The sequence below is a fragment of the Bufo gargarizans genome, chromosome 8 (assembly GCF_014858855.1).
Source record: "Bufo gargarizans isolate SCDJY-AF-19 chromosome 8, ASM1485885v1, whole genome shotgun sequence".
NCBI classification, from domain to species: Eukaryota; Metazoa; Chordata; class Amphibia; order Anura; family Bufonidae; genus Bufo; species Bufo gargarizans.
In genome coordinates, this window is record NC_058087.1 from 77,622,023 (window position 1) to 77,749,400 (window position 127,378).

The 127,378-nt window shown below is 43.5% G+C and overlaps 1 protein-coding gene across 15 annotated transcripts; it reads left to right on the plus strand.

Annotated features, from left to right (window-relative positions):
* Positions 1-16,359: 16,359 nt before the first annotated feature.
* ABI2 (abl interactor 2) lies at positions 16,360-119,587 on the plus strand. Of its 15 annotated transcripts, none has more exons than XM_044305065.1 (13): positions 16,360-16,610; positions 48,686-48,853; positions 52,554-52,730; positions 55,008-55,025; positions 59,097-59,194; positions 63,872-64,021; positions 69,767-69,891; positions 72,860-73,045; positions 78,047-78,205; positions 89,736-89,840; positions 107,382-107,468; positions 109,963-110,127; positions 112,770-119,587. In XM_044305065.1, exons 1-13 carry the CDS (start codon positions 16,494-16,496, stop codon positions 112,943-112,945), a joined length of 1,731 nt encoding a protein of 576 aa, XP_044161000.1. In that variant the 5' UTR covers positions 16,360-16,493; the 3' UTR covers positions 112,946-119,587. The 15 variants fall into 15 exon arrangements, with proteins under 15 accessions (XP_044161000.1, XP_044161001.1, XP_044161005.1 ...); XM_044305066.1 differs by having other exon boundaries at positions 69,770-69,891; XM_044305070.1 differs by lacking the exon at positions 89,736-89,840.
* Positions 119,588-127,378: the final 7,791 nt, after the last annotated feature.

Consider the following 127,378-nt stretch of genomic DNA (forward strand, 5'->3'; position numbering starts at 1 on the left):
TTCCCCATAGTGCCCCCAAATAATGCCCCTATAGTGCCACCAGATGCCCCATAGTGCCGTTCTCCCCTATAGTGCCCCCCATAATGTGTAAAAAAAAAAAGCCCCTTTAGAGCCCCCATAGTCCTCCTCTCCCCCATGGTGCCCCCCAAATAATGCCCCTATAGTGCCACCAGATGCCCCCTAGTGCCGTTCTCCCCTATAGTGCCCCCCATAATGTGTTAAAAAAAAAAATGCCCCTTTAGAGCCCCCATAGTGCTCCTCTCCCCCATAGTGCCCCCCAAATAATGCCCCCATAGTGCCGTTCTCCCCTTTAGTGCCCCCATAGTGCCGTTCTCCGCTTTAGTGCCCCTAGTGCCGTTCTCCCCTTTACTGCCCCCATAGTGCCGTTCTCCCCTTTAGTGCCCCCATAGTGCCGTTCTCCGCTTTAGTGCCCCCATAGTGCCGTTCTCCCCTTTAGTGCCCCCATAGTGCCGTTCTCCCCTTTAGTGCCCCATAGTGCCGTTCTCCCCTTTAGTGCCCCCATAGTGCCGTTCTCCCCTTTAGTGCCCCCATAGTGCCGTTCTCCCCTTTACTGCCCTCATAGTGCCGTTCTCCCCTTTAGTGCCCCCATAGTGCCGTTCTCCCCTTTAATGCCCCCCCATAGTTCCAGCTCCCCCCCTCCAAAAATAAAAATAAAAAAATACACTGATACTTACCTCCATCAGCAGCGATGCGATGCAGGCCTCTTCCGGCTTGTGTCCCTGCTGTGTGCTGCCCGGCTCAGGCGGCGCGATGATGACGTAATCATCCCCCCCCCGAGTGTCTGTCCTCAGCATCAGTGGCGGATTACAATCGGGACGTTCGGGTCGGCAGCCCCGGGCCCAGCACCGCTGGGGGACCCAACGCTGACCCGAACGCCCACATACTGCGGGGACATTAGGGGACATTATAGCTGCTGTGGACACTATAGGAACATTTGGGGGTCATTTATCAAACTGGTGTACAGTAGAACTGGCTTAGTTGCCCAGATTCCACCTTTCATATTTGACAGCTCTTTTGGAAATCCAGTTCTACTTTACACCAGCTTGATAAATTACCCCAATTATGTCTATTAGGGTCACTATTTTTTCAGCAGTATAGTTCCTGGGGCATTGGGGAGCACAACGGGCACAGTATTGGGGGTGGCAGGATGACACTGTGGAAACACCAGGATGAGGAGGTTAATGGAAAAATTGAGAAATCTAACGTGTCTGTGTTACAAACTGTAGAGACGAGATGCGGCTGAAAGAATTTGCCATGGTGGTCTGGGTCAAATGGAGGAGAAGAGGAAAAATAGGTCTACATGACAGGAGATGTCACTGGATGTAAGAGGTATGTGGTGCTGTATTCTCCTCCATGTCTTTTTTATTACAATTAATGTATTTTAAATTTGGCGACCAAATTTTTCAGTTTAGGACCCAATTTGGGGTATTTTACGTTAGTGATAGATTATTAGATAGTAGTAGTACATATACTTTGCACAAGTAGCTCACTTAGTCACTTACATAGGGAACTGCGGGTCCGTCTTACAATAGGGACACTGTCAGGGACACTGTTATGGGGGGGGGGGGGGGAGATATCTGTGGATGATGACTCTTATAATTTGAGAAAGCTGAACCCCCCCCCCCCCAGGGCTTTATGGGGGTAATTTATTATGGCCTTTGCAGCAGAAAACTGGAGTCATAAAGTTGCACATTTTGTACAAGCATCACGCCACCTTTGGGTAGGGTTTAAACGGGAGATGTGGCCTCCTGTGGCCTGACAGATTTACTATAATTTACTCCAGAAACTTTTTGAAATTATAGGGTAAGTGTACAGTACAGTAGAACATAGCTGGTGTAGATTTGATTTTCTGGTGCATCAAATTTGTTAAAAGGCCTGCTTTACCTCTTAATAAATTTGTCACATCTTAGGCTACTTTCACACTCGCGTTTTGGATTTCCGTTTGTGAGATCCGTGATGGGCTTTCACAAGTGGTCCAAAACTGATCAGTTTTGTCCTAATGCATTCTGAATTGAGAATGATCCGCTCAGAATGCATCAGTTTGACTTCGATCAGTCTCCATTCCGGAGGTGGACACAAAAAACGCTGCCTGCAGCATTTTGCTGTCCGCTTGACAAAACTGAGCCAAATGAAATGGATCCGTTCTGGCAGACAAAGTGAATGGGGATGGATCCGTTATTTCAGACACAATCTAGCACAATAGAAAACTGATCCATCTCCCATTGACTTTTAATGGAGTTCATGACGGATCTGTCTTGGCTGTGTTACAGTGTAGAGGGAAGGTGGATATATATATATATATATATATATATATATATATAAAGTCTACACACCCATGTTAAAATGTCAGGTTTCTGTGCTATAAGTGCTATAAAAAAATAAGACAAAGTTAAATCATTTAAAGTGCCTATGATTAACCCCAAATAAAGTTCAGCTGCTCTAGTTGGTCTTTCCTGAAATTTTTTTAGTCGCATCCAACAGCAAAAGCAATGGTCCACAGAGAGCTTCCAAAGCATCAGAGGGATCTCATTGTTAAAAGGTATCAGTCAGGAGAAGGGTACAAAAGAATTTCCAAGGCATTAGATATACCATGGAACACAGTGAAGACAGTCATCATCAAGTGGAGAAAATATGGCACAACAGTGACATTACCAAGAACTGGACGTCCCTCCAAAATTGATGAAAAGACAAGAAGAAAACTGGTCTGGGAGGCTACCAAGAGGCCTACAGCAACATTAAAGGAGCTGCAGGGATATCTGGCTGTGTGGTACATGTGACAACAATCTCCAATATTCTTCATATATCTGGACTATGGGGTAGAGTGGCAAGACGAAAGCCTTTTCTTACGAAGAAAACATCCAAGCCAGGCTTCATTTTGCAAAAACACATCTGAAGCCTCCCAAAAGCATGTGGGAAAAGGTGTTGTGGTCTGATGAAACCAAGGTTGAACTTTTTGGCCATAATTCCAAAAGATATGTTTGGCGCAAAAACAACACTGCACATCACCAAAAGAACACCATACCCACAGTGAAGCATGGTGGTGGCAACATCATGCTTTGAAGCTGTTTTTCTCCAGCTGGAACTGGGGCCTGAGTTAGGCTAGAGGGAATTATAAACAGTTCCAAATAACAGTCAATATTGGCACAAAACCTTCAGGCTTCTGCTAGAAAGCTGAACATGAAGAGGAACTTAACTTTCAGCATGACAACCACCCAAAGCTTGCATCCAAATCAACAAAGGAATGGCTTCACCAGAACAAGATTAAGGTTTTGGAATGGCCCAGCCAGAGCCTAGACCTGAATCCGATTGAAAATCTGTGGGGTGATCTAAAGAGGGCTGTGCACAGGAGATGCCCTCGCAATCTGACAGATTTGGAGTGAAGTCAAAATGTGCCATGCTGATAGACTCATACCTAAAAATACTGAGTGCTGTAATAAAATCAAAAGGTGCTTCAACAAAGTATTAGTTTAAGGGTGTGCACACTTATGCAATCATATTATTTTTATAATTTTTCTTCCCTCTGCCTAAAAGATTTCAGGTTGTTTTTCAATTGAGTGGTACAGTTTATAGGTCACATTAAAGGTGGAAAAAGTTCTGAAATGATTTATCTTTGTCTAATTTTTTCACATCACAGAAACCTGACATTTTAACAGGGGTGTGTAGACTTTGTATATCCACTGTATGTCTCCATTAAAATATTCATATATCTATAATAATAAAATCCCTGTCTGAGAGCACTGTGCCCGTGTGTGTGTCACCAGTTTTTGTACTGGGCATGCGCCGGTGTCCAATCAGGACACAGCGCTCCACACGGACACAGCGATACACACGAGTTTCCCTGCAGGGTGTCACCCTATAGGCAGGCCACAGCTCCCCCGCTGCCGTCTGCTCCTGTCACAGCTGCCCCGCCGCCGTCCGCTCCTACCAGTTCCCCCGTCCAGCCAGTGCGCCGCATGGGGTGTGGTCTGTGCGGACGGTGGGCGGCGTTGATTGGCCCGGACCGCTGTGTGATGTTTACTCTGTGCGCCGTCCAACTCTAGCGCCCGTTATGGTAACCGGCATGTTGTCTAGTACATATATAGTAGCCCTGAATGGCCAGTGGGGATATATGTTACATAGTATATACAGGTGAAACTCAAAAAATTTGAATATCGTGCAAAGTTAATTTATTTCAGTAATGCAACTTAAAAGGTGAAACTAATATATAAGAGAGACTCATTACATGCAAAGCGAGATATTTCAAGCCTTTATTTGTTATAATTTGGATGATTATGTGTCACGAGGGTGTCAAGAACCACGCCTGACTCCGTTATACCCGGGGTCAGGAAGTCGCAGCGGTTGGCTGCGCGCTCTATGTAGTAAGATAGGGCTGTTTCTTTATGGTAGCTTTCTGGGTTTGCTTTGCAACCCTTTTTGGCTCACTCAGGGATCCGTAGCTCCTTCTCCTCAGCTGTTCCTTGTCCAGCACTCCCAATCCTCCTTATATTTCCCTCTCCCACTTCTCTGGTTGCCAGATATAGAGCTTCCTGCCTGGACATCTATTCTGACCCACTGGAGCTGTGTTGCTGCGTTCTCTGGTTGTTGTTCCAGAACGTTACCCTCCGGATCCCTGTTGGGCCTTTGTGGTCTGCTGTTGTCGCCCACCTGGGATTATATGTTTGTCTGTCCTCTCCTTGGTGTTTTCCTTTTAGTGTCAGTGGTGCGGACTAGTGATCCCACCGGCCCGTTCACTACCTAGGGCTCATCTTAGGGAAAGCCAGGGTTTAGGCACGTGATCACCGCACGGGTGAGGAACCCGTCTAGGGACGTCAGGGCAGTCAGGTGCCAGCCGCAAGGTGAGTCAGGGGTCACCACCTTTCCCTCTCCCTTGGGCAGGGCCTTCCCTTTTTCCTCCCTTTGCATGACGCTGGTCATTACATTATGGCTTATAGCTTATGAAACCCCAAAGTCACAATTTTGAGGTACCCTTTGCTCAGGGGATATGGATTAATTAGCTGACTACAGTGCGACACTTTGAGCCTAGAATATTGAACCTTTTCCCAAAATTCTAATTTTAGGCTGCATTAATGCAATTCCTTTTAAGTTGCATTACTGAAATAAATGGACTTTTGCATGATATTCAAATTTTTTGAGTTTCACCTGTACATATATCCCTTGTGTTATGGCCCAGGATAATTGTGTGGGCCCAGCATATGGGTACATATGTGTGTGTGTGTGTGTGTATATATATATATATATATATATATATACAGTGGGATGCGAAAGTTTGGGCAACCTTGTTAATCATCATGATTTTCCTGGTTGTTACGATAAAAAATGTCAGTTAAATATATCATATAGGAGACACACACAGTGATATTTGAGAAGTGAAATGAAGTTGATTGGATTTACAGAAAGTGTGCTATAATTGTTTTTTTTTTTTTTTTTTAAACTCGTTTTATTGAAGTTTAACAAGAAAGGCATGTTACATTGGCATAAGCAGAGAGAAATCAGATCCAGGGTCGATCCCACGCAGGGGAAAGATTGTCAGCACAACAGTACAGAACAGTAATGCATTACACCCAATTCGGCAGTGAGGTATCTGAGTCAGTTGACAACAAAGGAATACAGGGTAAAGGAGATAAGTGCCTCCATACGCAGGTGTTTTACTACACATCGGCAGCTGAGTACATACACGCATCATGCACAGTTAAAGGGGACGCACACCAATCACCCCAGACCTTGTCAAACTTTTGTGGGCACTTCCTATGAATATAGACAACCTTTTCCAAGCTGACGGCCTGATTGACCAAAGCTTTCCATTGACTCAGTGTAGGCGTTCTATCATCCATCCACCTCAAAGCAACGGCCTTCCTAGCAAAGAATAGGGTTTCGCTCAGAAAAGTCCTATGGTGATGACCCCAAACCTCCTCATCTAGGATGCCAAGTAAGCAGCTCTTAGGGCACAACGGTACCGCATTAGGGACCAATGCGGATAGTACTCCTACCACAGCCCCCCAGAAGCCTCTCAAATACGAGCAGTCCCACATGAGATGCCAGAAGTCCGCTCCATCCTGATGACACCTGTGACATCTATTATGAGACAATCTGCCCATCTTTTGCAACCGGACGGGTGTGAGGTAGCTTCTATGTAGAATAAACAGTTGGATCAGTCTATTAGTAACTGACGGAGAGACCCGCGTAGGAGACAACAATGCTTCATTCCAATCATCCGCCGATAGAGAAGGGATGGAATTCTTCCATTTCCCCTCAACGGCAAGGGGATTCATCAGAGTGCGATTATTAAGCAGGTGTGTGTAAAGAGCAGAAATGATACCTCTCGGACCCTGCGACCTAAGGACTCCTATCAGGGGGTAGTTAGAAATTTTGCGACTTCCCGTCCCAAACTGTGCCGCCAGCGCATGCCTCAGCTGTAGATATCTAAACAGGAAGGAGCGAGGCAACTCAAACCTCTCTTGCAGCTGGGAGGAGGAACATAGACTGCCACCCGTGTAAACGTCGCTCAATTTATTGACCCCCCGTGCCCTCCACCAACCTGCCCCCTCCAAATCTTTCAAATGGGTAAACATAGGGTTATCCCACAGAGGGATGTCATCCGGGATGTCTTTGAACGACCTCAACTTGGCAGCTGACCACACCTGATGGGCCATTTTATGGATGGGGAGCAAGCGCGCAGATATGAGACGCGGCCCTTCCAGAACCGGCCACATAGAGGATAGGCCCAGGTGCTCCCTGAGATAGTATTCCGCATTGGGCAGGCCAAGCGGCTGAACCCAAGTGGCCAGAAATTTCAACTGCCCAGCCAGATAATAAAGGAAGAAATCAGGTAAAGCAGCGCCACCCTCCAGCTTGGGCCTCTGCAGGACCTGAAGGGACAGCTTCCGTCTGGACTCCCCCCACACAAATTTAGTCACTAAAGAATGGATGCGGGTAAAAAAACCCTGCGGTACCGGGGTGCACGCATGCGCTAACAGGTATAGCCCTTTAGGCAGAAGTGTCATTTTGACTAGATTCAGTCTTCCCATGATGGATAGTGGTAAGGCCCGCCACGTCCTAAATTTATCCATAAACAGGGCCTCCAGGGGAGCAACATTCAGGGAGTACGCCAGCTGGGGATCTTTGGTGATAATAACCCCTAAATATTTGAAGGAGTCCACAACTGGCAGGTTACAGTACTGAGGGGGCCACGTGTGCGACCATAGGGGCATGAGCGCCGATTTCGTCCAATTTATATGCAACCCCGAGAACCGTCCAAACTCGCCAATTACATCAATCGCTCTAGGGAGCGTCGTCTCGGGTTCGTCCATAAAGAGGAGGAGATCATCCGCATAAAGTCCAACCTTGTCCGCTCTGTCACCCATAGCAATTCCTTTAAAGACCAGGTCCTGCCGAATTCTCAAAGCAAGGTGCTCAATAGCTATGGCGAACAAAAGTGGTGACAGGGGGCAGCCTTGTCTAGTTCCCCTGTGGAGTCCGAAGGACTCAGAAATTGACCCATTTACAAGTATATTAGCCCTGGGAAGGTGATACAGGATTTCCACCCATTCAATAAACCTAGGGCCAAGCTATAATTGTTTAAACTAAATTAGGAGGGTGCATAAATTTGGGCACCACAAAAAAGAAATGAAATCAATATTTAGTAGATCCTCCTTTTGCAGAAATTACAGCCTCTAAACGCTTCCTGTAGGTTCCAATGAGAGTCTGGATTCTGGTTGAAGGTATTTTGGACCATTCCTCTTTACAAAACATCTTTAGGTCATTCAGGCAAAAAGGTTCCCCACCCCTGCTATAGAGGTAGGCCTCTTTCACACGGGCGAGTTTTCCGCGCAGGTGCAATGCGTGAGGTGAACGTATTGCACCCACACTGAATCCTGACCCATTCATTTCTATGGGGCTGTGCACATGAGCGGTGATTTTCACGCATCACTTGTGCGTTGCGTGAAAATCGAAGCATGCTCTATATTGTGCGTTTTTCACGCAACGCAGGCCCCATAGAAGTGAATGGGGCTGCGTGAAAATCACAAGCATCCGCAAGCAAGTGTGTATGCGGTGCGATTTTCACGCATGGTTGCTAGGTGACGACTGGGATGGGGACCTGATCTTTATTATTTTCCCTTATAACATGGTTATAAGGGAAAATAATAGCATTCTTAATACAGAATGCTTAGTAAAATAGGGATGGAGGGGTTAAAAGAAAATTCAAAAAAAATTAAACTCGCCTCATCCACTTGTTCGCATTCAAATGCAAACTGATCCGCTTTGGACCGCTTGTGAGAGTCCTGAACGGATCTCACAAACGGAAACCAAAACACAAGTGTGAAAGTAACCTTACATGGATGGTGAGTGGGACAGCGCACGTAGCCTGAATTTTAAGATCTGAGTGGTCAGGCTGCAGGTGAAAATGACAAAAAGATTGAAATATTTTTTAAGTTTAAATGGGCAGTGCCAGTGGCATGTTAAGGGGGGGTGTAGTGTCCCACTAGGTAAAGGTGGGCACTACACAAAGGGGTTAATGTGTTTACTGCATTTACTGTTATGTGTATGCATTTCCCTGTGTTAACTGGGTGTCAGGTCTGTCAGGGTGCAGTTTAGCCTCCCAGACGCTAGAGGGAGCTAGAGAGCCCTAGTTATATATAGGACGGCCCAGACAGGGGAGAGTTAGTGTATTCCAGGGGACTAGAGGAGTCACCTAGTCAGCCTGAAGCTCCTGAGGCTAAGGATAGCTCAGTTTAGATACCCCAGTAGTAGGACAGCACCTCCTGGGAGAAACCTGCAGCCACCTTTCCTATCCAGCAGTGAAGCCAGCTAGGAAACAAAGGTACTGTAACCTAAAGCAAGTGCCAATACTGGAGGAAGGATTTTATACCAAGGATTTAAGCCAGCAATTAGGCATCCGGGCCTTGGGATCCAGCCAGCTAGAATAGCTGTGGGGATAGAGCAGCATTGTACTGCAAAGCATTAACTGTATACCCTCCAAGTATGTTGCAAGATTGAAACATGCTGTGCTATCAAGTAAACCTGCTGTGCATATGTACTGTAAAGCAGCGGTCCCCCAACCGCCGGGCTGCGGCCCAGGACCTTCATTAGTACAGAAGGACCAGGAAGTGGTGAAGGATCTGTACTCACCACTTCCTGGTCCTCGGCTATCGGCTGTGCACAGCGTGAGGTCGCTCTGTGACCTCACACCGTGCGCCGCGATACACAGCCGACAGCAGAATGAATGAAAAGGATTGTGATGGTGACTAGGAGCAGGAGAGGTAAGTGTTTTATTTTTATTTTATTTGCACTGGGGGCTGATGGCTGACCTGGGGGACATTGGGCAGACATGAGGGGCTAATGGGGGACATTGGGCAGACATGAGGGGCTAATGGGGGACATTGGGCAGACATGAGGGGCTAATGGGGGGGCTTATGGCTGACATGAGGGGCTAATGGGGGGCTTATGGCTGACATGAGGGGCTAATGGGGGGCTTATGGCTGACATGAGGGGCTAATGGGGGCTTATGGCTGACATGACTTGCATGAAACCGGTCCTTGGTGCAAAAAAGGTTGGGGACCACTGCTGTAAAGGACTGCATTATACACCCCTGCAACTGATTGTATAAAGTTAGACTGTTGTCTAAAGTAAAGCAACATTTGGTTTACGATTCTTAAAGGGACCTTAACTAAGGCACTCAAAATACCTGCAACATCCAGGGCACCTCACATACCATCAGGCCTGGTCCCTATTTACAGAGTGTGCCCCAGAGGAACTAGTGTCTACCTCTCCTTCACTGGCGCATGCCGGCCCAGGGTTCTCCTCAGAAAAGTGAGTAACCCTCAATTGCCCATAACCGTGACTTCACTATCGCTATACCCTGCAGGTCTGGCATGGGGGTGGTCCCCCCCAGGTGCCTGCTCTCAGGGGGTGCCACAGCCCAGAAGCAATGAGCACATCCATCAATACAGATGGAAGCACTCATTGCTGGAGCACCAGGGAGCTGCAGTCCTGTCACTCAGCTTCCCACGCCCCGGCTCTCCCGCACTATATGATGAATCAGGGAGCCTGTGTGGGAGGAGCCTGCAGCCCAGGAATCTGCATAAGCTCCGCCCACACAGTGCTGCACGATCTGTGTCTGCAGGGGGAATGTTGGATATGAGCTTCAGGAACAGGACAAGGTGAGTAGTTATTGTGTTTTTTTTTTTTTTTTTTTTAACAGAGTGGGCACAGAGAGGGCACTTCAACCATGAAGGGGGCACAGAAGACAATATTACTACAAAGGGGGGACATAGGGCATTACTACTACAAAAGGGGTACAGAGGGCATTATTACTACAAGGGGCACAGAGGACATTACTACTACAAAGGGGGCACAGAGGGCATTATTACTACAAGGGGACACAGAGGGCAATACTACTACAAAGGAGCACAGAGGGTATTACTAATATTAGGTGGGCACAGTGGGCATTACTACTATGAAGGGGGCACAATGGGCATTACTACTATAAAAGGGATACAATGGGCATTATACCTATGAAGGGGGCACAATGGGCATTACTACTGTGAAGGGTGCACAATGGGCATTACTATGGTGAAAGGGACACAATGGGCGTTACTACTACGAAAGGAGCACAGATGGCATTGCTACTATGAAGGGGGCACAATGGGCATTATTACTATGAAGGGGACACAGAGGGCATTACTACTATGAAGTGGGTGGGCATAACTATTATGGGGCACTGAGTGGGCATTATTACTATGAAGGGGACAAAATGGGCATAACTACTCTGAAGGGGCACAGAGAGGGCATTACAACTCTGAAGGGGGCTCAGATAAGGCATTACTACTATGAGGGGGGAACAATGAAGGCATAACTACTGTGAAGGGGGCACAATGTGGGCATAACTACTGTGAAAGTTGTGAAACTACTGTGAAAGTTGTACAGTGAGGACATAACTACCTTGAGGGCTTGAGGGGGCACAATAAGGGCAATACTACTGTGAGGGGGTACATTTTTTTTAAAAAGTATTTGGTGTGGGGCGGGGGGGGGGTGCCAGAGAAAGGACCCACCCCGGGTGCCAAACACCCTAGGCACTGGGCGGTGTAGTGCACAGATATTGATGACCTATCTTCCTGGCACCCCGCTAATCAGCTGTTTGGGGGGTGGCGGTGGGTTCCGTGTCGGCTTCCGTGCGGTGGCGGCGCTCCCAGCCCGATCAGCGTGGGGATGGCAGCATGTCCCAGCTGATGGCGTGGGACGGGACTTCTGTGCAGCGGCTCCCAAGTTCCATGCGGTTGCCTAGCACTGGGAGGAAGTTAAAGTCAGGTGGGTATGGTGCATGAAATGGAGGAGAAATTCTGTTAATTTCTCTCCATTTCCTGTTCAAACAGTGAATTTAAAATAAGGTGGTGGTGGGGGGGGGGGGGGGATAGGCATATAATGGTGATTCCCAACCAGTGTGCCTCCAGCTGTTGCAAAACTGGGAGTTGTAGTTTTGCAACAGCTGGAGGCACATTGGTTGAGAAACACTGTTATATGCCCATTTATTAACCCTTGTACAAAGGAAAAGTAAAGCAGTTATCCATAGCAACCGAATTCCAGCTTTAATTTTTTTCATTGCTATCAGCAATTGCGCCGCTGTTTCTTTGTACAAGGTTTGGACAATGCGCGTAGTGTCCTGTGTCCCGTATCGGCGATCGCGGCGAACCGCAGGTCAATTCAGACCTGCGGTTTGCTGCGTTTCCGGGTTATTCGGGTCTCTGGTGACCCGATAACCTGGAACAGGATGGTGATAATACACCACCAATCACCATCCTGCGATCCTGAGAGGTGATGGCGACATCACCTCTCAGGATCGCTTCTGATTGGCTTTGGGGGGCGGGCGGAAGGTTTAGGTTATTGCAGCTCTCCTCTCCTCCTCCTTTCTGTGTCCGGGAGCAAGGAGCGTGCATCAGATCTCCTGACCCAGCGCCCCCCTTCTGACCCTACACAGTGCCATCTGGCACTAAAAGGTACTTAGGGAAAGGTTAGGTTAGGCAGGGATATTCAGGGAAAGTTTAAGGAAAAAAAAAATGTTTTAAATATTGCATCACCCTGATCGGGTGTCTAGGGTCCACAGCATAGTGTGACCCTAGACCCCCCAGGGGTGCTGCAGCTTGCCCCCCACCACACACATTTTTTGGGGCACAGGCAGTTTACTTTTAATTTTTTGTGTACACTGACTATGGCCGACACTCTTAGCGTCCGGCCACTGTTAGCGCATCGCACACCCCACCGCTGATCAGCTTTGGACGGCTGATCAGCGAGTTTGAATCTTTTTTTTTCCTCCCGCATTTTTGGGGCTTTTTTTTTCTGTTAGTTTTAGGGATAAGTACGCGAACACCTGTGCTCCCACACACACTGGATAAAGATATACACGCACGCACACACTCCCCTATGTCCCGCCGGATGTTCTCGGCCGAGGAGGCATACGCCCAGCTTGCCTCCGACTCCGAGAGGCCCAGTGAGGATGACCTAACTTTCCTTTTGTCATCCGGGTCCTCCTCATCATCTAGCGATGATGATGAGCCCCCAAGGCGGTGGAGATGCCACCCTGTGGCCCACACTAGTACGAGCAGCTCAGAGGATTTTAAGCCCGTGATTCCTGATTTTGTTGGCCAACCAGGAATCCAAATTCCCAATGGGCTTCACTGAATATGACTATTTTAGTCTTTTTTTCAGTGACCACTTTGTGAATTTGATGGTGGAGCAAACGAACGTGTTCGCCCAACAGTTCATTGCTCAACACCCGGGCTCCTTTTTGGCTAGGGCCGGTGGCTGGACTCCGGTCAGTGCAGCCGAGATGAGGACGTTTTGGGGCCTCGTGCTGCATATGGGCCTAGTCAAAAAACCTAGAGTCAGGCATTACTGGAGTGGGGACATCCTCTACCAGACCCCACTTTACAGTACGGCCATGACACGCTCCCGTTTTGAGGCCATTCGGAAATGTCTGCATTATGCAGATAATGCAGCATGTCCCCCCCGAGGTGATCCTGCCTATGACCGCCTGTACAAAATCAGGCCGGTCATCGATCACTTCGGGGCCAAATTTTTGGAGGCCTATGTACCAGGAAGGGAGGTCGCGGTTGATGAGTCTCTCATTGCTTTCAAGAGGAGACTCATTTTCCACCATTATGTTCCCTCTAAGCGGCCGAGGTATGGCGTGAAGCTGTAAAAACTTTGTGAGAGTACCTCAGGGTACACTTACAAGTTTTGTGTGTACGAGGGGCGAGATTCCCTTATTGAACCCCCAGAATGTCCCCCCACTCTGGGTGTTAGCGGGAAACTCGTGTGGGACCTTATGCACCCACTGCTAGATAAGGGTTACCACCTGTACATGCATAACTTTTATACTAGTATCCCCTTGTTCCAGTCCCTCGCCGCCAGATCCATATCCTCTTGTGGGACCGTATGCGGAAAAATCAATGCGGCCTCCATACTCACCCCCTCCAGGTACCTATCCCCAGGGGTGAGACCCTTGCCCTTACCAGTGGAAACCTGTTGCTGGTCAGATATAAGGATAAGAGGGATGTCCTTGTACTGTCCACAATTCACGGTAAACGGCATCACCCCTGTCCCTGTGCGAGGTACCGCGGCAACGGTCCTCAAGCCCGATTGTATCGTCGACTACAATCGGTATATGGAAGGAGTTGATCTCTCTGATCAAGTCCTCAAGCCATATAATGCCATGCGCAAAACCTGGGTATGGTACAAAAAAGTTGCGGTCTACTTGGTACAGGTTGCCTTGTACAACTCTTTTGTGCTGTCCCGGAGCGCTGGCAACACAGGGAAATTCCTCCAGTTCTATTAGGCAGTCCTCAAGGCCCTGATCTTTTCTGACCGGGAAAGAGCAGGCCGGAGTACCTCAGGAACTGGAGGCGCCCGGATTGTCCCTGGCCAACACTTTCCAGGTGTGGTCCCCAATACTGGAAAGAAGGGACGGCCCCAAAAAAGGTGATACGGAAGGACACCACTACTCAGTGTGACACGTGCCCCGATCATCCGGGCCTCTGGATTATTGGTTGCTTCAGGCAGTACCACACTTCCATGGAGTACTAAATTTATAATCCCCTTCCCCAATTTTAATTCCATTTAGCCTCTGACAATTGAAAAAAACAATGGTTCTCAGACTTGAGACAGTAAAACAAAAAATATTAGGTATCGCCGCATCCATAAGAATCTGCTCTATAAAAATACCCCATGACCTAACCCCTCAGATGAACACGATAAAAAAAAAAAAAAAACGGTGCAAAAAAAGGTATTTTTTTGCCACCTTACAACACAAAAAGTATATATATTATCCTGATTCTGCAGTTTACAGAAACACCCCATATGTGGTTGCAAACTGCTGTATGACCAAACGGCAGGGCGCAGAACGAAAGGAACGCCGTATGGTTTCTAGAAGGCAAATTCTGATGCCTTTTTTGGCACCATGTCCTATTTGAAGAACCCCTGATGCACCCCTAGAGTAGAAACTCCATAAAAGTGACCCCATCTAAGGAACTACACCCCTCAAGCTATTCAAAACTGATTTTTATAAACTTTATTAACCCTTTAGGTATTCCTCAACGGTTTATGGCAAATGGAGATGAAATTTCAGAATTTCTATTTTTGGTAACCTTGCCTCACAAAAATGTAATATAGAGCAACCAAAAATCATATGTATCCTAAAAATAGTCCCAAAATGGGGGTCACTTTTATGGAGTTTCTACTCTAGGGGTGCATCAGGGGGGCTTCAAATGGGACATAGTGTAAATAAACCAGTCCAGCAAAATCTGCCTTCCAAAAACCACACGGCACTCCTTTCCCTCTACGCCCTACCGTGTGCCTGTACAATAGTTTACGACCACATATGGGGTGTTTCTGCAAACTACAGAATCAGGGCAATAAATATTGAGTTTTGTTTGGCTGTTAACCCTTGCTTTGTTACGAAGCCCCGCCCAGCTCATCAAGATTCACTTAGCTGGGCGGCGGCTACAACTCTCCGGACTCAAGTGCTGCAGCCTCTGCTTTATGCGCATGCGCCGGGCACTTGAGTCGGGAGAGTTGTAGCCGCCGCCCAGCGAAGTGAATATTGATGAGCTGGGCGGGGCTTCAGAACGGCAGTTAGGAGCGGCTGGCTGGGCGCATTTTGTGATGAAACGCCGCCCCTTGGGCAGATTGGTGACCGGACAAGCAGGTTATATAACTTTATATTTTGGTACTTATAAGGTGGACAGGGGGGATACTTAGATCATTTTAATAGACTTTATAAGACCTGTACTCACGTATATATACCTAAATATGCTAATTGGGGCTGTCAGTGTCCCTTTAAAATTGAAAACTTGCCCAAAAATCTAAATTCTGAAATGTTATCTCCATTTGCCATTAACTCTTGTGGAACACCTAAAGGGTTAACAACATTTGTAAAATCAGCTTTGAATACCCTGAGGGGTGTAGTATCTATAACGGGGTCATTTTGGGGTGGTTTCTATTATGTAAGCCTCACAAAGTGACTTCAGACCTGAACTGGTCCTTATAAAGTGGGTTTTTGAAAATTTAAAAAAAAATTCAAGATTTGTTTCAAAACTTCTAAGCCTTGTAACGTCCCCAAAAAATAAAATGTCATTCCCAAAATGAACCAAACATGAAGTAGACATATGGGAAATGTAAAGTAATAACTATTTTTGGAGGTATTACTATGTGTTATAGAAGTAGAGGAATTGAAACTTGGAAATTTGCAAATTTTTGAAAATTTTGGTAAATTTAGTATTTTTTTTATAAATAAAAATGAATTTTTGTTGACTCCATTTTACCAGTGTCATGAAGTACAATATGTAAAACAATCTCGGAATGTCCTGGATAAGTCAAAGCGTTTTAAAGTTATCACCACATAAAGTGACCTTGATGAAAATGAGCCCGGTCCATAAGGGGTTAATTGACACCAATGAGGTAGCTAACTGGGCCATTTATTTCTTGCTAGTGGACCCAAACCCACAAACCTGGTCCTATACACAGATGCCACATTGCATTCTATGGCCTGTGTGAACATAGGCCTACGGAACACGGTATTCTGAGGTAACACGGCTACCATTTCATCCGCAAACCCAAAACCATCATAGAAATGACGTCACCACCAGTGAGCGCCGCTCACGTGACCCGTCCCCCCCTCCCCCGGCTTTCTCATTGCCTCTGTTGCTAAGCGACCGTACACGAACCAAAGATGATCCAAAAACACTGGGAACGCGCGCTTACAAACCCGACCCGGCTCGTTCGCGCAGGCGCACTCTCGGGTTACTCACCCGTGAGCCGGGAGCTGCGCACATGTAGGACACGCCCCCTTGCTGAGTGAGAGTGTGTCGGGGACGCGCCTCCTGCATTCGCTTGCCCTGTGCGCGGCCCCGCGCTCGTCTCTCCTAGCTTATCCCACCGCAGTGTAGCGGGGCTTCTAGAAGAGGAATGTACTGAGGAAAAACATGGCGGAGCTGCAGATGCTGCTGGAGGAGGAGATCCCCGGCGGCCGGCGGGCCCTTCTGGACAGCTATACCAATTTGGAGCGGGTGGCAGACTACTGCGAGAACAACTACATCCAGGTCTGTGAGGAAGATGGATGGAGGGGGTGAGGGGAAAGCGCTGGGGGTGTGGAGCGCACACGACGACCCGGGGGCTGCATGGACCGCCGGTTATCAGGCGATCATTGCGGCTGGCGGAGGATGAGGAGGATGCTGTGACGTCATCACTGGTGCAGATGACCCCATTGTCACCCTGAGCTCCATCATCGTCCCGTGATTGAGGAGGATGGGTGTTGTGGATGTGTGTGTTATATTATACTGCGATATTATACCCTGGGCTGAAAATGAGACGTGTGAATTGGCCTGTATATAATGTACCATGTGTGCCCGGCTGGTGCCTCCTGTCAGGTGGGCTTGCAGGGCACATACTGATGCCAGGTTCATTCTTGCACCTGTGGCTATAAACTTGGCAGGACCTGTCCGTTGCCAGCTGTACGCTGGATGCCACCCTTCATCTGCTGCGCTCCAGTATCATTAGTTATGCCAGTCAGCTGCCCATTCACGTGCCCGGGTTTCTCTGTTGATGATTGCATTACACGACCGTATGTGTTCTGCAAAAAAGAACAGATGATATCCGGATGGCATTATATATATATATATATATATATTTTTTTTTTGTGTGGATCCAAAACGGACAAGAATAGGACATGTTCTATATTTTTTTGCGGGGCTACGGAGTGGACATACAGTGTGCTGTCCGTATTTTGGGCCATTGAAATGAATGGGTCTGCATCCTATCCGCAAAAAAAACGGAACGGACACAGAATGAAAATACGATTGTGTGCAAAAGGCCTTATTTTAAGGATTCCAAGATTTCACATGGCTGTCCCTGTCATCCGTTCAGATGAGAGATGGAAAACTCGCCCGCCTTCTGCCCCCTAAAAAGAGGCGATTTCCCACCTGTGTGCAGTCAGTATCGCCTGCGACGGCGTTCCGTATGTCACCTGTTTTTCACCTCTGCTTTCATTTCTTCTCAACATCTTAGCTACCATGCGCGACAAACATACCGCGCACAGATGGCGTCTGTGCTGTAGTTTTTTGTGGACGTATGACTTGAGTGGGGGAGTCTAGTGTGAGACACCAAATTGGTGCAAGCTCCGATATGTGAAGTTGCCCATTGACTATAATGTGCTGGCGAAAGTGAACATTGCTTGTGTGCACAGACGTGGCTGACGCACCAGGTCTGCACCGAAAACCGCATGTCTTACTTGCAGATTTTCTGCGATTTTGCTGCAGGTCCTCACCCTGGCATTGAAAAGGGTAAAATCCACACAAATAATTGTCGCCCTGCAACGAGTAAGCAAAGTGCGTGTGAGATCTGTATTACAGCCTAGGCTACATGCACATCCGTATGCCATCCGTTTTTTTTTTTTTTTTGCGTATCCATTGTAACAATGCCTAAAACTGACAAGAATAGGACATGTTGTTATATTTTTTTTTTTGCGGGGCTACGGAACAGACATACAGATGCGGATAGCACACGGTGAAATGAGTGGGTCTGCATCCTATCCGCAAAAAAAACCAAAAAACGGAACGGACATGGAAGCAAAATATGTTTGTGTGCAAGATGTCTTACACTGAGGTTTTTCTGCCTGAGAATGCGCACGTTTTTTCTGTGCAGAATCTGCAACGTGTGCAGATGACGCTCCAGTCCGCCAAAAATGTAGATGCCACACAGACTGTATCCGTATTTTGGGGTTTGCGAACTGCAAATGGGTACCCTAAGGGTGCCTTCACATGTAGCAGGCAAAAAGGGTTTTACTGTAAAATAACAGGTTGGATCAGTTTTCATCTGCACCGTGGTGCTACGTGTGAACTCTGGCCTCGTCCACCTTTCCGTTTTTCACTGACGTGTGCTGTCATTTCCACAGATGGAACACTTCCCTGTTGACTTCGATGTGTGTGTTCACACATCAGTTTTTTTTCTTTTAGGCCCCTCTCACACGGGCAAGTTTTCTGCGCGGGTTCAATGCGTGAGGTGAACATAGTTATAAGGGAAAATAATAGCATTCTTCATACAGAATGCAAAGTACAATAGGGCTGGAGGGGTTAAAAAAATAAAAATAAAATTTAACTCACCTAATCCAGTTGTTCGAGCAGCCCGGCTTCTCTTCTGTCTTCATCTGTGAAGAAAAGGACCTGTGGTGATGTCACTGCGCTCATCACATGGTCCGTCACGTGATCCGTCACCATGGTGCTGGATCATGTGACAAGCGCAGTGACGTTGCCACAGGTCCTTTTCCTACTGAACAGCAAAGATGAAGACAGAAGAGAAGCCAGGCTGCGCAAACAAGTAGATTACAGTGAGTTAAATTATAATTATTATTTTTTTAACCCCTCCAGCGCTATTGTACTATGCATTCTGTATTAAGAATGCTATTATTTTCCCTTATAACCATGTTATAAGGGAAAATAATAAAATCTACACAACACCTAACCCAAACCCGAACTTCTGTGAAGTCCGGGTTCGGGTCTGGGTACCAAACATGCCGATTTTTCTCACGCACGTGCAAAACGCATTAAAATGTTTTGCACTCGTGCGGAAAAATCTCGCGTTTTCCCGCGACACACTCGCATCTTAGCCGGCCATAAAACATGACTCCCGTGTGAAAGAGGCCTAAGTGAACATAGGTCAGTGAAAAAAAATCACAGAGACATGCACTACTTTGATCCGTGATGTGGACCAAACACACCCATTGACGTCTATATTACAGTATCCGGAGTAACAGTATTTAAATTTTGTCAAAGATCAAAAGCCCGATGCATAAGCAGACTGAAAAACCGGAACACTACCTCTCTATGGAAATTAATGCTGGATCCGGCAAGTGCGGTAGTGTTCTGGGATTTTGTCAAATACCGTACAAGGGGCGGAACGGAAGACATCCTGATACATGCTGAACGGATTGCTCTCCATTCAGAATGCATTAGGACAAAACTGATGCGTTTTTTCCCGGTATTGAGACCCTTTACTGGATTTCAATACCGGAAACAAATGCTGCTAGTGTGATAGTACCCTTATCAGGATCTACACCACGTGATGCTGCTTATGGCCTTTGGGTCCTTGTACACAGACCGACCATTCCCTATCATTGACCCACGTGAAGGGGCCAACGATCACCCGATGAACCAGCAAACGCTCCTGTATTGGATGATGGGGTCTTTCAGCTGCCACCACAATTTGATTGATTGGTTGCTACAGGTAACTAAGCAGTTTAGTGTAAGACTGGAGAAATCTCAGTAGACACGTAGTAAATGTAGAGCAGCAAGAGTTAAACTGGCTCCTAAAGTCTTCAGTAAGTTATCCCTGTACGGGGTCTAGTGACTTATACTTGGGTCTTGTCTCCTTGTGTCAGTAATATGCCTAGGACACACCAGAGGGACGGCATCTAGTGACTTATACTTGGGTCTTGTCTCCTTGTGTCAGTAATATGCCTAGGACACACCAGAGGGACGGGGTCTAGTGACTTATACAGGGTCTTGTCTCCTTGTGTCAGTAATATGCCTAGGACACACCAGAGGGACGACATCTAGTGACTTATACAGGGTCTTGTCTCCTTGTGTCAGTAATATGCCTAGGACACACCAGAGGGACGACATCTAGTGACTTACACAGGGTCTTGTCTCCTTGTGTCAGTAATATGCCTAGGACACACCAGAGGGACGGGGTCTAGTGACTTATACAGGGTCTTGTCTCCTTGTGTCAGTAATATGCCTAGGACACACCAGAGGGACGGGGTCTAGTGACTTATACAGGGTCTTGTCTCCTTGTGTCAGTAATATGCCTAGGACACACCAGAGGGACGGGGTCTAGTGACTTATACAGGGTCTTGTCTCCTTGTGTCAGTAATATGCCTAGGACACACCAGAGGGACGGGGTCTAGTGACTTATACAGGGTCTTGTCTCCTTGTGTCAGTTATATGCCTAGGACACACCAGAGGGACGGGGTCTAGTGACTTATACAGGGTCTTGTCTCCTTGTGTCAGTAATATGCCTAGGACACACCAGAGGGACGGGGTCTAGTGACTTATACAGGGTCTTGTCTCCTTGTGTCAGTAATATGCCTAGGACACACCAGAGGGACGGGGTCTAGTGACTTATATAGGGTCTTGTCTCCTTGTGTCAGTAATATGCCTAGGACACACCAGAGGGACGACATCTAGTGATTTATACAGGGTCTTGTCTCCTTGTGTCAGTAATATGCCTAGGACACACCAGAGGGACGGGGTCTAGTGACTTATATAGGGTCTTGTCTCCTTGTGTCAGTAATATGCCTAGGACACACCAGAGGGACGGGGTCTAGTGACTTATACAGGCTCTTGTCTCCTTGTGTCAGTAATATGCCTAGGATACACCAGAGGGACGACATCTAGTGACTTATACAGGCTCTTGTCTCCTTGTGTCAGTTATATGCCTAGGACACACCAGAGGGACGGGGTCTAGTGACTTATACAGGCTCTTGTCTCCTTGTGTCAGTTATATGCCTAGGATACACCAGAGGGACGGGGTCTAGTGACTTATACAGGGTCTTGTCTCCTTGTGTCAGTAATATGCCTAGGACACACCAGAGGGACGGGGTCTAGTGACTTATACAGGGTCTTGTCTCCTTGTGTCAGTAATATGCCTAGGACACACCAGAGGGACGGGGTCTAGTGACTTATACAGGGTCTTGTCTCCTTGTGTCAGTAATATGCCTAGGACACACCAGAGGGACGGGGTCTAGTGACTTATACAGGCTCTTGTCTCCTTGTGTCAGTTATATGCCTAGGATACACCAGAGGGACGGGGTCTAGTGACTTATACAGGGTCTTGTCTCCTTGTGTCAGTAATATGCCTAGGACACACCAGAGGGACGGGGTCTAGTGACTTATACAGGGTCTTGTCTCCTTGTGTCAGTAATATGCCTAGGACACACCAGAGGGACGGGGTCTAGTGACTTATACAGGGTCTTGTCTCCTTGTGTCAGTAATATGCCTAGGACACACCAGAGGGACGGGGTCTAGTGACTTATACAGGCTCTTGTCTCCTTGTGTCAGTTATATGCCTAGGATACACCAGAGGGACGGGGTCTAGTGACTTATACAGGGTCTTGTCTCCTTGTGTCAGTAATATGCCTAGGACACACCAGAGGGACGGGGTCTAGTGACTTATACATGGTCTTGTGTCAGTAATATGCCTAGGACACACCAGAGGGACGGGGTCTAGTGACTTATACATGGTCTTGTGTCAGTAATATGCCTAGGACACACCAGAGGGACGGGGTGCCATTGCTTGGATGAGCAGAAATCAGTTTGTATGCTGTGAAAGGTGCTCGCATACATGACCGCGCTGTGAGAAGGTTCCGCTACATGGCGGTATTATGTGTCTGGAGAGCTTGGCTGTTATTGCCATTGACCTTTTCAGCGAGGGGACGCTGAACACCATGATGGCACAGCGCTTGATCAATTTACTATTGATAGAACAGAGCAGGGGACGCCTAATGCATATAAAGCATCCATGAAGTCTCCACCAAGACGCCTTCAATCTGCTGAGGAATCTGATTATCTGTGTCAGGCCCAGGTGTCTTCAAGGGTGGCTCCACAACCTCCAGCCAAAACCAGGAGTGGATTAAAAAAAGAGAAGTCATCTGTCCTTAAAGGGGTTGTCTCACTTCAGTAAGTGGCATTTATCATGTAGACCAAGTTAATACGAGGCACTTACTAATCTATTGTGATTATCCATATTGCTTCTATTGCTGGCTTGATTCACTGCTTGTTTCCATGGTTACGGCCATCCTGTAATCCAGCAGCGGTGGTTATGCTTGCACACTATAGGAAAAAGCACCAGCCTATGTGGACTCCCTTGGTCCCGGCCACCAGAGAGCCCAGCACTTTTTCCTATACTGTACAAGCATGACCACCACGGCTGGATTGCCTGGTGGTCGTGACCATGGAAACAAACAGTGTATAAGGTTATGGAAAAATGAATCTAGCCAGCAAAGGAGGCAATATGGCGAAATGCAATACATTAGTAAGTGCCTTGCATTAACTTTGTCTACATCAGGCATGTCCAAACTGTGGCCCTCCAGCTGTTGCAAAACTACAACTTCCAGCATGCCTGGATAGCTTACAGCTATTAGGGCATGCTGGGAGTTGTAGTTTTGCAACAGCTGGAGGGCCGCAGTTTGGACATGCCTGGTCTACATTATGAATGCCCTTTGCTGAAGTGAGAGGACCCCTTTTAATACTTCCTCTCCCTTTGTAATCCACTCCTGGTTTTGGACTCTAAAACTGCACCAAAAAGCCAGAGCGTGTGGCAGCAGCCTGCATCTCCTTATGAATGGTCTGGTGTCAGTTTTTGCTGATGATACAGAACAGCGTAGGATTCTGAAACCTCGGCTTGATTACACACAGACCTCGATAAGCTGGCGGCATGGGCGAGAATGTGGTTGATGAATTTTAAAGTAATAAATGTAATGTAATGCACCGTGGCCACAGTACTAGGGCGAGTTCACATCTGCATTGGAGGCTCCATTCAGCGCCTCTGTCACAGATTCCGTCAAAAAGACCGTACAATAAAGTCCTGCGTGCAAAAAAAACAGGATCCTGGAGGACTCTATGGAGTAGTTTCAGTTCTGTTTGTTTCAGTTATCCCGAATCCAACACTTCCTTTATTCCCGTTGTTTGGCTCGTATAACGGAGCAGAAATAAAAAAAACTAAATGTACAACAGTGAAGTGATATCACTTTAGCAAATGACATTTATCATGTAGAGAAAGTGAATACAAGCCACTTACTAATGTATTGTGATTGTCCATATTGCTTCCTTTGCTGGCTTCATTCATTTTTCCATCACATTATACACTAATTTTCATGGTTACGACCACCCTGCAATCCATCAGTGGTGGTCGTGCTTGTACACTAGGAAAAAGCACCAGCCCGCGGTTCCAGCCATCAAAGAAGCCTGTACTTTTTCCTATAGTGTGCAAGCACGACCAGCACTGATGGATTTCAGGGTGGACTTAACCATGGGAACAAGCAGTGTATAATGTGATGGAAAAAAGAATGAGGCCAGCAAAGGAAGCAACATGGACAATCAAAAGACATTAGTAAGCGTCTTATATTAACTTTCTCTACATCAGGGATGCTCAACCTGCGGCCCTCCAGCTGTTGTAAAACTACAACTCCCACCATGGCCTTCTGTAGGCTGTCTGGGAATAATGGGAGTTGTAGTTTTGCAGCAGCTGGAGGGCCACATGTTGAGCATTCCTGATCTACATGATAAATGCCATTTGCTGAAGTGAGACAGATCCTCTAAATGGAATAAAACTGGGGATAACAGGACAAGAAAAGGACTTGGGTTTTCTGGTTACAAGTAGGCTGCTCAATGTCAGACAGCAGCTGCAAAAGCAAATACGAATGAGAACCAGCTGTGATCCCAGTGTAATGTTACCCCTGTATAAATATAAGGATTCTTTACAGTAATAGCTCTTTCACACGAGCGCGCGTACGTGGCATCCCCTGCGTGAAAGACAGCCAAGCCCCGTTCCGGACAGCGGAGACACGGAGCAGTAACATGACTGATAATGCTCCGTGCCTCTCTGTGACCTTTTTACTACAATATCACGGAGCTAACTTTATCTCACTGTGGTTTTATAGTAAAAAGATCACAGAGAGGCACAGAGCATTATCAGTCATGTTACTGCTCCGTGTCCCTACCGTCCGGAACGGGGCTTGGCTGTCTTTTACGCAGCGGATTCCACGCATGCTATCCGCTTGTGTGAAAGAGATCGGGGGTGGTCTCCGGAAATGCGGATGTGGACAGCACACTGTGTGCTGTCTGCATCCATTCCTGCCCCATAGAGAATGAATGGAACGGATGCGGACCCATTCTACGGACATGTGAATGGACCCTAAGGGTATTAAACTATAGATGTAGTAATGGCAGATACCGGGCCAGCATTTATAAAATGGCTAGCTAATCGCAGACTGCATTGTAGGTTTCTATCACTTTTTTAGTATGACCATAATCGGTGTAAATTAATCTGCATTTTCTGGGGCAGTTTAGTCATTTGGTCCCTGAATGTTATAAATCCCGGCTATTTTGTGGGCAGAAAGCCCAGCAAGTGGTGTTTCTACACCGCCCTCGCCACTTTCTTGAAAAGGGCATGGAAGGGGCAGGCCAGTGGGCCTGGCAGATTTATCTTTAGTACAGATGAGCCAATTTCATACTTTGAAAGTCGTTCACGCTTCGTTTGGTGGTAAAAGCAGAATTGCGTTATGGATTCCGTTACCACGGACCACAACGTAATTCTATGACGGAATGCATAACTTAATGCCTTTAGAGGCATTCCGTTTGTCATTCCGTCATAATAGAAGTCTATGGACTGCATAACGGATCTGTCCCGTTTCAGTTATGCAGGAGAGTCCTCTCCGACATAGAATTGCGTTCTGGTCCGTGGTAACGGAATCCATGACGTTATTCTGCTTTTACCACCAACTGAAGCATGAACGAATTTCAAAATATGAAATTCGCTCCTCTCTAATCTTTAGCTCAGAACTGTATATATGAATCAGTCGCCAGTGAAGGCGTCTGCGGAATGACACTGCGTACAGCGGAGACTAACGAGCTGGAATAGTAACAACAACTTTCTGTTTGAATCACAGGGCGACAGCTCGGGCATTAGGCTACACCCAGTATATGGAGGACATAACTATACATTATAGCGATGACGCAGTATGACTAATAGTCCTCTATGTGTACTCATCAGACGCTCTCCATTCCGCTGTGGCCGGGACGCACTAAAACCTGCTGAGACGTCCAGGTTGTAGAGGCGGTTGGAATGTCTTGTGCCCGATGGCTGCCCTGTTGCTTTAGGCCTCGTCCACATTTCCGTGTCACTTTGATATCTGTGGGAAAAAAAGCATCCGTGTTTCATGTCCGTAAAGGATCCGTGTGTCCGTTTTTACCCTTCATGTGTCATACATAATCCAGGGACATTATTCAGTTGAAAATTAATTTCCAAACCATCTCCTACCAATCTTCAGTGGAATAACGGACACAACATGTATGCCATCTGTGTTGCGTCAGTGATTTTTCATGGACCCGTAGACAATTGTCATGTTTGGTCTGCATCTCGGACCAAAGTAGTGCACATCTCCGTGATTTTTATTTTTTTTACTGAAAAGAAAAAGATGTGTGAACAAACACATTCAAATCCATGGGTTCATGTTCTGTCCGGAAATTTTGTGTGGTGAATGAATAAGGTCTGCTCCGGCTTCACAGGCAATGTCTGGTCTCGTACAGCCTTTGAAGTGAAGGATATTATTAGAGGCCTGCATTGGTTGATGATATCGCCTGCCCTCCATAAAACGCGCTTACATCATCCATAACTATCCGGGATCTGATGTCTGCAGCAGCGTTAATTACAGGTTAGGAGCCTGTCGGGGACACGTTCCTGCAGGTTACGCGTCGCCTCCTTTTTTACATTGCCTTATAGATCTTACAGTCAGGCCTGGATACGCTTTTCTTCTGCTCGGTGCTGAACACGTTGCATATACCCTGCTTTATACTGAAAGAAGAAATGCTTTATGTGCATGTCTATGCACCTAGTATCTCCGTACGGGTAATTAAAGGGGTCGGCTAAAATGAGAAAAACATGGCTGTTTTCTTCCAGAAAGATGTCATGTCTGACCGTGGGTTGCAGCTTAGCCCATTAACTTCAGTGAAGCGCAGTGGTTTTTAAGAAGGAAGTAGATATATTTTTGTAATCCTGGACAACCCCTTTAAGGAAAGGAGCAGTGGGCTAAACATATTTCTTCTGACTGCCAAAACTGGGATCAACTGATCACCAAGAGTTTCTGAAAGCCCCAGTGATTTCTGCCGCAAAGGAATTTCCGTTTTTACATTTTTGTTTTCTCACCCCTTGCCTTCCCAGAGCCATGACTTTATTATTTATTTTTTCTATTCACGTGTCCTGCAAAAAAATTCACGTGTCCGTCATAGGGCTAAGTTGTAGTTTCTAACAGCATTGTTTGATATTGCGTACCATGTAGTCGGAAGCTGGGAAAAATTCCAAATGGGGTGAAATTGGGAAAACAAAAGCGCAATTCCGCCACAGTTTTATTTTATGACATTTCCCTATGTGGTAAAACGGACCCGTGCCCTTCCTCTTCCGGGTCAGTACGATTACAGTGATACTATATTTATATAGTTTTTCTTGTGTTTTAATACTGGGGGGAAAAAACTTTGGAAAAAAAAATATTTTTTTATTTTCATCTACATATTCTGACCCCCCCAACTTTTTTTTTTTATAAAGTTACGTCAGCAGAGCTGTCTGAGGGCTCATATTTTATTTTTATTTTTTTTGCAGGAAGATCCGCAGTTTTAATTAATACCATTGTCATGTGTATGACTTTTTGATTTTTTTTGTAAAATCTTTTTGGCAGGTGAAGCCACTGTAAAATGGCAGATCGACTATTTTGATCTTTTTTCCCCTTACGCCGTATGGGATGAATGTTTTTACATTTTAATAGTACAGGTATTTTGGGAAGAGGCGATGCCTGTGATTTTATTTTATTTTTTTCACCCTTGACTATGACCAGCAAAGATTGGATTTTTCTCCAATACATTGTAATGAAGAGCCACTGCAATGTATTGCTGATTCGCCACCTGCAGGGCTCCATAGGAAATGCAGCTGTAAAAGCCTTGGTTTCTTCAGAGGGACCAAGGCTTTTAAATAGAACCAGCAACTTCCCCTGATCTTTGCTTGGGGAAGCCATTCAGACACATGGAGCCCATCACTCCAGGGGAAAGCCACCTCAAATGCTGTGGTCACAATTGACCAAGGCATCTGAAAGGATGAATGTATGCGATCGGCATGATCACTGATTGCAGATGTTAGGCCCAGGTGTCTGGTGTGTGAAACGGTAGAAACCCAGTGGCTGTGGTGTCTGCCTTTTTTTTTTTTTTTAAGTGGGAGCCATTTTTAAAGTCACGACTTTTGCTGTATATGTATGACATTGATATTGCTGTGTTAAAGTGGTTATCCCACGATTGTAAAACTCATTTTACTTGCATAAAACTCAACATTAGCTCTTTAACCCTTTATTCCCCTTACATTTGGCCCCATAGACACACATGGTATGTAAGTTTCCTTCTCCACTTTCTGCAGAGAGATGTAGCTGTGTATGTATATGAATTTAGAGGTAGGGATGAAGGAATGAAAAGTCCAGCTGCTTCTCTGTGATATCAGTGCACCAGCACATAGCGGAAGGGAGCAGGAGAGCTACTGGGCATGTCAGTCCACCTCTGAATGCTGGGGAAGGCAGACCTGAAGGGTAAACAGCAGGGGGCGCCACCAGGGAAGAAAATGTGCATAAAAAAGAACAATAGTTTTATTGCATGTATATTACAATAATTTGTAATGCCCTATTCATTGCAATGGTAATCCTTTTTGTGGAATAATCCCTTTTATAGTGTTTTTCCTATCTTTTAAAGTAAATATATATTACCAGGAAATGAATTGAAGAGAAAACTTTGTGGCACTGCTACACCCCATTCCGTGCTGCTAATAGTGATAATGGCGCCACTATCACTATTAGCAGCACGGAATCTGCATCTCCTGACCTTGCGCCCGCCATCCGAACAGTTCTCCAAGCGGTACCAGTCTGATGAAGGCCAGATTGTGGCCGAAACGTCACACATATATGATTTACCGCTTTTCCTATTAAATACAACTTATCAAATTGCATAAACTGGAGTTTATGTTCTTCTTGATATCACCAGGAAATGCCATCACATTATGATTGGTGGGGGTCCAACCTCAGCTCTCCCATTCTCATAAAGTGTTAGCCTTTCCGATCAAGGTTTCAGGTACAAGTTTAGGGGATTCCCTTAAGAATTGTGATATTGGGCATTGAGCAAGAGGCGGTGTAAAATGAGAAAAGACCTCACTTGCCTTTGATATTCCCACTCACAGCTGCTCTGATCCTTGCTGGTCCTGTAGCGATGAAGTCACGTTGGTTGTTCTGCTTCCGCCAATTACTGGCCTCAGTGGTCACCAGTGATGGTAAAGGTCCTGCACTCTGTATATCAATGGTTTTCCATTCTAATAGACCTGCAGGTTATCCTCCAGACGTGGCTGACCCGCAGTGGTGATGATACTCACACGTGACGCAAAGGGAGCAGGTCACTGCTGCGGCCTGTGATTGGCTGCAGCAGTCACGTGTCGACGGATGTTGATATTGGTGCAGAGGGGAGCAGAAGTGCCTGTCCAGGAGCCACACAGACTGAATCCAGAAGTGGGGACCAGATGAGTATCAACACCACTGCGGGTCAGCCACATGTTGAGGTCTGATTTTAGTCTCTGATAGCCCCTTTAATAAATAGAGATACATATTACAAATTTCTGTTACAGCCCTTCCCATACGTTGCACATTATGGACCTTGCACATATGCAAGAAACCGTCCACAAGATCAGTATCTTCAGAAAATAACCTATTTGTCAGCTGCTCTTTCCAGGAGTCATGTACAGTTAGTCATGTAGTCCCTTGGTAAGGTGAGACGCGCGGCAGGTCGTGTTCCGTATCCTCTCTCTTTTGGCTTTTAAAAGCTTGTGTATTTCACTGTGAAATATTGCAGAGATCAGTGAATTTCTAATTACAGTGGAGAGTTGAAAGTCAAGTCAATCGTCACAGAATCTGGCTGAAACCTGCCGCTAAAGCAAAAATGGATTACATTTTTTATTTTTTTTATTTTTTTACTTGAAAAAGTTTCATTTCCCTTATGGGGAGAAAAGTTCATTTTGACTTGAAAAAGAGATCATTGACCTTTTTGTGACTGTGAATTGTGAATTTTTCAATCTGTCCCGGAATCTGTTTACGGCTACTTTCCCACTTACGTTTTGGGCGGATCCGTCATGGATTTGCAAAAACTGATCCGTTACAATAATACAACCTCATGCATCCGTCATGAACGGATCCCTTTGTATTATCTGTAACCAAGCCAAGACGGATCCGTCATGAACTCCGTTGAAAGTCAATGGGAGACTCATCCGTTTTCTATTGTGCCAGATTGTGTCAGTGAAAACAGATCCGTCCCCGTTGACTTGTGTGCCAGGATGGATCCATTTGGCTCTGTTTCGTCAGACGGACAGCAAAAGGCTGCAGGCAGTGTTTTGTTGTCCACCTCCAAAGCGGAATGGTGACTGATCGGAGGCAAACTGATGCATTCTGAGCGGATCCTTTTCCATTCAGAAATCATTAGGGCAAAACTAATCCGTTTTGGACCGCTTGTGAGAGCCCTGAACGGATCTCGCATACGGAAAGCCAAAACGCCAGTGTGAAAGTAGCCTATTCCAGGTGCAATTGACTTTTGCCTATGTTAGTGATGCAACGATTGCATCATAGTAGTGTACCAATGAGGCTATTGTATGATCAGATCTGTCATCGGCATGATAAATGGAGCATACAGATATAGCTTTAGTGTTGCCTACCTGAGACATCAAGGGACTTAACACTTTCATAGGCAGTTGTTTCCTGATGCCCCCGCTATGGATGCAGAATTACAATGTCGCCTAATATTACAAAAGTCTATTGTTCCTGTAATTCTATCCTTTTTGTTTCTTCACTTCCAACAGTGGCACCTTAAGGCCTCTTTGGCATGGGCGAGTTTTCCGCGCGGGTGCAATGCGTGAAGTGAACGCATTGCACCCGCCCTGAATCCTGACCCTTTCATTTCTATGGGGCTGTGCACATGAGCGGTGATTTTCACGCATCACTTATGCGTTGCGTGAAAATCGCAGCATGCTCTATAGTGTGCGTTTATTACGCAACGCAGACCCCATAGAAGTGAATGGGACTGCGTGAAAATCGCAAGCATCCGCAAGCAAGTGCGGATGCGGTGCGATTTTCACGCACGGTTGCTAGGAGACAATCTGGATGGAGTCCCGATCATTTATTATTTTCCCTTATAACATGGTTATAAGGGAAAATATCAGCATTCTTAATACAGAATGCATAGTACAATAGCGCTGGAGGGGTTAAAAAAATAAATAAAAAATAATTTAACTCACCTTAATCCACTTGCTCGCGCAGCCCGGCTTCTCTTCTGTCTTCTTTTTTGCTGTATGTAGGAAAAGGACCTGTGGTGACCTCACTCCGGTCATCACATGGTCCATCACGTGATCTTTTACCATGGTGATGGATCATGTGATGGACCATGTGACGACCCGAGTGATGTCACCACAGGTCCTTTTCCTGCACACAGCAAAAAAAGAAGACAGAAGAGAAGCCGAGCTGCGTGAGCAAGTGGATTAAGGTGAGTTACATTTTTTATTTATTTTTAACCCCTCCAGCGCTATTGTACTATGCATTCTGTATTAAGAATGTATTATTTTCCCTTATAACATGGTTATAAGGGAAAATAATAGCAATCTACCCAGCACCTAACCCGAACTTCTGTGAAGAAGTTCGGGTTTGGGTACCAAACATGCCGATTTTTCTCACGTGAGTGCAAAACGCATTACAATGTTTTGCACTCACGTGGAAAAATCGCGCATTTTCCTGCAACACACCCGCATCTTATCCGGGCAAAAAAACATGACACCCGTGTGAAAGAGGCCTAAGGCCTTTTAAAGATTGTTATTTTTTTTATTTATTTTTTGCAGGACTTTATAAAGAAAAAAAAAAATCCCAGAAAATGCTCTTAATTTAAAAAAGAAGCATTACTCACCTCCACTGATCACCCTCTGCCATTCTGAGACTGCTCTAAACCCCACTGCTTTCCAGTTTCTGATCCCAGCTTGACACACAGGAAATGGATAGAACTGCTTGCCAGCAATGGGTTGAACAGGTATTCCTGTATGTCAAGCTGGGACTAAGAAGTGGAGTGCAGCAGGGACCAAAACAGCATTGTAACAGCATTGGCAGGGGATCAGTGGTGGTGAGTAATGCTGCTTTTTATTTTTAATATTTTCTGTCGCATTCTTTTTTTCTTCTTAAACTAGATTACTGTGAGTCAGAGACTCTACTCAAGGCAGTGCTCACAGCATAGGGCCCCTGCTTGTCTTTTGGGGTATTATATAGATTTTCCTATTTAAAGTGCCAGTGCATAAGATGGTGATGCTTTAAAGGGGTTGTCTAGGATAAAAAAAAATAAAAAATTATCCAAAATTAGGGAATGTTATAAAATGGGAAATAACTGTTGCTCCAGAAAGAATACTGCATCAAAGGCGTGCTGTACATGCATGTGATCACTGCAGTCTGTCACTTACCTTAGCAGGGATTTCTTGTGTGGCACAAACTCGCTGAAGCCTGTGATCTGGTTGTAGTGGCCATGTGGCGTCTGTGTATGTGACGTCACAATTGCAAGATAAGTAGACAAAGGCTGGCAGGGATTTACCATTTATTTATTAATATTTTTTCTTCAATGTTCTTATAGAGAAATGCAAAGACTTTTCACTTTGGGGGAGTTCTACGAAGTGCAGAGGTAAAGTAGAACAGTTGGCCATGGCACCCAATTAGGTTGCTGCTTTCATTTTCCAAAGGGCCTATAAATATGTAATGTGGCACATGATTGGTGGTTGTTTTTTTTTTTTTTTTTTTTTTTTTTGCCAATGTTTTCATAATAAACTAATAAAATAAGGAACTTTTTTTACAGTGTCTGTGAAAAAATAAAATATGTCCATGATTTGAGGCTATGACTGTATTACAGTCACTGTAACTATCATTTTTACAGCTTTCACTATCTGCTGGTAATGGGTTCTTATCGGTATATGGACTTGAAGACATATACTTATCTTTATCATTCATTATGGTTTTCCGATTTGTCCAATGTCCATAAAATAATGTTGTATAAGTTATTCAGAAAAAAGAAAAATTCAGGTTGGACATACTGGAACTGGTACTAAACACTACATTATCAGGATCCGACCCCCACAGATCCAGCTCTAGTTGTAAAAGTTTGGGATGGAAAAATCTCTAAAGGGCTTCTGTCACCCCACTAAAGTCATTATTTTTTTTTTTTTTGGGCTACTTAAATTCCTTATACTGCGATATATCAATATATAATGGTCTTACTCATTTTCGTTTAGCAGTTTCTTAAAAAAAGGACTTTTATAATATGTAAATTACCTCTCTACCAGCAAGTAGGGCGGATACTTGCTGGTAGCAGCCGCATCCTCCTTTCATAAAGACGCCCCCTCCTCATGTTGATTGACAGGGCCAGCGAACGCGCTCGTCCTCTGGCTAGCCCTGTCTGCGTTCAAAATCTGGCGCCTGCGCCGTATCGGTCTTCAGTCGGCGCAGGTGCACTGAGAGGAGGACGCTCGCTCGGCCGCTCCATCCTCAATGCGCCTGCGCCGATGACGTCACATCTACACCTGGCGCAGGCGCACTGAGAAAGGAGCGGCTGAGCGAGCGTCCTCTTCACAGTGCGCCTGCGCCTTTTCCCACATCCGCTTGTTTATAAAATAAAAAAAATAAAAAAAAAATAAACTACACATAATTGGCATCGCCACGTCCGTAATGACCTGATCTATGAAATGATCATGGTACCAATCCTGCGTGGTGAACACTGTAAAAAAATAAAAATAATTGACTGAATTGCAGTTTTTTTGCCTTGCCTCCCAAAAATATTTAATAAAAAGTGATCAAAAAGTCTTATCCATCCCAAAAATGATACCAATAAAAACTACAGCCCATCCCACTAAAAATAAGCCCTCATATAACTATGTTGACGGAAAAATAAAAAGGTTGTGGGTCTTGTGGGATTTTGGTGATGCAAAACAATGAGTGATTTTTTTAATGATATAAAAGTGGTAGAACATGAAAAAATATATACAAATTTGGTGTCTCCATAACCGTATCAACCCACAGAATAAAATTATCATATCAAATATACCACATGGAGAACCCCATTAAAAATAAAAAAACACTGACAAATGCAATTTTTGCCCGCTTCACCTCCTAATAAATTGAATAAAAAGTGCTCAAAAAGCCATATAGACCCCAAAATTGTACCAATAAAAATTACAGCCCGTTCTGCAAAAGAACAAGCTCATGTAGCTACATTGACAGAAAAATAAAAAGGTTTATGGATTTTCGATTTGGTGATGTGGTGTTTAATAAAAATTGATTTTATGATATAAAAGTAGTAGAACATGAATAAAAGAAATTGATATTGCCAGAACTGTATCAACCCACAGAATATAATCATCAAGTATACCACATTGAGAACCCCATAAAAAATAAAAAAACACTGGCAGAACTGCAATATTAGCCCACTTTACCTTATACAAAATTAAATAAAAATCAATCAAAAAGTCATATATACCCAAAAATGGTACCATTAAAAACTACAGCTGTTCCCGCAAAAAATGAGCCCCCCACACAGCTCGGTCAACAAAAAAATAAAAACATTATGGCCCTTAAAATCTATTTCAGCAAATTCCATGTTAGAAAATGCAGATGCTGCTCCTTTCCTTTACCCTGGGTTCACACCTGAGCGTTTTACAGCGCGTTCCTACGCGCTGTAAAACGCACAACAGGCAAGAACCAATGATTCCCTATGGGAATGGTTCTCACCTGGGCGTTTTACAGCGCGTACGATCACGCTGTAAAACGCCCGACGCTCAAACAAGTGCTTGAGCTTTTTTTTGGGCGTTTGTCGCGCGTTCCCGCACATAGATATTCGGGAACGCGCGACAATGTGTGCACGGCTGTCTCTGTATGTGCGCTTGTAAACGCCCGTACAAGCGCGCATACAGAGCGCTCCTTTCGGAACGCTCAGGTGTGAAAGCAGGGTTAGAATTCTGTGATCTGTTCATACAGCAGTTTATGACCACATATGTACCCATATTCAGGAGAAAATGGGTAACACATTATGGGGTGTATTTTCTCCTGTTATCCCTTGTTAAAGTGAAAAATGTGGGCTTTTTGGTGACTTTTTCTTGTAAAAAATATAATTTATTATAGCCATGTATTTCTAAAGATTATGAAACGCCTCTGAGGTCAAAGTGGTCAGTAAACCCCTCAATGAGTTATTTGAGGGGTATAGTTTCCAAAATGGAGTCGCATCTGCGAGGTTTCTATTGTAGGGGTGCTTTAGTGTGCCTTCAAATATGACACGACACCCAAAAGGCATTCCAGCAAAATCTGCTCTCCAAAAACCATATGTTGCTCCTTTCCTTCTAAACCCTGCCGTATGCCTATACAGCAGTTTACGAACATAAATGGGGTGCTTCTGTAAACTGAAGAATCAGGGTAGTAAATATTGAGGTTCGTTTTGCTGTTAACCCTTGCCGTGTTACAGGAAAAATTGGATTAAAATAAAAAAATCTGCACAAAAAATGAAAATTGGAAATTTTACCTCTATATTCCTTTAATTCTTGTGGAAAACCTAAAGGGTTAACGTAGTTTTGTAAAACTGGTTTTGAGTAATTTGAGGGGTGTAGTTTTTAAAATTGGGTCATTTATGGGTGGTTTTCTATTATGTAAGGAAGGACCTCAAGGTGACTTTAGAACTGATTTGGTCCTTGGAAAAAGTCAGTTTTGAAATTTTTATAGGAAAGTTGAAAAATTACTTCTTAAATGGTAAGGCCCCATTCACACGTCCGCAATTTCGTTCCGCATTTTGCGGAACGGAATTGCGGACCCATTCATTTCTATGGGGCTGCATGATGTGCTGCCCGGATATGGAATTGCGGACCCGCACTTCTGGGTCCGCAATTCCGTACCCTTAGGCTTCTAACGTCCTAAAAAAATAAAATGTAACTTTCAAAACGATGCATACATAAACTAGACATACAGGGAATCTCAAGTAAAAACTATCTAATGAGGTGTCATCATCTGCCTTTAATGCGTAGAAATTCAAATTTATAAAATTACATTTTTCCCAAATTTTCTGTAAATTTTTTTTTTTTTTTTTATAATATAAAGGTAAAACTTATTAACACAAATATTTAACCCCGACAACATCGAGTATGAGATATCACGAGAAAACAATGTCAGAATGCTTTTATTTATCCAAGCCATTCTCTAGTTATTAGCAGTTAAAGTGGCACATGTCAGATTTGCAAAATTAAGCCTGGTCACGGAGGCGGAAAATGGCTTGGTCTTGAAAGGGTTAATAATGGGAGCTGAGCTGGTGTAACCCAGCGTGACCACTACACTTTGAACAGAGCTGTGGTTCCTTCTCCATTCACAGTTCTAGTTCCAGAGGCGGGGGCTGCACTAATCGGTGGGGGTGCAGGGTGTCACTCTTATCCTAATGCATATTAATGATCTATCCTGATGATAAGCCATCAATATCAGAAGTCTGGAAAACCCCTTTAAGTTAAAAAACAAACAAAAAAATAATAACTTGGAATAACTAGAGGGGGTAGGGTGTTCTCTGGTCAAAATACCCTTTTAAAAAATACTTAAAATGTTTACAGAATTATCCTTTTGCTGAATTATGTAATACAATTATTTAAACTGGTTGTCCCATGTCACTGTTTCCATGGCAAGATGGGGCTAAGTGCCGGCTTTAGGTGGCCATTTTTACAGAAAAGGCCAAGTGGGCTGGTGCTCCACTGTTTCGGTAACTCCCGTTGAAGCGCATGGACGCAGAGCATGTTCTTCGATGCGATGTTTGCATAGCTCCCATTCATTACTAAAATAACGGGCGTCGGCTAGTCTTTTCCATGGCGAGATTGGACAACCCCTTTAAGTTAAACAATTACAGATGTGAATGTGTGATACAAATCAGAGAGTGAGGGAAGAGTTATATAATATGCTTGTTCATATGGCCATAAATGTATCCTTTGCTTTAAATAGCGTGTCCCTCTGTATCCAGACCCGTCATTCCTGATTGACCTTTCAATCATCTTTGTTGACAGCATGCATCCTATTAGTCTGGAAGCCCAGGGGATGTAACTGCAGTGGCTAGGAAGGTTTGTGCTGTATCTAGTACATTTGTAGATCTACATTTATATAAAGCACTTTGAACGTTGTGCTTAACAAGACGTACCATTCCCACGAAAAAATGTATTCTCTGACCTGTTAGAAAGGAATAAGATAAACACTGTAGTGAAGATCATTTTCTTACCAGTAACTGTATTTGAGTTATAACCTCCCTTCTGATCCTCAGCTGTATCATGTGAACAACCCTCTGCATATTCAACTGACACAGGGCAGGAAGTCAGTTACATCTCTATTTATTCCTTTGAGACTGACATTGAGGCTCCTATAGGAATACATAGAGTCCACACATACGATGCTGAGTTATTTGGAAAATCAGAGTGCTGGTCACATGACACAGCTGAGGGTCAGAAGGGAGGGGATAACTTACAAATACAGACACTTGTATGAAAATTGCCTTCACTACAATTTACATCATATACCTGTCTAACAGGGCAGGCAATTAAAACTTTTTGTTGAAGTGCTTCTTTAACGGGTTTGTCCGTGTTTTAACGTAACTTACACAAGGGTATGAAATAATACAAGGTAAAAAATCAAAAAACTCAAAATAAAAAAACTTGCTTGTTAAATCTACAGCCACTGCTCTTTTGTCTCATGAAATATGTTCTGGAGTTTTCAAACCAGCAACTGAATCTGAATCTGTTTTGCATGGCCTCTGAGTTTTATAAAGTTTATCTGTATAGCACCATTTGTTGTTCTTATTTCTCTGTCCTCCTCAGTGAGGTGGTCACACATGCTCACCCACCCATTCAACTACCTTCTGAGCTGTGATGGGGAGAGAGCTACAGCAGAAAGGACACGCCTCCTGAACTGCAGCAGAAAGCCCCCCCCTCCCCCAGAGCTATATGTTTTATATAAATGTAGCATTTAGGGACAATGAATGGGGATATCTCTGGAACCATGTAAGGTACAGGGCTGGTTCCAGCTTCTTTTTTGTTAGAGATTGTCATGAAATGTATAATTGCTGTATAGGGCACGCCATCCAGACACTGTGAGAACAAATCCCAGCTTTTTCTGTATTGTAGCTCTTGTGCTATTTGATGTTGGACGTGGAGTCGGAGACATTCTAGGGATGGTACCCATGACAGCTGGCAAATCTGCCACTGAAAGGGCTATTGTATGGAGCTTTCAGCGACCAACGCAGAGAGAAAAGCCTTTTTGTTTCTCTGGTAATAGAACTTGCTGAACATTGATTTCGGAATACCTGTCCAGAATATTCTTTAACAATAGAAACCAAGACCACTGGTTAACAGGGATTTCTATAGGGAATAGCTGGGGTATCGTTTTACAATAGGATCTCCTTTCTTTTATACAGAAATGTATTCTCATTTAAATTGTTCCTGATGTTTCAGACTAAGCTGTGCACAGTATTTCTGGCCATTATATAGTTTGGATATGGCATTTTAGCAGTATTGTCAGTTTCCCTGATCTAGTGGTTAGAGGGCTGCTGCTGTAATGTCTTCCCATACACAGCACACAGAGAAGAGGAGATTCTCATGGTGGACATTATATAGCTGTAATGAGCAGTGTGTCCTTGCCTGTCTTGCCCTCCAGCAGCTTCCCCCCCTCCCCTCTCTATTCACTTCTAATGGCAGCAACTATGGGAATTTCCCTGATTCTTGTCAATGGGACTCCATACTGCTGTGCATTCGGCAGTTGGCGAGGTTTCTGCGGCTTCTGTTCATTGAACAGGACCTAAACTGCAGGTGGATCCACGTCAAGCATAATGTAAAACTGTGGCAGAAACCTGAGGATCAGCCTTGGATTTCTGCTGCGGTTTACTCTCACTGTAATTCAGAGTGAGTGGACAGTGCAGGAGGCAGAGGGAGGTGAACAAGTGGCTGATAAGTGGGGAAAGAGGCATTCTTCTTCTAAGGGCCCCTTTACATATGCTTGGACACTAGGACCTTGAATTCAGGTGTTTTATTCAGTCCCGTTGCCACAGGTGTATAAAGACAAGCACCTAGCCATGCATTCTGCCTTTCCAGACATTTGTGAAAGGTCTTTCTAAGGAGCTCACTGAGCATGGTCCTGTAATAGGTTGCCACCAGTGCAACAAGTCCGAACCTACAACATTAACACAAAAACGGTGCTGTGTCGGGAGCTTCATGGCATGGGTTTGCATTGCCGACCAACTACACACAACCAGTCCAGATGCCAAGAATCACATGGAGGGGTGCAAATCCCATTGGAGCAGTGAAAGTGTCCTGAATCTCGCTTCTCTCTAGCAGTCTGATGGACGAGCCTGGGTTTGTCGAATTCTCGGGAAGGAAACGATTCCTTCATCTCTTGAGGTGTGATGGCATGATCCTCTTCACAATGCACCTCTTCTCCACTGTCATGTTTTTTTTTTGTGTGTTTTTTTTCACTTCTCAAGCTCAAGTAACTTTAACCTGGAGAAGAGGACCTGTCACCTCCTCTGACATCTGAATTCCCCATCTAATAGCCGTTATGAAGCATCTATTCTTATGGCTCTGTCTTGTGCCATTCAACTGTTATTGCTACTAGACATTTAGGAATGACTTGTCAGCAGGTTGCAGTAAAGGTACAGATGGGTGTTACCAGTTGGGGTGTGTCCCTGCACAGTCTGACACCGGCAGCACCGATTGGACAGTCAGACATGCCATCTTTGGTAACACCCAGCTGGCAATTTATTTGTAAACTTCTAGCAGGAATATTAATAGATTCTCCAGAACTGGTATTACCTGGAGAATGCTGTCAGGGGGGGTGACACCTCCTCTTTAATGACGAAAAGGAAATGTCCTTCCAGGCACTAATACCCTCACACAGTCTAAGATGGTAAAAAAATTTATTTTTAAAAACTTTTTTAGTTTCCGGTTTTCATCTGCTTCAGTTGCTTCAAATCAAGTAATCATTTATTTTTATTTTTTTGCTTGTATTATTGATTTATTTGAAAACTATAAAGTTTTGATGCACTGTAAAAAGTGCCTCTGGTTTCAGCTAATGCAGATTGTGTATTTTGTGATGGAAAGTGATATATTACTTCCCTATACATTTGATCAATTCTGTGTATCAATGTCCGCCATGTTTGATAATTGCTCAGTCAGTTACTGCAAGCTTAAAATAAAGTAAAATTGTGACAACTTTGCCCCCACACAGTCATTGCCTAATAACACATGAGGAACTTGCTGCAGTCATTGCGGGCTGGAGCGTGCACTTGCTTTTCGGGAAGCCCTTTTTTATGCACAGTCTTTTCTTTTCTCTGTGGTTTTTTTGTTTTGTTTTTTTAATTGTGTACTGGAAACAAGTTTTGTAGTCTAGGCTTTGTAGTGATTATCATATTTCATTATAGACTCTAAAATAACACCTGGCGATATAATAAAGATAAATAAATAAACTGCAAACAGAAGGCTGCAAAAACCGCAAAACGCCAAAGGCGACTGTGTGAAGTCAGTCGTGGATAGCGGTGCGGCTTTCTACTGCACCACGACTGTTGTCTGTGACAGTGTCTGTGGTATATGTAGCGAGCGTGGTCACCAGTGTAAAGGCATGGAAGGCTAGGGCAAAGGGGGACATCGGAGCAAGCTGGAGGGGGGAGGAAAGTGGAAAAGACACATACATGCTCCTAGGTATTTTACTGCAAGTGGAGCTTAGACCTGAAAGGGGTTTTCGACCATTAAAAACTATTTTAAATATAATTATGCATTAAAAAGTGTTACTTTTTAAAATGTATTTTCTGTTGCACAAATGATCCATTTGCGAGAGATTCTCTTCACTTCATTATAACAGTTTTTAATCTGCCTAGTACTGTGCATGTCCACCCTTTAAGGGTACTTTCACACTTGCGTTGCTGGATTCCAGCAGACAGTTCCGTTGCCAGAATTGTGTAAAGGTCTGCACATGCGCAGACCGGAAGACCGGATCGGTCAATGCAGCAATTTTTATGCCCGATCCGGCACTAATACATTCCAATGAAAAACAAATCTGGATCCGACATTCTGGCAAGTGTTCCGGATTTTGGGTCAGAGAGAGAAATGCAGCATGCTGCAGTTTTTTTTTTTTTCTCCGTCCAAATACTGTAAAAGGTCTGAACTAAAGACACCCTGAACAGATTGCTCTCCATTTAAAATGCATTAGGATAAAACAGAGTTTTTTTTTTTTCCCCCTGGTATTGAGCCCCTAGGATGGAACTCAATACCGGAAAACTTTAACGCAAGCATGAAAGTACCCTAAGGTGGTAGCTATGACAGTTAGGGCATGTTCACACGCAATTTGCGGTCCACAGCACGGGCTTCACACGTTCCTGTGAAGGAGCCCTTACTGAGAGAGAGAGAGAGAGCTGCAGCAGAAAGGGCACGTCCCCTCAGCTGCCAGCCTGAAGGGAATCTGGCAGAGCAGAGAATGGGGAGATCTCTGGATCCATGTGTTTTACATCAATCATGGAATAACCCCTTTAATTACCAATGAATCAACCAATCCTGTGACTACTGCAGTGACTTATGTATGATTAGCTAACCATTCTTGTATCCGCTCCTCAGCAATTTTCCACTCATCGCTTTTTATGCTTTGAAGCTGACAATAATAGGAAAATAATTGGACTAATCTGTCTGCTGTGCTAAATGCTGTAGTCAGAAAGAGTAATATAATTTTTTTTTTTTTGTGTGTTGTGTTTTTTTTTATCAGAATACGTACAAGACTAAGGCCTGTTTCACATTTGCAGTAAACAGACCTGGCAGGCTGTTCCGGCCTGAACCGAAACTGGACTGGGCATTCACATGGCGGTATGTGTTTTGTGGTCCACAAACTGCGGATTTGCAAAACATAGATACTGGCTGCGTGCAGACCTATTGACTTCAATGTGTCATTGTGTTGTGGCAAAATATAGGACATGTCCTCTCTTTGGCGGCACAGATGCTTGTATGTAGAAGCAAATAGAAAGGCTTCCGTATCCATGCGGCCGCTCCGCAAAAGATGGGACATGTCCAATGCTTCACTTCAACATGTGGGCTACGGACACATTGAAGTCAATGATGCGGCGCACACACATCTGGTATCTGTGTTTTGCTGAGCCGCAGTTTGGGGACCACAAAACACACTGCCGTGTGAATGCCCCCTAAGTGTTCAGTTTCCCTGCAGCGCCACTGTAGGGGATATTGGGCGTTACACAATGTCCGTTCAAATCAGTGGATTATGTGTGTCATGCTGTAAGGAGAGGACCCCACCTATATCGGAGGTGTATAGAAATTGGTTTATGGGTAGGCCATTATTGTTTAGTTATTTAGGCCTCGTACAGTATGGCTGGAAATATGTAGCACTGTAATCAGATGACCTTGTCCCCGCTCCCCTAAGGCGGTCCCTGACCTTGTCCCCGCTCCCCTAAGGCGGTCCCTGACCTTGTCCCCGCTCCCCTAAGGCGGTCCCTGACCTTGTCCCCGCTCCCCTAAGGCGGTCCCTGACCTTGTCCCCGCTCCCCTAAGGCGGTCCCTGACCTTGTCCCCGCTCCCTAACCCTGGGTTCACACCTGAGCGTTTCTGAGACGCGCGTTTTACGCAATAGTAAACGCGCGTTTGTGTGATTGACTGCAGTGTTGTCCAATGAGTCTATGGGCCAAAACGCGCAACAAACGCCCCAAAAAAAGCTCAAGAACTTGTTTATGCGTCGGGCGTTTTACAGCGCGTTCAAACGCGCTGTAAAACGCTCAAGTGTGAACCAGGGCCATAGGGAAGCATTGGTTTTCACGTGTTGAGCGTTTTACAGCGCGTTTGAACGCGCTGTAAAACGCTCAGGTGTGAACTTGGGGTAAGGCAGTCCCTGACCTTGTCCCCACTTGTTATTGCCCACCTTAAAGTAAGTGACTCAAAGATGGATGATATTCCAGGCAAGAGAGTGAAGTCCACTGGATCATTGTCCCCTTGTGTTAAAAAGTGTGCTCAGATTGTTACCGGCCCGTGTCATACATCTTCTAGAAATATAGCAGGTCCCATATTTTCTACAGCAGGATCAACATGTGTTTCACCTGCTTCCGTAAAAATACTGTAGAGTTGGCCCACATGCGCGTTATGAACTCTGCCGCATCTGTATTCAGCCTTTTTTGGTTTCTTCTCATTTTATTTCCAGGTTTTTGTGTCCATTGAAGGCCGTTGTTCCATGTGTCGCATCTTCAGTAACGACCGCGGTTCATCCGAGCCAAACTTACAGCTTTATTATTCTGTCTGACCACAGGATGAGATTGCAGTAACGCCTGTTCAGGCCATTTTACTCTCTGAAAAAAGTCTGTTGTACCATCGCGCGTACTTTTTTGCAGGATCGGAAAGTGTTGTGTACCTTGTTTTTCCATCCTGCAAACTCCAGTAAAAAAAATTATTAATTTTTTATTTATTTTTTATAATGGAACTCTGTGGTGACGGATGCCACAGTATGGCACCTGTCTGAAGCATCCGTTAATGTACACTTTTTGGGGGGTTCGTTAAATGTGTGACAGAAACTGACAGGAGCAGAGCCGAACAGGCCCCAATCACCATTATGGAGTCCGTTCAGTGTCCTTTCTTTTTACCAGATATAAGTCCTGCATGCGAGACTTTTTTGTCTGGCCTTTTTGACAGACTCTGCCCCGAGCTGAGCCTCCAATGCAGATGTGAGCAAGTGTAGGCCCAGTATTATGTATCTGAATTACTGCAAATTTCATACTCCTTCTCTGGTAAAAATTCTCCTCAAAAATGGTAAAAGAAGTATTTTTACTCTTCTGGGAAAAAAAATGTAGTAGGACCTCTGACCACAGGTCTACTGTGTGTACTGAAATCATCATGAAAGTACAATACCGTAGACGCACGGTCAGGCAGCATCATAAATCACCATGAGGATGTAAGTTTGGGACAAACAAACAGTGACCGTTCCAGGAGAAGCGGCCAAAGTATGGAGCGTCAGACCGCACACGGGGGCCTGACGCCAACACCAGCTGAGATTTTTCAATCACAACTTTTGACCGTTTCTGAAGATACAGTTTTTGGATGACATTTCATCCCACAACTTATGTTACTTTTCCAGGTATGACTTGCTTATGGGGAATTTTTTCTTGGCCCTTAGGGCTCATTCAGACTGCCCCAAAAATGCGGATCCATTTTTTTGCAGACAGCCTGGATTGCATTCCGCATTTTTGCGGACTCGTAGACTTCAATGGGGCCACGTCCTGATTTTCACTGACAAGTATAGGATATGTTTTATTTGTTTTGCGGAGACGTAGAACAGAAGAAACGGGTGCCATTGAAGAATAGGTCTGCATCTAATCCGCCAAAAAACGGATCCACATTTTTGCGGACAGCATACGGCTGTCTGAATGAGCCCTTAGGGTGAAGCTCATTTCACAACATCTCAGTGGGGTTCAGATTTTGTGACTGGGCTATACAGACCCTCGAAGAAAGTATTCCAATAGATAGTGATATTTAAATGCAGTAGTATTGTGCGTAGTCTAGACATCAAACCGTACGGAAGAGAGAATTTCAGTGGAAAAAAGCTATTTTTGCAGGTGGCGTTGGGTGTACTTACACATCACAGTTAAATCGCAGCTTTTACAAGTTTTTGGTTTTGTAAAACTGCATAAAAGGCAGTCTGTGTGTGACTGTACCCTTTAAGCCTCATTCACATGTCAGTGTTTCACGGACGCGTGCTGTACGTGTTCTCCACGGGCAGCACACGTCCCCCTTCATTTTAATGTGTGTATTCAGACATCAGTGTTTTAGCATTGTCTGAGGGTCTGTGTTTTTAGTGCGGATGTATGTTCTATTTTGTCCGTGTTCACTGATCCATCACGTCCATTACAGTCTATTGGTGCGTGAAAACCACAGATGCAACATGGATGCCATCTGTGTTGCATCCGTGTTTCATGGATGTTTGAGATGAAATACTTTTTAAAATTATTTTTCAGCTGTTCAGTGTCAGTGAAACACGGATGCAACACGGACAGCAAAAAAACGGACACACGGACCCAACGCAGATCCTTCACGAACAGCTTCACGGATGCGTCACTGACCACGTGCTCACGAATTTGAGCACAGAAATGGACATGTGAATGAGACTTTAGGCTGCTTGTACATGGGTGACGGATGTCTTGCAGAAATTCCGCACAAACTTCGGTGCGGATTTCTATGCCTTTATGCACCAAAAACTTTGTGTTTCTTTCGGTATTTGGGCCGGATTTAATGCGGCTTTGCCTCAGATCTCACCCTTGCATTGAAAAGAGTGAAATCCACAAAAAAATTAAATTGAAATGTTGCAGATTTTAAAATCCGCATGGCTGGTACATTTCTGCACGGAAGGAAAAGGGAAAGTACACTTTGCTTGTACTGTATTATGCCCTGTTTTTATCTGCATTGAAATACTGCGTGTAAGGCTACATGCACACAAACGTTAGGGCTCCGTGCCCGTGCTGCGGACCACAAATTGCGATCCGCAATGCACGAGCACAGACCATGCGGCAGCCGCATGCGGATCCTGGACCCATTCACTTGAATGGGGTCCGTGATCTGCACTGCAAAAAAGTAGTGAATGTGGTACTTTTTTGCCTTGCGGAGGCACGGCCAGAAAAACCACGGAAGCACTCCGTAGTGCCTCCATCTGCATCTCCGCAATTGCGGACTCATTCAAGTGAATGGTTCTGTGATGCGGAATGCACACGACCGGTGCCCGTGTATTGCGGACGTAATATGGCCACGGGGGCACACGGTTGTGTGCATGTAGCCTAATCTGCATCGCTTCAGTTGTCGGACAGTTATGGCCGCTGTTTCAGTGCACAGTAATGTTAGTCAGTGCTGGAATGCTCCTTTTTTTTTTTTTTTATATCCAAAATCCTATGATTTTGTAGTAGAGTTACAGGCCAGGATTCTGTATTAAGACCTCATAACGGCATGTGAAGAGATGCAAACCTCAGCTCCATGTGCTTTTTTTTGGGCCTTTAAAACTAAAGGCACACAGACCCATAAAAGTCAATGGGGCTGTTTACACATCATGTGTGTGTGTGGTTTTTTTTTTTTTCCGCACGGATCCTTGAAAAGTAATTGACTCTTAATTAAAGGGGTTTTCCACTTTCTGGCTACTGTTGACCTGTGTTTATGTAAGTTCACTATTTGGCACTTAATAATCTAGTCCTTGCTGACATTCTGTGCTGTTTTCTATATTTCATAAGCCATGCCTGCTGGTAAGGCAGATATTCTGTGCTGTCTGCACAGAGGTCCAGTCCATAAGATGGCCGCTGATGGAGGGTCATGTGACCAGACACATCCCTCCGCCTTCGCTGCACCTGTACTAAACTCCCAGCAGGGCAGGTGCAGAGTATTTAAAGGGAAACTGTCATGAGCTTTATGTTGACCTCACTGAGGGCAGCATAAAATAGTGACCCAAAAAATGCTGATGTCAGCGGTGTGTCACACATCAGCTATAATTAAGTGGTTGCTGAGAACCAGCATCATAATCATTGCAGCCCAGGCCTTGAAAAGAGTCAAATCTACCTGAGAAGAGTCCTGGTTAATCAGAATCTCCTGCTCTCCCGACCACCTGCTGATGATTGGCAGTTCTCTCCTAGAGAGAGAGGGAGAAAACTAGGTAGAAGCCTCTCAGTCATCAGCAGGTGGTCGGGGGAGCAGTAATTCATGAATAACCATGACTCTTCTCAGGTGGCCGTGACTCTTTTCCAGGCCCAGTCTGCAACGATTGTGATGTTGGTTCTCAGCAACCACTTACTTTTAGCTGATGAGTGACAGACCGCTGAAATCAACTCACCTGTCTCTACTTTATTCTGCCGTTAGTATGGGCAGCACAAAGTTGATGACAGGTTCCCTTTAAAAGGAGGAGGCTAGTGTCTGGTGACATGACCCTCCATCAGCAGCCATTTTATGGACAGGACTTCCATAACCAAAAGACTTGGCAAACAAGGGGGCATACCTTTATAAAATATAGCAAACGACACACAATTTCAATAAGGCCGAATGCACATGGCCGTGTGCGGTCCGTGGAACCACAGGCTGGATCCCTCCTGAGAGCAGGAGCGCATGGCGTCATTGGTTGCTATGATGCCGTGCGCTCCCTGCTGCCGCTGCAATACAGTAATACACTGGTATAGATCATACTAGTGTATTACTGTATTGCGGCAGCAGCAGGGAGCGCACGGCATCATAGCAACCAGTGACGCCGTGCGCTCCTGCTCTCAGCAGGAATCCAGCCCGTGGTTCCACTGACCGCACACGGCCATGTGCATTCGGCCTAAAGGGTATATTAGTAAGTGCCATATAGTCCTCTTATACATTGATCAACTTTGATCAGAAAGTGGGCATACATTCTCTTGATGACCGGATTGGGAAGCCTACGGGTAGAGTCAGACGTGGCGGTTGTGAACAGCAAGTCGTGGTCACTATGGGGTTGTAGAAAAGAGCAATTCAGCCGTTTATTTTTGTGTCTTGTTTTTATGCATTCACCATGTGGTATAAATGGCGCACACGGTCTGCGCCAACCCCTAGCCTGACTGGCTACTGATGAATATTAGCGGTTCAGCCCTGGAATACAGGATGCAGCAGCTGATTGGCTGATCTCCTGACCTCACATGCTCCGCTTAGTTGGACAGAATATGATTATTGCAGCTCCATCTTTTAAGATGCCGCCACACTGTTCTTGGTGTGCATTTTTTTGAAGAAAAAATAAGAACGCATCCTAAATAAAACGACAGCCTTGCGCTACCTTTGCAATTTTGTTGCATTTTTAACTTCTAGTTGTTTTAGCACATGCATTTCCACATCTGCACTTTGCTGTCCGGTTTTGAGATCCAGCAGAGGCTCTCAAAACCGGAAGAAAATGCTTCCGTTTTGTCCCCATTCATTGTCAGTGGGAACAAAACTGAACAAACCAGAACGGAGCGCAATACCATGCGTTTCATTTTGGTTTGCTGCATTCCCATGCTGAACACAAAACTGCTGCAAGCAAACTGAAGAAGCCGGATCCGGCACCAAAAACCCTGTAAGTCAATGGTGCCGGATCCGTTTTTTCTTCTGACACGGCGCCCATTGACTTACAATGTTTTAGTGCCATTCTGAACTAATGCAGCCATTTGTATTATTAGAACGGAAGCGTTTTGCTGTGGTTTTGAGATCCCACGCCGGATCTCAAAACAGGACGGCAAAAACGCAAATGTGAAAGTAGCCTTATGGTATTTTTCTTTTTGCAAGGTATTTGTTTTACTACAGTGAAGTGTGTACCCCCTCTAATTTCTTGGACAGCACGGTGGCTCAGTGGTTAGCACTGAAGCCTTACAGCACTGGAGTCCTAGGTTCAAATCCGACCAAGGACAACATCTACATGGACTCCCCGTGTTTGTGTGGGTTTCCTCTGGTTTCCTCCCACACTCCAAAGACATACTGATGGGGAACTTAGATTGTGAGCCCCGTTGGGGACAGTTGGATGCTAGTTTCTGTAACGCGCTACAGAATATAGTAGTGCTATATAAGGGCATAAAATAAATTTCAAAAAAAATGCTATTGCAAATTTGCAATTTAGAAACTGCATAAAAAAATTACAATGTACACGAACACTTGTGGTTTTTTTTCAAACAGACCAGAGGAAAACAATGGATATCTGTGAGCTTGCTCTGATTTTGCAAAAAACAAAAGCAAAAACACATAAAGTGAAGAAAAACACCATAAAAATTGTTTGTCATGCATTTAATAATTGCCATAGAGTTTTTCCTCAGCTTTTTTGTCACTTTTTTCCATTTTTCGTAATTGCCAACAGTGGTACATATATAAAAGATAGAATGTAACTGAGAACACAATACAGTAATACTGATTACACCTCTCATATTGGTGACAAGTGCGCTTACGTTCAGGGTTAGCGATTGGTATACACTCAGATGGTGCAACTAGAGGGCTCTGCATCCACATTGTGGTATATGCTGATGTTTAATCTTCTGAAACCAAGATACAGCTCTTAGAAAAGTCTCTTGACCACAAAACCATGACCGAAACCCCAAAACATGTCATTATTTGGTCTCTTGGAGCCTTCTGCTACAATGTCATATGCATTTCCTTTATACTGCTGCTTAGAATGCAATCATGGATTTAAAAATAAAAGTGCCCCCATGTATGCATATGGCCTCATATAACTTCATGCTACCCACAAGGTATATAAACCAAGTGACTTTTGTATACTTTGTATGTTTAGTCTGCAGATAAGCAAAGGGCTCTAGAAGAAACCAAAGCCTATACGACCCAGTCCTTAGCTAGTGTGGCTTATCTCATAAACACCTTAGCCAACAATGTCCTTCAGATGCTGGATATTCAAGCTTCTCAACTCAGGAGGATGGAGTCCTCGATCAATCATATATCACAGGTGAGATCACGACTGAATCTTGTTTCTAGAAATTATTTTAGATTTTCCATTAATTATACTCCTGATAGACGTATTGACTCAATTTTTTTGAACTGAGCCTTGATACACAAGGCAAACTGTCACCTTTTAAAATGTCTCTTTCTAAGGCCTCTTTCACACGGGCGTCAGGCGGATAAGAGGCGGGTGCGTTGCTGGAAAATGCGCGATTTTTCCGCGCGAGTGCAAAACATTGTAATGCGTTTTGCACTCGCGTGAGAAAAATCGCACATGTTTGGTACCCAAACCCGAACTTCTTCACAGACTTTCGGGCTTGGGATTGATGTTCTGAAGATAGTATTATTTTCCCTTATAACATGGTTATAAGGGAAAATAATAGCATTCTGAATACAGAATGCAGAGTATAATAGTACTGGAGGGGTTAAAAAAAATTAAAAAAGTTAACTCACCTTCTCTTCTTGATCGCGTAGTTCCCGGTCTCTTTACTTCTTGAATGATGAGCTGTGGGCTAAATGACCTGTGGTGACGTCAGATCACATGCTCCAATCACATGGTCCATCACCGTGGTGATGGAGAATGTGATCTGACATCACCACAGGTCCTTTAGCCCACAGCTAATAAAGAAGGGACCAGGAACTACGCGATCAAGAGGATAAGGTGAGTTAACTTTTTTTTTTTTTTAACCCCCTCCAGTACTATTATACTCTGCATTCTGTATTCAGAATGCTATTATTTTCCCTTATAACCATGTTATAAGGGAAAATAATACAGTGAATAGACTGTCACCTAAAACCAATGCGTGAAAATCGCACCGCATCCGCACTTGCTTGCGGATGCTTGCGATTTTCACGCAACCCCATTAATTTCTATGGGGCCTGTGTTACGTGAAAAACGCTGAATATAGAACATGCTGCGATTTTCACGCAACGCATAAGTGATGCGTGAAAATCACCGCTCATGTGAACAGCCCCATAGAAATGAAAGGGTCAGGATTCAGTGCGGGTGTAATGTGTTCAACTCGCGCATCGCACACGCGCGGAATACTCGCCCGTGTGAAAGGGGCCTAAGACTTCATTCAAACAACTGTTTTTGGTCTGCGTCTGATACCATTATATAACTTTTGTATGGCATTTTTAGCAGTTTACCTGTGTGCATGCTGAATATCTAGTGTGCAGTTCTCTCAGGTGTGGTGGATGGAGACTAGCTGTCATCCACTGCACACAAAGTAGAGGAGTATCTCCTCCCAACTCTCTTACAGTCACTCAGAAGCGGCCCCAGGATAATAGAGGACATTACAGAGAAATACTGACCCCTATTTTTCTGAATACATGCTGAGCTATAACCTTCCTAATGTAGCTGTCCATTCTCTATTTGTGCCTGTCTCTTCAGCTTCTGCTCACTACTCTCCTCTCCATAGACTTGCATTGACATGTGTAATATGATCCTCCTACAGAAATGTTCCGTGCTGGATAGAAAAAGCAGTTTTTCAAAGGGAAATGCAATTGGAGAATGGGTGGTGGTGGTGGTAAACAGCTAATAATAGGAGAACTAGCTATTTCTCACTGATAAAACATATTACAAAGTTTCTTGTGGTTGCAGGTACTATTGATTTTATGCAAAGTTGTGTGAAAATGTATTGACCATTTAACTACTTCCTGGCGTCCATAAACTATAAACATCCTGGGGTTCAGGATTTATCTTTCAATGGACGTTTTAGAACGTTCATTCAGAGATTGCAGATGTACGCTAATTGTGCAGCTGTGGATTGGGGGGCCCTCTGTCAGTGACAGCAGGGCACCCCATAGAGAAGGCAGGTGCTGTTCCTCTGTGTCTCTGCGTTCTAGATCACTGTATACACAGCGCTGAACAAGTGCTGTGTATACAGCTAAGCGATATCCTGCTTCCTGTTCCAGCCCAGGGGTCATGTGGAGGAGCTGTCGGGTCTTCCTGAGACTGCGATCAGCCTTGCAGTGAGGCTGTATAGCCTCTCAGTGGGTTGTATTCCCCCTGTAACTGTTTACAACCACATATGGGGTGTTTTATGTAACTGCAGAGTCAGGGTAATAAATATTGGGGTTTGTTTTGTTGTTAACCCTTGATGTGTTCCATATTTATTTTTTTATTAAAATGGAAAATCTGCAACAAAAAAAAAAAACTGTGAAATTTTACATCCATTTTGTTTTAATTCCTATGGAATACTGAAAGGGTTAACAACCTTTCCAAAATCAGTTTTGAATAGTTTTGAGGAGTGTAGTTTCTGAAATGAGGTAATTTATGAGTTAATTATTTGAGTTAATTCAGAACTGAATTGCCCCTTACAAAAGTAGATTTTTGCAAACTTTTCTTGAAAGTTTTTCACAAATTGCTTCTAAAAATTCTAAACTTTCTAACGTTCTAAAAAATAAAATAACATTACCAAAATGATGTCAACATAAAGTAGACATATAGTGAATGTTAATTAATAAATATCTTAAAAGCAGAGAAATTCAAATTTAGAAAATAATGAATTTTTAAAAATTTGCCATAAACTGTGGTTCTTTTTTTTTAAATAAAGGTAAAACATATTGACTCAAATTTACCATTAACATGACATACAATCTCAGAATGGCTTGGATAGGCAAAAGTGTTCCAAAGTTAATACAACATAAAGTGACAAAGTGTCAAATTTGCTAAATTAGGCTCTGTCAGGAAGGAGGGTAAATGGTCTGGAAGAGGTTAAGCTTATTCTTGGGAAGGCTGATTACCATCCATGTGTACTCACTCCATGTTGTACTAGGGTGGTAGGTTTTACGCTGGGTTCACACCTGAGCGTTTTACAGCGCGTTCCTACGCGCTGTAAAACGCACAACAGGCAAGAACCAATGATTCCCTATGGGAATGGTTCTCACCTGGGCGTTTTACAGCGCGTACGATCGTGCTGTTAAACGCCCGACGCTCAAACAAGTACAGGAGCTTTTTTTGGCGCGTTTGGGCCATAGACTCTTTGGACAACACTGCTGTCAATCACCCAAACGCGCGTCAAACGCGCGTCCACTATTAAAAAAAACGCGCATAAAGCGCGCATAGAAACACGCGTTTGAGAAACGCCTAGGTGTGAACCCAGCGTAAGGGTACTTTCACACTTGCGGCAGAGGATTCTGGCAGGCAGTTCCGTCGCCGGAACTGCCCGCTGGATCCGGCAATACGGATGCAAACTGATCCGTCTGACAAATGCATTGAAATTGCGGATCAGTCTCACCGGTGTCATCTGGAAAAAATGGATCCGGGATTTATTTTTCTCACATTTATTTTTTCTGTCTGAGCATGCGCAGACCTCAATGCCGGATCCGTTTTGCCGGAACACTCGGGGCTGGATCAGGCATTAATACATATCAATGGGAAAAAATGCCGGATATGGCATTCTGACAAGTGTTCTGGAATGTTCTGAAAAGTCAAAAAGACAGAACTGAAGACATCCTGATGCATCCTGAACGGATTGCTCTCCATTCAGAATGCATTAGGATAAAACTGATCAGTTCTTTTCCGGTATAGAGCCCCTTGGATGGAACTCTATGCCGGAAAAGAATAATGAAAGTATCCTTAGTCAGAATGTTCGTTTTCTAATAACTTTAACTTCATTTAATATGTTGTGGTCATGTAATAATTGATTTTTGTCTTCTGAGGAGCTTAAACCAAAGTTGAAATAAATTCCTTTAATTTCTAGACAGTGGATATCCACAAGGAAAAAGTTGCAAGACGAGAAATTGGCATCTTGACAACTAACAAAAACACTTCTAGAACGCACAAAATTATTGCTCCAGCAAATTTGGAGAGGCCTGTTCGCTACATTCGAAAGCCCATTGACTACACGATTCTTGATGACACCGGACATGGAGTTAAGGTATTTGTGAAATTTAGCTAAGACTGTATCTGATTTGATTAAACATTTTTTTTTTTGTAATCTGTTTTTTTTATTTATTTTTATGCTAATTATACTTCACTGTCCTTTTTAGAACAGTGCGTTTTTCTTGTAGGTGTTCAGTGATCACAGATCCACATTGGTGGTTGGTTGGGTGTAGATGCGTACAGTTATGGGGTCATTTTTCAAATTGGTGTAAAGTAGAACTGGCTTAGTTGCCCATAGCAACCAATCAGATTCCACCTTTCATTTTTTATGGCTCCTTTGAAAAATGATTGGTTTGCTATACTTCTGCTTTACACCAGATTGATACATTATCCCATTAGTGTCTATATGCTGGCTTTATGGTCTTGGCAGCTAAGGACTAAATAGTTTTGAGCTGTGTGATTTCTGCTGCCTGTGAATGGGAGTATCCCTGTTTATATCCAGAGGCTGGAAAGCCTTTCAGGCCTAATAGAAGGGCCGTAACGGGCAGAATTCCCAGCAAGGATTTGGCTGTTTCTGCAGTTGCTTTGTCACGGAATTTGCTGCAGATTTCACTCTTTGCATTGTAAATGGGGAAATCGGCAGCAACAACGGTTTCAGTCTTGGCTCGGAGATGTTCAGCATTCCTATCATGTCCGTTTTTGTTAATACTTGCATTGTTGATGAACAGTGCTATAGGACGGATTTTCTTAGAGCTCTGCATTGTGCTGTTCCTCTGTTATTCCTCCTGGATATGTGTGAATAAATTGACATCTGAGCATTACTGCTCATCTTTGCAGTAGGGACTGTCCCCACACCGTACTTATTGGCCAGTGCCAGAGTATATAGTCACACCTTCTTGACATTAACACCCAGTTGTCAGTTTATTCATACAGTATTTACTGAAACAGACATTCCAGGACAGCTGACAGATATTCTTTAATGGGGGTCGTCCAACTTCATGAAGTTATTTGAACCCCCTCCCCCCACAGACCCAGTGGGACCTGTCGAGGTAAGTATAGTTATCGGCTCTATGGGTCCACTGCTGTCTTTACTGCGCTTTGGTCCCCCATAAAATCTTCAGGTATGGACGGGGTCATCTGTGCTGCTGCAGCCAATGGCTGGCCACAGCAGTGACGTGTCCCCAAGCCACACATAAAACAGTAGTGGTGTGTCCTTGCTGAGGCCACTGGCTGCAGCAGCACACATGTATCCTTGTCTATGCTGGAGGTTTGCTTGCAGGAACCTAAGTGCATTAATGACACTGGGGGGCCCGGGGAGCAGGTAAGCATCCTTGACAGGTCTCATTGGGTCAGTAGGAGGGTTGTTTAAAAATATTCTATGAAGTTGGACAACCCCTTTAAGTTCTGTTCAGTTTTTTTTTTTGGAACTGTATGCAAGAAACAAAATTTAAGTTAACGGACACTGAAGCAATTTTGCAAGTTGCTTTTGATACTAGTTGAATACGCTTTATGTAGATATAAACAGGAAAACCCCTTCAACAGCAAACGAAATCTGTGCCCAAAGGTTTATGAACACCTTGTAAAGGAATCGTGACACATGAAAACACGATAAGTGCAGAATTATTCTTTGTATGTAAGTGTATAAACTGTACTATATATTCAGCTGGTTTCTAAACTAGTAGAATATTTATTTTATATAAATAGTATAGAATGGCTGCCATGATAGCGTAGCTAACAGTTTAACCATGTACAGTGCATTTCAACCTGAGAGCCCGGACCAAAGAATATTTTATTTTTGTGCGTTATACATTGGAATGCTTGTATTAAAGGGGTTTTCTGAGATTTGAAGACCTATTCATCAGTATCTGATCGGTGGGGATGGGACACCCAGCACCTCCGACTATCATCATTTTTAGAAGGCACCAACGCTCCTGGCGCCACAGCCGTCTCTCAGCTCACCAAGCACAGCACCATACATTGTATAGCGGCTGTGCTTGGTACTTCTATGGAGCTGAGCGCAGTACCAAGCAGAGCCGCTATACAATGTACGGCGCTGTGCTTGGTGAGCTGCGAGAAGGCCGTGGCGCTCACAGGAGCACCAATGCCTTCTCAAACAGCTGATCAGCGAGGGTGCCAGGTGTCGGACCCCCACGGATCAGATACTGATGACCTATCCTGAGGACAGGTCATCCGTTAAAAAAAGTCTCAGAAAACCCCTTAAACAATTGGTCAACCTTGCTTTCATTTAAGCTTTATTCATGTTTTATGACAACAATAAACCTCAGTTACCTTTTTTCTTTACTTTTCCTGTTTGCTTCCTTTGTACATTAAGTGGTTGCTAAGATTTAAGGTAAGACTCAACAGGTGAATTTATATACTCAATGGTCGGCTAGTGCAGAATGAATGAGAGGGTATGGATGCCTTTGAAATGTCTTAACACACATTCCTTAAAAGTATATCTCCTCCTTTGGGACCATAGTTGCAGTATGTGACAATTGAGCTTATTCTGTATATAAGCCCTGGGGTTTTCCGGGACACCTTTAATCTATTATATCTTGCCTGCAATAGAAGGTTTTCTATATATACATTACCATCTTGATGTTGTGTGGATTGGTTATTGGTATTGGATTGTGGTCCCCAATGCATGGGCAACTTGAATGGGTCCGTGATCCGTCTGTTCCGCAAAAAGATAGAACAAGTTCTATTTTTTTGCGGAACGGAAGCACCGATCGGAACCCCACGGAAGCACTCCGTAGTGCTTCCATGGGGTTCCGTGTTTCCGTTTTGCACCTCACCGCATCTCCGGGTTTTTAGACCCATTCAAGTGAATAGGTCTACATCCGTGAATGGGTGCCCTGTGTATTGCGGAACCGCCGTCTAAGTATGTTGGAAATTTCATTTGCAGGCAAGATATGATTTATTAAGGTGGGTTGCTGGGTCCCTAAAAATCCCTTTAGCAGTAAATCTATGCTACTGCAGAGTGAATTTGCTGCAAATGAAATGATAATTGCCTGGGACCTGAAGGCCTCAGACAGTATTCCTCCGTGTGTTGGAGCCCAAGTCAGCAGTTCAATCAGAATTGATTGTAAGAAAACCGCTACATGCCGCCAAAGCAATAGAAACCACGTTGGGACACTGGATGATGCAGTTAGAAGTCAATGTGGTCTGTTAGGTGTCATTGGCACCCTTCCTATGATGATGCTGGAAGTCATGGCACTCATCCAGTATCTTCTGCTCTTTTAATGCCAGGGGCCAAAATTGGCTTCACTATCAACTCCCAGCAAACTAAAGATCAGAATTTTATGAGCTGGAACAGATGCCTAATATAGTGTTAATAATCCTGCTATGTGCAAAGTAGCAAAAGTGCAAATAAAGTAAAAAAATAAATAAAAATCTGAGGTTAAAAAAGAAAGGAAATTAAAAAGGGTAACATAAAAATTAAATTTCTATTACATCCCGCACAAATATTACAGCAAATATACTTTATTCAATATACATACCAGAACATAAAATAATTTACACACATTAGATATCACGACTGTATGATGATTTTGTATACCATAAAAAAAAATCACTAAACAGTAGCAGAACAGATTTTTTTTTTTCCTCCCATATTTTTACCCCAAAAAATATTAATTAAAGGCTGGCAGTTTTTTTTTTTTTTTTTGTCATTGCACAGTAGTGAATGGAGCAGTGTCTTCCCTGTTCACTTCAGGGCCCCATTCTGTTATTAGAAACGGGACCCACACCTATCTGACATTTATGGCATATCCTAGCAATATCCCATAAATGTCCTAAATGGGAATACTCATTTAAAGGGCTCCTAGTAATGGTAATGTCATGTTGCCATGAGAGCAGTGAGCTTACCTTTAAAAGGTGTCCAAATAAATCCAGTATCCACATAAAGGGGGCTGGGGGCATTTGAGTCCTTTATTCAGAAGTCTACAATGATGTCATCTGTGCCACATTTATCAAATATGGCACTTTGGTAAATTTGGTGTATCTTTAAGTCTGATACTTCTGTTGTGTGCTATTAATGTACTTTTTACACCACCTTACTGGTGTAAGGTTGCACAAATTTTTGTGACTTTTTTTTAAAGTTCACAATTGACAAATCTGGCTTAAAACAGCTCAACAGGCTGAGGGCTCATGCACACGAACATTGCCCTTTTTTTTTCTGTCCGCAAAACACAGATACTGCACATGTGTGTTCCGCACTTTGCAGAACGTAAAGTCTTGCCTTCTATAGAACTGTCCTATCCTTGTCTGTAATTGGCGGGGAGACAGCACATGGGTGTACGGTCTGCATTTTTGTGGCCCAGTTGAAGTGAAACGGTCCGCATCCGACCTGCAAAAAATGCGGATCAGATGCGGACCAAAAATATGTCCTAATGCTGAGTTTGCATCATCATTTAGCTTTACGTTCTTCTGATCCATCAGAAGATCAGAAAAAAAGACAACGATCCGTTATTTTGACACGAACTGATGCAAACTGATCATAACGGATCAATTTTTTCCTTATTTTTCTGTTCTGATGGATCAGAAGAATCGAAAGCTTACACGGTGATGTCAGCCTAAGGGTTCATTCACACGTCCACAAAATGAAATTTTGCGGAACAGGTGCAGACCGATTCATTTTTAATGGGGCCGGAATGTGCTGTCCGCATCCGCGGATCCGCACTTCCATTCCGCAAAAAAATTGAACATGTCCTATTCTTGTCCGCAATTGCAGACAAGAAAAGTAATTTTCTATGAGAGTGCCGGCGATGTGCAGTCCGCAAAATGTAAAACGCACATTGCCGATGTCTGTGTTTTGCGGATCCGCAAAACACATACGGACGTGTGAATGGACCCTTACATTGCCCACTCCCCCCCCCCACTCTAAAACCGGAGTGAGTGGTGTAGAAATGCAGCAGTTCACAAGAATGTCACGCTAGTAAGCTCAGAAAGTCCCAAGGCCCTATTTTTCAGCGTTTTAAAGCCAGAACTCCAGAGCGAAGGGCTTAAAGATAAATCCTCCACAAATTTTGGCTTTGTGGATAATATGATGAAAATCTGCCTCAAATAACAGCAAAAGTATCTGAAGTCCATGTGTCATTATCATGATGATTGGATTCTATCAACAGTGATGTCAGAAAGCCGCCCCGGTCTGTAGGGTTACATGTTACTATGTTCTCCTGCTATGTGGTGTGCGTGCATCCCGCTCAGACTATCCCAATAATGGTCTAATTAGTACACATTCCGCCTAACATGCTGTGGTTTCTGGTGCATCTTGGGCAGGTCTTCATGCTCCATAATACTTTGTTGTTTTCTTTAGTTTTTCCCCTTTGGGACATTTTATGTATGAAGTATATTCGGTATACTGCTTTCCGTCTGAGTAGTTAAGTGCTTCATTGCCACAGTATGCAGAAACTGGTTCTGCTTGCCGACAATTAGCCGGTGTGGGGAGTTTTACAGGCAATGTTCCCTGGGAGAAACTATGCAAGTTGGCTCTCCTCCAGAAGGATGAAAACTGAGGCATCTCATCAGAATCCTACTGCCAAGGAGCAAATACTCCGAAGCAGGGCTGTGGAGTCAGTGAGCCGTACTTCCGACTGACTCCTTCATAAATGGTTAATAACTAGTAATAACTTTTTATCAGCATCATGTAAATAACCAGCTTACTAAAAACACAGAATAGATATTAGAGCAAAAACATAAAGAACATAAAATACATTTATTGCAATACAGTTTCTCTGAGCAACTATATTTATTTGAGACATTTTCCGGAGCGATTTTCCTGCGCCTGACATTGACTTACAGGGCAGCTGCTGCCCATTGGGGGCACTAGAGGTGAGAAGACTAGTACAGTATGTAGAAAGCAATAATGTTTAGTAAGTTAGTAAGTTAGGCCGGTGCTCTTATTATTGGCCCAGTTGTTGCATTAGCCGGACAGATTGAACCTCGAGAGGTCAATAGTGAAAGTTTTCATAGAAGTTTTAGTTTTTTAACATTGGTTTTAATGTTTCTTTTTAGAAAAGGCATTACTAAAATACTGTTTATTGCTATCATGGTGTGAATTTAGAGGCTAGCTAGCAGGCCCTGTTCCCATGTCAATCTCACATCTCATGTTACTCTTGTAGTGAAGACCATCCAAAAAAAAAAAAAAAGTCCCTCTCTGACTTTCTTTTTTTTGATTCATTAAATATACATGTTTCCTAAGAGGTCATTTTAGTGCATTTTTTTTAAAAACCACATGATGTGCATGGAAAATAACATTCTGTTGTGTGCATCTCCATTTTTCGAGGCTGTCCTGTCCCATAAATTGCCTTTTAAGAGCAAATGTCTTCACATCATCTTCATGTTTCATGCGTTTCCATAAAAGCAGAATATGTTGTACTGTTATGTGCTACTTTGCCCAAATGCTTTCTACTTTGTACAGGTCAGTACACAGAACATGAAGATGGGAGGTTTGCCACGCACTACACCGCCAACTCAGAAACCGCCTAGCCCGCCGATGACTGGCAAAGGGACCCTTGGGTAATTATTTTGTTATACTGCCGTGAGCCCAGAGCACTACACTTTACTTTTCCAAGCGCACTAGGAGGTACTTATTTTAGCTGTTATTTTATAAAAGTAAGTCTTGTTTTTTTTTTTTTTTCATCCTACATCCTAAAACATTGATTTTTAGTTTGAAAGAAATCGCCATTGTCTAATACTTTTTTTTTTGTGTTATTGCTAACATTGAAATGCAAATGCATGGCATCATTTTCTTACAAGTAACTGTACATCATTCATAGTACAAAAGGAAGTACCTGCTTGACAGTGACCTTAAGTGGTAAAGCACGCACACTATGTTAGGTCACTTTAGTGGTATAGCATGCACACAGTTATATAATAACATGCACACTATGTTAGGTCACTTTAGTGGTATAGCGTGCACACAGTTGTATAAGCATATGCACACTATGTTAGGTCACTTTAGTGGTATAGCATGCACACAGTTATATAATAACATGCACACTATGTTAGGTTACTTTAGTGGTATAGCGTGCACACAGTTGTATAAGCATATGCACACTATGTTAGGTCACTTTAGTGGTATAGCGTGCACACAGTTGTATAAGCATATGCACACTATGTTAGGTCACTTTAGTGGTATAGCGTGCACACAGTTGTATAAGCATATGCACACTATGTTAGGTCACTTTAGTGGTATAGCGTGCACACAGTTGTATAAGCATATGCACACTATGTTAGGTCACTTTAGTGGTATAGCATGCACACTGTTATATAATCACATGCACACTATGTTAGGTCACTTTAGTGGTATATATAACTACACCAACCCTCTAGCAGGAGAAGGTTGGGTCCCCCTCTGTCAGTGACAACCAGGGAGCCGAGGAGAAGACAGAAACTGTTTATTACCACTTCTCCTCAGTTAGGTGCATGGTGCTCAATGAGGGTTATGCAGTGAATAGCGAAAAACAGATAAGGCCTGTTTCACACATCCGGCAGAGCATCTCAAAACCGGGCCAAAATGGATCAGTTTAGTCCTCATTCATTGTCAATGGGGGCAAAACTTATCAGGATGCATTCCGTTCCATTTTGTTGCATTTTTTGACCAGACACAAAACTGCTGTAAGCTGCTGTATTGTGTCCGGTCTGTGAAACGATCCGGCATATAAAGCCGGATGCGGCACCCATTGATTTTTATACGGGATATGGTTTGTTCAGTTTAGAATTAATGCAGATCCTCTGGAAACAGATGCATACAGATGTATTAAATGGCACGGATCCGTTTTATTCCACAACACAAGTGTAAAACAGGTCTAAGTCTTGGGGACAGAGGAGTGCAGAGCTGCACGGTCAGTAAATCCTGATAAGCTCTGTCTTGTACAAAAGCTCCCACAGGAGGCTGATTTCTCCTGTAACTGGGGCTTCTTTTGGATGCTCCAGTTACAGTGGAAATGGTGCAGAATACAAAAGAAAAAGTCTGTGTCTCCCAAAGGTCTTTCAGTGACCTCTTGGGGCAGAAATTATGTAGCAAAAATATATAGAAAAAAATATTTAAAAAAAATTGAAAAAATGATAAAATTAAAATTATGAAAAAATACAAATAAAAGTGAAAAATAAACAAAAAATCAGTGTCCCCCAAAGGTCTTTTAAAGATCTCTTGGGGGACATATTATGTGGCAAATATTATAAAAAAAAGTAATAAAAAAAATAAAATAGTACAAAATAAGTACAAATAAAAGAAAAAAGATAAATAAGTGAAAATAGACACCAAAGGTCTTAATCCCTTGGGGGACATGTTATGTTAGAGAAATTTTAGTCTGAGAGTCAGTTTTTTAAAATATTTTGGGCGATTGTCTTAGGTAGGGTCTCATTTTTTGCAGGATGAGGTGATTGGTACTATTTTGGGGGGCATACACCTTTTTTGATTCCTTGGTGTTGCACTTTTTGTGATGTAGAGTGACAAAAATGGCTTTTTTTTTACGGTGTTTATTGAACGGGCTGGATCATGTGATTATATTTATAGAGCCGGTCTTACGGACGCGGCGATACCTAATGTGTTGTTTTTTTATATATTAAAAAAATCAGGGGAAAGGGGCATTTTCTCTTTACTTTTTTTACTTGATTTTTTTTTTCATTATTAAAAACACTTTTTTTTTTAAATATTATTTCTCTGGGACTTCAACTTTTGGTGGTCTGATCCCCCTCTGCAATGCATTACAATACATCTGTATTGTAATGCATTGCCTGTTATGTATTACTCAGTGAAATACACTAACAGGTTGCCTAGTAGACACAGCCTAGGGCTGGATCTCCTCGGCTTCAATAGAAGGCAGATCCCGATGTCTTGCAAAGCATTGGGAAGCTTCTGCAAGTCATCGGCTGCCTTCTAACGCATCGGGCCCCTCCACAGCATCACATCCACACCCGAAGGGGTCCTTCACTGACCGTAAACCCCCTTCTATGCCGCGGCCTGCGCTGACGGTGGCATAGAAGGGGTTAATCAGCCGGCATAGGCTTTTACAGCAATGCTGGCGGATTCCACAGGGGCCCGGCTATCAGTGACTGCTGGGCCTCTTCAGCGATCGGGCGCGCACTGCTCCGCTGCCCGCCAGATTACCATCACATAATAGTACGTCAAAGTGCGGCAAGTCACCTGCCGCCATGATGTACTATTACGTTATGTGTCAGGAAGGGGTTAAAAAAGTAGAAAAAAAAAAAGATAAATAATAAAATACATATATAAAAGAACCCAAAATATTTCAAAATGACTGACACAAAATAGGGAACAAATTTTAATAATTTTTTGGTTTCTGTTTGCATATTTAAAGAATAAGAAGCTATAGTTTTAAATAATGCTGACTGTGTAAAAATGTTTTGCACAGTTTCCCCTAAAAAAGCTAAAAAAAAAAATTATAAAAAGCCCTATGTGCCATAAAAAATTTTTGGGCCAAAAAGTATTTTTGGAGTCCAACAAAAGTTACAACCATTTGAACCACCATGTTCGCTAATTCACAAAAAAAGTGTCTGGTCATTAAATGGTTATCCATCCCCTAAAATGCCTCCCTGTACGCCTCCTACCTAGCATCACAGGTAAATATAAATCTTCTGTTTCTGGGCTAGGCTGTGGGCACTTAAAAAAAAACAACATTTTTTACTGGGAAATCAGGGATAGGCTACTGATAATCAATAGCACTAAATGAGGGAGGAACGACTGTGGTAGTGATCATTCTTCCCCGATCAACTTTTTGTGACCCCTTGAAATAGAACAAAGTGACACTGCGGTCCTCAGACCAAAGTAGGTTGAGCACCCCTGCTGTAGATAGTCCTACACACATTGAGCTAGTGCCTAACTAGTGTGTGCCCATTGAAAATGAACTGCCTCACAGTGCCCTCTAAAACAAAATATACTTACCTGTACCCTTTCCCATACTGCCATCCAGTGATGCAGACCTGCTATTGTATAGTGAAATCATCACACTGCCTGCATTATGGAAGGAGGGACAAATGTTCTTTCTATACAATAGGCCAAAAACTATTACTGAAACTATATTATAGACTTATTTCAAGGGGTATTCCAACAAAATAAGAAAATAAACCAGCTGATGCTGATCGGGGAGTTGGGCATTAGTTGTGGTCTCTGGTACCCATGCTGGTCTAATATATCTGATGCATACAAGTCTTGACTTTTTACTGACAGTTTTCTTATGTGTCACTGGTAATAGGCTTTACTTTCATTAATATTGATGATCTATCCTCAGGATAAGTCATTAATATCTGATTGGCAGGGGTCCAACTCCTGGTAGCCCCGCTGCTCAACTGTTTGAGGACACCTCCTTGTATCTCATCAAGCACAGTGCTGCCCATTGGAAAGCAGTTGTGCTTGGCATTGCAGCTCGGCCCCCTTCCCTTGACTGGAATTGAGCTGTGCCTAGGTCATGTGACCGATGAACGTGACGTCACCGGGCCTAGGGTCTCTTCAAACAGCTGATCGGCTTTTTAGTTTTTTTTTTGTTCACACTGTTATCTTGGTTTCCGTTTTTGAAGGATCCATGACCTATAACACATCTGTTTTTATACATTGTGTAATGGATCTTGACTGACGAGTTTTTGAGGTCTCTACCTTGCACCCTTGCAATATCCCACATTATTCTGCCTGTCAAAATTGTAGGAAATCTGGTTGAATTTTTCTATTATACATAAATGTAATATATATTTATGTAATTGTATGTTTGCTTGTGTTCTGTTTCCTTTTGACATCCGTAGACCCTATAATATAATTTGTTGATTGTGTTTACGCAGTTTCAAACGTTTTTGTGGACAACCTGTTCATCAGATCATTGTCACCATCATCCACCACTACTCTTTTTGTGGCAGGTCTTTTTTTTTTTAAGTGCTTCCCCCACCCCCCTTTTTAATATGGAATTTCGAATATGAGCGTTGCCTGCCGTCTCAACCAAATGCTCTGCAAGTTGTGTAGCAGTGAAGGGGTTAAAACAATTGGGAGATTCTGATTAGGCCTATATTCTTCATCTTGCGTTTGATTGGTTTTTCAAAATTGTGAATTACTGGGAGCACAGTAAAGCCCCACATCTGAAGAAGACTGGGGTTCATGGTAAAGAAGACTTTGTCCTAATGCCCCGACTCTTTGGGATGACGTTTAGAGGTTTATTTTTTTATTTATTTTTGTTTTTCTTGAAGGCGACACTCACCCTATCGCACATTGGAGCCTGTGCGGCCCCCTGTCGTTCCAAATGACTATGTACCCAGCCCCACACGTAACATGGCTCCCTCACAGCAACAGAGCCCTCTTAGAACAGCTTCAGCCAACCAGAGGAACCGCACATACAGGTATATGTAAGCCATATAAGAGATGGTAGCATATTTCAGGTTACTGGAGTAGGATGTTTTCAGTTAAAAATAGCAAGAAAATGTACATGAAAGAAAAAAAGCAAATCTAAAAATCAGACTTTGGCCTAAGCTTTCTATTCATTTAGTCTAGATTTTCCTGATCACTTTCTGAGAGCTGTCACATTTTAATGTGGTATATGTTCTTCAGTGACTGCTCAACAGCGAAGTAGTAAATAGTAGATTTTAAATAAATGGGTCCATTCTTTTTCATTTGTGCCCCAATATCTTGGCCTTATTTTCTTAGTGGTCTGCTTTCTATGCATTAAGAAAAACTCATTCATGAACTCCTTCACTACTACAGAGCATCAGGAATCTTCTGGCCACTGCCTGTGCTTCACGAAATGTTTTGTGCCCAATGTTTTATCATGTATTTTTGTGTGTTTTTCTGTTGACCCTTCGATACCTATGTCATGCAGGTCTGTTCCTTTGGGGTCATTTTGTCTGTTTGTTCCAAAAGCATGTAATTCCAGCCCTTTCCAATGTCTGTTTGCATATTCCCCAATACAGATATTTGAGCTTGTTAAAGCCTTATGCCCATGACCGTATTTCCGTTGCGCATCTGATCCGCATTTTTTGCGGATTGAATGCGGACCCATTGATTTAATTTTTCCTTTCTGACGGCTCGCAAAAAAGGTAGAACATGTCTACGGGGGTTAGAAAAAATAACGGCAGGCATGCACATGGCCGAGATCTGTGTTTTGATGACCACAAAGTAGATACAGTTGTGTGCATGGGACCCAAAACTGTAAAAATAAGAGATTAAACAAAACTAGTTGTTGGGGCTCATCCTCTATCATATGTTCACTGGTAGGTATCTGTTTGCACATCGATTTCTATAGACTGCTGGTCAAGAGTACATGAATGTGGACACCTAAACATGACATATTCATGAGCAGGCCAATTGAGCCTATAGACCTTGCTATTAGGGATGAGCGAATCGCCTTCGGATGCTTCCTCCGAAGTCGATTCACATAAAACTTTGTTGTAATACTGTACGGAGCGGGAGTGGAACCGAACAGAGTTCAGTATCAAGGATCAAGGTTTTTTAAAGCAGTAATAACTTTGGCTCCCGCTCCGTACAGTATTACAACAAAGTTTTATGCGAATCGACTTCAGATGAGGCATCCGAAGTCAATTTGTTCATCCCTAATTACTATATGCACCGGGATTGTCATGCTAAAATAGGGAATGCCATTCTTCAGAAAAGGAAAATTTGATCATGTGCTCAGGGTATTGAATTAAAATCCATACTGTATAGATATACAGTAAGTTAATCCTTTACAATTGCACGGATTTCTGCATTGATCACTAATAAATTGTGGTCTGATTGTTACTTAAGCCTAAGAGACAAACAGCTGTTCATTCATGTCTTTTATTGCGCACATTTGCGAACATGTCCTATTCTTGTCCATTTTGCAGACAAGGATAGGCATTGTTACAATAGATCCGCAATTTGAAGACCGCAAAACACATACAGTCGTGTGAATGTAGCCTAAGACTGAGTAAGCTTAGGGTACTTTCACACTTGCGGTAAACTTTTCTGTATTGAGTTCTGTCCTAGGGGCTCAATAACAGGAAAAAACTGATCTGAGTTTTATCTTAACGCATTCTGAATGGAGAGCAATCTGTTCAGTATGCATCAGGATGTCTTCAGTTCAGTCACTGTACTTGCCGGAATGCTGGATCCAGCATTATTTTCCATTGAAATGCATTAATGCCGGATCTGGCCCCAAGTGTTCTGGAAAAACGAATCCGGTTTTGCGGTCTGTGCATATGCAGACCTTTAAAAATATGAAAAATAAATACCGGATCCGTTTTTACAGATGACAACCGGAGAGAGTGATCCGGTATTGCAATGCATTAATGAGACGGATCCAGCGACGTTTCGGCGATGGAACTGCCTGCCGGAATCGAACAACGCAAGTGTAAGAAGTACCCTAAGACAGACAGTCTTGAACTGCTCCAGGTTTATCATAGTGGCCGATGATGTCTAATTATTGCACCTTTAAAATGTCTAGTCTAAGTTTATGCCACCTATAAGCTTGTTTCGTTTACTCCACAAATGCCTAAAAATTTGGGCATACAGGGGCACATTTAAAGGCTATGTACACCTTTGGGGGGCATTTTTTTATTTTATTTATTATTTATATTGTACTCATTTTGAGCTAAAAATATATATTTTTTCAATTGGACTTTATTAACAATATGGAATCTTGTTTTGTTTACTAGCTGCCTGTAGAATTTTGGTCTTTTCTGTCATCTGAGGAGCAGACAGACTCCTTATCTCTGCTCTCTGACATTGACATTATAAACACTCATCAAAGCTCAATCCCTAAATAAGTGTTTATGACCTCCCTAGTTTAGAGATGAGGGTTTTTAGATGATGGCACAAAGTGAAAGTACCAGTTACACAGTTCGAAAAAACTGTTAACCCTTTGTGACAGAATGGCTCAATATTTCTAATAATGGCCAAATGAAAATATGATTTTTATCCAAAAAGGAGTAAAATGCAATCATAATCAAATGTTGCTTCCAAAAGTGTACATAGCCTTTAAGCCATGCTCCTCTTGATGGACAAGGCATAAAAAGATTTTTAAGGCCTCTTTCAAACTTGCGTTGTCCGGATCCGGCGTGTACTCCATTTTCCGGAATTACACGCCGGATCCAGAAAAACGCAAGTGAACTGAAAGCATTTGAAGACGGATCCGTCTTCAGAATGCGTTCAGTGTTACTATGGCAGCCAGGACGCTATTAAAGTCCTGGTTGCCATAGTAGTAGTAGGGAGCGGGGGAGCAGTATACTTACAGTCCGTGCGGCTCCCGGGGCGCTCCAGAATGACGTCAGAGCGCCCCATGCGCATGACGTCACCCTGGAGAGCCCCGGGAGCCGCACGGACTGTAAGTATGCTGCTCCCCCGCTCCCCACTACACTTTACCATGGCTGCCAGGACTTAAGCGTGTCGGCAGCCATGGTAACCATTCAGAAAAAGCTAAACGTCGGATCCGGCAATGCGCCGAAACGACGTTTAGCTTAAGGCCGGATCCGGATCAATGCTTTTCAATGGGCATTAATTCCGGATCCGGCCTTGCGGCAAGTGTTCCGGATTTTTGGCCGGAGCAAAAAGCGCAGCATGCTGCGGTATTTTCTCCGGCCAAAAAACGTTCCGGTCCTGAGCTGAAGACATCCTGATGCATCCTGAACGGATTTCTCTCCATTCAGAATGCATTAGAATAAAACTGATCAGGATTCTTCCAGAGCCGCGACGACGGAACTCTATGCCGGAAGAAAAGAACGTGTGAAAGAGCCCTTAGTATGTAAAAAAAACTTGATAAATGCGGTGCAAAGAATGTAATTGCACAAGAAAAAAAGGCACATTTTCAGTAGTATATCTGCTGCACTGATACACATCCACAATGCAGGGAGAAAATGTGAAACTTTGAGTTAAATAACTTCTTCAAGTGCTAATGGGCAGAAGGCATTTCACTAAAGGAGATAAGATTGGAAGTGGGTTTTTTTTACAGCTGTTTTGCCATTAATTAAAGGCGCACAAAGCATGGTCAGGAAAGACTGGTTAGTGTGAACAATGCTTGGGAAGATGGAGAAGTTAGAAAGATGCACGAAGGTGGAAAAGGCTGCAAAAGCATTGCTAAAGACCTGGGTATACATCAGTCCACAGTTAGACAAGTTATCTACTGAGAAAATTCAAGACTTTTGCTGCTCTCTACTAGGGGCATTGTTAAGATCACTCCAAAACCTCAGCAAGCAATTATGAAAGAGGTGAGAAAGAACCTACAGAAAGAAGACTGTATACTGCAAAAGCCTCTGTTCATGTGTGCAACAAGAACAAGAATGTTGCTCATGGAAGGATACCACAAAGGGAGCCGGTGCTGTCCAAAAAAAAAACACCTAGCTGTTTCACAATGCTTCTGGGAAAATGTTCTATGGACTGATGAGACAAAAGTGGAACTTTTTAGCACAAATGCACAATTCTGTGTTTGGAGAAAAAGGACACCACACCTCGTCCCAACTATGAAGCTTGGTGGAGAAGGCATCATAATTAGTGGCTGCTTTGCCATCATTAAAGCTTCTCGCAAATTAACTTCTACTTTTGCTGGGCACAGTGTGAGGATCCATTCCAGCCTCCCCCAGTGCTCAAGTCTGCCTATATGACATCTAGCCGTCCCAGTGTGCTGCTCCTGCACCCAGCAATTCTCCTAAAGCCTGGGCGAGTGTTCTAATACGGGCAATCTGCCACTACTATACTGTTCTAGACTTCCTTTCCCTTACTTCTAGGCTAATCATCAGGGAGCCCTATTTTAATCCTACATGGTATGTAAGAGACAGTTTATTCTCACAGCACACAGATCTAGGACTCAGAATACATATTATCATGGCAGTATAGAGAGAGGGAAATAATTGCAGGTCAAAGAAAACTGTTTATGGGGGAGAGGGAGAGTTTGAGGGGAAAGATCCAGAACACGAGGACAAATTAATTACAGCACAGACGGCATGGACTATGTAAACTGATGCAGTGAAGGATGCTGACTAATAAACAAGCTAAAACCAACACATGCAGAGTTACTCCAGCACTTCATAAATAAATTCTGTTATGACTGGAGTAAGAAATTCACCTACTATGTGCTGGAGTCAAGATGTGGCTTTCATACACAGAAAACTGCAAGTCTTAGATGCTGAGCATTCTGCAGTGTTAAAAGCACTGTATGGGAAGGGACCTCTGCACTGAGCTCAGAAACACGCTGAGCTCTGGAGAAAGAAAGACACGACCATGTCCTTCTGTGGTGCTAAGGTTAGGATTTAACTGTGTGCAAAAACAAAGTGCAAAAATAGTGCAACGTTTCGACTAATCCAGTCTTTGTCAAGCGCAGTTAAAAAGTTGCACTATTTTTACACTTTGTACCTTTGGACTAAGAATAAAGGAAAACATTTTGTTTTTGCGCTGTTGATCTGCGGCTGCTGGTCGGCTTGTGCATTCCCGGTGGAGGTCTGGAGGGGATAGTGGTGCTGCTCTCGTATTGATTATAAATATATATATATATATATATATATATATATATATATATATATATATATATATATATATATATATATAAAAAAAAAATATTATTTTTTTTTTAATCTATACTCAGGATAGGTCATTAATATCCTCTTAGTGGAGGTCCAACATCCCCCACCGATCAGCTGTTCCCCGCCACTGGAACTTGCACTATCTTCAGCTGAGCTCCAGTATCCCTGCACTGTGGATGTTCATGATACAACTGTTTGTATGTTAGTAGTTTAGTTACATGGTGTTTGTAATTGTGACTTGGATAACCATGTTTTATTAGTAATCAATGCAGAAATCCAGGTAATTCCAAAGGGTTCACTTAATAGAGACAACTGCTTATCTCACATCCTTACTTTTAATAACATACACAACCAGGAAAGAATGGTGAAACATCACAATTCAGCAGGGTGGATAAGAATATGAAGGTATTGCTTCTGCCTCTGCAGCTTACCTGCAGGTATTTGGTCATGGTTATACACTGCTCCTGGACTCTTCACCTTTGTGTATAAAGGACCTATTGAAGTAGGATGATCTATTGGCAAAACCTGCCTTGCCACAGAATGTTGACCAGTCAGATGTGTATACGTACAGTATATTGACTCTGCATCTATTTCTTGTAGCAGCAGTGGCAGTAGTGGCGGCAGCCATCCTAGTAGTCGGAGCAGTAGTCGAGAGAACAGTGGAAGTGGTAGCGTGGGCGTTCCAATTGCTGTCCCCACTCCATCTCCTCCAAGTGTCTTTCCAAGTAAGTCTTGAATGAAGTGTAGTATAATGTACTGTATAAGGTACAATGCAATTTAAGAGATTTTTTTTCACTAAAAAGTTAAAAGTGATCTTTGGTTTGAGTGTGCTAAACACAACCCGATACCCAATTCTGATTAACTTGTTTCCATCCCATCCGTTTACAGGCAGCTCTTTGCGCTGTTGCTTGTCCAGACCAGTGGTGCATAGTTCAGGCAATATTGGACTATAAAGGTCCCTTCACACACGAGTTTGTTCTGGCATTTTTACTCACAAAAAAAAAAAACTCCAGAGAAACCACTTTTCCATACTGCCTGGGGTTTTTATGGCTGCTTAGTGTCACTTTTTTTCTAAACGGCGGATGTATAACCCCGCTGTACACTCCATAGAGAAGATGATGTCAAAATTCCAGAAAAGGCTCCCACTTGCTGCATAAAAAAAAAAAAAAAAAAAAAAAAAAAAAATCGCCTAATTAACAAAAACGCCACTAAAAGCCTGTGTGTGAATGACCCTCAGGAGTGGTGTTTAGAGGATGGTAGAACACTGGCGGATATCACCATGGCTTTAAAGGAGTTGTCCTGGCTTTTTGGGAAATCCATCCTTTCTACTATCCTGTGGAAGGAAGGCTCTTTTAGTTAGTGGTTATCCCCGCTCGCTCTGCCGATGCTGCACTCCCAGCAGCTGAATAGGAAAAGTGCACACACCCGGTTGGGACCCGAGCAGAAAAGCCCACAGCCTGTGTGGGTGCAGCAGAGCCTGTGGCATGGACGGAGCAAGGAGGGCTAAGTACTAACTATCAGGATAGTACAAAGGACGGATTACTTAAAATGCCCGGAGAACCTTTTTTAATTATCTCCTTTCCATTTTGAAACCAGATTTGTGACAGATGGCGTTTTCATGTTTTAGTGGAATTATCCTGAAGAATCTATTGTGTTGCTGCTTTTTTTTTTCCCTTGTCAGACTTACCATTTTACAATTTTTCACGGTTGTATAATTTAACAATAATGTTTTTTATTTTTTAATACTCATATGTAGTTTTTGTTTTCAATAAACTAGTCTGTACGTATTGTTGAGGTATGTTTTGCCATTAAAGACCCACCAGGCACATGTAATCATTCACAGTACCCCCTAACCTAACGGCTTTTATTTTTTCCCATGCCACCTCTACCGATTTGAGGTTTTGTCCACCATCTTGGTTGTAGAAATCACCACTTGGACACAGTACCTCTGGCATCTGTATGTCCCATGATGCCTTGCTCAGACATCACATAGGGAGATCCATATGTCCAAGGAGCAGGACAAGGTACATGAGAGGCTGTAGACTGTGGGTGTCACAGGCAGTGTGCATTGCAGCCCACAGGGAGGGGTGGCAATAATTGGCTGGTAATAGACATGTCTGATATACAGGAAGCAGCATTGGGTTAAATGTACCATTACATGGCGACCATTCTGCCAGTCGCAGCGACGACCATGTGGTTTAATAAAGCTTATGGACCAGAGTTATCTTCATGTGACTACCCTTTTACTAGTTTATTAGCTAGGAAAAAAATTGGCAATTATTGGCAAATAGCCTGTTGAATTCTAATGTTGGCAATATATTGACCCCTGCAGTCATTAAAATAAAGGACGACATGCCATTTAATTACATATTTCTTTACATGATTGTTAAGCTCTAGTTATTGAAATAGTATAGTTGATCAATAACAGATCGGTTGGGGCCCGATTCCCATCCTGTTCCTCAGGCTGTGATGTCACATCCATCAGTCAAATAGCCTTTCTGCAGAGCGCTCCCATCCAAGTGAATGAGATTAAAGGGGTTGTCCAGGTTTAGAGCTGAACCCGGACATATCCCCATTTACACCCCTCCGGCCCCTCTGACCTGAGCATCGGAGCATTCCATGCTCCAATGCTCTCCCTTGCCCTCCGCTGCATCGCGCAGGGCAAGAACTTGTTTGTTTATATTTTCACATTGCTAGGCGGAGGTTTTCGCCTAGCAGTGTTGCCAGTGATGTCACCGGCACTGATGGGCGGTCTTTATTGCTGCCCTAGCCATTTTACTGGCTAGGGCAACGCTAAAACCCGCCCATCAGTGCCAGTGAAGTCACTGGGCTCACTGCTAGGCGGAAGCCTCAGCCTAGCTTACCCATGGAGAGCCCGGTATGTCGGCGTGATTGAGTGCAGGGCAAAGGAGAGCATCGGAGCATATCAGAGGGGCTGTCTGGGTGAAAATGGGGCTATGTCCAGGTTCAGCTCTGAACTCGAACAACCCCCTTAAGCTGAAATACCAAGCACACCCACTATAGCATGTACAATGCTGTGCTTGGTGCCTAGGGGATCCCTGCAACCTCATTTCCAGGAGTATGACCCCCATTTATCTGACATTGATGACCTCTCCTGAGGATGATTGATGATAATTATTTAACTCCTGAAAAAACCCTTTAATCTACTTTTGTTACAGATATGCATTTACTCCTTTACACCTTGTTTTTCTTTAGTATGCTCCATCTGACCCTTCTTTATGTGTTTTTTCTTTTGGTATTTTAGTAAAAATGGTTGTAAGAACCACATGGCCGTTTTATGCACCACAAGTGGCATAAACCAGTTGAACTAATAAATGTGAAATGTTAATGTAAATGCTTTATAGAGAATGTTTGTTTCAAAAAGTTTAACTTGGTGGATTGAACCGGACAGATTGCACTGAGTGATGATGCCATCTGATGGGTTATTTTGTCCCTAATTAAATTCATTTTTGGGTAAATAAGAAAAATCTGGAATTAGTTTCCTCTTATGGCAAAACAAACCTTAAAATGTGTACTTTTTCTCCCCCGCATGAAATTTCATCTGCGACTGGCTGTGAATGATAGCAATACCGATTTTTTACTAAACTCCTAACACTGAGCTTCATGAAAGCATTTCTAATCCCACCTAACATGCTTTCTGTATTAACTTCACATCTTCCTCTCTCCACGTAGCCCCTGCTGGCTCAGCTGGCACTCCTCCCATCCCTGTTACCTCCACTCCTGCCCCTATCCCTCATGCTCCTGCTGCTGCCCCTTCCTCCTCAACTACCCCAGATGCTACTGCAGGAGCCCAATCCCCTGCTGCTGATGGTTTCACCTCTCCAACTCCCCCTGCTGTTTCCTCTGCTCCTCCTACAGGTGAGTGCGTGAGTGTCTTTAACGGTGTGAGTTGAAGTGGAGCACACGTCTAATTCCAAGAATGCACGTTTGCATGGGTGAATATGTGTTTGCGCAGGGACTTCATTCCTGTGCTTCATGAGTACATAATGAATCTGTCCTGTCGCTCACACTTTCCTTTCTGTAGAAGTTCCCTGATCACAATGGCTTGTAGGTACATTATTTCCATAAGATTAGAAGACAATTCAACAACTGCAAAGAGAAAGACAGGTCAAACAAAGAACAAGTTAACTCAGGATATATATATATATATATATCATCATTCGTCTGCCACCCTGTATTTCATCCACTTTTACCAATCATGTAAAAGTAGTGACTAGAACTTTGCAAGCTGCAGGGACTTCTAGTAATCATGACCGATTGTTCCTGATAATGATTAGTATTAATACTCATCAATTTCAGTTTGATTGTGTCCTATTTGAAGCCTTTGTAGAAGGCTGAAATTGTAGTTAATATGCCTTTCCAAGTTATTATATGCATACAGTTATAGGGTTTTATGACCAGTTTACATTAAAATGGAAGGGTTGATTTACTAATATCCATGGATACTTTTATTTTTTTCCCCCAAATGGGAAATGGGTACATTCTCCAGTTTTAGCCTTCAAATGTCCTTGATTGGTTGAGTACCGATATCCATGGATACTTTTGGGGCAATAAGTAGATCTATACTTTAATAGACTACTAACGAGTTGTTCGTAGATCATCTCCTAGTCTTTGTAGAGTCCATGTAGGGCAATAAGTAGATCTACACTTTAATAGACCACTAGAGAATAGTTTATAGATCGTCTCCTAGTCTTTGTAGAGTCCATGTAGGGCAATAAGTAGATCTACACTTTAATAGACCACTAGAGAATAGTTTATAGATCGTCTCCTAGTCTTTGTAGAGTCCATGTAGGGCAATAAGTAGATCTACACTTTAATAGACCACTAGAGAATAGTTTATAGATCGTCTCCTAGTCTTTGTAGAGTCCATGTAGGGCAATAAGTAGATCTACACTTTAATAGACCACTAGAGAATAGTTTATAGATCGTCTCCTAGTCTTTGTAGAGTCCATGTAGGGCAATAAGTAGATCTACACTTTAATAGACCACTAGAGAATAGTTTATAGATCGTCTCCTAGTCTTTGTAAAGTTATAAAAGTGACACTGATGTACCGATCAGCATTGTGTAGAGTATGGTACAGAAGATGCAAAAACAATAGCACTTCTCCCATCATCCCTTTTATTTTTCCCTTCATCCTGTTTTTTGTCTCCTTTTACAGTCACAATTGAGAAATATATTAAGAAAGCATCTCTGTGTCGCAGGAGCACAACAATATTCCCCCGTCCTCTGCCTCACAAGTGACAAGTAGATGAAGCAGGAGCCTCCCTGCTGTGTCCTGTCTGCAGCAGGACAAAAAGATTGTTAAAACCCACCCCTTTTGCTAAGCCCCACCCCTCAGATGATCTCCAGCTGAAGATGCAGCAGATTGGATGGAGGGTAGCGCCTTTGTCCTCTGCAAGACTTCAAGAGTGTTTGTCAGGATAATTCAGAAAAGGCTGCAGTCTGATAAACTGTGAGGGCAACTATTCAGTATTTCTGGTTTAGTTTTAGCATGCATTCCTAAATGTAGCGTTGTATTGGGCAGGCAGATTACTTCGGCAGGGCAATGTGACTCATTAGTTCTAACTGCTATTTAGAACATGGAGTACAGCATAGTAATAATCAGGATCTTATTATTTAATTTATCTTTCAACATGATGCATATTAATGATGATGCATTATAAAATATGCTAAATTATATATTCATTTACTACTTAGACTACTATATTTCTTTGCACGCCCTGATAGAAAATTCAGAAATCCTGTAAATGTCTAGTATTTGTCTGCAGCATATCGAGGTACATCATTTGTCCGACAGTAATACAAATGTTACTTTAAAATGTAACTGTCATGTTTTCATAAATAAATTAGCATATGTTACTGCTGCTGCAGCATTATTCATAAAGCAATCTTTAGTTTCTTCACATACTGTTTTTCTAGAGTTTGGCTGTTTTGAACTCTACAATATGAGGATCTTCTCAAGATGGATCCTCTGCCAGTTCCCCCGAGGCCAAAACTGCTTTCCCTCCCTTCCCATACACATTTGCTGTAGCCAGCAGCTTCCTGTTAGCCAATCAGATTGGATTACTGAGAGACACGCCTCTTCACTCTGAAGCCTAATGCAGGCATGCAGCGTGGAGGACCGCCCCTCTGTCTTCTGTTTACATTAAGTTGGAGACAGAAAAGCCCTAGCAACAGTCTTAGGGGACCAATGGAAAGGGACAGGGGGCATTAATGAAATCTATTATAAGGTAGTTACAGATCTTTTGACAGTCATTGACAGATTCTAATAAACTAGCAAATAAAATAAAAAAATGACTGTTACACTTTAATAAAAACTGGTGCCTGACACTAATAGCAGCCTGTTTTTCAAGAGGTTTTATCTGTCACAGTAAAGGCCCCTTTACACTGCTTGATGAAGCAGATGATTGTTGGGAAGGAAGTGTTCGTTACTGACAATTACCTGCTCGTCAGTGAAGGAGACCGCTGTATTTACATGCAGTCATCTCCTCTACAGTATGGGGAGAAGTGATTGCTAATGCCATCACTCGCCCTCGTACAGAATCATTGTTTGCTGGTAGCAGTACTAGCAGAGCGTGATTACACGGCACTGCTTGTTGACAGCAAATTATGATTTGTGACCACACCAACGATCTATTACCCGATGAATGAGCATTTTGCTGACTCGATGGGCAATCGGCGACACCATTGCTTCGGCAGATTATCGCTAACGAGCGTTCATATGAACGCTCATTGGCAGTAATCTGCCCGAACATCCGGCAGTCTAAAGGGGCCTTAAGGCCAGTGTACGGTCAAACATGGTCTATATGACAGCTGCATTTCCCAGACTGACCGTGGCTTGGCTGACCTGAACTCCCTACATTGTGGTGATTTATAATGCTGTGAGTTCTATCCCAATCATGGGTCTACTGTCCTGAACTCATTGCATCATGTAAGTATGGGACAGTAGATCCACTGGAACCATACAGCATTGTAGATCACTAGTTCAGGTCAGCCGAACCATGGTTGGTCCAGAAAATGTGGCTGTCACAGGGACTGTATTTCCCAGACCGCACACCCTCGTGTGAAATGGCCTAAAGCTGACGTGAGAATGGGACCTTAGTCTCCATGATTTGTTGTATTACTTTCATGAAGAATTGGGCCATCTATAAAACATACATACACAACAGATGTATTCCTTATTTTAAACACCATAGTGGTGAACACAGCATGCCTTCCTTCCTTCCTTCATTCATATTCTCATTCATGCAGTGCTGTAGACAGAGTGCTGTGTCTGTATACCGTGGTGTCTTTTCACTTTGCTTATACTTTGCATGCCGTCAATAATTTTTCAAGTCTAATAATCAGGTATACAGGTTATAGTGCAGTGTATAAATATAATTCAATACTTTTTTTTTATATGTAGTTGTGTTTTTTTTTAATTTTTTTTATTTTTTAGCTCGTTCTTCTCCCTACAGTGTTGTGGTCTGTTTCCTGTTATACCATCTAAATGAGAAGAACTGTGGGAATGTGTTATTCTTGTACTCCAGTTTTCTGGTGTACAACAGTTGCAAATTTACATGTTTTAACCACCCTAACCTCAGAGTGGGCGGGAGGTTCACCCGCAGGCCGGACACATTTACCAATAACTGGTGGACATTACACCTGAAATCTACAGACTCTCTTGCTGGGGTAGATTTCATTTTCTGGCACACAGAGCTCCTGAAGATGTGCCGTAATGGTTACCCCTTAATAATCCTGGTGCATCGTAAGCCAATGGGGTTTATTATTAAGACTGGCGTAAGAAACACCAGTCTAAATACATTCCCACCCACGTGTTATTTGGTAGCACTATATCTCGCACAAGCATTACTGTACATATAAGACATGTCATGTAGGGGACAGATATCGTCCCATTCACATCATACTATTTGTGTGGAAGGAAATTTCATAATCATAAATAGTGTTTATGGGGAAGATTTGCCAAGTTAAATGCTTCAGGATTTTGGCTTAATTTATGCCAGAAAACTGCTGTACAAGCTGTGGATCACATTTGTTATGTGCTGTAGACACATTTTTGTCTTGTTCTATGATGGAATGACTTGGGCAAGAGCATCTAAGGAGGTTCCAAATTTATCATCTGGCATGAATCCGTTTGATAAATTTGTTGCATTTTTACACAATTTAGTCTAATTTTACACTGCCTACTTGTTAGACAGAATTGTAAGTATTCCACAATTTTTAAAGGGGTTTTTCAAAATTTTTAAGAAACTTGGCACAGTGCAGGGGGGTGTTAAAAAAAAAAAAAAAAAAATAGAGAAAGAAAGAAACCATTACAGAGCTTTTAGATATCCTGCCAATCCAGCACTGTTCTCCAGTCCTGTGGCCCCGCTGGTCTTGCAGTGATGTCATTCTCAATCATTCTTGTGACCACTGCAGCCATTCAGAAGCGTGCATGAATGGGATGTGACTCAGGCCAGTAATTGGCAGCAGCAGTCACATAAGTCACTGTGCAATCAGCAGGGCCAGACGATGGTCCTGGAGCAGCAGGTTTTTTCCCCTCTGTTTTATACTGCTTCCTGCTCTGTACCAAGTTTATACAAATCTCAAAACCTCTCCAAGCAAAAAGCTGCTTAGTTCATTCTGTTTCCAGATTTGTAATTTCTGGCAAGATAAACTTTGTCACGTTTTCATTAATCCCACAGAATATTCAGATTTGCTAGAACGTATTGGTTATCCAGAACACTGTGTTTGTTTTCTTGCTTCTTTTGTACTGAACCTGTACCAGAGCTCAAAACGAGAGAAAATAATCTGGTAGTTTTTCTCTCTTTCATCTAGAACATGTGGTTAATTGTATCTTCTTTTGTTCTATCCTCCAGGCCATCCTGCTCAGTTTTACAGTATGAACAGACCAGTGTCTCGGCACACTCCGCCAGCCATAGGAGGCTCTCTTCCATATCGACGTCCTCCATCAATGACCTCACAGCCAAGCCTTCAGAACCAGATTAATGGAGGGCCTTTTTATAGCCAAAATCCGGGTACGAAAGTGTTCCTAATGTGTCGCTGAGAGGTCTAAATCAGTATTGTTGTTATTGGTATAAACATTCCTTAAAGGGGATGTCCAGGCTACATTGATGACCTGTCCTCAGGTTTGGTCATCAATATCAGATCAGCGGGATTTCAACTCTGGGCACCCCGGCTGATCAGCGGTTTGAAGGGGACGCAGCGCTGTGTGCTTTTCAGGGTTTTACCTGCATGCTCTCGCCCATGTAGCGGTGGTGCATTATAATTACAGTTTCTTGACTCATTCACTTTAATTAAATAAAGCTGTAATTACACTGCACCACTGGTACAGGGGGGAGTGGGTGATGGTAATCATTGACGAGGGCATAGCGCTCACCATGGGCCCAGCATGCAGTTGATTGGTGGGGGCGTCATATCCCCGTCAATCTGATCTTGATGAACTATCCTGAGGATAGGTCATGAATCTCTTTGGCCTGTTTATAGGCTGACATTTTAGATGTCACTTTATTTTTGTGGAACTTTTTAATTGTGGAGCTCATTTTGTCCCCTTATATAATGGTCTCTATATTAAGCGGCCTACTATGACCTACTATAGCTTCACCTATGTGTATTAGAAGCAGCTGAGCTTTTGAACTGCATTTCTATGGGTTCCTCTAGTGAGGTTTCATGGCTATACTCTATAAGTAGGAGAGTATTAAAGGGGAATGGCTCTATAAACGTAAATCTGACACAATGCAGCACCCTTATTGCTTGCTTTTCTCTAGGTCCCCCGCACTCAGTACAGGTACTTTCCACAGTTGATATGGTAATTACTGAATGAATGGACAACTTGTCGATCGCCATCACCAAATATTAATAGGGCAGGAGCCTGAGCCACTCCGACACTGTTCAGTCAGTGTCAGAGCGAATATTCCTGCGGGACTGGACTGTTCTCTGCTGTTTTTCAGCATTTTTGGGGCTTATCACATGTCTTTTTACCATTACTCCCTTAGGTTTCTGGTGTGCAGGCTGCAAATGATCAGCACAGAGTGGGTTGATAAGCCAAGTGAGAAGTAGTTGGCCCACAGGAAGATGCAGATCCTGCCAGAAGCTGCCGCCATATGCAGGGCTGGAACTTCTGCCTGACCTTGGCACCTCCGGATCTCCTCCACTGTCCCTGCTGTGGGCTGGCAGCCTGTTGCTCACCTTCTCAATCCCCTCTGTGTAAGCTGCTGTTCATTTGCAGCCTGCAAACCCCCGAGGAAGGCTGCACAGTGCCTGCGCTGCCCAGTTTCACACTCCATTGACACTGAGTGATGGATACAGCGCGTTTTCAATTTATTCATTCATTACCATATCAGGATCGAAGTGTGGGAAAAACATGGGGTCATCGGGGAAAAAAAACTGCTGATTCAGATGAACTGATTTACGTGGCAAGTCCTCAAATTCATATGTGATTTATTGAACAGTTATATGATTTATAAGGTTACCTCACTTTTGTTTAGCCATATAAAATGACATTCAGATTATGATACATAGCATTTCATGGCAAATGTTGTTACCTGTTACCCTGTGGATTAGGCCTTATTCACCAGTCTGTGATTTTGGAGGCTACACGGAGATAAGGTACAATGGAAAGATCTGCACCTGGTCTGTGCTTCTGACCAGCACCTGGCTTTGGCTCACAATCACTGACCAAACACTGACTGTGTGAATAAGGCCTTTAAACATGGGAGACTTCAGTAATGTTGGACCTTTATCAAGAACATACTCCCTTTTCCTGATCATGGCTGTATTTGCCAGCACAAGTAATTTTCATAGACAGTTGGCCCTTAGTAATAATCACAACCTGATGTCTACTGGTTTATTGTCCATTACTAGAAGGTCTGTCGCCATATGGTCAGTTACTGTTCTGCTCCTTCCTCCAGGTTCTCTACTTGAGGATTGTTTAGTGTTCTTAATTGAAGGATAGTTTGGCATGTTTCCACCATTTCAAGCTGTCCGTGGGGGTCAGAGGTTGTAAAGAATACACCAGGAATATCTTTGCATTGCTTGGCAGTTGCCTTTGTTACATTGACAGTAGTTGAATATACAATATCCATGCTTCTGAACTGATATTAATCATAGCCTTAGGTAATAAAGAATCAATAGTGTCTCCATCTTTTCACCTAGATGTAAACAATCATAGTTTGCCCAAATATCATTCTTTTTACAGGACAACTAAGCTAGAATCGATTGGGTTTACAGTTAAAGGATATAGTCACTTTGTGTAGATTTTGTAGTAACAATATATTTCTAATTGGGTTTAATAAAAAAATGTGCTTTGTTTGGCTTCTGCAGATGGCTTCTATATACATTACGCAGCAAGCTGCAGAAGGCTGTTCTGTGAGACGTTGGTTGGTTCAGTCTCCAGCCTACCTCACGGCTTTCCAGAATGATCTTCTGTGCTGATTCAGCTTAGATCATTCAGGAGAGAAAATGGTCTGGAGGCAAAGTCATCAGTCATCCAGTCTGACAGATGTGGCACAGAACAGCATTCTGCAGCTTGCTGTGTATTGTAGATACGTGCATATCAGTCGCAGAAGCCAAACAAAGCAACATTTTTAATTAAACCCAATCAGAAAACTGTTTAGCACAAAATACATGCACTTTAATATTAAAAAGGGAACAGGTCAGCAGGAAATGTACTGTTAAACCAGTCACCATGCCTTGTAGGGCTAGCTCAGCTAAATGTAATGATTCCTTTCACTTAGTGATCAGTTGTTTTATTTTACAGGAAAAGTAGTTTTTACTCCAGAATGAAGCAATGGTCACTAAGTGAAAGCTCTCATTACATTTAGCTGAGCTAGCCCTACAAGGCATAGTTACTGGTTTAACAGTACATTTCCTGCTGACAGGTTCCCTTTAAAGCAGCATTCCGCTGTGGTGTTAGATGAGTTTTCAAGGTAGGACCGCGCAGATTTTTTTTAGCGATATTGGATTCTTTACTCTAGCACAGAACCGTCTGCATATTCGGACACAGAACTAAATCGCCCTCCACACAAATACTCCTCTCTTCCAACACAATCCTGTGGGATATCGAGAGATCGCACCAATAGTGAAGTACTGATAGTTCCCATTGGGTAAAATGGTTTTATTGTTCTCACAAAGCCACTCTTGGGTAAAAGCTCATCACAAATATAAAACGCAGCGCTTCATCAGGGGCAACTGGTCAACCCCTTTTGGGGCTGTCTTAAATTACCAAAAATATCCACCCATATTTTGTGTTCAACCAATCACAAAGGTCTTGGTCCAAACACAAAATTTTTTGGGTAACGATACATAAAATGCACGTGAGAAAACCAATAGAAATGCATAATAAATAAAAGTAAAATTCATCCCGAGTAATAACATATGGAAAACCAATAAAAATACACAGTGAATAAAACAATTCATCCTGAGTAATACAACATGTCATTATAACAATCCGGTGGAATATAGATATATTTATGGATTAAGTGTTACCAGGTTGAATAGTGATGGGATTTAGAAATATTAGGCAATAATAAAATAGTGCCTTTTGATTCCACCGGATTGTTATAATGACATGTTTTATTACTCGGGATGAATTGTTTTATTCACTATGTATTTTTATTGGTTTTCCATATTTTATTTTATTTATTATATATTTCTATTGGTTTTCCTACATGTATTTTATGTATCGTTAACAACTTTTTTTGTGTTTGGACCAAGACCTTTGTGATTGGTTGAACATGAAATATGGGTGGATATTTTTGGTAATTTAAGACAGCCCTGAAAGGGGTGACCAGTTGCCCCTGATAAAGCGTGAAAGCGAAACCCGGGTCGGGCAGGAGTAGGAGACGGTGTTTTGTATTTGTGATGAGCGTTTAACCAAGAGTGGCTTTGTGAGTACAATAAAACCTTTTTACCTGATAGGAACTATCAGTACTTCACTATTGGTGCGATCTCTCGATATCCCACAGGATTGTGTTAGAAGAGAGGAGTATTTGTGTGGGGGGCGATTTTGTTCTGCGAGTCCGAATATGCCGATTGTTCTGTGCTAGAGTGAAGAATCCAACATCGCTAAAAAAGCAGCGAGGTCCTACCTTGAAAACTCATTGACTGTCTGTCTGTGTGAACGTTGCCCACTTCACATTTGGGACCAGCGACGTACCGAAGTGTTTCCTTCATTCATATTGACACTGTGGTGGTAGGGCTGATTCACACAGTCGGGGTCGGTCCATGTGTCCATCTCCCAGAACGACCGTAGCTTCCCTGACCCAAACTAACAGCATTATAGTGTTTTATGAATCAGTCAGTTCATATCTCATTGTGGATCTGCTGTACTGTACTCATGATGTCAGTACAGTACAATAGAGCCACAATCAGATATGAACTGACTGTTTCATAAAACATTGATGCAGTTCGCTCGGGGCACGGGAGATGCGGCTCACACATGAACTGTGTTTTCCAGGCTAACCATGGTCTTGTAGCTCAGCCCTTATCCATGTGGTAGATATTTTATGATTGCTCTGATGCCACATGAAAGCGGCATCCCATGTAAAAGATCAACAAAAACAACAGGATTCCTACCCTTGTTTCTAGTAATTCAGGTATACATAGTTATTGAGTAGGTAATGGAGGGAATCAGTATGGGCATTCTGTAGGAACCTGGTGGGTTTTTAAAAAACATGTAAAAGAAAAAAAAAAAACACCATTTGTTTGTGTTTTTTTCTTTTTTGGCATTTTTGGCAAATGTTTTGGCGCCATTTTTATTTTTCACGGTGTTTAGGAAGTTTAACTAACTAACCTATGGAGGAAAATACCAGAAAAAATGCAATCTTTTTAAGTTTGCTGCGTGTTTTATAAAAAAATAAATAAAATGCAACGGTCCCCAAAAATGCAGCAGAAATGGAAAAAGCAAAAATGTATTCTTATTAAAATTCTTATATTCACTATTGTCTTTACAATAACATCTGGCTGCAGTGCTTTAGCTACAAATACCATGGCATTCTCATGAAAACAGGGTGCATGGTTCAAGCCTAAGGTTGCTGCCACACTCCATTTTGGGGACTTCTATTTTTGGCTTGTAAACAACAGAATGAACATCATGCACTTCTACAAGCTTTTTTTTGTTTTTCTTCTGACTTTTTTTTTTTTTTTCTATACAGAAAATAAGTTTATGGAAAAACATCTAGAAAGGATTCTACACCCATAGCGCGCACCAATTTAAAAAAAATGCCAAGGGAACAAAAATCCTAAATCACAACTATAAAAAGCTGTGTTTTGTAGGGCTTTTTGTAATTTCTTACTGACCAGTGTGCAACATTTGGCAGCACAGGTTTTACTCAATCCCCACTGAATCAGGGCTTCTGAAGACCTCCATGCAAAATGGCTAAAAAATGTAAAACTTGTTGAGAGTTTGTTACAGTTCCACCTCTGACTTGTGCATGTTTAACATGTAATAAAAAGTCCTAATAAATTCTGTCTAGTAGATGTGTAAACAAATGATTAAATTACATGGGTTAATGCCAATGTGAATGGATGTCAGATTAGGCTGGGTTCACATCTGCGGTTTTGTCTCCGGCAGTCTGTTCCCCTGATGGAATAGACCGCCGGCGTTACCACTGCGCACCGCCGGATCCCCATTCACTATAAAAGGATCCAGCGGCTATTTGGCCACTTACAGGCGTATGTGCCAGCTTTCAGCTGGACAAAATATGCTCCATGCAGCCGAGGGCCAGCATGTATGCCAAATACAGTAAATTTCTCCGACAGAACAGACTGACGAAACTAAGGACGAAGATGTGAACCCAGCCTAAGGGTACTTTCACACTTGTGGCAGTGTGATCCGGCGGGCTGATCTGCCGCTGACTGAAAGCATTTGTGAGACTGATCAGAATGCATGGGGATAAAACTGATCAGCTCTTTTCCGGTATAGAGCCCCTGTGACGGAACTATATGCCGGAAAAGAAAAACGCAAGTGTGAAAGTACCCTAACAGGGCTATACATGTTTGGTCAGGCAGCATGATGTGATGGCATGCTGGGTTTTCTGGGTGTGTGTGTTTTTCCTGTCTCGTTACTTTTATAGCATAGCAGTCAGGTGATTTCTGTTGCCCTGTGTCAGAGCAGGGTGTAATAGAGGGGGAGAAGCTGAGCTGTGTGATTTGTAGGTTTAGAGAAGTAGTTCTGAGTGAAAAGCAGAGTAAATTCTGACAGGACTCCTGGGAGAGACAAAGTGTCCTGAATGCCCCACCCCCGCACTGTGATTGGCTGCCTTCTCTATACACAGTCACTGCATGTGGGCGGGATAAGCTGGACTCACACTGTTTATTCTAGGAGTCCTGTCAGGATTTCCTCTGCTTGTATATCACACATCTCAGCTTCTTTCCCTCTATCATATCCTGCTCTCAGATAGGTTCACTTTCCGCTGTAAATTGCTTTAGCAGTGAAGTCATACATGGGTGTCGATCTTTACAGGCAACCATGACTGTCATCTACTGGACCAGTGTCTAAGTTAAAGGGGTTTTCTGAGATTTTTCTCTGGATAGGTCATCAGTATCTAAACGGTGGGGGTCTGACATCTGGGACACCTGCCGATCACCTGATTGAGAAGGCACTGGCACTCGCAGTATCGCTGCTGCCCTCTCACAGCTTGCCATGTGATATCATGTTTATCAGTCACGTGGTCTAGACACAGCTCAGTCCTATTGAAGTGAATGGGGTTGACCGCAATGCCAGGCACAGCCGCTGTTCAATGAGCTGACGGCACTGCATGCGCTGTTGCCTTCTTAAACAGCTGATTGGTTGGGGTCACGGGTGCCGGACACCCACTGATCAGATACTGATGTCCTGTCCAGAGGGTCGGTCCTCAGCTAAAAACCCCTTTTAACTAGTTCAGAAAGTCTCCAGTAGCTGTTCTTCACTAAAGATTGTGAACAATGCTTGACTGAACTGAAAGATGAGACTTGGAATTATCACATCTTGCCGAGGTGTCATGCACTGCTGTCTTATTATTTCGTCCCCGATCCTGGTATTCCGCCTGACAGCTCGCATCATGATCTCTCTTCTTTGACATCTCCCTTTTTTGGCAGATGCCTGTGTGTTATATCTGACAATTTGATATGTGTTTTTGATTTACAGCATAGGTATACTTTGCTTCTTTTTATTATGAAGGTTTGAATTATAGATATGCTAAGTGAAATATTTCTGTAAAACTTACTTGTCATTGGGGATGCTCATGACCTTTCCGTCAGATTTGGCAGTATGTTTTTGGTCTTGCCAATCACAAGGGTATTCGTCTACTCCAAAGTTGATTGTGTAACACGGAGGCAGCATGCTCTCTGTACACCGTTACCCCTTGATTATTTCTCAGTAGGGCATGCTATCCCACCGATGAATGCTATGTTCTCACCTTGCCTGTTCTGCATGTGTACCGGGATGTGTATATATGAATATGTGTGAAGTATATGATATATGCTGACATTCGATTCACCTACCCCCTCTAACTAAATTTGGAAAGCAATATTTAAAGCCTTTCATCTTTGGATAGGCTAGGAAAGGGACAGGCCTACACTGTCACCATTTCTAGATATGGCTTTAGCAACCTTTGAATCCTCTATTAAACCTATTCCTGTATGATATGTTTTTATTTCTGTAGATCTTACTTTGGCTGTGAATTATGATGGTATAATTTATTAGTGAGTTCATATAGCAAAATTTGCCTGCCTGAAAATGTATCTTATCCAGCCAACCAGGACCCTGCTCTGTACGGACAAAATGGCTACCTACAGACCGTTCGCTCTTCCTTTTGGCTTGGCTGACAGCTACTTTGCTTACTTGTTTTCCCCTGGAGCATTGCGTAAAAATAAGTCTCCATACGCCTGTTGGGTCTCTTTAGTAGGAACCAACACCCCCCTAAATTACGGGACAGTTACTTGGAGGATGACTATTGTTGACCTTTCTTGTGATTCTTGCAAAGAAATTCACTAGGTCTGTGATGGCTAACCTCCGGCACTCCAGCTGTGGTAAAACTACAACTCCCAATCTGTACACTTGCTTTGCTGTTCTCAGAACCCTATAGAAATGAATGGAGCATGCTGGGAGTTGTAGTTTCACCACAGCTGGAGTGCCGGAGGTTAGCCATCACTGCACTAGGTCCTAGCTTAGAAGAGACATAAGAGTCATCTGCTAATGTGACGACCTCGTCTAGGTGAGAGTTTTGGAGTGGTGGTGTTTGAGGTCAGGCGTAGTATTGTAATTAAGCAAACTTCTGTCCGTTTTTTCCGACTTTACACAAGAGAACTAAAGATGCCCACCAGACGATAATGCAAGTCTTTCTGCCGAACAGCCCTTGAAGTAAGGCAGTCACTTGCTGCAGTTACCATGTGCTCTTACATAGTCTTCAGCCGTTTCTTTACTGGAAGGTACACTTCAGCTATAATACAGAGTGTTCTTGGTATTATTGAGCACAGTGTTCAGGTTAGGACACTCATTGACAAAAAAAATAGTGTGTGAATATAATGATAATACATGTAAGTGGCTCTAGTACCTTGTTGGGCCACCTCTAGCCTGGATGCAAGATGAGATACGGTTGGGCATGGAGGAATACAGGTTCTGTATGGTCTCCTGTGACACATTCGCCCACAGATGTTGCAGATGGACCTGTAGATCCTACCCAACTGTTAGTGTCCCTCACATCACTACTAGGGCCGAAAAAACTGTTGTATGAGATGGCTCCCCAGATCATAGCATTTGGGGCAGTTTGTTGCTCCACAGTAAAGGCAGATTTGAAGCGTTCACCATGAGGCCTCCATACTCGAAACGGATCGTTGTCAGACCCCAAACAGAAACTGTATTCGTCGCTAAAGATGATGCGGTTCCAGTCTGTAGCAGTCTAGTTTTCTCATTCACAACCTAACTGCAAATGAGGCGACAGTGGCTGGCTGTCAATGGCAGAACCTGTAATGAGCGCTGTGACTCCAAATTTGCTTCTGCTAAGCACCTGTTAAAGGGAACCTGTCACCGGGATTTTGTGTATAGAGCTGAAGACATGGGCTGCTAGATGAGCGCTAGCACATCCGCAATACCCAGTCCCCATAGCTCTGTGTGCTTTTATTGTGATAAAAAAAATTACTATTTCATACATATGCAAATTAACCTGAGATGAGTCCAGCATGAAGGAGCAGCACCACCCCGCATCCTCAGAATCTCCTCCTTGCCCGATGTCGGAAAGCTAGAGCGTCGTAATCTCGCGGTGCATGAGCTAGCGCATGCACAGGGAAGGAACACTATGATGACACATGCGCTAGCTCGTGCATCGCGAGATTATGGTGCTCTAGCTTTATGACGTCGGGGAGCAAGGAGACGGGGTGGTGCTGGGCACCTTCACGCTGGACTCATCTCAGGGACAGGACTCCTCTCAGGTTAATTTTCATATGTATGAAATAGTTTTTTTTTTTTTTTTTTTACACAATAAAAGCACACAGAGCTATGGGGACTGGGTATTGCGGATGTGCTAGCAGCCATCTAGAAACCCATGTCCTCAGCTCTATACACAAAATCCTGGTGACAGGTTCCCTTTAAGTGGTGTGCAATGAAGGTGCCACCTGTGTCCAGATAGTGGACAAGGAAACTTGTGAGCAGATCAAACAATCCTTTCTACTGCTGGTCTTTCTGGGCTGTCCGGATCCTGTCCACTGCTCCCAATGCCTCCTAACAGCCAAGTCAGAACAGCCTAGATGGCGGGTAGTTTGTCAAAATGACCATCCTGCTTCTTTCAGTCCAGTGATGTACGCCCTCTCAAAGTCTGTCAGCTGGGCAAAAAGTCTTCAAGTGTATTGTAGAGGCATGCCAAGTAGTCTCTCACGATGTACACTACCCAAAAGTAGCCACTGAAAGCACTTTTACGCCCTTTTTTAGCGGCAAAAACCTGTCCATATAGGCCATTATTTAGCCAAATGCAACAGAGAGAATGAAGTGAAAACCTCTGCCAGAAATGCATTATATCATACAAGAAAATAGTTTGTCAAGTTGGAAAATCTCCTTGTGTTAACCCAGTCCTTCCTTTTTCACAGAATGTGATCCTTCCCTTTTCACTGACCTCTACCCTTGTTCCTAATTGAAGTCACTCGCATGCATTAGATTAATGACTGTGGATCATCCAATGTTTATAGTGACTACCAGACTTTCTTGGGTCCTCACTAAATCCCCTTGATCACTGTGTTGTCACTGTACCATGTGAATTTTTTCCTTCCGACCACAGTCCTTAGAAATGCTTTGACCTACATAGGACCCTGCATGCTGACCGCACCGCTGTTACTCTGCCTTCGTCACCCCCATCCCTCTCCTCTCTCGCTGTTCTGCTGCCACATCAATTTTAATTTTTCAGTAAGGCAAAAATGATGGGTCTATTAGACAAACAGATTAATCGATGTTTGTTTCTTGATCCTCTGTAACAAAGGCTATACCTTTATATTGGAGTGGCTGATGCATACAAAAATGAACATGATTTAGTATGAACTCTCCCCCCTCATTTTATTATAGTCAGAACGTCAAGGTGTAAGTCTTACACGGGTTTATCATGCTGTTGGGTTCTTTATAATTTATTTAACTTTCCTTTCTTTGTAAAATCTTATCGTATGGTTAATAGCGAAGTTCACACGCTGTATGTCCACACTTACTTACACTTTTAATATCATTATGGCCTCATGCACACGGCCTTTGTTTTGGTCTGAATCCGAGCTGCTGTTTTGGCAGCTCAGATGCCGTCCCATTCACTTCAATGGGTCCGCAAAAGATGCGCACAGCACTCCGTGTGCTGTCCGCATCCATTGCTCCGTTCCAAGGCCCCACAAAAAACAAAAAAAAACCATTTCCTATTCTTATCTGCGCTTTGCGGACAAGAATAGGCAGTTATGTGTAAAGGCTGTCCGTGTCGTTCTGCAAATTGCGGAATGCGCACAGACGCCATCTGTGATTTGCGGACTGCAAAATACACCACGGTCGTGTGCATGCAGCCTATGATCTATACCAGTGTATTACTGTACTGTGCCGGCAGCAGGGAGCGCACGGCGTCATAGCAACCAGTGACGCCGTGCGCTCCTGCTCTCAGGAGGGATCCAGGCCGCGGTTCCACGGCCCGCACACGGCTGTGTGCATGGGGCCTTTGGCTGATGTTCCTATAGACTTTGCTACTAAATGTTTCTACGGGCTTGATTCACTGATGTTCTACATAGAGCCCCAGGTTCAGACAAACATTTAGAAGCAATGCCACCATTACTGGCCAAGTTGCTCTTACGGTCTCGGTAACTTACTGTGTGTTTCCTAAAGACGTCAGACACCTTCTTGCACTTCTTGTCAGTGAATCAATCTCACATTAATATCTAGATCTGTACACTTTTTTTTTTTTTTTAACAATTCCCTTTCTTGTTTTCCTTCATTTTAGGGTATCCATCCACTACATTCTACATTATCTGTCTGGCTTCTAAGTCTTGCTCTACCTTTGTTCACCCCTCTTTAGATCTCCGAACTCTCTAATATTACTCTAACTTTCTGGCTCACAGATAGACCACCTGTTCTTTTCTGTGGAATGCTTGTCAGACTGGTTAACAAAAGGGACATGAAGCAGCCAGCAATTGCAAGAAATGTGAGGGTGAAAAAAGTGCTAGGTCAGTACGATTTATTGACCAGTCCTATTAAATACCAGTGTTTTATAAGTCTTCTGTCACTGATGTCTTTGCTGGTGAAATATTACCCTAAAAATAAACTCTGACCAAATGCTTGTGCAGCTAGTTGCGTATGTGTGACTATATCAGTCTGTGTAGGAGTTCCACCATGCAAGCTGAACCAAGCAAGAAGAGACAGCTGCCTCTGCATGTGGAAATTGCCGATTTACGTTCAAGTGCCTTCAGTACTAATCTAAAACCGGCTGACATCAGCCTTGCGGATTGTTATATCTCCTTTAGTCAAGGTTCAGATGTCTCCCAAAGCCTAGCAGTATGTTGGGGTAGCTAATCTCAAGTAAGAGAAAAAGTTTGGATCTTTTGAAAAGTTAGCATGCTGACATTTTTTTAAAAAGAAAATGGTGAATACTTGTGCTGAATTTGTGCTGTGTTACAAGGAGTTAAAAGTGAATAAATAGACAGGATAGCATAGCTTTATATTGCAATATAAAGATCTATGTTTTGTACGGTCTGCGTAGCATATCCTGCAGAGACCCCAAGTCCCTTCAGTATTAGAAACTTAGGCACTAATGCATTTTAGCTACTCCATTGTAATATTTAGTAGGGTTTGCAGATATATGCTATTAAAGGGATTGTCTCATGAACTCAATGCCTTTTTGAAATAGAAACCGGTACAGCGATCATCTGATCATCATGTGTCCGGCTTAAGCAACCAACATTACTTGATGGCCATCGAAATAAACACCCGTCTATGTAATGCATAGATGTGCTGGGTCCTCCTGCTTTTTGTTCTGGCTCATAGAGACAGCTCGTCTTAAGAGTCATCAGACCCTACTACATCCACTAACCTACTACCAACCAATCTGTGTTCTCTTAATACCTTTATATGATGCCGAATAAGAGATCAGCACAGTTTTATTTATCTATGAAACAGAAGTAAAATTCAAACTGGATAATACAACCAAGTACAAAAGTTTGCCTACATGTTTCTGATATGCAGCGTGCCCTCCTCAAGAGGTAAAATATAGAATCGTGCCCATCACGCTATTGTCTACACTTGTGGTGTTACCCAAGTCCTTTTCTTCATATTACTACTTAGTTCCCATGCTATAGTGCCACCGGGTGCAGCATATCGAGTGATTGTGTCTTTGTGTAAGGGTCCTTATAGGTTCCACAACACCATCCATACCGTAGTGGTAACTGCATGGTAGTGCCCGTTTAACTAGTTTGTGTATGGAAGCTGGATAATCTGATTAAAGAAAATCAGACCACCACCTCTGCCTGGTTACCTGATCTCTGATGAAACAACTTATGCTTATTTTTACATTGCTTTCTTCTGTAATGTGTCTTGCCAACCTGTTTACTCCTTACTTAAGGTACTCATTTTAAGTCTATCCTCAACAGTTTTCTGGTATTGGTTGCTCGCTTCCACCTTCTACGGTGCGGTATTCGCAGGAGCACTCTTTACTGAAAGACTAAACATATTACAGTACTGTAGTAGTCTGGATGAGTAAAATTATTGTTTCAGTAAGGAACTCATGGCCAATTCATAAAAATAAAATAAAAGTAGTAACTGAAAAAATTGTTTCATTTGTTTAATTAAAAAACAAAAAGTTCAACCCTGCAATGTAGTTGCCAGCTGTTACCAGGATCGGCTCCTTTATATTTGTACATGTCCTGTTACTACCGAACGAGCTTTGGCTCACTAGTTTACTTTGTACTCGCCCACTCCCTAAGGATCTTTGGCAGTATTAAAGTATACTTCTACCAGGAGACTCCATTTTACAGTTTACATGGCAAATTAATCATTAATTGTAGTTACTTTGAAAAACATACACTTACCCATCGAGTACTGGCTCATTGTCCGCACAGTTCTTTCCTGATTTCAGTTCTTGGAGGTGTCATCTTCCATCTGACATAGGTAAAACTAACTGACCCACCACATTGTAGGGGGGCTGCATTGTAGGGGGTTATTTCCAGTGCTCTGAATGCAATGCAGTTGATGCAGGATCAGTTATATGTAAGAACTTTGGCTACTGCAAAATGGGGCTTACTTATGACAGATTTATTCAGGTTCCTTAACTATTATGCATATGCAGAAGGAGGAATGGTTTTGAAGATTCATATGGGAGAAACTTGAGAAATATGACTGTGAGAAGCTTAAAGGGGTATCCCAGTTTGCATGAACATCCTTTAAAATAATCATTTATCTAGGCAGCTGTTATTTTATAATGCATTTTTCACCTTTTGCTCCTATCTTTCTTCTGGGCTTCGGTCACATAAACATGTTCATGCAGCTCTTGACATAGGCAGAGAAAAAAGTAGAGACCTTGGTGCAGAATCTAGTTATTTTTCTATCTCATCCCAGTGCTGGGGTCACAGCTACACCGCTCAGTACGGCTTTGTAATGTAATTCATGTTGCTTCTGCTCTTGAATTTGTGCCACAGAGATATAGGAGAATGGGGTCTCCTCTTCTGTGTGCAGTGTATGGGTCCATTCACACGTCCGTTTTTTCTTTCCTGATCTGTTCCGTTTTTTCAGGACCAGATCTGGACCCATTCATTTTCAATGGGTCCTGGAAAAAATCGGACAGCACAATGTGTGCTGTCCGTTTCCGTTGTTCCGTTCCGCATGTCCGTTTAAATATAAAACATGTCCTATTCTTGTCCTGAAAAATCGGATCCTGGTACAATACAAAGTCAATGGATCCGCAAAAAACGGATGACATTCGGATGTCATTCCGTATGTCATCCGTTTTTTGCGGATTCCGTTCCTGGAAACGCATAACAAATTTTTTATTTTTTATTTTTTTTTCAAAGAAATCCAAACAACTTTTTTGATTATTGAAATGTATACATGTTTCCGTTTTTTGCGGATCCGCAAAAAACGGATGACATACGGAAACATTTTCAGGAACAACGGATCCGCAAAAAACGGACCGTTTTTCAGGATGAAAAAAAACAGGACGTGTGAATGGACCCTATGGGAGATATCCCAATGATTAGACTCTCATGGAGCTGGCAATTATAGAGAGGGCCTACAGTAGGAAAAATTGCTGATAAATGTCAGATGAAAGTCCTTTAATGGTCAGAAATAGTGATATTCCTCATGACATGACAGCTTGTTCTGAAAACCCATCTGAAAGGACAGATATGCTTTAATTCTTTTTTTTTTTTTTACTCGCCATATAGTATTAGTATCCAGCTAACACTTTAGAGCCGCCACCTCTTAGCTTGATTTAAGCACAGTGCTTGAATGGATTGGCCTGTCTCACTCTTCCTAGGAGCACTAGCCTACGAGAGATACTGAACCTGTCCCTATAGGCTTGAAAGGGGTTTCCAGAATTAGAAAAACATGGTGGCTTTCTTCCAAATGTTTTTTTTTTTTTTTTTTGCGCTATTGAAAAGTGTATGGGAAAACGTCTGAAAAACACCACACCCAGAGCATGCTGTGACTTATAATCTAATGCGAGAGGCCAAAACACAACAGGGAACTATCTGAAAAGACCATACAAAAATGCAAATAAAAAACATGTTTAAAAAAATACATAAAGTGACACCAGCCTTACCCTAAATTTACTAATCAAGTCCCATATATTAATTGGTAGACCACTTTTCAAACTTAAAAATGAAGTCACCTTCGAGCAAGCCTGGGTCACCTGCCGCTGCAAGGACATCTGCGACACTGTACATGCAGCCCACTGGATCTGCTCCGTGCCACTTGTCCGAATGTTATAAATAACAAGCTGTAGTTATGCAATTTTGTGTGACAAGAGTGAATTAAAAATTCATTTTCTACTAGTTCTGGTTTAAAAATAACCGGACAGATAAACCAGAAGTGTGGCTGACCCTGGCAGTTCACAGCTTTTCATTGTGATTATTGGGAAATCTTGTATTCACTTCCCTCTTCTTATGTCTTCTGCAGATTGCAGAAGAAGTTCTAATGGGGTATTTAGCTTCCTAGAAGTATATTACAGAATGCACAGTTCACTAATCTTAAGGGCAGCACACCCCCACACAATCTGTCCTGCCAATGAATAATAATTATTGTGCATTGCAAGGGACAGCTTAAAGTACCTATGAAACCGGCTGACCTGTTACATGTGTGTTTGCCATCTGTGTTGGTCCCATGTTCATAGTTCATATGTGTCCACATTAATGAGAAAAATTATGTTTTAATATATGAAAATGAGCCTTTAGGAGCAATGAGGGTGTTGCCATTGCACCTAGAGGCTCTGCTCTCTCTGTAACTGCTGCACCCTCTGCACTCCGATTGGAAGGGCCAGACGTTATGACATTTTCACAGCATTGCCCTGTCACTTATTATGCAGAGGACCTGGCAGTTGCACAGAGTGCTGAGCCTCTAGGGGTAACAACGACGCCCCAGTTTCTCCTAGAGGCTCATTTGCATATATTAAAACATCCATTTTAATATAAGGTTTTTAAAATTGACGGCCAGTCCCTAGTATATTACATTAATTTTAGATCAAGTGAATAGGACGAAGTCACAATACCCAGCACAACTACTGCTAAACTTTTGACTGTTGTCCTGGATTTTAATATAAATGGCCTATTCTCAGGATAGGCTGTCAGTATTTGATTGGTGGGGGTCTGACTCCCGTCACTGTAACTAGACAGCTTTGTCCATAATGCAGTGGACACAGCTGGTTGTCGAGGGGATCCGGTCAAAAAGAACATGCCTGTCTTTGGTGGGCTGTTGTCACAGCGCTTTACTTCTGTAAGCCTAGCATTTTATTCAGTAGATGAGGAGAGCCTGACCATAGCGCTCTGTTAACATGAGTGCAGATCTGGGCTCTCCCTTCTCCTGCTCTACCCCTCACTCTGTTTAAGGTTGGACTAATTAATGCAGATCTCTGTAGATGATCCAGAGAGATGGTTCTTTTGAAGCACATTACCATTATGAAGGAGCTTCACCTCTTTTACTGAAACTTGCAGTTTCTGTCAATATAAGGTGTTTTGCTATGTAGTTGCCGTCAGTCAAGCGTAGCATCATGTTCACTAGCATGCGCAACACTCCGTCATAAGTTAGCAAGAAGTGAGTGTCTCCATGCAAGTCTCTGTGAGGTTCACACTGAGGCTCTCAAAGACTTGCATGGAGAGACTGACCTCTGTCTACACAGCAGATGTTGTAGGACTGGGGTAGTCCTATGATGCACCAGTAGACCAAAACCAGAGCATGTTATAGTAAGTAAAATGACTACGGTAGCCTATCCCTCATATAGTTTACAAACTGGGCAAATAAAAACATTCCAGAGTTCTTCTTTAACAAGGGTTAGATAACACTTTTTGAAGGGTCCTGAACCACTAATCCATGCAAAACACAAATGTGGAGACTGAAAGAACCATTTCAAAATTCAGATTGTTCTCCCACAATTTCTGGATTGCGATGATGGATAGTTGAAGTCATTGTCTTGTTGATCGGGTAAACAAGACTCAAGTGTCTGCCTTCTGGCACAGGCAGATTTTGGGCTAACCCCTACCCCGCCCTCCATATTTAGTGGGATTTATAACACCGTTATTTTCACTAGCATCTGAACAGCCCCTAAGCATCAATGATTCAGCACCATCATTGTGTGTATCTTGTGCTTTCCTTTGCCTTCTGTCCCTTTTTTCTTGTTAAATTAAAAGTAAATTTGTTTGGTCTCATCTGATCCATCACACAAATCCATTTGTAGTTCCCATACCATTTTGTACAGTAAGGAAAGGGTTCTTATACTGGATGTGAAATCTGACGATGGATTTTTATTTTGAAAACTAATAGACATTTATCAATCAGACTCTTTTTCAAAATATGCCCCTGTATCTAGGTTCCGTACCCCTTGGTGTTTTGTTGTTTAATTCCTTCTCAGAACATCCGCCTAATGCAGTCAGTACTGGTGAGAAACAACCGCTTCTAGTATGCTAGTTGGCCGGCCTGCACAATAGCAGGACTCCCTACACCACCCATGTAAAAGAGGATCCAGGTGGTGGGAACTGAGCTAGTGACCTTGAGAAGGGATCCAAAGAAATAGGTCATCACTATATACTGCCTGCACAACCCCTTTTTAATATTCTATATGATGTAGTGGGAAGCTGTAAAAAAGTTCCAAATGGGGTAGAATTGGAAAAAGTGACAATTCTGCGATTTTGTTTTATGGGTTTCGTTTGTATGGTGTTCCCTATGAAGTAAAACTGATATGTTAAAAGGGTTCTCTGAGATTTAAATAATGATGACTGAAGATGAGCGAATTTAATGTTATGGCATTTCTTTCACTCTTTGTTTGGTGGTAAAAGTAGTCCCGTTTCCTGCAGAACGGAAACAGGGCAGATCCGTTTTGCAGCCCATAGACTTCTATTATGACAGAATGAATAACTGAATGCCTCCGAAGGCATTTCGTTATACTTTCCATCGTAGAATTGCGTTATGATCCGTGGTAACGGAATCTACAACGCAATTCTGCTTTTACCACCAAACGAAATTCACTCATCAATAATGATGACCTATCCTCGGGATAGGTCATCAGTATCTGATTGGTGGGGATCTGACACCTGGGACCCCTGCCGATTCAGCTGTTTGAGAAGGAACCAGCGGTCCTGACAGCGCCCTGGCCTTTTCCATGGTCACCAAGAACAGTGGCGTACATTGTATAGCAGCTGTGCTTAGTATCGCAGCTCAACTCCATTCACTTCAATGGTGCTGAGCTGTACCTAGTAGGGATCGACCGATTATCGGATTTACCGATATTATCGGCCGATATTCAGGATTTTGAACGCTATAGGTATCGGCATTTATTTTGCCGATATTCCGAAGGCGTATGGGGAACACAGATCGCGCTGCTGACAGCGCTCTCCATGTTCCCTCAGCAGCAGCACAGGGGAGAAGGAGCAGTGTCTCCTCCCCCTGTGCTGCTGCCGCCAATAAAAGGACAGGGGACAAGAGGAGGGGAGGAGCTATGGCCACTGCGCCACCAATGAAGCTTAATCTCTCATTTATTCATATACAGGAGGCGGGAGCTGCAGAATCACATAGCCGGCTCCCGGCCTCTATGAGCTGTTGCTGCGATCTGCGGTAGTTAACTCCTCAGGTGCCGCGGATCGCAGCTACGTCTCATAGAGGTCGGGAGCCGGCTATGTGATCCTGCAGCCAGCTCCCGCCTCCTGTATATGAATAAATTAGAGATTAAGCTTCATTGGTGGCGCAGTGCGCCCCCCCCCCCCCAAGTATCAGACATTGGTGGCGCAGTGCGCCTCCCCCCCAAGCCCCCCCAGTATCAGACATTGGTGACGCAGTGCGCCTCCCCCCCAAGCCCCCCCAGTATTAAGCATTGGTGGCGCAGTGCGCCCCCTCTCCCCCCCCAGTATTAAGCAGTGGTGGCGCATAGGGCCCCCCCACCCCAGTCGCAGTGCGCCCCCCCACAGGATTCCCTCTCCCCTGCTCCTCCGATCGGAGCCCCAGCAGTGTAATGCTGGGGCTCCGATCGGTTACCATGGCAGCCAGGACGCTATTGAAGCACTGGCTGCCATGATAAGCTCCATGCTGCAGTGTGCACAAAGCACACAGCAGCAGGGACAGTGTGAGCTCCTATTCACCCTGATAGATCTCTATCAGGGTGAATAGGACAAGGGTTCTAGTCCCTAAGGGGGCTAAAAGTTAGTTAAAAAAAAAAAAGTTATAAAAATAAAAACACCAAAATATTAGATATAAATGAAAGAAAGATTTACAAAAAAAAAAAAATACACATTAACAATAAACATGAAACAATAAAAATGAAAATTCCCAGAATATCGGTATAAATTATCGGCTATCGGCCTGAAAGTTCACAAAGTATCGGTATCGGCCCTAAAAAATCAATATCGGTCGATCCCTAGTACCTAGGCCATGTGACCCATGAAGGTGTCATCACTTGGCCTAAGGAAAGCTTTGAGAAGGCCGCTGTGCTACGGAGAGCGCCGTTGCTCTCTTGAACAGCTGATTGGCTCGGGTCCAGGGTATTCAGAGGATAGGTTATCAGTAATAAAATCTCGGAAAACCCCTGTCACTACCAGAGCTTTGAGACGTTCTCACAGCTCTGTGTCTCCACCCCTGTGATGATGTCACTTAGAGTTTGGAGGTGTTCTCACTGTTCTGTCTCTCCGCCCCTGTGATGAGGTCTTTACTCCCAGCTGTTCCTCCTGCGTTTGATTTCCCTGCCTTTAAATCACCCCTCCTCCTATTGCAGGGCGTGGATTATATTTCTCTTTTCAGTTGTAGCTCTGCCTTGAGTATCTTCACTTGTTAAGCTATTAGTTCTCTGGACCTGTGTTCTGTTGCTGCAAGCACTCCGGATATTGCCAGCGGCCCGTCTTCTCTGCGGCTGCAGCTCCATCAGCTAAGTGTGCAGACATTGTTGTGTACCTGGTGATTTTCTGACTGGATCTGAGGTGGCCACGTTTCCCTCCATATTCTGAGCAGGGCATCGGTGGCCGTGCCCCTTCCACTATTGTAGGGGTTACAGGGCTCATCAGTCTTAGGCACGCGGGCATGCCTCGTTCCACCACATGGATCCGGGCATGTGCTTTAGCAGCATAGGGAGAGTGTTGAGGGTCTGACAGGGGTCACCCTTTCTCTTCCCTAGTTTGGGTCCGGTCAGTAGCTCTTTTTACTGTGTATGCTCTTGTTACCCTTAAACAGCCGTGACAACCCCATTAACTTCATTTTGCAGGTCAGTACAATTACAGAGATACCAAATAAATAAATAAATAATAATTTCTTTGTATCGCCAAATACAATTAGTTCTATGTCTACAGGAGCTTTGTGAGGGGTCATTTTTTGCGAGGCAATCTGTAGTTTTAATTGATACCATTTTGGAGTATGTATGAATTTTTGATCACTTCTTATTCCAATATTTTTGGACAAAGTGACCAAAAAATGGTGATTCAGTAATTTAGATTATGGGCATGATCTTTCTTTTTTTATTGTTTATTTTTATTTGTAAAGTGGGAAAAAGGGGTGGTTTCCATTATTTTTTTAAAGGGGTTATCTGGGTTGCAGTGTGATCCTGTGCGGCAGCCACTTCCGGGATCAAAAGTGCATGCGCAAGTCTGAATCTCTAGCCACAGCGCTAGTTAGAAATTGAGACACGTACATGTACTGCAGGCTCTAATGCCAGGCTAGGATCACATGCACAATGTATGAGATGTGAGCCTGGAAGTGCCAGCCGCTCAGGATAGATCCACAACACAAATAACCCCTTTAAAAAATTTTTTTTTTTTACCTTTATTTTTAGTACCCCTTAGGGGACTTCAACATGCAATTATTAGATCGCTTATACCATAGACTGCAATAGTTAGGGGTGGACTGGCCATAGACCCTACAGGGAAATTTCCGTCCGCCAGCTGGATATGTAATGATCTCAAGTTCTCAGTAGCAATTAATTCTAGGAGCAGGAGGTGCTCTTCTGAATTCAGTTGTAGTCCTCATTGTGATACAGTTGAATACGGCAGTGGGGCGGAACTATTTTGTGCTGTACTGTGGTATTCTGTTCTGCTGGGGCAATATTTTGTGCTGCACTATGGTATTGCTGGTCCCATCTACTTGTGTTTCCTTCGCCTACTTGTATTTCTCCACCTTCTGTCAATTTAATCCTCCGCCTACAGCATCGGGCCTCTCTTAGGTTTCTACAGGGCCTCTTTAAGTTCCCAGTCCGCCCTTGGCAATAAGTATGGGAAAATCACTGCGTTCCAATTTGTCCTGCTGCCATAGCAACCAAACAGCTCCAGGGATCTCGTTGGCGCCTGCTACTCATCTGAGGGTGCATAATCTTTAAAGGGGTTCTGCAGTTTGTTTAAACTGATGATCTCTCCTCTGGATAATTCATGAGCGACTGATCGGCAGGGGTCCGACACCCGGGACCCCTTTAACATATAAGTTGAGAAGAAAAAAAAGAATGTGAAAGTGTAGTAAACACTGATTTTATTCCTCCAAGCAGAGTCCAGCAAAACGTGTTGGTTAAACCCTTCTCAATATCCAGAATACTTGTCAAGCAGATGTTAGGTCTTTAAATGGGTTGTCAGTTTATTTAAACTGATGATTTATCCTCTGGATAGATCATCAGCATCTGATCGGCGGGGGTCTGACACCTGGGATCCCCGCAAATCAGCTGTTTGAGAAGGCAGCGGCGCTCAAGGAGTGGCCTGGGCGTGGCTAAGCTCCATTGAAGTGAACAGAGCTTAGCCGCGCCCAGGCCACTCTTGAGCGCCGCTGCCTTCTCAAACAGCTGATTGGTGGGGGTCCCAGGTGTCAGACCCCCGCCGATCAGATGCTGATGATCTATTCAGAGGATAAATCATCAGTTTAAATAAACTGACAACCCATTTAAAGACCTAACATCTGCTTGACAAGTATTCTGGATATTGAGAAGGGTTTAACCAACACGTTTTTGCTGGACTCTGCTTGGAGGAATAAAATCAGTGTTTACTACACTTTCACATTCTTTTTTTTCTTCTCAACTTATATGTTAAATGTGGGACAGAAATGTGATGTGAACACAGCCGGGGTGCACAATCCCCTGTGGTTTGAGTTGAGCGCCAGACCTGTAAAGAGAATATTACTTACCTGCTTCCCAGAGCTGCCTCCCTGCTCCTTCTCCTTCAGGCCTGCGATGCTCCGCTGGGCTCCCTTGCTGTAAGCTTGTGGGTTAGAAACCTAGGTAGCGGCACTTACCGTTAAATAAACTTTGGCAGCTTTATTTAAGATAAAAAGGTTGCACACAGGCACTGCACAAAAGGTCAGGCTACAGCCGTTTTGCGCACCTTGCGCTGTGTCAAGCCTACAATGAACCGGTGTGGGTGTGCGATATACCTCACTTCCTCCTCCCCAGTCACGTGACCACCCACAGGTGAATAATTAATGAAGTGATTGAAGAGGTGGCACTGATCGTCAAATACATATATACATTATATCAAGAAAACACTCGCCCGTAAAAACAAATCAGACAAAGACAGCAAGGTAATTTTTATCGTCGAGTCCTAACGGACCCATGGCATTGGTTTTGATGATCCAAGTCGCTTCCCTCTGCAGAAGGAGGCGCTTTCTATCCCCTCCTCTTACCGCCATATGAACCGCCTCCAATCCTGCACACTTCAGGACATGCTTGTTACCTTCATGTTCCTCGTGTACAGACGAGTGGCTCCTACTCCTGTGTCAGTGGACTTTTTGTGTTCCCTAAACCTGATATATAGGGGTCTAAAGGTTTTGCCAATATAAAACTTTCCGCACGGGCAAACAATGACACATACCACGTATTGCGTTTTGCACGATATAAAGCTTTTGATAGAATGTTGCACCCCCCTATTGTTAGGTACTTGGACTTACATACATGTATCTGCACATGGAACACCTACCACACGCAGCGTTACCATTGAGGACACATTTTCCTAAGCAGTTAGTGTCATCGATCTGTAGATTGCTTTCGACAATGGCATTCCCTATAGTACCGCTTCTCCTGAAGCTAATGATGGGATTCATCATGGTCTTAGCCTTAAGAGACTCATCCTGCACCAGCATCTGCCAGTTGTTAAGGATGGCCTTTTTGATCAGGGGTGCCATCGGGGTGTAGTCGAATGTGAATATAGCCCATACATTATCCTGTCCGATTTTTTTTCTTTCTTTTTTTCTACTGCAGTCTCTCTGCTGGAGTCTAGTGACTCTCTGATAGGCTGCATCAAGAAATCCCTCTGGGTACTTTCTCTGCAGAAAATGGAGTTTCAGATCCATACATTGCTCCTTGAATTCATTATCATCTGAGACTATTCTACTCAGACGCAGAAACTGCCCATAGGGGACTGCCCTTTTTGACATAGGGCGGGTGAAAACTGCCATACCGCAGAAAGGCATTCGTGGAGGTAGGTTTTCTAAAGACATTGGTGCAAATCTCACCATCTTTTACACTTATATTGACATCTAAAAAGTTCAATTCACTATGGTGAATCTGGCTTGTAACTCTCATATTCATGTCATTAGAGGTATTCAAGAAATCCCCAAATTGCGTCTCCGTACCTGTCCAGATAATGATGTATCTCAGGAATAACCTAATATTTTGGACAAAAGGATTATTAGTAGTAGAAACTAACTTTTCTTCAACCATAGCTAAGAATAGATTAGCAAAAGTGCATGAGACGGGAGTCCCCATCGCGGTTCCTGATACTTTGCGGTACCATTTTTGGCCAAAGGTAAATGGATTGCTGTAAGCATCCAGTTTGACATCACCGCAGCCACTCACTGGCCGCAGCAGTGACCGTCTCCCCTTACGTCATGAGTCATGACACATGGTCACGCAACACAAGGAGATCCTGTTTCTGCCATGGACAGTGAAGGAATGGGGAGCCAGTGTTGGGCAGCAGGTAGGTAAGCTTTCCTTTACAGGTCAGTTTTTGCACAACCCTTTAGGTTTGAATGAGTACAGTATTCCTAATAAAACACTTGCTTGGTAAGCAATTTCTTTTGAAGAACATTTAAATCATTGTGTATATTTTAGAAGATTTGTGCCTATTTTGTTGAGGGTGACCCATAATTCTGTAGATTTTAATAGTCTAAATCTGTATTATGTGTAAAATGTAGATGTCAAAAGGGTTTTCTGAGATTTTTTTATACTGATGACCTATCCTCTGGATAGGTCATTAGTATCTGATTGCAGGAGGTCCTACACCCAGGACCCCCATCAATCAGCTGTTTGAGAAGGCACTGGCGCTCCTGTGAGGGCCGTGGCCGCCTTGCAGCTTACCAAGTACAGTGCTGTACATTTTATAGAGGCTGTGCTTGGTACCGTACTCTGCCCCATTCACTTGAATTGGGCTAAGCTGCGCCTAGGACACGTGACACATGAACGTGTTGTCACTGGCCTAGGAAAAGCTGTGAGAAGGCCACGGCACTCACGCCGCTGCCTTCTCAAACAGCTGATTGGCCTTCTGTGAGGTCTGGATATTAGTGCACAACCCCTTTAAGGCACACCTGTCTAGGTGATTATCACATAATGGTACAAAGTCGCTGTCGTTCAGCCGACAACTATTTAATACGAGCCTATGTATGCACGCACACGAACTCTCCACTTGGCCGAGTGTTCATGTGTACTGACTGATGAGAGGAAATAAGCCACTTGCAGACGACTCTGCTGGTCACTGTCCCCAGAGAACAAAAGGATTGGGCATGTTGAAATTCAACTGGTTTTGGGGGATAGTTACCAGTCCCACCAAAATTGTCAGCCATAAAGGCAGCGTTCATCTAGCACATGCTGTCTGTGTTGAAAGGGAATTCACTGACCTGCGATCCCTGTGATAATAATTCATGTAGCAGCCGGCTCACTGCGCAGTGCTTCTACTTCCAGCGGCTGCTACATGAATTATTATCACAGGGATCGCAGCTCAGTGAATGTAACGAAGCGTTAGATTGCATAGAAAAGCAGGAATATAAATGTAATTTTAACTCCTTAGGCCTCTTTCACACGGGCGTTGAGGGAAAATGTGCGGGTGCGTTGCGGGAACACCCGCAATTTTTCCACGCGAGTGCAAAACATTGTAATGCGTTTTGCACTCGGGTGAGAAAAATCGTGCATGTTTGGTACCCAAACCCGAATTTCTTCACAGAAGTTCGGGTCTGGGATCGGTGTTCTGTAGATTGTATTATTTTCCCTTATAACATGGTTATAAGGGAAAATAATAACATTCTGAATACAGAATGCATAGTAAAATAGCGCTGGAGTCCACCTTAGTCCACTTTGATCGCATAGCCCGGCATCTCTTCTGTCTCCTTTGCTGAACAGGACCTGTGGTGAGCATTCATTTCAGGAACAGGACCTGTGGTGACGTCACTCCGGTCATCACATGATCCATCACCATGGTAAAAGATAATGTGATGGAACATGTGATGACCGGAGTGACGTCACCACAGGTCCTGTTAAGCAAAGGAGACAGACGAGATGCCGGGCAGCGCTATCAAGTGGACTAAGGTGAGTTAAAAATGTATTTTTATTTTTTTATCCTCTCCAGCGCTATTGTACTATGCATTCTGTATTCAGAATGCTATTATTTTCCCTTATAACCATGTTATAAGGGAAAATAATAATGATCGGGTCTCCATCCCGATCGTCTCCTAGCAACCGTGCGTGAAAATCGCACCGCATCCGCACTTGCTTGCGGATGCTTGCGATTTTCACGCAACCCCATTCATTTCTATGGGGCCTGCGTTACATGAAAAACGCACAAAATAGAGCATGCTGCGATTTTCATGCAACGCATAAGTGATGCATGAAAATCACCGCTCATGTGAACAGCCCTATAGAAATGAATGGGTCGGTATTCAGTGCGGGTGCAATGCATTCAACTCGCGCATCGCACCCGCGCGGAATACTCGCCCATGTGAAAGGGGCCTAAGACTCCTGTGCCCAGCCTTCTGTCTCCCATCTAATGGACGGATGGCCCTTAGCAACGCTCTTTTGAAGAGTGCTGCTAAGGGCCATTTCAGCCCCAGTTTTCTACCAAAAATAAGCGTTTTGGCTAAATAAAGTCTATTGCAAAATTGTTACCTATCACTTGCCCTACACTTAAGCAAAAAAATAAAGAAAAATATGACAGTTATCCTTTAATAATCTGGACCATTTCTATCTCTTTTGTGTAACCAATCAAAACTCTACAGAATTCTGATTCAAAGTTTTAAGGCCCGGGTGATTTCTTTTGTTTTTGTGTTTTCATTTTTTTTATTCCCAGCCATCTCTGAGCCATAACTTTAGAATTTTCCGTTCACATATTATTTTTTTGCACTTTCTAATGGCACCATCATATATTGCAGACCATATAGTGGGAAGGTAGAATTGTGAGGAAAAAAAAATAAAAAAATAAAAAATAAAAATGCAATTCCACTACAGTTTTTGATTTTTATGGCGTCCCCTATGAAATAAAACTGATTTGTCACCTTCATTCTATGGGTCTGTACTCTCACAGTGATGCCACATTTCTAAAGCTTTTTTGTTAGAATTTTTTATTTTATTTCTTTGTATCACCATTAGGCTTCAGTGAATCAACCTTCGGATCATAGATCCGAAGTCAATGCATTCAAAAGGTTTGTCTCACCCGAAGTCACAAGATTTCGTTGATTTGATGCAAAATAAGCGTCAAATCCTGAATGTGTGAATGGACCTAAACTCTTCAGACCACAGCACAGCTTTTCTGGCCTAAGCTCACTAAAGTACCCATTCTCCAGTCTCCAGGACAGTATAGCAGAGCATCATTGTCTTCCAAGTCACTACATTTTATTAGTACATTTTCTGTTGCCTGCGCTATCCACTTTGATCTTTGCAGTAAGAATAATTTGTACTTACCTCGACTCATTATAACATGTTTATGTTTGTGTTCTAATATGGTATCTCTAATGGGAAAGAGCCTCATCTGCTCCCCCCCCCCCCCCCCCCCAAAAAAAAATAAAAGTACAAGTATTGTTTGTAGAATATAATGGCATGCTGCAATTCCTGTTTAGTAAAATAGCATACGCTATGTTAAACGACTTAAAGGGGCTGTGTCACTTCAAAAAGTGGCATTTGTCATGTAGAGAAAGTTAATGCAAGGTACTTACTAATGTATTGTGATTATACATATTGCTTCCTTTGCTGGCTAGATTCATTTTTCCATCACATTATACACTGCTCATTTCCATGGTTATGACCACCCTGCAGTCCAGCAGTGGTGGCCGTGCTTGAATACGATAAGAAAAAGTGCAGCCCTTGCTGGTGGTCAGGACCATGGGACTGCAATGCTGCTTTTTTCTATAGTGTGCAAGCACGGACACCACTGCTGGATTGCGGGGTGGTCGTAACCATGGAAACAAGCAGTGTATAATGTGATGGAAAAATTAATCAACCAGCAAAGGAAGCAATATGGACAATCACAATACATTAGTAAGTGCCTTGTATTCACTTTCTCTACATAATAAATGCTATTTGTTGAAGGATTACAAAAAAATAACTACTTCTGTTAAAGAAACAGACACACTTTTGTTATGGGCTTTGTCTGGTATTGCAGCATTGTCACATTTTTTCAATCTTGGATGACCCCCTTTACTGACCCCATCTGACTAAATGAATAGCTGCATTATCTAATATATAAAGCTGAGTGTATGTATGTGTGTGTGTATGTCCGCTAAAGGAATCTGCACCGTCACATTTACAATTACGAAATTTGAGCTGTTCAAAAGGACATCCTTGTGTCCGTCCAGGCCCCGGAGAGTCTGAAAGCTGGACTGTTCGGCCTAAAACCAGACCTCTAGCCACTCTGGGGGGGACTGCTTTGGAGGTCACAGTTGAGGGGACGGTCCGCTATGGAGGTCAGTGTTAAAGGGCAGATTGCTGTAGAGGCCACTGTTAAGGGGGCCTTTCATGGTTTTGTATTAATTGAGATAAGTACCATTACTTGCAGGGTTCCACCCTGCCTGATTTTTTTAAATATCACTCCTGCTCCCTGCTGTGCACCCTCGCAGTTTTCCCGCTCAGTATGCTAATACTGAGCATCGGTACAGGGAGGAGGAGACGCCAGGGTTTCTCAATGGGCGCCTTCTTCTCCCTGGCTGTGCCGCGAACCAACATCGGAGAGCGTCACAGACAGGGAGAAAAAAAAAAAAGCTCACCTTCTCCCTGGCTGTGACGTTCTCCACTGTGATTGGATTGCGGCACAGCCAGGGAGAAGGAGGCGCCCATTGAGAAACCCTGGCGTCTCCTCCTCCCTGTACCGATGCTCAGTATTAGCATACTGAGAGCGGAAACTACAGGGGGGCACAGCGGGGTGCAGGAGCGATATTTTAAAAAGTCAGGCAGTGTGGCAGCATCAGCAGGGGGTACCCCCCAAGTAAAGGTATTTATTTCAATTAATGCAAAACAATAAAAGGTCCTCTTTAAGGAAATGGGGTACTGTGGATGTCACTAATAAAGGGACTGCCGCTGTGGAGGTCACTGTTAAGAAGGCGGGCTGCTGTGGAGGTCTCTGTTATGGGGGCGAGATGCTGTGGATGTCACTGTTAAGGGGGAAGGGAACAGTGGAGGTCACAGTTAAGGGGACGGTCTGCTATAGAGGTCAGTGTTAAGGGGCAGGGTGCTGTAGAGATCACTGTTAAGGGGGCGGGGTGCTGTGGAGGTCACATTTTAAGGGTACAGAGCTCTTTGGAGGTCACTATTAATGGGGCAGTTTATTGCAGAAATCACTGTTAATGAGACAGGGTACTGTGGAGGTCACTAAGAAAGGGGCACCGCTGTGGAATTCACTGTTAAAGGGGAGGGCGCTATGGATGTTGCTGTTAAGGGGGCAGGCCGCTGTGGAGGTCACTGTTAAAGGGGTGGGGTACTGTAGATGTCACTGTTATAGTGGACACTGATATCTCTTAACGACACACACAAACATTAAATGAAATGGATGAAATAAACCTGTGCGAAGCCGGCTCCTTCTGCTAGTCTATATATATAAAAATGTAGATTGAATGGTGTCCACTAATAGCTTCTCCTTTTTTCACAGTGTCACATGCTCCTCCACCCCCTTCTATACTACAGGTAACTCCACAGTTACCTCTGATGGGATTTGTGGCGAGAGTTCAAGAAAACAGTAAGTTTCCATGACTGGATGTCTATTTCCAATAATTTAACAGGGTTTTCTGAGACTTTTAACTTAAGGATAAGCAATCAATAGTAAATTCCTGGATTAATCCTTAAAGGGGTTCTGCAGTTTGTCCTCCGGATAGATCATCAGCATCTGATCGGTGGGGGTCCGACACTCGGGACCCCCGCCGATCAGCTGTTTGAGAAGGCAGCGACGCTCCAGTAGCGCTGCGGCCTTCTCGCTGTTTACCGCAGGCCCAGTGACGTCACGACTAGTATCACTGGCCTGGGCGGGGCTAAGCTCTGTTCACTTGAATAAAGCTTAGCTGTGCCTAGGCCAGTTGATACTAGTCGTGACGTCACTGGGCCTTCTCAAACAGCTGATCGGTGGGGGTCCCGGGTGTCAGACCCCCACCGATCAGATGCTGATGATCTTTTCAGAGGATAGATCATCAGTTTAAACAAAGTGCAGAACCCCTTTAAAGATGCCTACTGATTAAAACTCTCTGAGAATAAAATGGTAATTTAAAGGGGTTGTCTCACTTCAGCAAGTGACATTTATCATGTAGAGAAAGTTAATACAAGGCGCTTACTAATATATTAATATTATCCATATTATTATTCATATTGTATTCTTCCATCACATTATACACTGCTTGTTTCCATGGTTACACCCACCCTGCAATCCAGCATCAGTGGCCATGCTTGCACACTAAAGAAAAAAAGCACTGGCTTCTCTGATGGCCGGGACCATAGGAATGCCCATAGGACGGCACTTTTTCCTATAGTGTGCAAACACGGCCACCAATCCTGAATTGAAGGGTGGTCTTAACCATGGAAACGAGACCTGTATAATGTGATGGTAAAATGAGTCTAGCCAGCAAAGGAAGCAATACGGATAATAATACATTAGTAAGTGACTTGTATTAACCTTCTCTACATGATAAATAACATTTGCTGAAGTGAGAACCCCTTTAATTTAAACTTCTAAATCTGATTTACACCCCTGTATGACATCTAGTGTAATATACAGCATAGGCAAGAGTCCTCAGAGGACTTACTGTTATGGCGCTCCAATAACATGTAAGACAACATGGAGATCAGAGAAATCTGCTGTGTAACTCCTCTTATGACTGTCAGGTCTTAAAAAAACAACAACTAACTTTTAATCTCATTATTAAAAGAAATGGGCCCCAAAACAATACAGAAGATTTGCCAATAGGAGTGATGTGTATAGACATCATGTTCAGATAGGACATCCAGTATAAAACGGTGTCTACAGGCCCTTGTATGCCACAATTCAGAGAAAAATAAGAAAAAGTCAGAGGAGTCCCACTTTGATGTGACAGGGAATCCCTGTGACACAATCTATTGAAGGACCTTACCGTTTTTCCACATGAGCGTGATTGGCCTGGAAAAAAATGTGTGTCTCCTGGATCTTCTGGGCCAACCGTGGATCTTCCGGGTTAGGCTACTTTCACACTAGCGTTCGTCGGTCCGCTCGTGAGCTCCGTTTGAAGGAGCTCAGGAGCGGACCCGAACGCAGCCGTCCAGCCCTGATGCAGTCTGAATGGAGCGGATCCGCTCAGACTGCATCAGTCTGGCAGCGTTCAGCCTCCGCTCCGCTCGCCTCCGCACGGACAGGCGGACAGCTGAACGCTGCTTGCAGCGTTCGGGTGTCCGCCTGGCCGTGCGGAGGCGTGCGGATCCGTTCAGACTTACAATGTAAGTCAATGGGAACGGATCCGCTTGAAGATGTCACCAATTGACTCAATCTTCAAGCGGATCCGTCCCCCATTGACTTTACATTGAAAGTCTGAACGGATCCGCGCAGGCTACTTGCGCACTTGCGAATTTTTTTAAAGTTATTAATGCAGACAGATCCGTACTGAACGGAGCCTCCGTCTGCATTAATATGAGCGGATCCGTTCAGAACGGATCCGCCCGAACGCTAGTGTGAAAGTAGCCTTAACCATAGCAATATATGTATTAGGCTAGTTTCACACTTGCGGCAGGACGGATCCGACAGGCTGTTCACCATGTCGGATCCGTCCTGCGGCTATTTCGCCGTGCCCGCGGACCGCCGCTCCGTCCCCATTGACTACAATGGGGACGGGGGCGGAGCTCCGGCGCAGCACGGCGGTGCACGGAGAAAGCCGCCGGACTAAAAAGCCTGACATGCAGTAATTTTAGTCCGGCGGCCTTTCTCCGTGCAGCGCCGTAGCTCCGCCCCCGTCCCCATTATAGTCAATGGGGACGGAGCGGCGGTCCGCGGGCACGGCGAAATAGCCGCAGGACGGATCCGACATGGTGAACAGCATGTCGGATCCGTCCTGCCGCAAGTGTGAAAGTACCCTTAGAAAGTAAAAAATTAGCACTCTAGAAGAAAAGCAAACTGTGTTGTGTGCAGCAGTATGGCACCTGCAGAAGGGCCAATAACTGGGTGGTAATTTTTATACTTTATTTTTGCATCATTTGAGCTCACATTTATTTTTAATTAGTTACTGAGACTCCACCTCCTCCAGAAGAGCCTGTATTTGATGAATCTCCGCCACCGCCTCCGCCCCCAGAAGACTACGAAGAGGAGGAAGCTGCGGTAGTAGAGTACAGTGATCCATATGCTGAAGAAGATCCACCTTGGGCACCAAGGACCTACTTAGAGAAGGGTCTGTGAACAGAATAGAAATGATACATAAAGAGTATCCCAACTTTACATTGCTTGTGATAAAGTCAAGTGTAATCACGATCTCCGATCGCTTACCTCTACCAGTTATGATAGTGTTGCCATTTCAGGTCTTGTGAGCGTTGTGAAGAAGACGCTGACACTGAGGAAATTTGATGGGACTGAGACTATACTTGATGTTATCACAAGCATAGTAAGCATTTTATTGTAGGATATTGGCGCAGACTTGTAGCTACCTCAGTGTATTATTGCTTTTCTGCTGCTGTATTTCTGTTGTGATGTATAACCTAACAATATGCCATCATTTCTTCTGGTGGAAATTCCCATGTAACATTACAGGTAATTTTGGCCTCAAAGGGGTTCTCTGTGAATTTGCTATTTTTGACCTATAGTATCTTCAGCCAAAGAATTCCATACATTCTTTACACCGCATTTAGTAAGTGTTCTAGACGCTTTTTTTATTTCTCCCCACAAGGGGAAGTAGCTTAGCAGGGTCTGTAATACAGTTGTACTAGTGAGTATATTGGCATCCATTAAACAGCCCCCCCAAGTGTGTATCACACGGAGAGGGGATGTGTGTAAAGTAATCACTTTCCGGTTGTTTAGAATCACATGATCATAAATGTAACAATTGCAGTAAAAGCCTGCATCACATGATCAGGAGGGATCATGTGACTCCACATTCTTTCAATATCCCACGGGGCAAAAGCCTAAAATCTATATAGGAAAAAATCCACATTTGAACAGAGTCCAAAGGTGCAAGACAAGTCCAAATAGTTAATACACATAGAGACTCGTGGAGATGACTTAAGTGTGATCATACAAAGCTGCACTTGCGGATGCGATCACCCTTGATTGACTTATGTATATATTGTCTTATTTGGACCTGTCTTTCACCTTCACAAGTGGACATTTTCCAGCTCGGATTAGCTGTTTCAGGGAGCTGCCACGCTCTGGAGGTCTGGTGAGCACAGTCGGCTTCTGGCAGCTTTCTAAGCACAGCGCCGTCCATAGTATAGTGGCTGTGCTTGGTATTGCAGCTTCACTTCAATGCAACTACGGTGATGTCACATGGCCTAGGAAGAGGCTGTGTCGCTCACAGAGTGCTGGCTTCATCTAACAGCTGATCGGTCAAACCCATGCCTATCTGGTATTGATGACCTATCCTAGAGGATAGGTTAGTGATGGCTAACCTTGGCACTCCAGCTGTGGTAAAACTACAACTCCCAAGATGCCCCCCTTGCTTGGCTGCTCTCAGAACTCTGTAGAAATAAATGGAGCATGCAGGGAGTCGTAGTTTCACCACAGCTGGAGTGCCAGGTTAGCCATCACTGGGATAGGTGATCAGTATAAATTCCCAGGTAACCCCTTTAAAGATGAATTTGATAAAGAAGTGAACTGATATTTGGATCTGTGGGTTGTGTCCATGAGTGTAGAGCAGCTTATCTCACACATTGCAGCTGGTCCTGAGAACATCATTCTGAGGAAAGGTCATCTCTAGGATCAAAAAGTCTGTAACTCACATAATAAAAACTGCAGCTTTCTGATGGGAAGTCCAGATGTGGTGCCAAGAATCTACAATAAAATCTGCATGCTTTAGATGTGGATTTTGTCACAGATTTGGCAAAATTGTTTGATTTGAAGGTCCTTTTCTCATGTATTGAACTGTAAAATGAGATGGGTTTTTGGTGTGAAATCTGCACCTTAAATCTGTGGTATTTCAACGACATGACCCAAGAGGAGACTTATCAAAACTGGTGTAAAGCAGAACTGGCTTAGTTGCTTGTAACGACTAGATTTCAACTTTGATTATCCACAGGAACTCAGAAAAATGGAAGGTAAAATCTGATTGGTTGCTAAGGGCAACACAGACAGTTCTACTTTATACTAGTTTGGATAAATTTACCCCAGTGTTTTTCTGCACTTTTAGAGGTGGTTCTTGCACCTAAATTTTTGGGTGCATTTTTGCTGTAAAAGTGCCGGTTTATGGACAAAACAAAACACTTGTGTTTTTGTTCATTTTTGTCTTTGTTCCTATAGCCCAGCATGCTGTAGCTCTTGACGATTTGTCAGGCATTTTGCCAGCTCCTCTATAGGGGAAAAATGCCATGAAGAAAGCTCTAGTAGTGGGCAAACAGACTGTATGCAAAAAACGCAAGTGTCTAATCCCCCTTATTCTGGTGGTGTTTTTTTTTTGTGTGAAACTTCATGTGCGTAGGGACCCTTTCAGACCGCTTACCATATCTTTATTGCTCCATAAGTACATTCATCTCATTTAGGCCTCATGCACACGACCATTGTTTGGGTCCGCATCCGAGCCGCCGTTTTGGATGCAGACCAATTCACTTCAATGGGGCCGCAAAAGATGCAGACAGCACTCCGTGTGCTGTCTGCATGCGTGGCTCCGTTCTGTGACCCCGCAAAAAAATATATAACATGTCCTTTTCTTGTCCGTGCTTTGCAGACAAGAATAGGCATTTATATTGCCGGCGCCCGTTCCGCAAATTGCGGAAGGCAACACGGACGGCTTCCGTTTTTTTGCGGATCGCAAAAAATGGCACGGTCGTGTGCATGAGGCCTTAGGATGATTTAGTGCTAAAATATTTCTTTTTCTTTCTTTCCTAGTTGTGGCAATTTATGATTATTCAAAAGACAAAGAAGACGAGCTCTCATTTCAGGAAGGCGCCATCATCTATGTCATTAAGAAGAACGACGATGGGTGGTACGAGGGAGTCATGAATGGGGTGACAGGGCTTTTCCCAGGCAACTACGTGGAGTCAATCATGCACTATTCTGAATGATAACCCAACATACATGTCCCTGAACAGAACCATTGAGGCTTCCTTGACTTCCATGAGCCCCCCGGGTAGGGGGGCACCTAATAAACTGAGGAGCATCGTTGTCATTTGAGCCACTTATTTTTTTTTTTTTGCTCTTTGTTTCTGACCATTGAAAGAAATAGTGATACAAGTTGTTCGATCAAATGTGATCTTCCTGCTGCTCCAGAGCAGTTCTGGTTAACGGACTTTATTTTGTTGGACTCAGAATATCTTAAAAGAAATGAATGGGTCTATGACATTTATGAGCTCAACTTCACCCTTATTCCACACAATATTGTGCTCATGTGTATGTATCTAGAGTAAAGATTTGATTTCTGCCAGTGTCAATTATGTAGTGTATTAATTCTAAATATGTGCAGGGTTGTATAAAGGCGCTAACCACTTTCCGCTGTTAGGGGGTATGATTGGGTCAGTCGGGTTTACCTTGAGCACACCAAAGAACTTTTTACAACAGGAGCCCAAGACAAGGGTCCAGATCTCTTCCTCTGAGTTTTCATAGAATTGGAGACCTAGATCTTTAAACTGGCAGCTCTCATCTAGATTGAGTACCCCAAAGACGCACAGTGATGGCCATTCTTTATGGTTCCTACTTTTAGGCCTTATTCACACATTACAAATAACTGTGCAAAATACTCACCAAGTATGCAAACATCAAGAACTAGATCTCAAACACAGCGGGCATGTAATGGAAAGATTTTGTCTAAAACTGCAATGTGTGGATGAAGCCTAAATTGTAGAATGTCTTCTGCAAGACACGCAGCTCACATAAAATGAATGTACAGCCTAAAATGATTGCCGAAACAGAAGCTATGACCTGCCCCTTAGTATTTATCAGATGAGCATTCCAGTTTATCTCCCCAGAGCTTTCTTGCAGGATTACAGATTCAGGTAACAACAATTTTACTGTATGATGTGGGAACCCGAATATACGCTATGAAGGTCACGACCTTATAGGTTCACCTGCTTTCATTGTGCCTCTGGCCATTTGTTGCAGCGCTCCCGCTACTGTAGAGACAATGGTAAAGATTTGCGGGAAAAAAAAAAAAAAAAAAGACCTGGCGGTACTTGCTAGTGGTTTATCTACATCTTGCCAGTTGTGCGCGGTCTAGCAGTAATCTCAGGAATCATTTGTCTTTATCCTTCTTTGGACTAAATTCATTGCTGGTGGCTGTGGAAGCCTAAACTTCTTGTCAAGTATTAATGAATCATCCTTCCCAGGAAATAGGAAACGGCTTGTTGACTATACTTCTTCAGAATGGCTTTCTAGGTTATCATGTCTGTGTAATTTCATTACCTGTGCAGTATTTCTAGCCAGAACAGACCTGCATCTTCCAGATTAGCTGGCTTATGCTGGGGACACTGGGCAGGAGATTTGAGGCGTTCAGAGGGGAGCATGCGCTGTATATTATGCCCTGCAGCGATTGAGCACACAATTGTCTGGAAATAGTCATTCCTTCCTGACAATTGCCTGCTCCTTAGTGGAGGTGAAGCGCTGTATTTTCATGTGTTTTGCTCGTTCATTGGCTGATCTGCAGCTCCTTTTGATGTGCTGATTAGCGGGAATGAGCATTTGTAGGAACGTTCGTCCCCTATAATCTGTTCGACAATTGGGCAGTGTAAACTTGTCTTAAGAATTTGAGCCTGTCTATGTAATATGTGACAGGGAGAGTCCTAACAGCACAAGCAGATCTATGAGAAACCACTGCTGATATACCGATGTAACATGGTTAGCACTCCTTTTTTCTGAGATTTCTGAGTTTGGTTATCTGATCTAAGCAAACACCTTCAATTGCTTTTTAATGGCTTTTGTCTCAAGATAATGAAATGAGTTAACTCAAATTTCTTAACAGCGGGAGTGCTAGCCATGGTACATCTGTAGCTGTATAATTACATGCATATGGGATATTGGCAAGAATAATGTACTACTTCATGTGGCCTCCAGTGGTAATCTACTGCTAGAGCAAGGTTTGACGATTTGCATGTCATTGGAGGTGACATTTTCCATACGCAGGTAGAATGGCAATTATGCTGACTTAGAACATAATACTTATATAACATAGACTGCTAAACTCATGAGCAGATTTGCCTTAACTTAAAGGGGGTTATCCCTAAAAAAAATAATCATCACCGGCTAGGTGATAAATATTGGCTTGCTGGGCGTCCAACTGAATTCACTTCCTTGGGATTAAAAAAATGTCTTTTCTGTTGGTCAGAGCAATTCTCTGTGCTATATTAAATAATACAACACCTCGCCTCACATGAATTTTCCATCAAGGTTTTGTTCCTCTCCTAGAATTTATTTCTAATTTGCTACTGGTCACATTTAGGCCTCATGCACATAGCAGTGTCTGTATTTCCATCTGCAAACAACAGATCCGCACCTTCCATGTGCATTCTGTGTCCCATCAATAGGAAGGGCTATTCTTGTCTGCAATATGGACCAGAATAGGATATGTTCTATATCCGCCAAAAATGTGGATAGCACACGGATGAAGAATATGGTCATGTGCATGAAGCCTTAAAGGCCATCTACACCGTTGGAGGCAACATTTGTTTATTTTACTCATTTTTGGTTATAAATCTCAATTGGCCTTTCTTAAAAATATTGAGCTGTTCTGTCACAAAGGGTTAACTGTTGTTCTAGCTGTGTGCCTGGTACTTTCACTTTGTGTCTAATACCCCTTTTCTAGAAATTACTAAGAGGTCATAAACACTTATTTAAGCCACATTCGTATCAGTAAGATATGACCTGAGCTATGAGTGTTTATAATGTCAGAGAGCAGAGATAAGGAGCCGTCAGCTACTAGATCATCTCAGCTATGTACAGAATATTTTAAATAAAGACCTGAAAAAATGAGCATAATGCAATAATAAAAAGAAATTGTCCCCAAAGGTGTACATATCCTTAATCGTAGAAGTGACGCTTTGCTTCTGTGCTGCCTAATATAGGGCTTTCTTTATTTGCAAGATTTGATTTGTTGTCTTGTGGCTTAATCTATAGGCAACTCTTGACATAAGGGGTTATTAAAGTAGCATTTTAGGATCGGGGTAACACAGGGACAGTTGGGCGTGGTAAAATTCTAGGTTACCTTTATAGTCCCACCGCCTCCGTGTTTGTCTATAGGTGACAGTAGCAAGTAGTCTAACATGGATGAGATTCTTGCAATGACTGCAAGTCGCTTGCAGTCTTTCACCTATAGGAAAGCACATGACAATCACCACAACGTAGCCTTTCCATAGCCATACGAACCTAATATTTGTATAGATATATAGCAATGGAAATATAAACGTGGACTGAATGTCGCTGCTAACCGTAAGTTTATCCTAGTAGTATAAACTAGGTATGGTACATAGTATAGCCATGGGGAAGTATTTTGGACAAGATCTTATCTCTTGTGTAGTACTTCTATGTATATGTACTTGACTACAATGTATACTCAAAGCTCCATCCAATATTCAGCAGTGACGTAGCTCCAAAGAGGACTTGACTTTTAAGAATGAAAAATGATTCCCTGATCCTATTTCGGCCGCCCTTTGAAGTGTTCAGACTTCATCTGACTCTAGGCGATACTGGACGAGGCATCTCTCGAGATGGGGTCTTCCACATCGTCCTAACTCTTTCTGCTATGATTGGACAGCGTCAGAGCAATCCAGAAGACTCCATCAGGAGAGAAGGGATGTGGTTGCTACCCCCCGGGCAAATCACACAAAAGGCTGAATAATCTGGGCGCTGGATGGAATTTGGTCAAGGAATTATTTTTCATTATTTGTCACCAGTTTTATGGTGGGCAGCTTATAGTAGTGACAGATCCCCCTAGCAAAACGCTGGGTCACTTTCTCTAATTGCTCGAGCTCTTTTGCTAAAAAGCTTCAGTGCATGCTGACGAGCTCCCTTCTCTCGCCATCCCTTGCTGCTGATTTCACTTGGAAAAAAATATATATCAGCGGCCGGGAGAGGCAGGAGCTCATGAATATTAGGACTCATCTGCATGTGCTGGATCTGTTGGGACTTGACAGTTATAGCGGCATAAAACTGGTGACAGATTCCCTTTAAAAGTCATGACAGGTAGTCTTTAAAAGATAACATTTGATGCCTGCAGCTACCACTAGAGGGAGCTTAGCAGCATACTGTATTATTGAGTTCACTGTATAACAGTATGCGGTAAGCTCCCTCTAGTGGCAGCTGCAGGCTGTCAGAAACCTCTTGTTCATGCAGGTAACGTGGAGCTCTAACCACTATAAAGGAATGTTAAGAAATTAATAAGTGTGGCATATTTTTTTTTTTTTTTTACCTAAATCTACCTTTACTGCACCCAGTTTACTGTTTTGGAAATGTTTTTTTGTTTTCATATTATGCATCATTTATGACATTTTATTTTACTCTTACAGATAACAGCCACAGGGTAGAAACCATACTATAACAGTACATGGTGCACAAAACCATTATCATGTACAAAACGTAGACCGGTGGTGTACGCCGGTCTATTATAACCCCTTGCACTGCTGAAGGGTGTGACTAATTTATGGCGAGGCGTAAGTCTCATCATAGGTTAGGCCCAGCCTTCAGCACTCTATGCGTCTGAACTTAAATCTACTGCAGCTCCTGGCTTCTTCTAGGCTAGAAAACTGGCGTAAAACAAGATAATTGTGGTGAGCATCTCACCCCCCACGAAGGTGGCGGAGAAATGCCACTTGCGCAAACATTTTCGCACCAGAAAACTGGGAGAAATGTATGATAAATCCGGCGCCATGTCATTGCCTTTTATATTTCTTAATTTTATCTTTTAAGCAGTAAAATGCCATTTTCACCTGTAATTTCGAGAGGAAACAGATTTCCTCAGTCTGGTAGGTCTGGTCACCTCTCTACTGTGCCTAAACCTCTCCTCTTGAGGCCAATATTTCTTGGTTATTTCCTATAGGAGTCTGTAGGTGCCTTCATAACTAATCTTATAGTGAATTAAACATGCCGGGAAATAAAGAGAAATAACGAAGGGTGAGTTCTTATCCAAAGCATCTGACAGATCTCATTGCTTTATAATGAGCAGTGTGAACAGAGCACAAAGCTGCATTCAAATGGCCATAATACGGCTGTGTTCTGGAACACTATAGTTAGCGTCAAGGCTATAATCCAGTCCAGACAGCAGGGAGACCTTACTGGAAAGGTTTCCTGGGATGGATCTAATCCTGTTCTTGGCACCAAATATACTGCGTCAGTACAGAGCCATATTGCGCTTGTATGAATGCAACCGAAAGGGAAACGTTTGTTACAGATTTCACCTTTATGTAGTGCAGAGAGTGAAATCCGCAGTGGGGTCACGCAGAATAAATTGACCTGATTTGATTTAAGTATAAAAAGATTTCTTAAAATTTCATCCAGCGCTGGTACGGTAAAATGATTGTGGACTTGACACACTCAAATCCACAGTTTATCCATCCCATTTGGATGTACCCCAAATCATACATTTTCATTTAGAAACTGAAAAAATGATTCTCCATTACTCTTCATCACATGGCACACGTAATGTCTGTTTTTTGAGCCTAGGGCACAGTGAGTGGCCCTTGCTGATTTACAGTGTATGGCCCCATGCAGTATATAGCTAAATATGAAATATCAGTAGACTTGATGGCACAGTAGTCATACAATGAGGGCTAAGCAATAAATACATGTTGGGACCCGTTCACACCGATTTTGAAAAGGCAAAAATCTGCAGTGTATTCTGTGGCAGAAACCCCTTTGTAGATTGTCAATGTCATGAACCTGCTTAGGGTTAAGCCCACCTGACTTGAGCATCACCGCTGTTACCAGCAGCATCTGTTCGGACACTGCTCCAAGTAAGTCGTGGCTATGAAGTGCAGGGCGGCCTCCCACTGAAAACGATGGGAGGCAAGTTTAGAGCTGCTGCGGATTGTTGGAGCAGAATTGGCACCAAATTTTACCGGCAAAAAATTCTCGTTGAAAGGAGGCTTATGGATTGTGGTAGCACTATATTATATACAGCAGTAGTCCCTTGCATCCTACCACAGAATACTTATTACGTGTGTTATTTATGGCCACTCTGCTCAGGTAGGATCTGCATGATATTCAACAGGATTTACTTGGTCTTACTCAGTATATCTGCTGCAATAGAAAATAGGAAGTATCTGGACTATGGGCGGTTGATCAATAGCTAATGGTCTGTTCCAGTCCTGAACCACCACTGACCCAATATCAGACTTGAATGTGAACTCTGCCAGCACAACAATTCTGCATGATGAAGAACCTTCTGAAAGGAAAGCCCTGCTTGCAATTAGAGGCATACGGGGGTACACTATGGGTCCATAAACCTCTTTGGGAACTATATTACAGTGCTGTGTACTTCTGAACTTGTACAGAGTGTAAATATGGCCGTGTGCGTGAGGATGGAAGACTATCCAGTTTATACCAATGATAGATCAGAATATGAAGTATGTAATGACAGAAGGAAAGTTGTTGACCAAAATGTTAAAGGGCATCTGTCAGCAGATTTGTACTAGGACACCGGCTGAGCGGTTACATGTGCACTTGGCAGATGAAGACATCTGTGCTGGTCCCATGTTCATATGTGTCCGCATTGCTGAGAAACATGATGTGTTAATATATGCAAATGAGCCTCTAGGAGCAATGGGGGCATTGCTGTTACACCTAGAGGCTCAGCTCTCCCTGCAACTGCTGCGTCCTCTGCACTTTGATCGACAGGGCCAGGCAATGAAACCGTGAATAGACCTCGTTCCTGTCAATGTGAATTCAGAGTGAGTGGAGCGTCTAGGTGTAATAGCAACGCTTCTGTTGCTCCCAGAGGTTCATTACCATATATTAAAACTTCATTTTTCTCAGTAATGCAGGTGCACGGGAACATGGGACCAACACAGATAATATTTCACACATTCTTCATTAGGAGAGGACCAGGCCTTATTGTTGTAGTCAATGATAGAACTGCACTTCAGCCTTAAAATGGAACTGATGAGAAGAAGAATGTTCTGATCTTTCCAGTATGGCTGCTTTACAGACTGCTTGGTTTTTGGAGAAATGCTCGCACACATGTTTTAATGACTACATCAGTTCTAAAGGTTCAACAAGTCGCCTTTAATTTAGATATAGAGCACTGAACAAATGTATGCGAGATGTTCTCAACACTCAGAATTGTAGATCAGGTTTTGTGAGCAGGTATCTTGTGTCCTCCATTCACCTTTCCCCAGAATTGAACCCAGTAGTTTGTCATATGCACATTGCCTGATATACAACAGCATTGGGCATAGACCAACAAAGGTAGTTGCAGTTATGTATTTCCAAAGTTATGAGTGTATGGCATACAGCATAGACCTTTTCTAGAAGTTTGCATAAACTGTACTTGTGTAACTAATATGTAATAACTAAGTGCCTAATGTATGGGACTAGTGAGCAGAGGAAAGTCATGTTCACATGTCAGTATTTGATCAGTGATTTTCAGCCAAAACCAGCACTGGAGCCTCCACAGACATATGGTGCAAGAGAAAGAGCTGCACCTGGTTTGGGCTTAAAAATCACTGACCAAACACTGAGTGTGAATAAAGCATAAGGCTGTATTCACATCTGTGTCGAGGGATGTGAACATAGTCTGACCCGTGCAGCAGGTTGGTGCAGTTTGTGCTTCTAGCACAGGGATCAGCTGCCGTGAAACTACAACTCCCAGCATGCACACTTGCTTGGCTGTTCTTGTATCTCCCATAAAAGTAAATGGAGCATGCTGGGAGTTGTACTTAAAGAACAGCTGGAGTGCCAGAGGTTGCTGATCCCCGTTCTAGACTCTGCTTCAATTTATCTTTGCTATTAGATGCTTTTTAGAGCACTAGAGAACCCTAGTGGTTGAGTTGTAGGTTGCAGTGCAGAACTAGTAGGAAGGTATACATCTACAGAATTAGTGGAGGTTGTAAATAAATGTTTGTATACTTCAGAAAGTATAGACTGGTTGTGGATCTGATCAGAGACCGTATGTATTGAACATGATGCTTGAGGCGTGACCTCATTCGAGGCGGTGAGAAGCTGTGCAGCTGGGAGCTTTGGGGGGTGGTGAGGGGTTATTAAGCTGACAGTGGCTTCAGAATGTAAGGTAAATTTATATTAATTGTAGTTATTATACTACAGGAACAATAAGGGTGGAAGTGGCTTATAACTGTAATAGAACACACGACAAGATAATGCCTATGGGGAGCAGCACTAGATCTTGGGTTTCCATTCTGTTTCCTTTCTCCTGCTGTTTCTTCACAAGACTGGCATGATATTTCTCCTCCTAATATGTATGGAACAGTTGGGAGACCAGTTTATTACTAAGATTTGATCCGCTGTTTTGCCACAATTTGTTTATATTATGTGCCAATAAATCACCTCCAAAGTGACATGGAGAACTGTCCCCCTTCACTCTTTGAATGAATATTGCTGTGTATTAAGAGCTCCTGTTAAGTCCTAAATAAATCAAGTATTAAAGCACAGTTTGCTGTATTGTGTGTATTCAGGATTACTCTTAGGCTACACGTTGACTTTGACCATGGCAAGCATCAGTGAGCCACCAGCACAGCCTTAAAAATAATGGACCTGAATGGGGTCCTGATTCAGTTCCATTATGCTCTGAGGCTGCCCTTTTCCACAGCTGTCTGACCAAAGTTGCCAAGTAGCCCCAACCAGTATGATAACTAGTTATGTGCCTCCCAAAGACACATGGTATATTCTATAAAAGAGCCTGCTGCAAAGCAAGCCTCAGATGTTACATCTGAAGTAGCTTCGTTCAAAACTTCGGATTAATACTGGACAGAGATCAGTCTCTGTATAGTAATATAACGTATGGGCTCAAATGTGGCGAAGTTAGTTATTCGCATGACTTAGTTGAATAACTTCGGTAATTGATTTTTAAAGTGGAAAACCTTGGTACCAAAGCCAAGGTCGGTTTCAAGTTTTATAGTGTTCTTCCACTTTAAAAATCAATTACCGAAGTTATTCAACAAAGTCACGCGCGACTTGGTGAATAACTAAATTTGCCTAATTGGAGCCCATACATGTTACTATAAAAATGACCGGTGAAATCCGAAAGATGCACTTTGGAATGTGGGTCCCTTTGCCCACCTAGGCTGCAAAAGTGTCACACATCTGGTATCGCCGTACTCAGGAGAAGTTGGGGAATGTGTTTTGGGGTGTCATTTTACATATACCCATGCTGGGTGAGAGAAATATTTTGGCAAAAGACAACTTTTCCAATTTTTTTTATACAAAGTTGGCATTTGACCAAGATATTTTTCTCACCCAGCATGGGTATATGTAAAATGACACCCCAAAACACATTCCCCAACTTCTCCTGAGTACGGCGATACCAGATGTGTGACACTTTTTTGCAGCCAAGGTGGGCAAAGGGGCACATATTCCAAAGTGCACCTTTCGGATTTCGCAGGCCATTTTTTACACATTTTGATTGCAAAGTACTTCTCACACATTTGGGCCCCTAAATTGCCAGGGCAGTATACCTACGCCACAAGTGACCCCATTTTGGAAAGAAGACACCCCAAGGTATTCCGTGAGGGGCATGGCGAGTTCCTAGAATCTTTTATTTTTTGTCACAAGTTAGCGGAAAATGATGATTTTTTTTTTCCTTACAAAGTCTCATATTCCACTAACTTGCGACAAAAAATAAAAAATTCTAGGAACTCGCCATGCCCCTCACGGAATACCTTGGGGTGTCTTTCTAAAATGGGGTCACTTGTGGCGTAGTTATACTGCCCTGGCAATTTAGGGGCCCAAATGTGTGAGAAGTACTTTGCAATCAAAATGTGTAAAAAAATGGCCTGCGAAATCCGAAAAGGTGCACTTTGGAATATGTGCCCCTTTGCCCACCTTGGCTGCAAAAAAGTGTCACACATCTGGTATCGCCGTACTCAGGAGAAGTTGGGGAATGTGTTTTGGGGTGTCATTTTACATATACCCATGCTGGGTGAGAGAAATATCTTGGCAAAAGACAACTTTTCCCATTTTTTTATACAAAGTTGGCATTTGACCAAGATAATTATCTCACCCAGCATGGGTATATGTAAAATGACACCCCAAAACACATTGCCCAACTTCTCCTGAGTACGGCGATACCACATGTGTGACACTTTTTTGCAGCCTAGATGCGCAAAGGTGCCCAAATTCCTTTTTAGGAGGGCATTTTTAGACATTTGGATCCCAGACTTCTTCTCACGCTTTAGGGCCCCTAAAAAGCCAGGGCAGTATAAATACCCCACATGTGACCCCACTTTGGAAAGAAGACACCCCAAGGTATTCAATGAGGGGCATGGCGAGTTCATAGAAATTTATTTTTTGGGCATAAGTTAGCGGAAATTTTTTTTATTTTATTTTTCTCATAAAGTCTCACTTTCCGCTAACTTAGGACAAAAATTTAAATCTTTCATGGACTCAATATGCCCCTCAGCGAATACCTTGGGGTGTCTTCTTTCCAAAATGGGGTCATTTGTGGGGTGTTTGTACTGCCCTGGCATTTGAGGGTCTCCGCAATCATTACATGTATGGCCAGCATTAGGAGTTTCTGCTATTCTCCTTATGTTGAGCATACAGGTAATGAGATTTTTTCTTTCCGTTCAGCCTGTGGGCTGAAAGAAAAAAAATGAACGGCACAGATTTCTTCATTCGCATCGATCAATGTGAATGGAAAAATCTCTGCCAAAAAAAAAAAAAAAAAAAAAAAAAGGAGGGGGAAGGCCAGGACATAGGAGCTCCGCCCAACATCCATACCCACTTAGCTCGTATGCCCTGGCAAACCAGATTTCTCCATTCACATCAATCGATGTGGATGAATAAATCATTGCCGGGATTTATTTATTTTTTATATACAAAGTGTTTGCCAAAGCATAGGAACGCCGCCTCCTCCTCAGCTCGTATGCAGTGCCGCATACACCGACTTGCGTGTAATCTGACAGCAGCGCAATGCTTCTGTCAGAATGCACATCAGTGCTGCAGCTAGTCGATCGGTTGGTCCACCTGGAAGGTAAAAAAATAAAAAAAAACAGGCCGCAACGCAATAATTTTATTAACTTTGGAATAGAACATTATAAACTAACTTTTTGAACTAAACATTAACCTTTTTGCTTACTGTTTTTTTTTTTTTTTTTTTACCTTTATAGAACAAACCTCTCCTTCCCCATGGGTCAATGTGCAAAGCGCTAATCGCCCAAAGATGTGGCGAAGCCCGTTATGCACTTTGTCCCAGGTGAAAGGCGAGGTTTGCAGCAGCTGTATGTGAATGGGCCCTAATAGCCCTGTGTGCCTGTCCTGGTGAGATGTGATCCCTATGCTAAGTGTACCTGTGTGTGGTACTTCCGGAAACACACTCCAAAGCATAGGGCAGGGTGGTCAGGACAGAAATAGCGGGTGTCACGCCTTATTCCACTCCTGCTTCAGACACATTTTTTTCGGGGTGGCGGTCGGTTTGAGGTACCAGGAACGACACTGGGGAAATGTCGCTCGTGTAGACGGCTAACTACACTGGTGGATGGGGCCACAGAACCTCCTGGGTACAGGAGGTTCGCGATGATCTCTTCCTGAAATTTGAGGAAGGATCCAGTTCTCCCAGCCTTACTGTAGAGAACAAAACTATTATACAGAGCCAATTGAATTAAATATACAGACATCTTCTTATACCAGCGTCTGGTTCTGCGGGACACTAAATACGGAGCCAACATCTGGTCATTGAAGTCCACCCCGCCCATGTGAAGGTTATAGTCGTGGACTGAGAGGGGCTTTTCAATGACACGGGTTGCTCGCTCAATTTGGATTGTCGTGTCTGCGTGAATGGAGGAGAGCATGTAAACGTCACGCTTGTCTCTCCATTTCACCGCGAGCAGTTCTTCGTTACACAATGCAGCCCTCTGCCCCCTTGCAAGACGGGTGCTAACGAGCCGTTGGGGGAAGCCCGCGCGACTAGTTCGCGCGGTTCCACAGGCGCCAATCCGTTCTAGAAACAAATGCCTAAAGAGGGCCACACTTGTGTAAAAATTGTCCACATAAAGATGGTACCCCTTGCCGAATAAGGGTGACACCAAGTCCCAGACTGTCTTCCCACTGCTCCCCAGGTAGTCAGGGCAACCGACCGGCTCCAGGGTCTGATCTTTTCCCTCATAGATCCGAAATTTGTGGGTATAGCCTGTGGCCCTTTCACAGAGCTTATACAATTTGACCCCATACCGGGCGCGCTTGCTTGGGATGTATTGTTTGAAGCCAAGGCGCCCGGTAAAATGTATAAGGGACTCGTCTACGCAGATGTTTTGCTCAGGGGTATACAAATCTGCAAATTTCTGGTTGAAATGGTCTATGAGGGGCCGAATTTTGTGGAGCCGGTCAAAAGCTGGGTGGCCTCTGGGACGGGAGGTGGTGTTGTCGCTAAAGTGCAGGAAACGCAGGATGGTCTCAAATCGTGTCCTGGACAAAGCAGCAGAGAACATGGGCATGTGATGAATTGGGTTCGTGGACCAATATGACCGCAATTCATGCTTTTTAGTTAGACCCATGTTGAGGAGAAGGCCCAGAAAAGTTTTAATTTCGGAGACTTGGACTGGTTTCCACCGGAAAGACTGGGCATAGGAGCTTCCCGGGTTGGCGGATATAAATTGTGTAGCATACCGATTTGTTTCGGCCACGACTAAGTCCAAGAGCTCCGCAGTCAAGAACAGCTCAAAAAATCCCAGGGCCGAACCGATCTGAGCTGTCTCAACCCGAACTCTTGACTGGGCGGTGAAAGGGGGAACTACAGGTGCGGCTGAAGTTGGGGACTGCCAATCAGGGTTTGCCAGCATCTCAGGGATTCTAGGGGCTCTACGGGCACGTCTTTGCGGTGGCTGCGAGGGGGTCACTACTGCTCGTGCCACCGTACCAGCTTCAACTGCCCTTCTGGTGCTCGCCACTTCACCAGGTTGTACGGCAGTGCTGGTACTAGGTCCAGGAAGGGCTGCGCTGCCTCACCACGTAATCCGACAGCACCAGCCCCACTCTGCTGCTCTTGAAGCGGATCCTGCGCAACCTGTGGTCTAGCGACACGGGGCCGGGTACGCCTGGTGCTATCGGGGACCTCAGCCTCCTCGTCTGAACTTTGGGTCAGAGAGCCACTGCTTTCTACAGGTTCGTATTCTGACCCGCTAGATTCATCAGATGAGGGTTCCCATTCCTCATCCGACTGGGTAAGAAGCCTGTAGGCCTCTTCAGAAGAATAGCCCCTGTTTGACATTTGGGCAACTAAACTTAGGGGTATTCCCTGAGACTACCCAAGAAAAAAAGCAAGCCTGTCTTACAAAGGGGAGGCTAGCGAAGTAGCTGATTTTTTTTTATCGCCGCAGCGCGTGTAAAGTGAATGTGCAGTGATCAAAAAAATAATAATTTTTTGTCACTGCGGTGGGGCGGGCGGGCGTGGGTGAACGCACGTGTGGGCGACCGATCAAGCCTGATCGGGCAAACACTGCCTTTTGGGTGGAGGGCGAACTAAAGTGACACTAATACTATTATAGATCTGACCGTGATCAGTTTTGATCACTTCCAGATACTATAAAAGTACAAATGCTGATTAGCGATACGCTAATCAGCGAATAAGGGACTGCGGTGCGGTGGGCTGGGCACTAACCGATCGCTAAACTACCTAACCAAGGGACCTAAACTATCCTAAACCTAACCGTCAATACCAGTGAAAAAAAAAAAAGTGACAGTTTGCACTGATCACTTTTTCCCTTTTCACTAGTGATTGACAGGGGCAAGAAGGGGTGATCAAGGGGTTAATTGGGTGCTGGGAGGTGATCTGGGGGCTAAGTGTGGTGTTGGTGGGTACTCACAGTGATGTGTGCTCCTCTGCTGGAACCAACCGATCAAAAGAAGGAGCAGAGGAGCACAGCAGCCATATAACCACATCATATTTACTAAATATGATTTGTTAGGTGGCTGCTGATTCATTTTTTTGGAAAATCAACAACCTGCCAGCCGCGATCATTGGCTGGCAGGTTGATGACGAACTTGTCTTTTAAATTTTGCCGCCCGCAATGCGCATGCGCGGGCCGGCTTTCCCCGAAATCTCGCGTCTCGCGAGAGGACGCACCGGCGCGTCCACCCAGAGAAACAGGACCGCCGCAAAGACGCAATCCTGCGTACGGCGGTCCTGAGCAGGTTAAAGGGCTTCTGTCAGCCCACTAAACAGTTTTTCTTTTTGGTTAATAATAATCCCTACACTGTGAGCTCCCTATACATAAGCTAAATATTCATTTTTGTTCAGTAGATTTTGTTAAAAAGCTATTTTTTAATATGTAAATTACCTTGCTACCAGCAAGTAGGGCGGCTACTTGCTGGTAGCAGCCGCATCCTCCTCTCATAATGACGCCCCC

Excerpts from the sequence above, each read along its gene's own strand:
- ABI2 (XM_044305065.1), top strand. The coding sequence starts at position 16,494 with ATGGCGGAGCTGCAGATGCTGCTGGAGGAGGAGATCCCCGGCGGCCGG. Across the intron at positions 16,611-48,685 it reads GCGAGAACAACTACATCCAG|TCTGCAGATAAGCAAAGGGC; the intron begins GTCTGTGAGGAA and ends TTGTATGTTTAG. Across the intron at positions 64,022-69,766 it reads CAGAGGAACCGCACATACAG|CAGCAGTGGCAGTAGTGGCG; the intron begins GTATATGTAAGC and ends TATTTCTTGTAG.